The 144179-nt window shown below is 42.3% G+C and overlaps 1 protein-coding gene across 1 annotated transcript; it reads left to right on the forward strand.

The window, feature by feature from the left end:
- The first annotated feature begins 36581 nt into the window (after positions 1–36581).
- On the forward strand, positions 36582–97369 carry LOC126474367 (UDP-glycosyltransferase UGT5-like). Its single transcript, XM_050101834.1, has 6 exons — positions 36582–36764; positions 61961–62142; positions 62228–62687; positions 96086–96308; positions 96392–96611; positions 97063–97369. The coding sequence occupies exons 1-6, from the start codon at positions 36582–36584 to the stop codon at positions 97367–97369; spliced, it is 1575 nt and encodes a 524-aa protein (XP_049957791.1).
- The last annotated feature ends 46810 nt before the right edge of the window (positions 97370–144179 follow it).

The following is a 144179-nucleotide window of genomic DNA, read 5'->3' on the forward strand; positions in this document are numbered from 1 at the left end:
CATATCACAGCTGCGGATTCCACTTGGTGTATGTTGATTCCGACATGTCTGAGAGAACAGACCGTGCATGTATATAACTAATTCGCCTCGATGGGAAATAAGTCCACAACATTCAGTGTGGATCCACATTTAAGTTAAACCTTCAGTGGGAACCTAAAATTAGGGAGCATGGAGGATGTGGCGCTACGTGGGAATGTGTGTGCACCCCAAATAATCCATGCATTTGCGCTAAGCACTGTGCCAGGATGGCTCAGTTGTTGTTGTGGTTTTCAGTCCAGAGACTGGTTTGATGCAGCTCTCCATGCTAATCTATCTTTCGCAAGCTTCTTCATCTCCCAGTACCTACTGCAACCTACATCCCTCTGAATCTGTCTACTTTATTCACCTCTTGGTCTCCCTCTACGATTTTTACCCTCCACGCTGTCCTCCAATACTAAGTTGGCGATCCCTTGATGCCTCAGAATATGTCCTACAAACCGATCCCTTCTTCTAGTCAACTTGTGCCACAAATTTCTTTTCTCTCCAATTCTATTCAATACCTCCTCATTAGTTAAGTGATCTACCCATCTAATCTTCAGCATTCTTCCGTAGCACCACATTTCGATCGCTTTTATTCTCTTCTTGTCTGAACTATTTATCGTCCACGTTTCACTTCCGTACATGGCTACACTCCATACCAATACTTTCAGAAACGACTTCCTGACACTTAAATCTATACTCGATATTAACAAATTTCTATTCTTCAGAAACGGTTTCCTTGCCATTGCCAGTCTACATTTTATATCCTCTCTACTTCGACCGTCATCAGTTATTTTGCTCCCCAAATAGCAAAACTCGTTTACTACTTTAAGCGTCTCATTTCCTAATCTAATTCCCTCAGCATCACCCGATTTAATTCGACTACATTCCATTATCCTCGTTTTGCTTTTGTTGATGTTCATCTTATATCCACCTTTCAAGACACTGTCCATTCCGTTCAGCTGCTCTTCCAGGTCCTTTGCTGTCTCTGACAGAATTACAATGTCGTCGGCGAACCTCAAAGTTTTTATTTCTTCTCCATGGATTTTAATTCCTTCTCCCGAATTTTCTTTTGTTTCTTTAAGTGCTTGCTTAATATACAGTAGTTAACCCAGCTACCTAGTAAGTGGGAGATGCCGGCCGCGTGGCCGAGCGGTTCTAGGCGCGTCTGTCCGGAACCACGGGACTGCTACGTTCGCAGGTTTGAATCCTACCTCGGGTATGGAAGTGTGTGATGTCCTTAGGTTAGTTAGTTTTAAGTAGTTCTAAGTTCTAGGGGACTGATGATCTCAGATGTTAAGTCCCATAGTGCTAAGAGCCATTTGAACCATTTTAAGTGGTATATCCAAGTTTCGAGGCCGAGTCTGGCACATATTTTCACTCATCGCCGCTGATTCCCATTGAAGCTGATTAGTTCCTCCCCTTTTTTTCGCTTTCTCCCTCCCTTCAATTTACATAACATGTATCAAAGCTGCATATTCCGCATGGTGTCTGTTCTATTGGATATGTTTAAAAGAACAGATACCACACGTTCATATATTTGGTTCACCTCGATAGGGCGATGAATCTACAATGTTCACTGTGGATGCACATTTGAGTTCGACCTCCAGTTCTATCGCTTGAGCCTTGTCCCGCAGTTATGCAGGGTCAGACATCATTTGGCATGTTAATGTTTATGTGGTGGCCGGATGCCTTTCCTGCCGCCACCCCGTACCCCCCTGGACGGAATTAGTGTACCCCAACTGTCTGTGTCGAGTGTAATCCATGGGATAGTGCGAAATTGTTCAGAAGTCTGCGAGCCGTGTAACTGAGGCGGAACATGGGGACCAGCCCGGTATTCGCCTATCGGGATGTGGAAAACCGCCTAAAAACCGCATCTAGGCTGGCCGGCACTCTGGCCCTCGTTGTTAATACGCCGGGCGGATTCGATCTGGGGCTGGCGTGCCGATCCGAGTCCAGGAAGCAGCGAGTTAGCGCTCTCGTCTACCCTGGCGGGTTGAGTTCGACCCCCAGTGAGAATCTAATTTTAGTAAGCATGGAGGACATGGGTAGGGACTATGGATAGTAGGTGGAATGGAGTTAGCTGGGGAGCGCGCTGAGATAGTCTGCGCATTTGCGATAAACTCTGTGTTCAGGTGGCACATTGGTTAACGCAACTGCCCAGTAAGCAGGAAATGCAGGTTCAGGTCCCGGTCTGGCACACATTTCCACTCGTCACTGCTAATTCCGCATGAAGTCGTAATGCAGCTGACATCATTATTTCCTTCCCTTTCCTTTCTTCCACACCCCATTCAATGAACGTAATACGTATAAAAGCTGGGGATAACCCATGGTATCTGTTCTTTCAGACATCTCTAAAAGAAAAGACAACATGCATTCGTTTAGTCCATCGATTTATTATGTCTTTTGGCTCCCTAAAACTAAGCTTGTGGATTTTTCACATTTATTAGTGTTTGACTTATTGCATTAGCTCCTCCTCCTAAAAACGTTATAGTCGGCGGATCAACTAAATGATCAGAAATGGAAGAAATTCACCTGAAATGTTAGGTAGGGGTATAACACGTCTCATTTTGATTTGCCTTTTTCCTCGTTTCTGCGTTACGAGCCTTTTCAGCTGCTGATGAAGATGATCGAATGCATTTTGCTACATCACTTTTGAAGTTTGCAGGACAGCGAGAGGCATTCATAGCTCGTCAGCAACATATCCATGCACTCAGTTTCGTTTTTGCACAAATTATTTTACCGATGCTAAAGCTGCAATATATTGTCCTAAATCAACGGACTTTTTTGAACGGATCTCCTTAGCCCCATCACGTCAAATAGGATCTTCTGCGTGACATTCTGTAACAACTTTGGTTGCACTGTATGACGCATCATGCACTTCACAAGCTTCTTCGATATCGTTAACGCCTTGCTTAATCTTTCTACAGATTTGTTCCAGATCCACCGTAATTGTATGTTAGTGTACGTAGTTCAACAGGAAGTGTGTCGAGAAAATTGCCAGTCCCTTGTATGAAGCTTCCTCTAGCGTTCAAGCTAAGGAACTGTGCGGCTGGGCCGGCCGGAGTGGCCGTGCGGTTCTGGGCGCTACAGTCTGGAGCCGAGCGACCGCTACGGTCGCAGGTTCGAATCCTGCCTCGGTCATGGATGTGTGTGATGTCCTTAGGTTAGTTAGGTTTAATTAGTTCTAAGTTCTAGGCGACTGATGACCTCAGAAGTTAAGTCGCATAGTGCTCAGAGCGATTTGAATTTGAATTTGTGCGGCTGGGTGGTTTAACTTTGTTATTTAGCAAGTCTTAAGTATTATTCTAACTATCTCGTAATGAGGAAAATCCGTGCCATCACACAAATAATCTATTTTCTACATGCCTAATCATACATTCCACGAAAAACATGTCTGGCTCACTTGTTTTCTTTTTTCCTTTGTGTATGAATATCTTGCTACTTTAAGAATAGATACAATCAGTCGTCATCTGCACACATTTTTGTTAAATTAACTTCTTGACTAATTTCGGCAAATTAATTTGCCCCCCTCAGGAGACAATATAATTAAGCTCACATCGGAAAGCAATCTTCAAGCGAACTCTGGCCGACAGAGTCCTACAAATAATGTGTACAGAATGAAAATTTAGTGATTGCTAGAGTTGGATCACAATTAACAGCAGGTTAATAACAACAAGTGTACAGTAAGAAACAGATTATAAACGTACCTTCGTTAAAATATTTTTACATAGTGCTGTCAAGCAGTTAAAAAGTAACACAACAAATACGAGGATATGGTGACAAAAAGATCTTCGCATCGTAAGTAAAATATTAAAAAACCACGAGACATGTAATGATTAGCAGCAATAAACTGATAGTTTGACTACAAAAAATTTCACTTATATAAGAAGAAGGGAGTGCTAGTGTGTCTAAAAGCTTACGAAGACTAAGCAAAGTCAGGGGGGCTCTTGTTTATTACGTAAGTCACCATTAAGACCTTATGTCGCGTGCTAATCAGGTGTATGAATTTTTAAACAATTTGTGTAACTCCTGCACTCGGAAATAGTTGATTTTGGCTGACAATTCGTCCTTATCATTACCCTCGTTTTTGTTTGTTTTCGTGTTCTGTTGTAAAACTGCTTATTGTTGGTTGCAGGTCATGTTTAATTTCTTTCCTAAATTTTGTATTTTAAATTTCATTTCTTCCAGTGATCTTGTATTTCCATTCTTTGTTTTTTTGTCTTCCCTAAGTGACTTACCATTTTCTTTCTGTGATTTCTTACATTCTTTCTGTGATTTGTCAGTTTTCTTACTGAATTCATCTTATGCTTCTTTAAGGATCTGACGAATTGATTCTAGAAAATTTGTCGGATTCGCGCACTTTGGTTCTATATAACAGTTCACTGTAGGTGATGTCGGCTGTGTTCCTTCAAAAGACATTGACGAAAAACCTTACGCTGAGGTATATCTGACTAGTTGCAAAATTTCGCATGACTGTGGCAACTTTTGTAAGCTTTCTGTAGACTGTGATGACTTATCACCGACCGACTCGACTTCAGAATTGGCGACCTCATTACCCATCGTTTGTCCTTTCCATTATCGCTCGCTAAATTGGTTAATAATTGTAAAAAAAACTCTTGGTTTGTGACAGCATTGTTAATATGTAAAACTACCGACGTTTCGGTCACTGTTAGAAGTGACTTTCTTCAGGGCGCTTTAATTTCTTTTTTTTGGTTCTTTAAAAAAAACCTGAAGAAGGTCACTTGTAACAGTGACCGGAACGTCGGTAGTTTTTCGTATTGACAATACTGTCACAAACTAAGAAAAATTTTACTAACTGTGACACTGGCCACCGAATTCTACACTTATGGTTAATAATTGTGGAACCACGCAATTCCCTGTAGTCTCATGTAAAATACTGGTAGTTCCTAATTACTCAAGGTGACTTATATCTTCCTGTGCCGACCATCTATTTCGTAAAACCCTCTGTTCTCTTGTGCTACGACGGACTTTCATTTTTTTTTCTGTTGTGCCAAACATGACGAAATACTATTTCTTGGAAAAACAAAACGGATGCAGTGATCAAACAAACAAACAAAACTGTACTATATACTCAATAATATATAATAAAAAAATATATATCAACTATCAAAAATATATACATCAACTATCTATTTCCGAGTGCAGGAGTTACAGAAGTTGTTTAAAAATTCATACACCTGATTAGCACGCGACATAAGGTCTTAATGGTGTCTCATTTCTCTATGACAGATGTTCAGTTTCGTTTGACTTACGTAATAGACAAGAGCCCCCCTGATTTTGCTTAGTCTTCGTAAGCTTTTAGGCACCCTTGCACTCCCTTCTTCTTATATAAGTGAAATGTTTTGTAGTCAATACTCAATAATATATGAAATCCGCACAGATACTGCACTATTATGGTAATTGTATACGTAATAAAGTAATCGATAATCGTGAGAAGACACAAAATTTCGCAGATTCAAAACAAAATTTTGAATGAACTGCCTGAAAAAGAAGCACAAGACTGGTAGAATTAGCACAGCGGTTTTTTTTTTTTGTTTTGCTTTTGATGAATCCAACACTATTTGGCTATGTATTACAAATCGAATCAACGAACTATACTAGCAGAAAAGGTCGACGTATGTAAGTTCCTGACTACGTGTTTCTGTATGAAATTTAACCCAACTTTAACTCCCAATCTATAAAATGTCTATGTATTACCAAAACTATGTACCCTCAAATTGCTATCTAACTTAAACTCGGATGCTAACCTTTGACTAACCAGAACCTAATTTGAACTGAACTTTTACTGGTATGAATACAACTTATCTTTATATTAAATGCGCAGCTTAAGTAAAACATTTCAAATAACTTACGGGTTTGCTGCCGGTTGACGTCACCGACCACTGCCGATATTGCGACAGCAGCACACCCTGCCATTCTCAAGGCACAACTGCAAGGAGGAAGCAATGTGCAAGGGAATTTAATACCTCGGTTCACAGAGGAGAAATAAGGAAGGTACCACACATAGAACAAGTAACCGCAGAGTCCACACACAATCAAAGATAACCAACATCAGAAATATCGATAGTGACTATTAATCAGCAGGTGAGATAGCACTAGTTCTGTCCCTCTGTTTTTTGATGAGAGACAGAGCCGGATTCCAAGCACCATTTAAACAAAATCCACCATCTCTGTTTATAAGGTTGCTTGATAGTTTGATTTCAACAGCTTCCTTAATACCACTATCCCAATAGCTGGACGTGCAAGCCAGAATCTCTGTATTGTTGTATTCCATAGGATAACCGGTGTCAAATCAATGTTCTGCAGTAGCGGATTTGCTCGGCTGTTGTAAGCGTGTGTGACGCTTATGTTCAATACACCGGTCTTCCACAGTCCTGATTGACAAATATGTGACATGCCACAACTGCAAGGAATGCGATAGACACCAGACTTACGCAAACCAATATTGTCTTCTACGGACGCCAACAGGGCCTTAATCTTACAAGGTGGTCGAAAAACACATTTCACGTCATATTTACGCAAAATACGGCCAATTCTGTTGGAAATGCTTCCTGCGTAAGGCAAAAAGGCCGTAGACTTAGGTGCCACTTCGTTGCTATCGTCACTCACCCGTTGACAGAAGGCCGATAGCGCAACACACGTTTGATCCGCCTCTCACTATAACCATTCTGACGAAAGGTGACTTCGAGATGTGATAGCTCAGCTGCCAAACTATTCACAGACATGAATTTCAGTCTACGCATCATTCAAGGATAAGTAAATGACAAAAAATCTATAGCGTGTTATTTGTTTCCATTGCACAACATTGTTTTTAAAAGCAGTTACGTATCAGGTACCAGTATAATTTGTTTCTTAATTCTGGACCATTTCTGCGAGGTTAATACGAAGCTGGCTGTGAAGTGTCTCATATTTGCAACTATTGTCACATATAATAGTTATATAAATTAGTGTGGCTCGAAAATGTTTAGTATTCCTTGTCATTCCTACCAGATTATTGAGTTTCCAGTATTTTTATTTGGAACAGCTACAGAATGATTTTGTTCAGTTTTACATATGCTGCTATTCGGAAATAATTTCAATTTGAGTAAACCACCTTAGAAAATTGCTTTAATGAATTCAGTGTTCGACAGATTAAGCAGTATAGAAAGCAAAAGTTCGAGGTAAGTGCATTGTGATTAAATTAACAGCACTCTGTGACACGAATTTCAGTCAAGGATATACGAGAAACAATCTTTTGATGTTTAAGGTTCTAAAGTTCTGGAGAAACAGGGAAATATAAATTTTTTTCGGGTTTTTTGATTTATTAAACATTATGTCAGGAGGTGCTGCATTTCATCGAATGATTTGAGTTTCGTGTGAGGTCAGCAAATTTTGAAGTGGATAGGAAAATTTACGAAAATAACCGGGGAAACAAATTCTTAAATTCTGAAGGAACTCCAGTTGCTTTATTTAAAACCGAAAACGTCTGCTTGTTGTTGCATATTGCCGATTTTTTACTGCAACAAACGTAGCTCCTGAGGTAAAAGACAGAATTTAAAATTACAGTTTGTATTCAAGCCTAGAAACGCGTATTTAAGGCAAATCGTCAAAATAATTCTACATCTTGAAATAACATAGGGCAGTTTTGTTCAGTTACTTTACGCAATAATATAAATTTCCATACTTTCATTACAAGGCCATGTAGAAGAGGAAAGCAGGAGAATCCTTATGCGGTCTCAGTTCTAAAACTCGTAAAGTTCGTATAGCTGCAGAGCGTTCCGATACAGACCCGGCCATCAGTATGTGACGTCACAAGTGTGTGCGCAGGCCTGTAGTCTAGGTGGTGTCGGCTGGAGTGCCGAGGTCGGGCGCAGCGACTTAATGCCAGAACAGGCGCGTCTGCTTTCAGATGCCAGCCGATTGCACTGTCGAGATCCGTTGCTGAAGTCTTCGCCAGCGTCAGCACACATTTTGGTTGCGTTGTTGCGTTGCTGGCCTGCAGTACTCGCGAGCAGGTGAACTTTTATTCAGGCCTCTGCTTACATGCTCTATGCTTACCATGAGCTTAATCACACGAACGTGTTTGAAAGTTATATTATTCAAATGGTTCAAGTGGCCCTGAGCACTATAGGACTTAACATCCGAGGTCATCAGTCCCCTAAAACGTAGAACTACTTAAACCTAACTAACCTAAGGACATCACACACATCCATGCCCGAGGCAGGATTCGAACCTGCGACCGTAGCGGTCGCGCAGTTCCAGACCGAAGGGATTAGAACCGCTCGGTCACGCAGGCCGACTATAATACACTACTGGCCATTAAAATTGCTACACCACGAAAACGACGTGCTACATACGCGAAATTTAACCGACAGGAAGAAGATGCTGTGATATGCAAATGATTAGCTTTTCATAGCATTCACACAAGGTTGGTGCCCGTGGCGACACCGACAACGTGATAACATGAGGAAAGTTCCAACCGATTTCTCATACACAATCAACAGTTGACCGGCGTTGATGCCTCGTGTAAGGAGGAGAAATTCGTACCATCACGTTTCCGACTTTGATAAAGGTCGGATTGTAGCCTATCGCGATTGCAGTTTATCGTATCGCGACATTGCTGCTCGCGTTGGTCGAGATCCTATGACTGTTAGCAGAATATGGAATCGTTGGGTTCAGGAGGGTAATACGGAACGCCGTGCTGGATCCCAACGGCCTCATATCAGTAGCAGTCGAGATGACAGGCATCATAATCGCATGGCTGTAACGGATCGTGCAGCCATGTCCCTATCCCTGAGTCAACAGGTGGGGACGTTAGCAAGACAACAACCATCTGCACGAATAGTTCGAGAACGTTTGCAGCAGCATGGACTATCAGCTCGGAGACCGTGGCTGCGGTTACTCTTGACGCTGCATCGCAGATAGGAGCGCCTGTGTTGGTGTACTCAGCGACGAACCTGGGTGCACGAAGTAGAAAACGTCATTTTTTCGGATGAATCCAGGTTCTGTTTACAGCATCATGATGGTCGCATCCGTATTTGGCGTGAACGCACATTGGAAGTGTGTATTCGTCATCGCCATAGTGGCGTATCACCCGGCGTGATGGTATGGAGTGCCGTTGGTTACATCTCTCTGTCACCTCTTGATCACATTGACATCACTTTGAGCTGTGGACGTTAGATTTCAGATGTGTTACGACCCGTGGCTCTACCCTTCATTCGATCCGTGCCAAACCCTACATTTCAGCAGGATAATGCACGACCGCATATTGCAGGTCCTGTATGGGCCTTTCTGGATACAGAAAATGTTCGACTTCTGCCCTGGCCAGCACATTCTCCAGATTTCTCACCAATTGAAACCGTCTGGTCAATGGTGGCCGAGCAACTGGCTCGTCGCAATACGCCAGTCACTACTCTTGTTCACGCGGTTCGAGGCGCTTCAGTCCGGAACGGTGCTGCTGCTACCGTCGCAGGTTCGAATCCTGCCTTGGGCATGGATGTGTGTGATGTCCTTAGGTTAGTTAGGTTTAACTAGTTCTACGTTCTAAGGGACTGATGACCTCAGATGATAAGTCCCATAGTGCTCAGAGCCATTTGATCCATTTCAACTACTCTTGATGAACTGTGGTATCGTGTTGAAACTGCATGGGCAGCTGTACCTGTACATGCCATCCAAGGTCTGTTTGACTCAATGCCCAGGCGTATCAAGGCCTTTATTACGGCAAGAGGTACTGATTTCTCTGGATCTATGCACCCGAATTGCGTGATAATGTAATCACATGTCAGTTCTAGCGTAATATATTTGTCCAATGAATACCCGTTTATCATCTGCATTTCTTCTTGGTGTAGTAATTTTAATGGCTAGTAATGTATTACTCAAGGACTTACCTGAAGGACCTCACACCGGATGGAACTGTCGACGAACGCGTGTGCGCGATACATTAATGCCTATTGTTTTTTCGATCATATCACTCTTGGGTAAGAAACAATTATCATGGCTACGTGAATACAGAATTAATGATTACCGTACCCTCTTGCTGCAGAACCGCCTGCTCAGCCATTGCACTCCCTCTCGTTCACACTCACCTCTCACACATCTACCTAAATATCATAGAAGTAGTAGTGGCTCCCAACAAATTAAAATCTTCTCTGTTCAGTCGTATAATAGACCCATCTTCTCAAACTCCTTTTCTGTAACAAGAACCCAGAAGGGTCTTCTGCGAAATCTCAAGGAACTCATACATTTGCCTTTATATCACTAGTCTCAACTTCCTCTTCCCCTCCCCCTTCATCTTTCCCTCCCCCTTGTCTACAGTCTTCTATTAAAACAGTCAGCTCTTTTCATGAGTTGCAACATGTATGTAATAATGTTTCACAGCGAGCCAGGAAATGCTTATTTTGTTGTAAATCGTCATCTATCACAGAAATGATATTAACCAGGAAATGAATACCGGTCATCTATCACCATCTTCAGATAATGAGTGAATCCAGTACATGACGTTATTTGTGTCATTGTATGTATAGATGGTACAGTCACATTAATCAGCCATATCATGACGCAGCTTGTATGGCTCATTAATGTGACTGTAGCATCTATACATACAATGACACGAATTATGTAATGTACTGGATTCACTCAGGTCTGAATATAGTAACAGCTGACCGAAATTGATTGTCTCATTAATAAATAGTCAGCTCTTTCTGAATAGTTACGGTCATTTCAATCTTCCCCTGTCATTACACTTTGTGCTTCTGATGATATTAAATACGGCTTCTTTTTGCCTTCTATTATCATTGTTATTGTTATTCGTATTTTTATCATTTACTGTATTTACTTGCCCTTGTAAGTATAAGTAGCCTCAGGATAATGTATCAGAGACACTCATAGAAAATGATAATATTCTGTGTTAGTTTTTGATGCGTATAGTTCATGGTGGGGGAGAGTTTGAACGTCCTACATAAAATAATAAATAAATATGTTCCAGCTCATTACCATTATGCAGATAATCCTTTCCATGTAAAAATGCTTCAGTGAGATAAATAAATACTGTGTGATGTCATATGATTCCTACTGCAACACATATTTATATAACAGAATGAGATAACGGACATATGGGAGAGTTGCTATCTTTTTTGGGATCGTGGGATATATGACTGACACCTTGCAAAATACCTCATGCGTAGTAATGTTTACAGACCGAAGTATTCCTGAGACTATCTTCGACTGTCTTCTAATTATTTTCCCAGGGGAGAGTTGCTATCTTTTTTGGGACCGTGGTATATATGACTGACACCTTGCAAAATACCTCATGTGTAGTAATGTTTACAGACCGAACTATTCCTGAGACTATCTTCGACTGTCTTCTAACTATTTTCCCAAATTGCTCCTGCTCGTGTTGACAAGCAGTTATATTTTTCGTATAAATTTCGTGCATATCAGAGGCCACAGTTAATACATATTCTTATTTCTCTCTGCTACCACCTGCAGACTTGAGACGCAATGTAGTTTTCCATTCCATGATGATTTTGGAAAGCAGAATCCTTGTTCTCCTATTTCGAACAGATTCTCTTTTGTAACTGAACAAAAACATAGAGTCCTTCGGCTACACCTTCTTCTTCTTTTCCTCTCCCGGTATGAGGCAAAGTTGTCTGTTACGGTACCCATTCTTGCCGGGGTCTTCGTCTGTCTCTTCTTCCTTGACACTTTCACTAGCCTATAAGTGGTGTCTCGTACTCTCCATTCTTTCTAGGTGTTCGTTCCATTTTCTTCTGTGATCTAGAATTGTATCATATAGAAGAAAATGTTTTAATTATTCTCTTATACCTTGATTCTTTAGTCTCCCTTCTACTGTGCAACTTTTAACTCTTTTTAGGGACTTTATTTCTTGTGCCTGATTACGGCTTTCTTGCTTTTTGTTAGTCCGTTATGTCTCGCGTACGTAGTGTAGTGTGGGATCTGCAACAGTTTTGTAGTGTTTGATTTGAATATATTTCCTAGTTTTATTTTTAAGGGTTTTTGTTAATTGTTTCATATAAGTGGCCGAATTTACTAAGCTTAACTTCTGTATCCATGCTGTAGCCATGCGACACCTTACATCTTCGGTAAGTGACGAGGTTATTGGAGGATTTCGTGAGAATCGAAGCTACAGCGAGCAAATTCTCGCCGTAGCATCTTTTATAGAAACGGGCTTCTAACTGAAATACAAAACCCCAGTTTCCTTTAATGACCTCACAGTAACATATGTAACCGTGCTGCTGGGTATATTAATATATAAGCCCTATCAAACCGTTCCAAGCTCAAAGATCACAACACTAATCGAAAACATGCTTAAAAACCTCTCTTTTAAAATGAAGGCTGCAGAAACACAAGTAAATCCCATACCATATAGAATGGTCATCGAAACACAAGTAAATCCTATACCATAAAGAGTGGTCGCCCATAGGCCTAGGCTCTGGTGCCACTTTTATTTAGCTTGTACACTAGGTACATAGTCACTACTGATCCTTCAAAGTTTAGCTGCGCCGACGACCTAGCTGTAGCAGCTCAAAGCAACACATTTGATGAAGGTGAACAAACACTTACTAACAGTCAAGGAAAGAACGACCAGTATTACAAGAAGTGGAGACTCTTTCCGAAGCCTAATATAACAGAAGTCATGTCATTCCACGTAACCAGAAGAATGGCAAACATGAACTGAGAGTAATGTTTCACAACAAAAAATTACGACATGTATGACACCCCAAACATTAAGGTGATACTCTTGACAGAGCCTGACATTAGGGAAACACCGAGAACTAACAGCACAGATGCTAAAATAAGAAATAATATATTAAGGAAACAGGCTGGTGATAGGCGGATCTAATGCAAATTCCTTAAGAACTACAGCACAAGTACTTGTGTATCCTGTCGCCGAATACAGTTGTCTTGTTTGGAGGAGAAGTAGCCATGTCAAGAAAGTAGATACCTGTCTAAATGACACGATGAGGATCCTGACAGGGACTCTTAAATCCACACCAATATCGTGGTTGTCAGTATTCGCCAATGTTGCCACTCCAAATCTCCGACGACAACAAGCAGTAACACATGAACTGATGGAGCTCAAAAGACCCACAGACAACAGTTCATGAAACATTCAACAACTTATCACGAACGTGACTCAAATCGATAGAACCAATCCGGATAAACAACTGCCGACTCGCTCCAGAAATGTATAATCTAACAAAAAGAATCGAGAAATTAATGCGGATCCTTCCATGGCAATAAAAATTTGGGTGAAACAGATCCGACTACACAACTCCCCGAAGCGAACCAAGCAAAACAAATATTGAGTTTGTAACCTCCCCCTCACTTATCGACCTTAATGACAGTGAAAAATTAAACCGCGTGTACCTAATGGAAATCTGGGAAAAGCAATCGTCGCCGAAGTTAATCAGTTGGTAAAGAGGGAGGAAGGGTTACATCTAAATGAAAGGAAAAATGCAAATGAAACTGGTGGAAATTAATTTTGAAAAGGGGTAAAGTTAATAAAGAAGGTAAATGTGCAGTCGTTACGCTAGCAATTAACTGGCGTTAATTAGATATTTGAGATTTGGGAAAAATTATGGTCGCCAGTCCTATGGACAACTACTATAGTAACTGAAAAAAAGGTTATTGCACATATAATTAGCACTAAAAGCGTGGCAAATGAAGGTTGGCACGTGTTGTGTGAAAACTGAATGTTTGTCAGAAGTAATAAATTTCGCTACACTCTGACTTAATTTAGCAAAATAAAACCGGAGAATTGAAAGTTAATTTAGTGACTGAAATTAATAGTGAACTTTGGTTCTGAAGCACTACGAAATTAAATAAAGTAAGGTTAGTCTTGGGCTACCTCAACAATCATCTCAAAAGCAACTTGAATCTGCGCAATTTAGAAATAAGAGATTTAACTTTGAACTTGAATTAAATGATCTTGAACAGTTAACAATAGTAAAACTTAGTACGTACCAAGCTGAGTTGCAGTCACAGGTAAGCTAAAATATGGTAACAAAACTCGCGCTCTTAATTTGTGCTTGCGGAATGCAAATATAATTCTGTTTGGTTATGGTAGCCAGCTATGAATACTTTAACTGAACTTTGAAATTAAAGCAGTCAAATAGAATGATATTACTTTAATGCTTGCGTCTGAATTTCAACGACACTCGGGTTCATTCTGGAAAAGGAAGGGACCCTGCTTGGTAATGCAATTGAGACAATGAGCAACGAAGGTTCATGCTAAGTTGCTGTATTTTTGTGAGGCAAATGGAACAGTTTGAAAAGCTGAGGTCTGCCATACAGTTCTAAAACTTTACGTGCTTTCAGTCTTCCTTGTTGGTTGATTGAAGGTTTGAAGTCGTCGATCGAGGAGGTGGCGACAGTCACTCATTGTCGGCCATTGCTGTAGCAGAAGCTGGATGTTGGCGTGCCTTCTTCCCAACACAGTCACCAGGCGAAATGGGCTTTTGATTTGCCCAGCTAATGCTTCCCGTCCGCCACACCGTGTCAGAAACTATTATAGCAAGTCAAGCGAAATTACATGCTGCCAAACCCCGAAAGCGCGGCAACTCACAAGAGCGTCACACAACACACCTGCTCCACCGCCCTACTCCAGCCAGACTCTGCTCTGCCTGGGCTCCACGCGGCAGAGTTAACACTACCAAAGATCCTAAACACTTTGGTTCTCCACACGCCCTATCGATGTAATCGTTCGATAGCATAGTTTTCCCTAGGCAAGGCCCAGCGAAAAAATACAAATAATATTTACAAAACAAACCAATTATACATCGACATAAATGCATATATATATACAAATAGCAAAACAATTACAATATATAAAGACACAGAAATGTCATATCTTCAGGTAAGAAATAAGGAAAAACTTTATAGTACAATAGATGGAAATAGGAGGATATGCATTTCCGGCGTTACAAGTTACCTCAACCGTATCAGAATTGGCTACTGCGTGACCGCAGCAATCCTATTGAATTGGGGAATGATGACCACTATCGACTGCGGAACGTTGGAACAAACATTGGAACACATCTTGCACGACTTCCCAAAAAGAAAATTCGTGGGTATCTGGAAAGACATCGTAGACCCAAGACTGGCAGCAAATAACTAGCTGGAGTATTTAGGATATCCAATTATGGAGAAAAATGGACATCTCAACCGCTTTTAGGTACTGCCGGTTCGCCAGCTTTCAGTATTACATGTATGAAAAAATAAACTGATGAGCGAAAACATTATGACCAGTGTCCACAGTGAGGCTGTATACTGCTTGGTTGCGCTGAGGGCACGTGACGCGGCAAGAGAAGCATATAAGTGGAGCAGAAACGATTGGGGAATCATCCCGGCTATGGTAAATGGCGCAAATACGAAAATCCGCCGACTTAAGCGACTTTCAAAAATGTCATTTTATTGTGGCCCAGTCTCTGGGGGCGAGGATCTTGGAAACGACGAAGTTGGTCGGCTGTTTGTGTGCTACCGTCGTGAGGACTTATGGAAAGCGATTCCAGAATGCTGAAAGCACGAGTAGTCGACGAGAAGTTGGACATCCATACTTCATCACAGAACATAGGGATTGGTGGTTTGCTCGCTCTCTAAAGCAGGACAGGTGGCAAGATGTGGCAAATCTGACGACAGAGTGTAGTCCTGGCGCAGACACACGTTCAGCGCACGTTTTTGAGCATGGTGTTTCTTAGCAGACGACCCCTACGTGTTTCCATGTTGACCCAACTACATCGTCACTTATGTTTACAGTGGGCGCGGGATCATCCAGATTGGACCACTGATCAATGGAATCGTGTGCCTGGCCAGATGAATACCGTTTATTGTTAAAACCAGGTCGATGGTAGGGTCCAGATACGCCATCATCCAGGTGAGCGGTTGCTCGAAAGATGCAGCGCACCACGGACACTCGCTGGTGGAAGCTGTGTTGTGTTATGGTCTTCTACGGGACTTGCGGTAGTAATGAAGGCACAGTGACAGATATAGACTATATGAACATTATTAGGGACCACGTGTAGCCCCTTATGCCTGACGTCTTCCCCAAGAGCGATGGCATCTTCCAACATGATGACCGTCCATGCCATAAGACCGGTGCTGCAATGGTTTGAGGAGCATGATAGTCTACTCATGCTGATGTGTTGCCATCAAATTCGGTTTAGCTGAATCCGATGAAACGCAACTGGGACGCTATCGGGCGCTAGCTCCTGATCCACAAGGCAAGTGCCCGTAAATTACTGGGAGTGTGTAACCTGTGCTTAGGTATCTGGTGCCACAAACCTTTAGAAACCCATCAAGTATTTATCGAATCAATGGTAGGCAGAATCACTGCTGAATTGCGCACCAGAGGTGGACCGAGACGCTTTTCAGTAGGTGGTCATATTATTTTGGCTCACCAGTGTTAGTAGATGTATCTGCTTGTATTAATTCATCTCATTACATCTTATCTTGTACCAGTTTAATTGGGTGTATTGGGTTAGCCCATAAGTCGTGGCGATTTTTTTAATTTTACGTTTAGGTTTTTACAAAGGCAAACAGGAATGGACAAAAAACATCTTTCCAACTTTCAACAAGTTGTTCAGTGAGTGACAATATGAATCAACTGATTTCCACTCGAAGAAACCGTGCAGCCTAGCATTCAGATACACATCATTATTGAGCGAAAGGCGTCGAAATGCATTAGAGAGGGTTTGTAACAGATTGGAATCCGAAGGTGCCAAGCCGGGAGAATATGAAGAATGCGGCAGCACTTCCCAGACAAGATAATGAATGGCCTCCTTGACAATGTGAGGGCGTTTTCGTATCGCCCATCAGGACGTTTTTGCTAGACAGCGTTGTTGAGTCATTGCGTTTGTGAACGAAAAGCTCTTGCGCACTTGTGTTCTTATAGATCAGGCTTACCGACCAATGATCTTCTTCAGTACGAAAGCACTCACATTGCCCGAACTCTTACAGGAGTCGGTAGACTGACTGACACGTGTAATGAGTATAGTGGACAGGGGTACTACAAATCTAGTGTGTGGACAGTAAATTGGAAACGTGGAACTCACGGGTAGTGTGCCAGAGATCATTCCCTGCAGTCGCTCTATCCTCTGTGTCTTCGATGGCTCAGGCAGTCGGTACGGTAGCTCAGCGTGACGGTCAGAGGGTTAGAGGGTTAATTGCCCTCTCTAATAAAAGAAGTGAGTGAATGGATCAACGATGAACTTGAGGAAGCTTTATGGTACATCCGCCCCGAACAAATATAGCGGCCAATGACGATCAAAAGGAGATAAAAAGAAATAAATAAATAAAAGTCGGATAGAGCGTATGCCATGTAAGCAAGTGATTCCGGGTTCGAGTCCGGTCGGCGCACACATTTTTCAACTGTTCCCGTTGATATTTATCAACGTCTGTAAGCGGCAAATGGTCTCGATTTTATTATAATTTCATTCTTCGAGAGCTGCAAGATCGCCAATGGTATCTGTACAGATACCATCTTCATACAGATAAGGCTTACTGGCCAATGATCTTCTTCAGTGCGTATGCTCTCACATTGCCCCAACTCTTACCGGAATCGGTAGATTGACTGCCGCGAGTAATGAGTATGGTGGGCCGGCGCACTACAAATGTAGTGTGTGGACAGAAAGTTGGAAAGTGTGGGTCTCACGGGGAATGTGCCAGAGATAAGACCCTGCAGTTGCACTATCGTCTGTGTCCTTTTTGGCTCAGTCGGACAGCCAGTCGGCTATCAGCCGTGTTGTGAAGCGGACGTGAGCGAGGCTCTGTGCGGCGCTCCGCAAGCGCGCCGTTATTTAGTCGCGCGGGTAGTGGTAGTGGTATTGCAGTGTAAACAAATCATCTCGAACGACGATTTCGCTTTCTTACAGAAAGGCCATGATTAATGTAACGTTCGATGCCCAGTACGCACGACCTAAGGCATACGAAGTAGAGCGTCTCGTACGTGAAGTAATGCACGTCGATCCACAGGAACATCTTTCGATCGCCTCCAGCACAGTTTACCTGAAACTTGTCGATGAAGCAGTGTACGAACGACTTCTTCGCCGTTCCATCGATAAATATCTTTTCCACCCCTCGGACGGCCATGTGGGTGTAGTGACTATCGACCATGCAGGACTCGGCGTTCTAAATATACGAATCTTCGAGCTGCCGTTTGAAGTTCCAGCCACGCTTGTCGTGAACGCACTGCGGCCTTACGGGGAAGTACTAAGTCACGTGAAAGGAAAATGGCATACGTTCGAGACGTATCCTGCACTAAATGGAGTGCGTCAGGTGCGAATCGAACTGCGTAAACACATCCCATCGTACGTGACCTTTGGTGGCTGTCGCGCGATCGTCATTTATGACGGTCAGCCGCGGACTTGTTCAGGGTGCGGGCAGGAAGGGCCTGTACGCTCTGAATGCCTGCAGCGACGCCTAGTCCAGATACGACTTGCAAACACGACGCCTACATAGCAACCGAAAACGCAGCCTATTACATACGATGAGGCAGCGAGGACGCGGACGTTGTTGCGTTCCAGTTGTCGACTTCCGCGGGCCCGGTTTCCGAGCCCACGACGACGCAGCCTCCATCTGAACTGTCGCTGTGCTCGACAGCAGCGACCACGTCTGCACCCCAGCCCTGTGAGGAAGGAGAGCATCAGCAAATCGATTCGAGCTCGGGCATGGAGATGGGGGAGGTGCCTACTGTTCGTCGTGATCAACAGAACGCGGTGTTCTCGCAAGCAGAAGTCGTCCAAGAGACGAAAGAAGAGGAGACTGTCGTCAGAAAATGATTCGCGACATAGTGACAGGTTGCAGGAGGATGAGAAAAATCCCTCTGCGGCCCGGGCTGTGGACCTCACGCCAACGGTTCCTGATTGGCTGCTGGCAATGTCCGCCCAAGGACAAAGCCAAGTTGATGTTCAGCTCACTGACGAGCCTCCTGGCGATTTTGGGGTTAGACATCGGAAGAACGTCATGCGTCGCCTAACGTACCACACCTCCAGCTTGGTGACTGGGCGTCCGAGATGATGGAAAGAATGATATCAGACTCGAACGGCAACCAGATGCCCGCGGCCGGCGGATCGTCGGACGGACATCTTGTCTCAGTCGATCAATAATAGATACGGTGCGGGTGACAGGGACGGTCGGACGGACGACGTGGCTGATATTGGCTTAAACGACTTCAGGATACGTCATCGTACTATCAAATGACCCAGGTGTACCGGATAGGTACAGTCAATGTCAACGGTGTTAGTACCACTACCAAAACTCAGTTGTTAAAGGACATGATTCGGGCGGCGTACATTGATATCTTGTTTCTTCAGGAGGTACGGCTTGATGTGCGCCTGGATGTTTATGGGTACGCGTCTTACGTCAACCCAACTTCCGACGGTGGTGGTGGTGGTACGGCCATACTACTACGCGATGGCATCGTACCAACGGATATTCAGTTTTTGCCATCAGCGAGGGGCATTGCGCTCACCATCGGCGCAGTCCGCCTTTTGAATCTGTATGCCCCTTCTGGTACTGCGAAGCATTGAGATCGAACACTCTATTACTCCACTGAGGTAGCTCCATTGCTTCTAGGCGCTACAGAGCACCTTGGTGTGGGTGGGGAGTTTAACAGTGCCTTACGCCCTGAGAGTCAGATACCTCACCACGTCCCATGTCCAGCCCTTTATGCTATGGTCAGAGATCTCGCTTTGCATGATACATGGACGCTAATCCACGGTGACCGACGCTGATATAGACACGTCACCAGCCACTCGGCCAGTAGGTTGGCCAGGATTCATGTCTCCCGAGGTCTTCGGACAGCAGCTGTCGGTGCTGAGCTGTGGCTCACTGCATTCACCGACCGTCAGGCCTTCATGTGCGCCGTGACTCTGCCACGACAACAGACGAGCTGCATTAGAGGACCTTGGACTCTTAACGTTAACATTCTCTGGGAAGAGGCTTGCAGTGAAGCCGTCACTGATACCGGTCACAAATGTGAGCGACGGTGCCATACGTATGATTCCACGACACGATGGTGAACATACTGCGCCAAACCAGCTGTTCGACGCACGCTCATGGTATACGGACGAGACAGGGCGCTTTGGCTCCGATCCACCTCTGACTTTTACTACACGGTCTTGCGGGAACTAGCATCGCAACAACATTCTCCAGAGCGTCAAATGGCCGTCCACCGGACACAGGCATGGATGGCTTCTGCAGATCATGGCTGACATATTGGACGGTACGCGGGTTCGATCGGGACTGCCAGATTCCATCCCAGAGGAACGTGCCTCTCTTTATCACATTGTCAGAGAACGCAGACACCGTAAGAGACGACTCATCGCAGCAGTTATTTCTGTGGACGGGCAACGCGCAGAGACACACAGCGGCATATCCTGCGCCCTCACAGATTATTACCGCACTCTCTATCTAGCAGATCAACGGCGTGACAGTGACCTTGAGGACGTCCTGCACGACCTGCCACCATCGGGCAGGGCGCAAGGCCATGCCACATTTTTGGAGGCCGTCACGTGGGAAGAAATGCGCATGGCCCCATCGCGGGCGCGAGAAAAAAATCACCTGGACCTGATGGTCTTCCGTTTGAATTTTATAGCACGTTTTCTGACCTGACTGGGGACGTTTGGCGGCGCCTGTGCTGCGAACTCCTGGATCCGGGCTTCGGCGTCCACTCGAATTTTTGGAGGGCCAAACCCAAACGGGGGGGGGGGGGGGGGTTGACGTTATTGAATTCGGATTACAATTACAAGCTGTTCGCACGCATGCTTCGATCTCGCCTCTTTGCTATTGTCAAAGATGCTATTCATGGCGACCAAACATGACTGGGAGGTGGCAGTAATATACACACGGCGTTAAGCTCTTATAGAGATGTGGAGGCGCTCATGTCGGCATGCCGCTTAGAGGGTGCCTACGTGGCAGTTGACCTAGACCACGCATTTGACCGAGTTGAGCACCATTTCTTGCAGGCTGTCTCAGAGAAGATGTTGCGCTCCCAGTGCGACAAGGATGTTCCCTGTCGGCCCTTCTCTTGCCCTCGAGCCTGCACTTCAAGGTCTACGACAGCGTTTGGAGGGCATTCGCCTCCGCGATGTGCATTTTAAATGTTGTGCCTATGCCAACGCTGTAGTAGTCTTGGCGAGGTCGGCAGAAGATATATGTACGGCGATTGAGTGGCTTCAGCAATACGGAGACGTGGCCTGGAGCCGTATCAACCCGCGAAAGTCGCACTATATGGATGTGGGCTGAGGACTGCTTATGAATACGCCAGTGGCCATTACCAAAGTCCCGGCGATGAAGTGTTTGGAAGTGTCCTTCCATGGGAACGTGCAGCGTACAGCAGCAGATACGTATCGCAGACTACTTAATGTGCTCCGCACGCAAGTTCGCCTCCATAACTTTCGAACACTTGACTTGATAGTGCGAGTATATTTTGTCAACGTCTACTTCGCTCCGAAACTTAATCATTACACACACGTTCTCCCGATGGTCGCTACGGTAGCTGCCAAGTTCCAGGCGGCCTTCGGTCATTTCGTCAGGGAGGGTAGGGTGTACACGAACCGTTACGAGACGCTAACGCTGCCCACACATGCAGGCGGCATTGGAATGTTAAACGTGCACAACAGAGCGCGCGCTCTCTTCCTGCGGACGATGCAGTCGCTTACGTACTTCGGACAAGGACACTATCCCTGGTAAACTGATTCAGGAGGTGGTGGCTCAATCCCTCCGTCCGCCGATTTCTGTTGGACATATCACGCCAGCCCTGTGTCACATTCGCACCTATCTGGTCGCCATGAGTTACCTGCTGGATGTCTTGCCGACCACGCGGGATCCTAGAACCAAGGACTTCTACCGCTCCTGTCAACGGACGCTGCCTGCTAGTGTGGTTGAGCGCCGACATCCGGTAGTTGGCTGGAGGCGGGTGTGAAGCAGCATACACTCGCCTTTCCTTCCCACCACGGTCAGGGCACTGTGGTATGTGATAACGACTGAAAAATTCCCCACCCGACAACGTTTACACATGATACGTCTTGCCGAGGATCCTCTCTACCCCAGATGCACCGATGTCGACACTGAAATGAACCGCTTAATTTGTGGTACGGCTACCGACTGCTGGCTCCTCACACGGCCCATGTTGGCATTGTTGCTGCGACGGACGCCTCAGTCCGTAGAGCCCACCGAACTGATCCATCCCGACGTCACTTGCTACCCTGCTACTCGTCACAACGCCATGGTGTGGGCTGAGGGTATGTGGCATTGTCATACTTTTTTAATTGCGTTGCAGGTTTGTTAGATTTCTGGCTTATTTAATGCGTAATTACACGATTTTACGGCGCAAAGCATGGAATGGTACGCTGCTTGCGAATTACTTGCGGTCGTTGTTAATGCGCCCTCCAGACCATAGGGGTGTACCGGGTGTGAGAAGAGACTGAGATATTACACATGATGGACTGATGAGATACATCAACGGTAATTACAGGGTGTTTCAACCTCGCTGAACGAGAAGACGACAAGGACATCCCACCGTCTGGCTGCTGTGGACACCCCCTAGGAAAAAAAAGGAAAGAAAAGAAAAGAAAGAATTACAAATAAAAGAAATGGCTCTGAGCACTATGCGACTTAACTTCTGAGGTCATCAGTCGCCTACGTATTTCGGACACCCATACTATCCTAAAAAACCTATCTAACCTAAAATCAAAAACAAAGCTAGTGCCACCGCCACTTTCACCCTAAAGCTAACTAGGAGGGTCATGTGCAACCACTTGAGGCTCCGCCCATGAACAAAAATTAAATATGCCTCTGAACATTTCATTAAAAAAGAAAAGGATAAAGGAAGCGGTACAATACTTATTATATTTTATGTGTTGTTTATTTTGTTCTTATGTTTTTATTTTTGCCGGCCGGAGTGGCCGTGCGGTTCTAGGCGCTGCAGTCTGGAACCGCGAGACCGCTATGGTCGCGGGTTCGAATCCTGCCTCGGGCATGGATGTGTGTGATGTCCTTAGGTTAGTTAGGTTTAACTAGTTCTAAGTTATACGGGACTGATGACCTCAAAAGTTGAGTCCCATAGTGCTCAGAGCCATTTGAACCGACCAAAGCCGCCTGAGGTCTCGAATCCTAAAACCGTTGAGACCGAAAAAACAAGAGCAGGCCAAGGGAGGCTTATAGGAAAGAAAAACGGACGAAACCTGACACAAGTAAGTGGAAGTAATGTCAGACTTAGCTAAGGCTCGTGTGGTTGCCGCCCACTTATTCCCAAGAAGAAGACTCCCATCGGGCCTTCTCTTTGTCAGCAATATCACCAGCTGACCAGTGTGGCATGGTTGTTCCTAGAAGAAGCATTACTCCAGCCAGCATTGATCAGTGGATCATTGAAACACACCGACATCTCAGTCACGTCAAGGCGAGGAGGAGCTACATCTTTACTCAACAAATCAACCTACTTCTGTCACCGCTAGTATCGCCTCCTACACCTCTAAACCACGCTCATTCGCCATCTTGCGTTGGAAGAAAGAATGTCGGTAGACTTACTTATGGTCTGTAATTTGTCAAATTTTCTCGTCGTGATTATTTCGCGAGACGTACGTGATGGAAAGTAATATGTTGCCCGACCCTTCTTGGAACATATGCTCTCCTAATTTTAAAAGTAAACGTCGTCATAATGGGTAATCTCTTTCTTGTGCCACAATTCTGCACCCAGTAGTTATGCAGATACTGTTTTAGAGATGTAAAACAGAGATGTTACATCACAACACACACATAGTTCTACAAAAAAAGCTTGTGATTATATTAACAAAACACTAAAAACATAGAACAACGTAGTACAAAGAAACTGTCATAAAAGTGTGTGAAGGTAGTTAACGATACGTTGAGACAATAGCTTTGAAATAATTACGAGAGGTAGAGTGGAGTGTACGGTATAAGGACGGCCACTGTGAAATGTAGCATATTTGATGGGAGGCATATCTTGTATTTTGAATCTAACTTAGCTAACAATGTGATGGGAAATGATGTTCAACAAGCATGAAAAAACCAAAGGTCACTTAAGAGATTAACTGATCTTATAAATCAGAAGTTGAATTTGATACAATATCCATAATAATATACAGCGCATACAAATCTTAATCCAATGTATACTGTCTGAAAAAAATGTGGAGCATCCAGAAGACGTGGTCGGACAACAATGTAATACATACACACCATTCGCATATACGTAAATTGGGTTCCTTGCAGCATCTTTGAGAGGCAGGATGGCCATCACAGTGCATTAGTGTTGTGCGTGTTTAGCGCCATTAAAATGCCTCGTATGATGTACGAGGTGTGACATTAAAGTAATGAGACTGATTTTCTTTGCAAGATGTGGCAGCCCTGCAGGCTTGCGTAGGCACAATATCTTTGACCTTGGTCTATAAGCTGCTTCTAGTTCAAGCGGCACATCGATGCAACTGCTCAGTCGTCAGTTGTGCTGTAATAAGTTAACACGTGTTTGCGTCTCTCGTCACGGAAATGGAACTGCTTAATATTGCGCAACGGTATGCCATTTCTTTTTGCGCTAAATTGGGTAAAAACGCGACGATAACTTACGGTAAGCTTCAGAAGGATTTTGGAGAGGAAGTTATGTCAAGAACTCAAGTTTTTCGTTGCTATAAAGTGTTTAGCGGAGGCAGAACGAATGTTGAAAATGAAGACCGCAGTGGATGACCATCAACCTAGATTTGATCAAAGGTTATCCGTGAAAATTATTGGAGAAGAACTGAACATCAGTCGAGAAACGGCTCGTCTGATAATAACTGAAGATCTTGTTATGAGAAAGATTTGTGCAAAATTGGATTCTGCATCACCGTAATGCGCCATCCCATACTGCTCTGTCAGTACGGCAATTTTTAACCTCAAAACAGATACCATAGCCACCTTATTCACCAGATATCGCTCCCTGCGACTTTATTCTATTTCCAAGACTCAAAAGGCGGCCAAGGGACACCATTTTCAAACAACACAAGATGTCCAAAAAGCTGTGACGAGGGTCTTGGAGGATATTGCAGATCATGAATTCCAGAAATGTTACCATCAATGGCAGAAGGGCTGGAAAAAGTGTGTGCAATCAGAAGGGAACTACTTTGAAGGAGACAACACTAAACTGACTAAAGCGTTACACATTTTTTTTTCGCATCAGTCTCATTACTTTTTGTCACACCTCATATAACAGGTGTGATCAGCGAGAGAAGTTGAATGATCGTGTGAAGGACACTGACAAGCTGCGTACTCATGTTAGTCAACATTATCAGCGCCTGACAGAGTTAGAAAGTGGCCTCACTGTTGGTCTCCATTTCACCACCTGGTCGAATCGTGCAATGTACAGATTTGTGGGGCATTCGGATGTGATAGTGACCTGATGTTAGACAGCCTGGGAACCTGAGAGAAGGTGTACTCGTCATCGAGGTTCTCATCAGTCACGCCTGACCACCACAAGGGAGCATGACTGTATTGTGCACCAAGCACACAGTAATCTCTTTACTTCTGCGCCTGCCATTATACAACACGTAATGGACCCGTTGCAACATTCTGTGACACCTTTGGACGAAAACCAGCTGCAGTCGGACTTCGGAATCACCGTCGCTCGAGTAGACTACCTATGGAGAGGTGCTATGACCGGGAAGCACGGACTGCCGATGAATGGCGTTGCACTGTGTTGGTGATGAATCGCGATTCTGCACTACCAGATGACCATCGTTGGAAAGTATAGCGGCATCCTGGGAAGAAGTCTCAAACTTAACAGTGTTCTATAGAGACACAGCTGTGTGACTCCTGGTGCATGGTGTCATCAGCTACGACTTTAGGACACAGCTAATAGCCATTGAAGGCTCTCTGACTGCATAACGGAATGTCAAGGACATCCTGCATTCTCATATGTTACCTCTCACCTGACACTATCGCAATACTATTTTTCAGCAGGACAATGCTCCTCCACGCATGGCACGTGTCTCTATGAATTGTGTGCCGGATATTGACGTACTCCTGTGAAAGATCCTAAGGTTTGTACCTGACAGAACATATGTGGGACATGCCAATATCAAGGATATCAAGCACCAGTTACACATTTATGAACTATTTGCCACAGGAAAGGATACAATGGCTTTATGACACTCTTCCCAAGCTAATGAGTGCACTCATCCAGGCCAGAGGAAGTGCAAAAACATCCTGACAAGTGGGATCTTACTGCCAAGTTCTTCGTAAATTTCAGTCGATACTGTAACCATTGAAATAACAACGCATACCTTCTAAAGCTGTGAGGTTTAATTTCGTTCCCTCCTCCCTCCCTCCCCCCTCCCCCCTTTACCGTTTTTTGTTCGGCAGTTTGTAAAGGACATTTATTACAAAAGCCTAAGCGTCTGCATATTATGAGACAAATTAACAATTGAAGGTAAAATATTGTAGGTTGTTAGGTCATGACATATTTCTTCTACACGATCGATGTTTCGACCTCTCTGCTGCTGGGGTCTTCTTCAGGATAGCAGTTCATGTAGAGCTGAACACGTCAAAGGCTAGTGTCGCTTTTTCTTCTAGAAGAGAGTATTCCCGCGCTTATATAGAAGAAATGGGTAAAATTATTGTGGCTACCATTGATGGGCCATTGTCATTCGATAGAAAAGGAGTATCCCCACGCTTATGCGGAAGAAGAGGAGTTACTGGTTAAAATTCTTCCTTCAGTTACTGGTTGGTCATCGTCGTTATGTAGAAGCGAAACGTGCGGAGTAAGGGAGGGGGAATGTTTATCAAAAATATTACTGTCCACGGAGATGGCTTCATGGCCACTGTATTCCTAGTGCACCGTGGCTGCGTATTCACCTCCCCTCCGGGAAGCCACAAAGCGTGAAGCACACAGCCCTCCTCTATAATGAATCTATATTCGTTCCTGGAGATGTCAATCTCTACTCGGACTTTTATACTATAACTATTGGTATGTCGTTGAAAGCAATGTCTTGGCCGCAGTTCTTCTGATTAACAATTCAGGTAACAGGCCTAAATCGATATGGATTGTAATAAAACGAAGTGAAGTAACATATGTCACAGATGAAGAAAATACACTGTTAGGTTAAACTGATGGTCATAAACAAAAACTCAGACGGCAGCGCGTATGGTTCATTATGATGTATTTGAGTTGTGATGTGTGACATTAATGTTAAATTTTCCGGAGTAATAGCCCCATAATCGGATCTCCGGGTGGGAGCAACTTCGATGTCCCAAACACCATGTAAGGTGGCTATAATTTCGTACCTTACAAGCACTCATCCACATACTTTGCCGTGATCTATAACCACATTAGGTATTATTTGATAGGTAGTACATCATATATATGAATATTTAAAGGAGACTGACAATGTCACGTACGCACTATAAATAATTGTTAACGCTTATTGCATGAAAGGTGACGGGGTTTCTTTATTATAAAAACGGCGTAATGAATGATTGCCTATACTAGTAGAGGTTGGAACGCCAGTGGAGATGAAACGGCAGGCAGAACTCAACCTCTGGGCGGAAGGCCCGCACAGGTGTTGGTCCTGCTTATTTTTTTTTTTTTTTTTTTATCAGTCTACTGACTGGATTGATGTGGCCCGCCACGAATTCCTTTCCTGTGCTAACCTCTTCATCTCAGAGTAGCACTTGCAACCTACGTCCTCAATTATTTGCTTGACGTATTCCAATCTCTGTCTTCCTCTACAGTTTTTGCCCTCTACAGCTCCCTCTAGTACCATGGAAGTCATTCCCTCATGTCTTAGCAGATGTCCTATCATCCTGTCCCTTCTCCTTATCAGTGTTTTCCACATATTCCTTTCCTCTGCGATTCTGCGTAGAACCTCCTCATTCCTTACCTTATCACTCCACCTAATTTTCAACATTCGTCTATAGCACCACATCTCAAATGCTTCGATTCTCTTCTGTTCCGGTTTTCCCACAGTCCATGTTTCACTACCATACAATGCTGTACTCCAGACGTACATCCTCAGAAATTTCTTCCTCAAATTAAGGCCGGTATTTGATAGTAGTAGACTTCTCTTGGCCAGAAATGCCTTTTTTGCCATAGCGAGTCTGCTTTTGATGTCCTCCTTGCTCCGTCCGTCATTGGTTATTTTACTGCCTAGGTAGCAGAATTCCTTAACTTCATTGACTTCGTGACCATCAATCCTGATGTTAAGTTTCTCGCTGTTCTCATTTCTACTACTTCTCATTACCCTCGTCTTTCTCCGATTCACTCTCAAACCATACTGTGTACTCATTAGACTGTTCATTCCGTTCAGCAGATCATTTAATTCTTCTTCACTTTCACTCAGGATAGCAATGTCATCAGTGAATCGTATCATTGATATCCTTTCACCTTGTATTTTAATTCCACTCCTGAACCTTTCTTTTATTTCCATCATTGAGTAGGGGCGAAAGGCTATAGCCTTGTCTTACACCCTTCTTAATACGAGCACTTCTTTCTTGATCGTCCACTCTTATTATTCCCTCTCGGTTGTTGTACATATTGTGTATGACCCGTCTCTTCCTATAGCTTACCCCTACTTTTTTCAGAATCTCGAACAGCTTGCACCATTTTATATTGTCGAACGCTTTTTCCAAATCGAAAAATCCTATGAAAGTGTCTTGATTTTTCTTTAGCCTTGCTTCCATTATTAGCCGTAACGTCAGAATTGCCTCTCTCGTCCCTTTACTTTTCCTAAAGCCAAACTGATCGTCACCTAGCGCATTCTCAATTTTCTTTTCCATTCTTCTGTATATTATTCTTGTAAGCAGCTTCGATGCATGAGCTGTTAAGCTGATTGTGCGATAATTCTCTCACTTGTCAGCTCTTGCCGTCTTCGGAATTGTGTGGATGATGCTTTTCCGAAAGTCAGGTGGTATATCGCCAGACTCATATATTCTACACACCAACGTGAACAGTCGTTTTGTTGCCACTTCCCCCAGTGATTTTAGAAATTCTGATGGAATGTTATCTATCCCTTCCGCCTTATTTGACCGTAAGTCCTCCAAACCTCTTTTAAATTCCGATTCTAAAACTGGATCCCCTATCTCTGCTAAATCGACACCTGTTTCTTCTTCTATCACATCAGACAAATCTTCACCCTCATAGAGGCTTTCAATGTATTCTTTCCACCTATCTGCTCTCTCCTCTGCATTTAACAGTGGAATTCCCGTTGCACTCTTAATGTTACCACCGTTGCTTGTTGTTTTGACTTTCCTGTTAAGCACAGGAAATCACTAGATGGACATCGTGGCACCTGAGCTCTGCAGCACAATAGGGTGACGGCTGGCCGCTATTGTAGTAGGCGTCGGAAGGATAACCGGATAATACTTGCGAACGCTGAAACTCTTGGACGAAGGTGAGAGGAAAGAAGAAGCGGCACCTCAGAAACCAAGCAGGCTGGGTTATTTCCAAGGATTTTTGCTCAGCAGCGTACCACTGTACGAGTATAGGTTTTTCCTCGCAAACTTTCCGCGCTGTACGACAAAAGACTAAAATATTGTTGGTCGGCGTTCGGAAGAATCTGCAGAGAGGGAGAATATTCCGTGGTTACGGGAATATTATTCGTTTTCAGAATTACGATGGTTGGGAGCCGAGCCTTGCTGGGAAGCCAGCGCTGGAGAGACGAGGTCTTCCGTTGTGAGTGCCCGTGTGTGACGGTCGCTCGATATCAGCTTTGTTGATACAGGCGGATTTGCTGTCCTTGCTCTCAGGAGAGTTTATAGTTTGAACAGCTAGGCACTGTTGCGAACCTATACGGTTCTGGACTTCACCTCCAGGTTGATTGTCGTCGTTGAGTACGCAGCGTTCAGTAATTGAGAGCACTTCTTCTGCCTATACTTACGTTGAGACGTTACCTGCCTGAACTCCGTCCTTGTGGCTGGGAGTTCGCGTTTCTCGTCTGTAGAACACAGAAAGGAGAAGACAGCATTAGAGTATATTAGTCAGAGGACCGCCTTCTGCCGTCCTAATGTTTGAAGGAGTTTATCTGTGGCTGGAGTAATTCCATCGTCGCAGTCGAGTACGAGAACCATCACTTCGACGCACCGGACGCAGTACATACGGTGATATCGCAAACTGCTTCGGCTTATTAGGGCTATAAAAGTTAAACAGCTGTGATCACGTTAGTTTATTTCCACTGAGGTTCCACACCATCGTAGATCATCTTTGAAAGTAGAGTCTTCTAGTGTTTGGTACGTAGATGATGTCAGTCATTTCGCGTTATTGATATTAGACCGTGCAGTCATAATAAGGAGCAGAGTTGGATTGATTAGTAATTTTACTTAGGGAATGTAAACTTTACATTAGAAAGTTTTTTTAAAACTACAATAAATATATAAGCAGGAGCAACGTTTATCATTTAGTAGGTTTAGTTGCCTTCATCATTCATTTATGTTTAGATTCTAATTTATAGAATTAAGAGATCCTAAGATCTGCTTCAGGGGGTAGTAAGACTGGGCCAGATCTTCGTTTTAGCGTGTATTATTCTCCGTTGCGTACACATTCGGTTTACACCCACCTTGGAACCAAGATGTGATGAGAAGAAGAAGCAGATTTTTCAAGTCTGTACATATAACTGTCGCTGTCGCTGTCTGATAGGCAACGACCGACTAAAAGACATCGAGAAAGAGCTTACAGAAATCAACTGGACTATTGTTGGTTTAAGCGAAGTACGCCGAAAAGGGGAAGACTGTCTCTGTTTGCACTCTGGCAACTTGTTCTACTTTTGTGGCGACACGGAAGGAAACTCAATGGCGTTGGGTTCTTAATTAACAAGAATATCTCTGACAGAGAATCTTTCTTAGAAGAAACTTCCAGCAGGATTGTTCGAATGGTCCTTAAAGTGTCGGATAGGTATAAAATACAGATTGTTCAGGTGTATGCTCCCATTTCAAGCCACCCTGACGAAGAAATTGAATATTTTTATGAAATCCTGGATAGTACCTGTAAAAAAGTTAGCGATTGTCACTTCCAAATGGTTATTGGCTATGTTAATGCAGAAGTTGGCACCAAGAAACAGTATGACACAGTGGTGGGTAACTATGGGATTGATGACCGAAAGGATAGAGGTGAGAGATTAGTCCAGTTCGCTGAGTACACCAATATGTCCATTATGAATATATTCTTTAAGAAACACCCTGACCGAAAATGGACTTGGAGTAGCCCAAATTTCAATGTCAAAAATGAGGTAGACTTTATTCTGTCAAACATTCCGCGAATTGTAAAAGACGTGACAGTGCTAAATCAGTTCAACACTGGCAGTGATCACCGTCTGGTGAGAGCAAAGACCGAGCTCAGTGTAAGAGATGAAAGGGAAGAGAGGCATAATCAACCTTCAAAAACCTGGAAGAACATTCGTCGAAATTCCAAGAAGTCCTCTAAAGCAAATTCCACAACTAAAGATGGAGTTTTGGCGGAAATGATTGTTTCAAGTACAGAAGAAGTTGGTGGGCTATGCCAAAAGAATAAACAACCAAAGAAGTTTAGTGTCAAGACTGAAAACCTTTTACAACAGAGGAGAGAAATGAAAATCCAAACCGATCGTGACATGGCAGCGAATTCCGAACTATGTAAGGTAGTGCGAAGAGAAATGAAAACTGACATATAGAAATTCAGTGAAGACACCTTACAAACAAACGCAGAGAACAAGACAAGTTTGAAGTCACCCAAACGCAAACTCACAATCGGTAAAAAGCAGATTATCGCACTTGGTGGAAATGATAGTCGAATCACTGAAAAGGAGGAGGTTTTGAAGTTCATCAGAGACTTTTATAGCAATTTGTATAGCAAACCAAGGCAAAATTTGAGTGTATCTAAATTAATTGATTTACCTATTGTTCCAGATATACTCTCATCGGAAGTCAAGTGTGCTCTAGACAGCATGAAGAAGGGAACAGTGCCGGATGATGATGAGCTCAGTGTTGACATCCTGAGACTGGCAGGAGAGGAAACAATAAATCACTTGGCAAAAGTATTTACTTCCTGCGGCTCTATGTTTCAATCCCACTATCGTGGAACAAGGCAAAGATTATATTGATACACAAGAAAGGAAGTACTCACAATATCAAAAACTATCCTCCTATCAGCTTGCTCTCAATTTCGTACGAATTTTTCACAATGATTCTGTTAAATCGAATTAGTCCCCCTCTAGACTCAGCCCAACCTATAGAACGAGCAGGATTCCAAAGCAAATTTAGCACTATTGACCACATTCTGCCCGTTAGTGAAGTGATAAGCAGAAAAATGAATACCAGCTGCCTCTCTGCATTGCCTTTGTTGACTTTGAAAAGGCCTTTGACTACGTTAGCCATATAGCTGTCCTCCAAGCTTTGAGTGAGCAAGGAATGGGAGCAGCGTACACTGAAGTGCTCAGCAATGTCTGCAAGACTTCTTCAGCTTATGTTAATATCAGCGAATCAACTCAAGAATTCCGCATCATGAGGGGTGTCAAGCAAGGCGATCCTATCTCCTCAAAACCTAGGCTGTACTGGAAATGCTATGTCAGAGCTGAGCTGGGAAGGTAAGGGATTTAGAATTGATGGAAGAAGGCTTACCAGCTTGAGATTTGCTCATGATAGTGCCTTACTGGCAAGCGTTTGGGAGAAATAATAAAAAAAAAGGCTCTAAGCACTGCGGGACTTAACATCTGAGGTCATCAGTCCCCTAGACTTAGAACTACTTAAACCTAACTAACCTAAGGACATCACACACATCCATGCCCGAGGCAGGATTCGAACCTGCGACCGTAGCAGCAGCGCGGTTCCGAACTGAAGCGCCTAGAACCACTCGGCCAACGCGGCCGGCGTAATTCAACAGCATTCAGATCAAAAATGCTAGTAAATCTAAAGAAAACAGTATGTGATTAATGCATTCTTCCTATGGTGACGTGTGGTTGCATCATGGACACTGAACTCATTTACAAAAGGAGCCATGGAAAGATCAATGCTGGGCTATACAAGAAGGAATTGGAAAAGGGCATGTGACATCCGGCCTGTGACGAAGGTTAAGGACATCTTAGAGACAGCAGGCTCCTTGAAATGGCAGTGGGCTGGTCACGTCGCCAGAGGAAAAAATAGCAGATGGACGAAGCTAGTACTTGAGTGGAGTCCGAGAGAGCATCGGAGGCCTAGAGGAAGACCACCGGACAGATGGGTCAAAGATATCAAGAAGATCGCTGGTAGCACGTGGCAGAGAACAGTCCAAGACCGATCCACTTGGAGAGGACTGCTGAAAGCCCATCTGAATCCAAGACTTGAGGAGGCCACATCATTTAATGATTGAATTGGCTGCTGCTGCTGCTGATGATGATATCTGAAGAGGAAAACACGCTCAAGTAGCAGATAAGAGTAAGTGAAGAAGACTGATAAAAATTCAATTTCTTTGAAGTTTAATACAGCGTAAGGCGTATTACAGGGTTACAACTTCACCGCTCAGTACTCGTTCTCTTGTAAAAATCGTATCTTAACAAAAGAGGAAAGGCTAAGGAACATCTTTTAGCGAAATTACAATACATCACTTTTAGAGAACGTGATACTACAGTTGTACAGTTATACCTACCTAACATGTCTCTGAAATTATTTCCTATGACGTTTATGGTGGTACGGTGTTCTGGAAAAGTCTTCAGTATTGCTAATAGAATTTTTCTTCTATTTCTCTGGGTATTTATCACTCATCAAGGACACATACCTGTGGGTGCTCACATATTTTTCACTATGTATTCTTTGTTTTTGAGTGACCCAATGGAATTATTTTAGCCATACCATCAACTTCAATTAAGGTGAAAGAAAACATCGTGCAACACACCAGTATAAACCTAAAATTATGCATTTTTCTTCGGGTTTTCGTCTATTAATTTTTATTATGTTTTGACTATGAGGCGGAAATAGGAAACATGACCTGTATTCGCTAAGACGTGTATAATAAACACCCAGAGTTCTTCACAAAGGTGGCCAGCGTAGGGATCCCAATAAAGAGCACAGACGCCTCCAGGCTTTTCTCAGCTTCCGTAAAATCGCCATAGCAGATTTTACTGTAAAAACAAAGCATTCAAAGAATTAATAGTTTAACAAGTGGATAATTCAAGTAATAAGGCAGGAAAGATTTTCCGGTTGAGGAAATCATTAATGAAGCTCCACAAGGTTCGATATTAATATCAACTGTGTTCAATAAATACATTGTTTTCCTCCTATTTAATGGATACTGACGAGAACTTATATCTTTTGAAGTGGCAAAAATTATTACAATCAACCTCAGACAAAGCGCAAGGCAGGAAACTGTAATTAATTTACAAATTACTGATCCTCAACTAAAAACACAGAACAGTTTTTCCAATGAGTACAACACTCCTTCATCATTACTAGTTTCTTTATCAAAATATTTAAACGGTGTTACGTATTTTGACTATCCGCGTTCATTAAGTGTCTGAGTGGGATAACATTGTGTAGAGAGTTCTCCTTTAGTAAGAACATTAAACGCCTGTGCGCTATTGTGCTGCAGAAGCAGTCCATAATGAAACTTTGTAACTTGGAATTGAGAGACGATAGGTGAATGAAGCCAGCACATTTTATATCTCTGACCAGAAGACTCAACATTTAATGAACAAGTGAAATCAGTAATTTGACCGTTTTTCACTACTCCCTTAAGTAGGGAGGGGGGACACGTACATGGAAAACAGACACTATTTAAAAGAAGCGCCAAATCCATAGTTTTGAATACATGACGAGATTTTGCACGTGCTTTACATGAAAGTAACACATTACTGTTAAGTTCCTTGGATTATTATTTTTATATATATTTATATATGTATATAACAGTACTAAATTTCCCAGTAAGGTCAATTTTTATTTCTTTCAATGAACCATACACAGGAACATACCACCGAAGTTGCCGACGATAGTAACGTCGACGAGGCATTGCAGCGGTACGTTAACACACAGTGAACGTTGCGGGCCAAAGCAGGCTGTATAATACTTTTTAATATAGTATTAATTTAATTCTTAAGTATTTAAGATAGGAACTTTTTCAAGAAATAGCAGTAAATAATATAATCATCTTTTTTTCAGAAACTGTTCGAGAGACTTCTAGATTTCTATACAACTTTCCCTGTTTAATCCCTTTGCATATAGTAAGCTGCTCTCGTGAGACTCTTTTGAATGTACGGAACAGGAGAATTTTAATAATTTTTTAAATTTAATTCTTAAGGGTAATATAAAATTCAGGTAAAATTCTAAGCACCTTGCCAGTTATCTCAGTTCACACTCAGAATTTTAGAATTTGCTCTTGAGACGACAATTATTGTGTTCACAGAAAAAGTGTACGAAATTAAATAACTCGTAGATTCTGAGAAAAAGGAACATAAACTTTAAAGTATCAATTTTCGTAAAATACAATATAAAGTTCAACCTAACGTTTTATATGACATATGAGTGTATGAAGATGGTATGTGTTCTTTCGGATATGTCCGAAAGAGCAGATACCATTGGTGATCTTGTAGCTCTCGAAGAACGAAATTACAATGAAATCCAGACCATTAGCTGCTTATAGGCCTTGATAAATATCAACAGTGACAATTGAAAATGTGTGCCCCGACCAGGCTTCGAACCCAGGATCACCTGCTTACATGTTCTATGCGACTTTTTTTCTGATCTCATTTTGTTCGTCATTGGCCGCTGTGTTTGTTTGGGTCGGATGTACCATGAAACTTGCTCAGGTTCATCGTTGATCTATTCACTCAGTGTTTGTTTTTTTTTTTAATTACGGAGGGCAACTAAGCCTTTGACCGACAAGCTGAGTTACCGTGCCGGCTGACTGAGCCACCGAGGACACAAAGTATTGAGCGACTGCAGGGACTGATCTCTGGCACGCTCCCCGTGAATTCCACGTTTCCAGTTTACTGTCCCCACACTACATTTATAGTGCCCTTGCCCACTACACTCATTACTAACCGCAGCCAGTCTACTGATTCCCATAAGAGTTTGAGCAACACTGAAGAAGATCATTGGCCGGTAAGTCTTATCTATATAAAGACATGTCCGAAAGAACAGATAGCATGTTCATATAGATAAGGCTTACCGGACAATGATCTTCTTCAATGCGTAAGCACTCGCATTGCTCAAACTCTAACCGAAATCGGTAGATTTACTGCCGCGAGTAATGAGTATAGTGGGCAGGGGCACAACAAATGTAATGTGTGGACAGTAAGTTGGATATGTGGATCTCACGGGGAGTTTGCCAGAGATCAGTCCCTGCAGTCACTACGTCCTCTGTGTCCTCGGTGGCTCAGTCGGATACACTGTCTGCCATATAATCAGGTGATCCTGGGTTCGAGTCCAGGTCTGCGCACACATTTTCAGATGTCCCCGTTGATATTTATCAATGCCTGTAAGCAGCAAATGGTCTGGATTTCATTGTAATTTCAAAACGTTTTTTTATGTCATCTCTTCAGAATGCCACAAATTTGTACTCAGGTTTCTTTTACGTTGTCGTTAACCCTGCCTGCAGGTGAGACTGTGCCATTTTCACAATGAATGGCTCCGTGACGCTGATACTAGTAGTGATGCTGGCGGCTCGAGTGGCCCACTCAGCCAGGATCCTGGGCATCATCCCGACGGCCTCCATCAGCCACCAGCTGCCTTTCAGACTGATAGCTCTCGAGCTCGCCAAGAGAGGCCATCAGGTCACAGTCATGACAACGGACCCGATAAGAGTAAGTGCACCTTCGACAGAAAATAATTTTTAGAGTCAAAGTCGTTGGCGTGGCTTACGGGTTCTTCAATATGGAATGTAGGTTTTTTCACTTTCTAGTGGAGGTAGAAAAATATTCTTAAATATCAAAAGAACGATTGTGAAACCGTTTAAATTATAGTACATAGATAAAAGCCTCTACAGATGTCGAGAGTCGGAAGAGCAGGTGGAAAAAAATAAATCTCTAAATAGACGTCGAGAGTTGGAAGTGCATGTGGAATTTTTTTGTCTGTGACAGTATACACTAAGAAGATAACATTCATTCCATGAGCAGTTGTCCTTAATCCGCAATGTTCTGATATCCCTTACTGCCACTGAATAATCCAAAAAGAGTTTATGGTCAGGGGTCCACGGAAAGTTGTCGACCTATCGCTGCTTCCTGGACGCTAATATTGTGGGCTCACAGGTATAGCTTGCAGCTCTCCATTTTTTCTGTAATTCTTTACCAGTTCTAACGATACCGACTGGACGCCGATCCTCTTTCCATCTCCTCCTTGTACCAAACTGAGGATCGAACTGAGGCTCTGGAATCAACTGTACATTATGAAAATCAGGTCGTATCACAGTCTGTTATCGAAACATAACGGCTGCTTTTGTCAACTGCAAGGTGCTTGCATTAAACTGAATTGGTTCTGTAAGTTGGTTCAGAGATGATGATGATGATGATGATGATGTTTGGGTTTTGGGGCGCTCAACTGCGCGGTTATCAGCGCCCGTACAAAGTCCCAACCTTCGTTCAGTCCAAACGCGCCACATTCACGAATGATAATGAAATGAGTACAACATAAGCACCCAGTCATCTCGAGGTAGTTCAGAGATTAAGTCGAGTCAGATTTATAAGGAACCTGTCGGTATGAGTCCACTTATCAGTATGGCCTGGATGTGTGCATTGTTTCGGTTGCGCAGGGTGTCGGGAAGACGTTGTATCCTCTCCTGCGGCAAGCCGGCCCACAGCTGTTGTAACTGCTCGTCGATATCCTAATCCATCGGGGGGAACTCAGCATCTTGCTGGCCAACAGAGTATCTCATATCGCGCAGCCAGCTCGTAGAGACACATGTCATGTGTGGAAGAGAATTACACTTTTAAAGAATCTCACACACGAGGCCGCAGGATGTCCATGACGTACCACTGTGCCGTCAGAGTTCTTTCAGTCACTACCAGCCATGACCAGAAGTTATTCCTGATGTCTGCCCACACTACACGTCAGGATTAACACTGTTGGGTTCAAAATGGTTCAAATAGCTCTAAGCAATATGGGGGTTAACATCTGAGGTCATTAGTCCCCTATACTTAAACCGAACTAAGCTAAGGACATCGCACACATCCATGCCCGAGGCAGGATTCGAACCTGCGACCGTAGTAGCAGCGCGGTTCCGGACTGAAGCGCCTAGAATCGCTCTGCCACAGCGGCCGGCAACACTGCTGGGCCTCTCCAAAACATTGGAGGAATGGGGCTTATCACCGACTCGCCGTCGCACTTACTGACGATGCTCAGACTGGGTAGTGACGAACCGCGATTCATCGCTGAACGCAGTGCGACGCCATTCATAACCAGTCCTCGCTTCCCTATCAATGCACTCCTCCAAAAGCAGCCGTCTGTGTTGCGATGTTAACGGCAGAATACGCGTCGGACGGCTGCTCCCTAGTCTGGCTCCTGCTTGTCTCCGTCCAATTATGTGCGATGGCACAAAATGTTGCAGGAAGTTTATTACTTTTTTTCGGAGGGCAGAAGGGTTTACGATGTGTTTAGTGCACAATACGGCGATCGTCCCTTCTGGTGGTCAGAATTGCTCGACCGAAAGCTTTTCGACGAGTATGCCTGCCGTCCGTTCCATGCAGTCCAACATCGGGCCACGGTCGAGTCCAGGTGCCACATGAACCTGGACACAGCACGATACGATCAGCCAGTCCAATGGAGACCCACAGTAAGATTGCTTTGAAACTCTGTTGCTGATAACGATGTCTGACACGAGTAAGCGGCATCTTCGTGTCCTTCACAGAGTTCACTCAACATCTGACACTGCCCACGCCCCTTACATACCTATCGTACCTGGTAACAACACTAAACACTAGTAACACGATCCACTGCTCTTACCTTACAGGTAGAATTGCAACTCTAATAATTTCCATACCCGCCGAGTGCGGCACACGTATGAAGTTAGATTGACCTCCAACCATTTATTCCGGTGCTTCACTCTTTTTAACAAACAGTGTAGGTTTATCTACGAAGCAATAACTGTCCTTAAATGCAAGACAAGCTGTAGAGTTATGTCTTAAACACTCCTTTAATAACTCTGAAATACTGACGAAATATAATGAATTTTCGGAAACGCTAAATTTAAATAAACACTTTTGTTGTAACCACTACCGGAACGGTAGCGGGGTTGCCGAGAACGAAGCGCGGCGGAACCAAACGGGAGCGGCCCGAGAACAACAAACGAACGGGAAAGGATGGACACGAACAACGACGGACGACCAAGGGAGACCTTACGACGACAATAAGCAACGGGGTGACAAGCGACACGAATGCACAACGTCCACTAGTAACGTATGGACACGAACAACGACGGACGACCAAGGGAGACCTTACGACGACAATAAGCAACGGGGTGACAAGCGACACGAATGCACAACGTCCACTAGTAACGGAAACGAAGTACTCCAAACACTCTGTCTGTTGAAGCGATGTCGATAGACTCCACGAATATCGGACTGTCTAGCTGAGCTCTTTTTTCTTTATTTTTACTTTAACACCTTATACAAAGGTGGGCCGACAGCGGCAATCTTACGCTGCTCTTCGGCTACAGCTAGTACAAATAGCAACAAGGAAGACATAGAAAAACAAAACATAATGAAGTACAAAAAACAGTAGACACATGAGTACAAAACACGGAGCCGTTCGCAGGTGTAGTAAAATAAGAAACTTGACTGAAATAACACACGTGAACGATGGAGCGTGAGCGGTGAAACACTAAAGCACTAACACGACGGCACACGCAAAGAACCGACGGCGATGATCTCTGGGGTGTGAATGTTCACTTGACGTGTACGAGTCCGGGGACCTGCCAAAAAGGGTAAAAGTTGGGGGAGGAGGGAGAGGGGAGGGTGTAGATGCCAGTGGTAGAGGAGATGGAGGAAAGAAGGTAGGGGGTAGGGGAAGCCCAAGGGGAGGAGGGGGGGAGGAAGGGAGGAGGGAGAGAAGGGAGAGAGGGTGTCCTAACAAAAAAACACAGGGTGTGGGAGTATAAAAGTTGGTAGGAGGGGTAGATGGAGGGGATGAGGGCATCATCAGGGAGGGGGAGTTGGTGGAAGCCACCTTGGACGAGGGTATGGAGAGTGGAGACATGGAGATCAGGTGGGACGTAGGAATAGAGGCGCGGCAGCAGACAGGGGTGGGAGAGGATGGGAGAGACAAGAGGGTGAGGGGGATCAAGTTTATGGCAGGTGTAGAGGATCCGTATCTGTTCAAGGAAAAGGAGGAGGTGCGGGAACGGAATAAGGTCATACAGGATCTGTGTGCGGGAGGGGAGACGGATGCAATAGGCGAGGCAGAGCACATGGCGTTCTAGGATTTGAAGGGCTTTGTAAAAGGTAGGAGGGGCGGAGATCCATGCAGGACCTGTGTAGCAGAGGATAGGGCAGATGAGGGATTTATAGGTATGGAGGATGGTGGAGGGGTCCAGATCCCATGTGCAGAAACGAGCTTGAGGAGATGGAGGCGGGAACGTGCCTTGGCTTGGATCGTCCGGAGATGGAGGTCCAGGAGAGGTGACAGTCAAGGGTGACGCCAAGGTATTTGAGAGTAGGGGTGAGGATGATAAGGACGGCCATAAATGGTGATATAGAAGCCGTGGAGACGGAAGGAAGAGGTGGTTCTGCCTACAATGATCGCCTGCTAGCTGATCATTTTTTTTTTCTTTATTGATATTCAGTTCCCCCCAAAGGGGGCGGGCTGGCAGCAGCTTACTACGCTGCTCTATAGCCTACAGACTTTTTTTTTAAAAAAAAGGAAGAAGAAAGAAACAAGGAAAAACAGGCGATAAAACGGTGATTTAAAGTGTAAAATGGCGTAAAAATGCGGAAAGTTAAAACAGAAAGCAAAAGGGGTAGGCAATGTTGATAAAATACACAGGAATCAGACAAGGAACAAAGTAGACACACAATTAAAAAAAACCATGGCGACAGTCTGGTTTCTGTTCGCAAGAGATAAAAAATCACACCCAGCGACAGTATGATGGCTGTTCGCTACACTTCCCAAAAGACACAACACGGAACACTCACTGGAAAAACACACTGTAAAACACTGCACGAAAATGGCGGCACAAATACGGCACTCCCGATCCAAAGGCAGATTGGCGGGGGGGACTTGGAGAAGGGGGAAAAACAAGGAGGGAGGAGAGGAAAAAACGAAAAGGGGGGGGGGGAACCAAGGAGGGAGAGGACTAATAAAGGGGGAGAAGGGCAGACGCGAGAGGGAATGAGAGGAGGCAGAGGAGGGAAATGTAAAAGGTCTCGGGGGAGAGAAGGGGGCAGAGAGAGGGGAGGTGGGGAAGAAAGAGGATGGAAGGAGGGGGGAAAGGGAACCCAGGAAAAGGACAGAGGAAAGGAGGGAGAGTGAGGATCAGAGTTGATAGGAAGGATAAATGGAGGGAGAGAGGGCATCATCCGGGAGGGGAAGTTGATGGAAGCCACCTTGGGAAAGGAGATGTAGGGTGTAGAGATGGAGGGTAGGGGGGACACAACGGTGAAGACGTGGCAGGGGGCGGGGATTGGAGAGGAGAGGAGCAACCAGGGGGTGAGGGGGTTCAAGATGGTGGGAGGTGTAGAGGATGCGGGTATGTTCGAGGAATAGGAGCAGATGGGGGAAAGGAATGAGATCATAGAGGATCCGCGTGGGGGGCGGGAAGCGTATACGGAAGGCGAGGCAGAGTGCATGACGCTCAAGGATCTGGAGGGACTTATAGAATTTGGGGAGGGGGGCACATATCCAGGCAGGACTGGCGTAACATAGGATGGGACGGATTAAGGATTTGTAGGTGTGGAGGATGGTAGAGGGGTGCAACCCCCATGTCTGGCCAGAGAGGAGTTTCAGGAGTCGGAGGCAGTTGTGGGCTTTGGATTGGATGGAGCGGAGATGAGGGATCCAGGTGACGTGACGGTCAATGGTGAGGCCAAGGTAGGTGAGGGTGGGGGTAAGGCGGACAGGACGGGTGCAGACAGTAAGGGAGAAATCCAGGAGCTGGAAGGAGAGAGTGGTACGACCTACGATGATGGCCTGGGTCTTGGAAGGATTGAGTTTCAGGTGCCACTGGTTACACCATGCAGCAAAAAGCTAGCTGAGCGAGAGGCAGGCGCTTATATACAGGGTACGGTACCTCGCTATTGGCTGCTGGGACCACGTGCTCCACCGTGGCGCCCTCACGTTGTAGCGAGCCAGGAGAGCGCGCGCAGCCACGGCTTATTGCGCGACGGCTGTAGAGACCTCTAGTGGTAATCGAGGTCCATGCCGTCTGGCGCGGATTCAAAACCCGTGGCGCTCAGTGCCAGAACTTTGCTGTTCTGTGGTTAATGGAGCATCAAAATGGTTCAAATGGCTCTGAGCACTATGGGACTCAACTGCTGCGGTCATTAGTCCCCTAGAACTTAGAACTAGTTAAACCTAACTAACCTAAGGACATCACACACATCCATGCCCGAGGCAGGATTCGAACCTGCGACCGCAGCGGTCTCGCGGTTCCAGACTGCAGCGCCAGAACCGCGCGGCCACTTCGGCCGGCAATGGAGCATCAGAACGTGACCCAGAGTCGTTCAAATTTCATTCACATGAACATTCCAGAAAATCTCAAAGAAAAAAATAATGTGATTAGTGACAAAAAAGTGGAACATACCACGAAAAGTTTAAAAATTTGCAAGAAGTTAAGAGGGGTAAGCGAACAGTCATTGAGGAAGTGGTACTAAGTAAATCTGATACAAAAATATCACCATTTAAAATAAGGAAAATACCACTATCCTCAGTAGTAAAAATTCATATAGAATAAAAAAAATCTCAATAAGAAACTCAAACTCTGCGGCCGTGTAATATGTAATGTGATGAGTCAATCACAGTATGTTTTTAAAAGGGCTATTCTAATGAGGCAGCTATTTATAATTTTATTGAGTACAAAATAAAATGCAAGCATTTGTTATTTTTTGTGACTATTCAAAGTTATTTGGTTGTATCAGTCATAATATTCTGTTAAGAGCAACAACGTTTTTATTGTTTACTTTGTTTCAGAACAATCTTTATTTAGATCTGTTTTAACAAACTGTTAACGGAAAAGTACGCTAGGATGTTTGAGTGTAGGGACGCCACATCATGTTCATGGGGGAAAATCACGAAGGGCGTTTCTCGGGGTTTCATCATGGGCCCAATAGTGTTCTTGTTTTATGGTAATGGTCTACCATTTTGTTTTAATCAGCTGGCAGAACTGGTGTTATCACGAGCATCATTTCGTGTTACATTCAGCCGCTCACTAAACATGTGTTTTCCTCCCTGAAGGACAACAAAATATAAGAAGTGCGACGCCCATGGTACGACACGGAAGTAAAGAACGACAGCAGCGCTCCTAGAGTCCTCGCAGCGAACTCTGAATACGAGAAAACAAATCACGAAAATGCGTATTTCTAATTCGAAATTCGCGATTTAGTTGATAATTTTTTAAAGACAAAAAAGAAGAAACGATTCAACATAAAGGAATTATCCGAGTGGGACGGAAATCTATAGATATGACGTATATGTACAGACAAACAAGTGATTCGAATTTCAGAAAAAATCCATTGTTTATTAAAGAGAAAGTGCTCCACAAATGGTACACGTCAACAACGCGGTGGTCCACGCAGTTATTCGGCTTGGCGTTGATTGATGGAGTTGTTGGATGTTGGCCACCGCTGTGCTGTAAGCGGATGTCAGTCAAAGAAGTGTTGCCGTGAAAGGAAATGCACCCTCAACCGACACTCCTGGTTGTCGGGCCTTATGGCGGGCGAATGTTAGGTTGGTATCCCACCGCTATCCGGGGCGCCTCCAAACAAATCTCGGCCTGGAATCTCCTTGGCTGCAGTAGAAATGTCTCCAGTGATGAACCTGTTTCGGACTGCTCCCTGATGACCAGCGAAGTCGTGTTTGTAGATGCCTTGGACAGCAGTCGAACGCCAACCTGTCTGTCACCTGTCAGATGGTGGTGGTGGTTGATTCGGTTCAAAATGGTTCAAATGGCTCTAAGCACTATAGGACTTAACTTCTGAGGTCATCAGTCCCCTAGAACTTAGAACTACTTGAACATAACTAACCTAAGGACATCAATACATCCATGCCCGAGGCAGGATTCGAACCTGCGACCGTAGCGGTCACCCGGTACCAGACTGTAGCGCCTAGAATAGCTCGGCCACCCAGGCCGGCGGTTGATTCGGGGGAGGGGACCAGGCATAGAGGTCTTTGGTCCCTTCGGATTAGGTAAGGATGGGGAAGGAAGTCGGCCGTGCCATTTCAAAGGAACCATCCCGGATTTTGCGATTTAGGGAAATCATAGAAAACCTAAATCAGGATGGCCAGACGCGGGTTTGAACCGTCGTCCTCCCAAATGCGAGTCCAGTGTGCTAACCACTGCGCCATCTCACTCGGTCCACCATATGGCCCGACAGCCAGCAGTGATCGTGTGGCGTGCCATTTATTTCATAGCACGACCCCTTCAGTTCTTATCTGCGGCATCCTTTAGCACGGCGGTACGTCGACATATTCTACATCCCGTTTTTTTGCCCATCATGGCAAGCCATCCTCGCCTAACATTTCAGAAAGATAATGGCCGCCCACACACGGCGAGAGTTTCTACTGTTTGTCTTCGTGGTTACCAAACTCTATCTAGGCCAGCAAGGTCGCTGGACCTCCCACAAATTGAGAACATTTGGAGCATTATCGGCAGGACTCTCCAAACAGCTCGGGATTTTAATGATCTAATGTGATTAAATGATGATGGCCTCCTCTTGGGAAATATTCCATAGTTAAAATAGTCCCCAATCGGATCTCCGGGCAAAGGAGAAAGAAAACTGGCGTTCTACTGATCGGAGCGTGGAATGTCAGATCGCTTAATCGGCCAGGTAGGTTAGAAAATTTAAAAACGGAAATGGATAGATTAATGTTAGATATACTGGGAATTAGTGATGTTCGATGGCAGGAGGAACATGACTTCTGGTCAGGTGAATACAGGATTATAAATGCAAAATCAAACAAGGGTAATGCAGGAGTAAGTTTAATCATGAATAAAAAAAAAATAGTAGCACTGATAAGCTACTACGAACAGCATAGTGAACGCATTATTGTAGCCAACACAGACACGAAGTCCACGTCTACCACGTCTCCGCAGATGATGAAGAGATTGAAGAAATGTATGAAGCGATAAAAGATATTATTCAGATAAGGGAGACGAAAATTCGATGGTCATGGGGACTGGAATTCGATAACAGGAATAGGAAGAGAAGGAAAAGTAGTAGGTGCACATAGACTGGGGTTAGGAATGAAAGAGGAAGCTACCAGGTAGAATTTTGCCCAGAACATAACTTAATCACTTGGTTTAAGAATCATGGAAGAAGGTTGTATTTGTGCAAGAGGCTTGGAGACACTGGACGGTTTCAGATAGATTATATAATTGTATGACAGAATTTCAGGAACCGGGTTTTAAATTGTAAGACATTGGCCTCTGACCACAATTTATTGGTTATGAACTGTAGATTAAAACTTAAGAAACTGCAAAAATTTGTGAATTTAAGGAGATGGGACCTGGATAAACTGAAAGAACCAGGGGGTAGAGAGTTTCAGAGAGAGCATTAGGGTATAATTGACAAGAACAGGGGAAAGAAATACAGTAGAAGAAAAATGGGCAGCTTTGAGAGATGAAATAATGAAGGCAGGAGAGGATCAAGTGAATAAAAAGACGAGGGCTAGTAGAAATCCTTGAGTAACAGAAGAGGTATTGAATTTAATTGATGAAAGGATAAAATATAAAAATGCAGTAAATGAAGACGATACAAACGTCTCAAAAATGATACCGACAGGAACTGCAAAATGGCTAAGCAAGAACGGCTAGAGAACAAATGTAAAGATGTGGAGGCATATATCACTAGGAGTAAGATAGATACTGCCTACAGGAAAATTAGAGAGACCTATGGAGGAAAGAGAACCACTTGTAAGAATATCAAGAGCTCAGATGGAAAAGAATGGAAAGCGAACAGGTGGGAGGAGTATGTAGAAGGTCTATACGAGGCCGATGTAGTTCAGGGCAATATGGAAGAGGATGTAGCTGAAGATGAGATGGGAGAAATTGATACTGCGTGAAAAATTTGTCAGAGCACTGAAAGACCTAAGTTGACACAAGGCCCCAGGAATAGACAACATTCCATTAGAACTACTGATAGCCTGGGGAGAGCCAGCCATAACAGAACTCTACCATCTGGTGAGCAAGATGTGTGAGACAGACGAAAAATCTTCAGACTTCAAGAAGAATATAGTAATTCCAATCCCAAAGAAAGCAGGTGTTGACAGGTGTAAAAATTACCGAACTATCAGTTTAGTAAGTTACGGTTGCAAAATAGTAACACAAATTCCTCACAGACGAATGGAAAAACTGGTAGAAGCCGACCTTGGGGGTGATCAGTTTGGATTCCTTTGAAATGCTGGAACACGCGAGGGAATATTGACCCTACGACTTATCTTAGAAGATAGAATTTGTAGACTTAGAGAAAGCTTTTGACGATGTCGACTGGCAAACTCTCTTACAAATTCTGAAGGTGGCAGGAATAAAATATAGAGAGCGAAATGCTCTTTACAATTTGTACAGAAACCAGATGGCAGTTATAAAGAGTCAAGGGCATGAAAGGGAAGTAGTGGTTGAGAAGGGAGTGAGATAGGGTTGTAGCCTGTCCCAGATGCTCATCTGCATATACATGGACACTCAGAAAATCACATTTAAGTGCCTGGCAGAAGGTTCATCGAACCATCTTCATAATTCTCTATTATTCCAATCTCGTATAGCGTGCGGGAAGAACGAACATCTATATCTTTGTGTACGAGCTCTGATTTACCTTGTTTTATCATGGTGATCGTTTCTCCCTATGTAGGTCGGCATCAAAAAAATATTTTCGCATTCGGATGAAAAAGTTGGTGATCGGAATTTCGTGAGAAGATCTCTCCACAACGAAAAACTGATGATGTCCATCCCAAATACTGTATCATTTCAGTCACACTCTCTCCCCTATTTCGCGATAATACAAAGCTGTCCTTGTTTGAGCTTTTTTATTTTAAATTCAGTGCATTAGTATTTGTAAAATGACTCTTTCATATAGTGTTCATTAAAAAATGACGATCATTCCACTTGGGAGCTGTGGAATGGTACATTAGCTTATTTGTTTTAGTTGTAAATATTTGTCATGTATTGTTGTTTTGCTGACGTGTTCTACATCCCGGATGACCTCCTCACTATGGATCATTTGGAATGAAAGTAAATCTAATCCAATCTAATCTAATCCTACCTGATAAGGATTTCGCACCGCGTAGCCGTATTCCAAAAGAGGACGGACAAGGGTAGTGTAGGCGGTCTCCTTAGTAGATCTGTTACAGATCCTAAGTGCCGTTTGGTTAGCCTTCCCCACAACATTTTCTGTGTTCTATGTGTTATTCAATCTGTATATTGAGCAAACAGTAATGGAAACAACAGAAAAATGTGGAGTAGGAGTAAAAGTCCATGGAGAAGAAATTAAAATGGTTCAAATGGCTCTGAGAACTATGGGACTTAATATCTGAGGTCATCAGTCCCCTAGAACTTAGAACAACTTAAACCTAACTAACCTAAGGACATCACACACATCCATTCCCGAGGCAGGATTCGAATCTGCGACCGTAACGGTCGCGCGGTTCCAGACTGAAGCACCTAGAACCGCTGGGCCACACCGGCCGGCAGAATAAATTAAAACTTTGAGGTTTCCCGACGACATCGTAATTCTGTCAGAGACAGCAAAGGACCTGGAAGAGCAGTTGAACGGTATGGACAGTGTCTTGGAAGTAGGATATAAGATGAAAATCAACAAAAGCAAAACGAGGATAATGGAATGTAGTCGAATTAAATCAGGTGATTCTGAGGGAATGAGATAAGGAAATAAGACACTTAAAGCAGTGGATGAGTTTTGCTATTTGGGCAGCAAAATAACTGATGATGGTCGAAGTAGAGAGGATATAAAATGTAGACTGGCTATGGCAAGGAAAGCGTTCCTGAAGAAGAGAAATTTGTTAACATCGAGTATAGATTTAGGTGTCGGGAAGTCTTTTCTGTATTTGTATGGAGTGTAGTCATGTATGGAAGTGAAACATGGACGATAAATAGCGTAGACTAGAAGAGAGCAGTAGCTTTTGAAATGGCGTGCTGCAGAAGGATGCTGAAGATTAGTTGGGTAGATCATGTAATTAATGAGGAGGTACTGAATAGTATTGGAGAGAAGAGGAACTTGTGGCACAACTTGACTTGAAGAAGGGATAGGTTGGTAGGATACATTCTGTGGCATCAAAGAATTACCATTTTAGCACTGGAGGGGAGTATGGAGGGCAAAACTCGTAGAAGCAGACCAAGAGATGAACAGAGAAGCAGGTTCAAAAGGATGTAGATTGAAGCAGTTGCTCGGAGATGAAGACGCTTGCACAGGACATAGTAGCATGAAGAGCTGCCTCAAACCAGGCAGAAGACGGAAGACCACAACAACAACAATGCACCAGTTCGACAGAATTTGGCGCGGTATCCCTCAGGATGACATCCAACAACTCTGTCAACCAATGCCTAGCCGAATAACCGCTTGAATAAGGGCCAGAGGTGGACCAACGCATTATTGATTTGCTCAGTTTGTGAAGCGCTTTCTCTTGAATAAATAATTTTTTTGACATTGTAATCATTTGTTTGTCTATTTACGTGCATCTATCGATATATTCCAGAAATCTCAATCAAAAACCAAGATCAACTTCTCATAGCTGGGTTTCACAATCATGTAAAATTTTATAAAAGACGTCGTGGTTGCCTTTTGTATCTAAAATAAATTATTTTTAAAACCAAATATTGCAGTTTATACTTATGCGATCAGTTCAGCTTGTATTTATGTGATACAGAAAACAAACAGGCAATCGTGGATTCATTTACACCACACAATATTATGAGTCTACGCAAAAATTAAGCAGATTGCTAGCAAGATATTCACAAAGCAATTCAATGAGTACAACATGAAGAAGAAGTAATAATCGTGAACACAATACGAAGAAACCAGCTTCTGTCACGTCAGATGAGTTTTAGGTTTAGACATGTGCTTAAGAGGCGTTATTTTCTCTTAGTGGCCCAAACATCCTTGCTTGTAAATGCTAAAAATGTAACAGTAGTTACGCACATGTATTCAAAAGTTATTAACATGTACTACAAGCAATATATCTCAGCAGAAATCAATATGCTATAATCATCTTCCCACCCTGATGGAAATTTAAAAGCAAATTATACACATTCTCATACTTTCATCAATGGATCTACTAGTGAAATCTTTATAACTAGAGTTTACTAAATGCCGGATCATTCAGTACTGTGGAAGTATATTAACACAATCCCATGTGCAATTATGCCCATCGAGTAGAATGCTTTTGCTGCATAATAGTAACTGGTACATGAGCTACGTACTCAGACACTAATTCAAAAATGTATACTAAATGGGAAGGAGGAACATCATTCGAAGCGGTTCCTGAAAAGCTGTAATAAAGTTGAATAGCAATTCTGTCAATAGCTGCGAACATGGAGTTCTCCATTAAATGCGGGAAGGTACGATAAACGGATTCGAACTAAAATAAAAAAGAATACGAACAACGTAATTTCGACGCATTTAAGTCGATCAGTTCACAGACGGGTTTACAGGAGGACTAAATGGCCACAGAAAATTGTACAACGAAACCAGCTTCTGTTTTATATGAAACGAAAACAAATAAGGAATTATTTTCTCCACCCCATATTACAGATGCGAGCAAGATCAAGCACAAAACGAGTAAAATATAAACAGTGCAATTCATGGAGTGCAATAAACACATGAAGTTGTACTCTGTCAGCAACACAGTGCGATGAAATCAACTTCTGTCCTGAACGGTCTGCCCCGATAGCTGAGTGGTCAGCGTGACGGATTGCCGTCCTAAGGGTCCGGGTTCGATTTCCGGTTGGGGAATTTTCTCCTCTCAGGGACTAGGTGTTGTGTTGTCTTCATCATCATTTCATCCCCATCCGACGCGCAGGTCGCCCAATGTGGCGCCGAATGTAGTGAGACCTGCACCTCGGCGGCGGGACCTGCCCCGCAAGGGGCCTCCCGGCCAATGACGCCAAACGCTCATTTCCATTTCCATTTGTCCTGAACGAAATCAAAACAAATATGGAAGGATTTAAATCGCCCAATAAGAAGACGAGATGTTTGCTTGATAAACTTGCAGCGTTCCAAGTGGCCTGGCAGCGAACCAAGATCGTGTTACCGGAAGTCCCCATATGAGTTTCACCCCCCCCCCCCCCCCCTACTCCTTTCGCTCATTCAATCGTAACGTCATAGCGAAGTACTAAGGACAGAGCGTGCGAGAGATGCGCGTGTGCAGACAGTGACAGCAGCCTATCGCGCTGTTGCACATGGTAGGTCAGTACAGGGACAGTTAAAGTTGTTTGCGGATGACGTCATGCCATGTGCTCGAGTGGATTCTGCATCACAGATTTGCAGTCAGGGTGCGTAGGATAACCGTGAGTGCTCAAACGAAATTTCAACCACAGATTATAACTCCAGGTGTCGGTCCAGTGTGTCTAGCACTCAGACAGATTGGCAGCAGGCCCTCAACTGGGCTCTTTCTATCCTACAACAACCATCACTGCCACCGAGGCGGAACCAGCTTTTATCAGAGAACACAACATACCTCCACCGTGCCCTTCAGTGACTGTCCTTTGACACCACCGAAGTCCCAAATGACGGTAGATTAGCATCAGTGGATTGTACGGTATGCGGCGTCTGGCTCGGTGCTGTCCTTGAAGTAAACGATTTACAACAGTTCATTGTGCCACTGTGCTCACATTGCTGCTGGACATGCAGTACGATGCGCCACAACACGATGGTCTCTCCTCTCGGTAGTGCCGCGTGGCCCTTCAGAGCCCGGTCTTCTTGCGACCACCACTGCCAACAACTATATACAGTGGTTACATTCCTGTCAAGTCTTTCCGCAGTATTGCAGAAGGAACATCCAGCTTCTCGTAGCCCTGTTATACGGCCCCTCTCAAAGTCAGTGATGCGGTGAGAATGGTGTCTTTGCCGCGTTAAAGCCATTCTTGAGTAGCATCAACTCACCATGTCCAGTCTGAAAGGTGACTAACGCTGATGACCTTAACAGCGTGAATTTGAAAAATACGTGACTTGCATCCTCGTAGTGGGCCTAATAGCGCCACTCTTACGCGACAGACGCGAATTTCGAAAAGAAATAGGTGCGACAACTTGCCTGTCAACTTTCGTTTATGTCGCACAACTTCTTCTTAGTGATGCAATGGTTTTCCGCCAGTGTGTTTAGCGTAAGTCCACAAGTGACCTTTTCTGTAATAACCCATCATTAAGCACTCATTGCACAAAGGAAAATAATTACATTAATCGTAAGGCAACTGAGAATATAGGCCATAGCTTTACAGTACGTATATTTCCTGAAGAAATTTATTGCCCACAATTCATTGCAGTTTGAGAGTTATGAACCAGTTCACAAATACAGCAATAGAAAGAAAAATGATTTTAATTTCGTTCTAGTGAATCTAACTTAGGCACAAGGTGTGAAATAAGCACACATGATACTCTTTGAGGCTGTTGAAAGAGCAATGATGGATGTCCACAAAGTTCCTGCCCAGCTCTGCATGCGTCCTTGGTCGCAGGTCATCTGCGGTTCTTCTCCCCCTATTCATCGCTACTCGGCTCTCTGCAAATCATATGTGGGATCATGTGTGATCTGTCTACGTGGCATACGCATCTTCACCACATATTCGTCCGCTAGGGCAGACAGACAGAGACTGCGAGGGAACTTTGAAAAGTCTCTCATTTGGCTCAAGGGTGGGCGATATTTAACATAGCTGTTAAAATAATACCGCTACTGAATTGTAACTATGAAGCAATAACACGATTCGCTATGGGTATATTACATTCACAAACAGAGAAGCGAATTTTCACCACAATCCTCGTCTTGTGTAGCTATGAAGCTAAAATACATTTCTTCTGGCAATGGCCATGAAACTAAACTACTTTTCCTCTAGCCATGAGCATAACCGTCCGGAAGCGGGGGCGGGGGATCGCAGACGCGAGTCCTCCATAATATTATTTGAAAAGCGATTTAAGTTTTTTGAGTCTTAGTTGACAAAAAATGATACCGTTGATCCAAACGTAACTGATTACACATACTGAAAGCTCTTGTGCAGTAAGAATTTACAGTTTTCAGGATTTACTAACGTTCCAGTGAATCAAATGCGCTTGTATTACTCACCAAAAGGAATTTAGTTTGAAAAACGATTGTTTAGCACATAATGTATAGTAATAGTCCACACACTGTCGACAAATTTAAATATTAATACTATATAACTTTTTTAGAGTCGGTAATGCAGTCTTAAAATGACACGCTTTAGAAGTTTTAAGCACCATTGAAATATCTGTTCTGAGGCATTGAGAATGCTCCATAAAGCGGTTTTAGGTCCTAATTTTTTCAACTTCTTTCAAGGGGATCTCATGTTTAGACCCCCTAGTGATATGCACTGTATCTATTGAATCCTCCCGCCCCAATAATTTAGTGCTGGTGTCAGTTACAAATTTCATTAATGTACAACAAACCAATACTCTTACCACTCACGCCTTGCCACGACAGTAGACAGACTCAGAATTCCGTCTCGGAGCTGTTTAAACTGAGACGTCTCGTGTGATCAGCACAATGGCCACACTCCTAGGAAGCACACGAACAGTTTTGTGTTTCCCCTGAAGCCGTTCCAAGTGGCAGCCGCTACTCCGTAATAGCTCCACACGGGCAGTGTTACTCGCGGATGGAACTTCTGTCTTCGTTAGCAGCTCACAGTTTAAGGGATAGGTGTGGACAGCGTGAGAAGTGGCTGATTGGATGGATCACTCGATGTGTTGTTTAAAGATGTGCACTGAGTAACTTATATTCTCAAGGAAACAATATTTGCTGTGTAACTGGTATGTAAATGTTTAACCCAGAAAACGGGTATTTTATATATCTCGAGGCGGTGTCGAAGATAAACGCAGTTACGAAGCGCAGTATCTTCTTGGTACGTTGAAGCTATGAAGAGAGTAGTTAATGAACGATCAAAAGGCTTTTGCACTACATGTTGAATGGAAATGACTTATCGAGAGGCAGGTGAAAAATAAAAGGTCGACTAAGCTCAACGAGACGGGGAAATATATAATAGCGATTCTGGAAAAGGAGTGAAGGAAATAAGATTAAGGTTTAGCGTCCCGTCGACGTTGAGGTCATTAGAGACGAAGCAGAAGCTGGAAATGTTTCAAGAATGGTGAAGGAAATCGACCGTGCTCTTTACAAAGGAACCATCCCAGCATTTTCCCGTGGCAGATGAGGGAAATCGCGGAAAACATATTGTGCATAGCCTGACGCGAATTTTGAACCGTCGTCCTCCCAAAAGCGGACCATTGTTGTAATCATTGCCCCATCTCACTGGCTGTGCTACTGAAGAATGAAAAAAACAAGTCGTCAGAAGTGCAGCTTTCTTTTCGCGGAAGGGGCGAAACATTCGTAGCTCCGAGTGTATTCTGTGCTCTTGTGAGCAGGTATTAACATTGTGTGTATGTTCCACACCTCCTCCAAAACCACAGGACCGATTTCAGCCAAACTTGGTACAGGTATACCTTACTGTCACTGTACAACATATAGTTCAGGAGATTACCATTGATCTGATAAACGAACTGGGAGGTCAGTCATAAAAGCAAAGGCGTTTTTCGCTGCGGCAGGACCTTCTCATGAAATTTCAATCACCAACTTTCTCCTCATAGTGAGAAAATATTTTGCTAGCACCCGCCTACATATTGGAAATGATCATCATAATAAAACAAGAGAAATCTGAGCTCGCACGGAAAGCTAGAGTGGAGCGGTAGCTTAAAGATGATTTGATGAACCCTCTGCCTGGCACTTAGTTGTTACTTGGAGAGTAATCATACAGATGCATGTAGGTAAGTAGAAGAAAAGGGTTGGGTGAAAAACTGCGCCGGCCGGGGTGGCCAAGCGTTTCTAGGCGCTACAGTCTGGAACCGCGCGATCGCTACGGTCGCAGGTTCGAATCCTGCCTCGGGCATGGATGTGTGTGATGTCCTTAGGTTAGTTAGGTTTAATTAGTTCTAAGTTGTAGGGGACTGATGACCTTAGAAGTTAAGTCCCATAGTGCTCAGAGTCATTCGAACCATTTGAATTTGAAAAACTGCCGCATCATGTATGATGTTTAAATTAATTACTTCTTTACTAGTAACTCCATTCGCAACACATTTTTCGGTCGGTAATCACTTATGGTGGCGATATGCCAAAATATTTATATCACTGGAGAACACATAGTTCAGAAGATATGACGTCATAAATATTAAGTACAAGGCCAGACGTTGGGCAGTACGGGCGTGGTCGCATAGCTTTAAATAAGTACCTGGGCATCACCGCGTTTCTCCGCTAGAATTACATAAAGTAAAGCATAGTAATCCTAGATTCAGTTTTGTCTGTGTTCGTTTCCGGTTGCTAAAAATAATTGGCAGGCATAAGTCAAGTTATTTGTGAAGATATGTTGCTGTAACAGACGAAAGTTACGAATTTGCATGGTACGATATTTGTAATCAAACATTATGTCCCAAAATGACTGACAGTAACCTGAGAGAACATCTGGAGAGAAAGCATCCAACAATATTTTTGTCAATTTACGTTTATCGCCATGGAAATATGTAGAAACGATTCTGTATGTAAATGCGGTCTATTTGATGAAGGAACTATGAATACATTGTTTAGAACTTAAAACAAATCTCGTTAAAATTTAGAAACCAATGTTACATTAATGTGAACCATTTTAATGATTTCGCCGTGTCTCACTGCATACGTAGACCGAATTGAATAAATATCAAGTTTCTGGAAACCATTAATACTCATAATAATGTGTTTATCCCATCACTGATGTGATACATAGAAGAAAGAAAAAAAAATATGTTTAACGTCCCACTGAATACAAGGTGGTTACAGGTGGAGCAAATGTGCGGACTGCATGAGCCAGGATTGTTTCACGCTGTCCTCTCTTCCTCCTCTTTCCATCATCCCTTGCTCATACCACATGTACACACATCAAAAAAAGTTTTGCATCACGTCAGTTCCAAGAGTTCCGGAACCTTTACAGAGAATTGGAATAGAGATCCGCGTGACCGCTACGGTCGCAAGTTCGAATCCTGCCTCGGGCATGGATGTGTGTGATGTCCTTAGGTTAGTTAGATTTAAGTAGTTTTAAGTTCTGGGGGACTGATGACCACAGATGTTAAGTCCCATAGTGCTCAGAGCCATTTGAACCATTTGAATAGAGATCAACATAAACATCATTTCCCCCGTTTTTATTGCTCATGAACATCACACATTACATGTTGTACCACCATATAGCGAGACCTTCAGAGGTGGTGCTCCAGATTGCTGTACACACCGGTATCTCTAATACCCAGTAGCACGTCATTTTGCACTGATGCATACCTGTATTCGTTGTGGCATACTATCCACAAGTTAATCAAGGCACTGTTGGTCCAGATTGTCCCACTCCTCAACGGCGATAGGGCGTAGATCCCTCAGGGTGGTTGGTGGGGAACGTCGTCCATAAACAGTATTTTTCAATCTATCCCAGGCATGTTCGTAAGGGTTCATGTCTGGAGAACATGCTGGCCACTCTAATCGAGCGATGTCGTTATCCTGAAGGAAGTCATTCACAAGATGTGCATGATGGGAGCGCGAACTGTCGTCCATGAAGACGAATGCCTCGCCAGTATGCTGCCGACATGGTTGCACTATCGGTCGGAGGATGGCAATCACGTATCGTACAGCCATGACGTCGCCTACCATGACGACCAGCGGCAGACGTCGGCCCCACATAATGCCACCCCAAAACAGCAGGGAATCTCCACCTTTCTGCACTCGCTGCACAGTGTGTCTAAGGCGTTCGGCCTGCTGAGGTTGCTTCCAAACACGTCTCTGACGATTGTCTGGTTCAAGGCATATGCGACACTCAACGGTGAAGAGAGCGTGATGCCACTGAGGGGCACATTCGGCATGTTGTCGGGCCCATCTGTACCGCGCTGCATGGTGTCGTGGTTGCAAACATGGACCTCGCCATGGACGTCGGGAGTGAAGTTGCGCATCTTGCAGATTATTGGGCACAGTTTGAATCGTAACACGAAGTCCTGTGGCTGCACGAAAAGCATTATTCAACATGGTGGCGTTGCTGTCAGGGTTCCTTCGAGCCATAATCCATAGGTAACGGTCATCCACTGCAGTAGTAGCCCTTGGGCGGCGTGAGCGAGGCATATCATCGACAGTTCCTATCTCTCTGTATCTCCTCCATGTCCGAACAACATCGCTTTGGTTCACTCCGAGACGCCTGGACACTTCTCTTGTTGAGAGCCCTTCCTGTCACAAAGTAACAATGCGGACGCGACGGATCCGCGGTATTGCCCGTCTAGGCATGGTTGAACTACAGACAATAAGAGCTGTGTACCTCCTTCCTGGTGGAATGACGAACTGATCGGCTGTCGGATCCCGTCCGTCAAATAGGCGCTGCTCGTGCATGGTTGTTCACATCTTTGGGCGGATTTAGTGACATCTCTGAACAGTTAAAGGGACTGACTGCGAAACAGTATCCACAGTCAACGTCTATCTTCAGTAGTTCTGGGATCTGGGGTGATGCAAAACATTTTTTGATGCGCGTATTTATGATGTTACAAAGTGAGGTGCCACAGTGGTTACAAGGTCGGACTCCCATTTTTGGAAGCGACGATTCAAATCCCAGCCCATTCATCGAGATATAGATTTTCCATGTTTTCCCTGTCTTTCTCCAGCCAAATGCCGGGATAGATCCTTTGTATAGGGCACGGCCGATTTCGTTCTCCATCCCTCCCTACCCCGAGCTCATGGTCTGCCCCTATATGGCTTCATAGTCGATGGGATGTTAAACTCTACATATTCCTTCCTTTGCGATGTTCTTCTGTTTGCACGTTTCTGTGGCTCTAAATTTTCATTAAATGTTTTAGTAATTGTCCGCTGACTTTTGATGATGCATTCTAACGTCAGTACAACCATGCCACCAGGTGACATGTTATGATAGTTGGGTTCTATAACTGCAGTACGGAGTCAGTTGTGCGATAAGTAACACTTTACATGGTATTATGTATTAAGTTCTTTTCTTTACTGTGTGAAATTGTTTGTCAGTGGATTTAATTACATCTATTCTTAATAGGCCAACTTTAAGTTGTGCGGTTCGCGCGGTATCCCCGCGGTCTGCCGGCACTTTGCCACGGTTCTCGCGGCTCCCCTCGTCGGAGGTTCGAGTCCTCCCTCGGGCACTGGTGTGTGTGTTGTCCTTAGCGAATGTTAGTTTCAGTTAGATTAAGTAGTGTGTAAGGCTAGGGACCGATGACCTAAACAGTTTGGTGCCATAGGAACTTACCACAAATTTCCATATTTATGTTGTGCGTTCATGTCAACTGTGATGTGTTTGGTAGACACTCAGATGATGTTCCCCACCCGAAACGCTTAAATAATGAAGTTTTAACGACAGGTGGCTTCTTTTGCACGATCTAAAAGCGGTGCTTAGTAAAAAAGGTAAATGAAATCGGCCGCTATCTTTTCGAGAGAATTAATGTGGTTTATTTCCGTGGCGATTTAGGGAAACCCCGGAAATTCTAAATTTAGATAGCTAGATGGGGTTCGAACCGCTTTCATTCCGAGCCTCAGCCACATCTCTCGGTCACGTGGTTGCAGTGCGTCATCTCTGTAGTCGCCGGCCGGGGAGGCCGAGCGGTTCTAGGCGCTTCAGTCTGGAACCGCACGACCGCTACGGTCGCAGGTTCGAATCCAGCGTCGGGCATGGATGTGTGTGATGTCCTTAGGTTAGTTAGGTTTAAGTAGTTCTAAGTTCTAGGGTACTTATGACCTAAGATGTTGCGTCTCATAGTACTCAGAGCCATTTGAACCATTTGAACTGATGACCTCAGAAGTTAAGTCCCGTAGTGCTCAGAGCCATTTGAGCCATCTCTGTAGTCGACAGAAGAAGAAACATTCACTCGATGACAAACAAAAGTGTGACCATCCCAATACGACACATCAGTAATCACTAAACTGCTTACTGTGCATGTCAGAAGCGTCGCAAAAGAGAGTTCAGTGCTACTGTTGGCTTGGGAGAGTCCTATGTGTAAATTCAGCAGCTTAATAGAGAAGGATTTGCTTCATCAGCGCACTACAACACATACAGACGGCGATAGTATCGCCTACACAAGGCAGAAACGGGCAGTGCATTGGCGGAGCTGTCGTTAGTACTCAGGTAATTAATGTGAAAAGGTTTCCCAAGTGATTGCGGCCGCACGGCGGAAATTAATCGACTTCGAACGCGGAATAGTTCTTAGAGTCAGACGCATGGGACATTCAATTTCGGAAATCGTCAGCGAATTCAATATCCCGAGGTTCACAGCCACAAGAGTGTGCCGAGAGTACCAAATTTCAGCTATTATCTCTCACGATGGACAACGCAGTGGCCTACGACCTTCACTTAACGACCGAGAGCAGCGGGTTTTGCTTAGAGATGTCAGTGCTAACAGACAAGCAACACTGGGTGAAAGAATCGCAGAAATCAATGTAGGACGCACGACGAACATATCCGTTAGGACAATGAGGCGAAATTTTCTTTAATGGGCTATGGCAGCAAACGACCGAGACGAGTGCCTCAGTTAACAGCTGGAATCGTGACCATACCAGCTGGGCTCTAGAGACTGGAAAACTGTGGCCTGGTTAGACGAGTCACGAATTCATTTGATAAGAGATGATGGTATGGTTCAATTGTAGCCCAGACCCCACGAGGCCATGGATCATAGTTGTCAATAAGGGACTGTGCAAGCTAGTGGTGGCCGGCTGCATAATGGTGCGGGCTATGTTTACATGGAATGGAACTGATCATTCACTGGAAACGGTTATCTTCGGCTACTTACAGACTATTTTCAGCCATTTGTGGACGTTATGTTGCTAAACAACATTGGAATTTGTATGAATTAAAATTGCCATGTCTCTGGGCCATAATTGTTCGCAACTGGTTTCAAGAACATTCTGGACAATTACAGCGATTTGATTTGGCCACCCATCTCGCCCGACATGAATCCCATTGGACATTTATGGGACACAGTCGAGAGGTCAGAACGCCCACAAAATCCTGCATAGAAGCAGCAAGGCTTATCATTTATGCAGGGGACTACCAACGGCTTGTAGAGTGCATATCACGTCGAGTTGCTGCGCTTCCCCAAGGATAAAGAATGTCCGACACGATATTAGGAGGTCTTTTGGCACCTCGTTGTATGATCCCTTTCTTCGCAGTTCGTGACAATATGAGAGTTGTGTCTTAAATGGATCTGTTAAGTGTAGGTGATTGTAATGGGTATGTGTACTGGCCATTAAAATTGGTACACCAAGAAGAAACGCGGATGATAAACGGGTATTCATTGGACAAATATATTATACTAGAACTGACATGTCATTACATTTTCACGCTATTTGGGTGCATAGATCCTGCGAAATCAGTAGCCAGAACAACCACCTCTGGCCGTAATAACGGCCTTGATACGCCTGGGCATTGAGTCAAACAGAGCTTGGATGGCGTGTACAGGTACAGCTGCCCATGCAGCTTCAACACCATATCACAGTTCATCAAATATAGTGACTGGCGTGTTCTGACGAGCCAGTTGCTCGGCCACCATTGACCAGACCTTTTTAATTGGTGAGAGATCTGGAGGATGTGCTGGCCAGGGCAGCAGTCGAACATTTTCTGTGTCCAGAAAGGCCCGTACAGGACAAGCAAATTGCGGTAGTGCATTATCCTGCTGAAATGTAAGGTTTCGCGGAGATCTAATGAAGGGTAGAGCCACGGGTCGTAACACATCTGAAATGTAACGTCCACTGTTCAAAGTGCCTTCAATGCGAACAAGAGGTTACTGAGACGTATAACCAATGGCACCACATACCATCACGCCGGGTGATACGCCAGTATGGCGATGACGAATACACGCTTCCAATGTGCGTTCACCGCGATGCCACCAAACACGGATGAGGCCATCATGATGCTGTAAACAGAACCTCGATTCGTCCGAAAAAATGACGTTTTGCCATTCGTGCACCCAGGTTCGTCGATGAGCACAGCATCGCAGGCGCTCCTGTCTGTGTTGCAGCGTCAGGGGTAACCGCAGCCATGTTTCAAATGGTTCAAATGGCTGTGAGCACTATGTGACTTAAATCTGAGGTCATCAGTCCCCTAGAACTTAGAACACCTTAAACCTAACTAACCTAAGGACATCACACACATCCATGCCCGGGGCAGGATTCGAACCTGCGACCGCAGCAGCAGCGCGGTTCTGGGCTGAAGCGCCTAGAACCGCTCGGCCACACCGGCCGGCGCAGCCATGGTCTCTGAGCTGATAGTCCATGCTGCTGCAAATGTCGTCGAACTGTTCGTGCAGTTGGTTGTTGTCTTGCAAACGTCCCCATCTGTTCACTCAGTGATCGAGACGTGGCTACACGATCCGTTACACCCAAGCGGATAAGATGCCTGTCATCTCAACTGCTAGTGACACGAGGCCGTTGGGATCCAGCATGGCGTTCCGTATTACCCTCCTGAACCCACCGATTCCATATTCTGCCAACAGTCATTGGATCTCGACGAACGCGAGCAGCAATGTCGCGATACGATAAACCGCATTCGCGATAGGCTACAATCCGACGTTTATCAAAGTCGGATACGTGATGATTACGCATTTCACCTCCTTACACGAGGCATCACAACAACGTTTCACCAGGCAACGCCGGTGAACTGCTGTTTGTGTATGGGAAATCGGTTGGAAACCTTCCTCATTTCAGCACGTCGTAGGTGTCGCCACCGGCGCCAACCTTGTGTGAATGCTCTGAAAAGCTAATCATTTGCATATACAGCATTACAGCATCTTCTTCCTGTCGGTTAAATTTCGCGTCTGTAGCACGTCACCTTCGTGGTGTAGCAATTTTAATGGCCAGTAGTGTATAATGCCGTATTTGTATTGTATGAAAATGTGAGAAGAAGGAGAGTGAAACCTGTGACAGCACGTAGCCTCTTCTCAAACAGGCACCAAAGGGACCACCCAGCTTAACATTCCCATCTATCGGACGGATTTCAGTCAACACTTTGTCATTCCTTCACTCCATATACCGTTATGGGGACTTCCAGTATTTAGTCCAGGTTATTGGCGCAAAATCTTGTGTTCAAGGGCACTACACATGAGCCGCATTTCATTTGTCAGGTAAATACAAGAGATGAAAATTAATTCCAACGCCCGGTCTCGAGCCACACACCTCAGAGTGGAGAAACACCATACTGACATACGTTAGCAAGCTCAGCTGTGACGATTGTCGTTGTCTGGCGTACTTTTATGCACGTGTGCACTGTAGCCAGTAAACCAGTGTACAGACGATGTACATATGGCGGGAAAAAGTGTTCCTGATCCTCTGCAATGCGTTATCTTTAAATAACGTACCTATTCGAAGTCTGTTACAGGTAATTCTTAAGCTCACGTCCACTGACAAACAAGCTCATGCAGTAAAGAAAAGAACAGAATATCGTGTCAAGTGTTATACATACTTACAGCTACTCAGCTGACTGCGTAATGTAGTTATAGAATGAGTTTCAGATTCTTCTCATTCAGTTTTCCTTTTTCACGCCGACACTTAGAAGTTGGACACCATTGTGTAGTTCGTTATTGAACATGTAATATATTTGTGGGACGTATCTACTGAAATACATTTTTTCCTACAGAAAAACATCCAGAATTTTACAGAAATTGATGTATCGATGACATACGACTATTGGAGAAAAACATTTGACTTTACTTCGATGTCAGACCGAAGTCCAGTTGCATTCATAGAAAGATGGTCTCCTTCAGGAAAGGCGACGTGTGAGATCCAGTTAGAATCCCAACAGATGAAGGATTTTCTCCGGTAATTATGTTTGAATTGAGCGATATGTTTTACATTCTAAAATGCTTAATACTAAGATGTTTTGATGTCTTACTTTTGTTTGCAGGTCCCAGCCGTCTTTCGACGTAGTTATTCTGGAGCAGTTAGTATATTATTGCTATTATGGCTTGATTCACCAGTTGGGATCCCCACCAACAATTGGCTACGTGTCTCTGGCCGCTCCTACTCCAGTTCTCGCTTCTTATGGAAATCCCAACAACCCAGCATACTGTCCCGATCTGCTGGTTGGCTACACAGACCACATGTCTTTCTGGGAAAGACTATATAATGCCTATTTTATGGCTCGAATATTTTACATATGGAACTACGTAACAATGCCATCGCAAAATGAACTGATTAGGAAATATTTTGGCCCTGATCACCCCCCTGTGAAAGAAATTGACAGAAACTTCAGCCTTCTTATTGTCAACAACCACTTCAGCGTGAATTACCCACGGCCACTGTTGCCTAATATCATTGAGGTGACGGGACTACATCTAGAGAAACAACGGAAGCCACTTCCTCGGGTAAGTAGTAACATTTACTGTGTGTTAGCCCAGAAGAATAATTTCATTTTTAAATTATTAGTGTAAAACTCTTCCTTGTAAGAATATCCTCCACTCTTTATGAGTAACTGAACATTTCTTGATCCATTACACACAACTGTGGACACGACGCATTTCCAATACCGTCTGACTGTGCACTGAAATACCTAATAAATATATCATATGCGGATTGGTCAAAAATTGCCATACATGTCACTGAATACACTACGTGCGACGTTAGGTTGCGCATGTAAATGCGTACATACAAATGATTTCTGTCAGAAGAAAATGACAACGAGAATTAATAGCCACCGATGTCTGCATGTTTGTAGAGACTGACAAGTTTGAGAAGAGTGCCAGACAGATTCCAGAAGAGCTACTAGCACACATGTGTATAATCAATGGTGGTATTGTAAGAGAAGGCAAGAAGTAAACGTCGTCATGGATACTCTAGTTTTAAGAAATTGTCAGATAGGAACTGCAACATTAGAATATTTTCTACAGCAAAGTCGCTTTTACATGATAATTCAGACTTTCTATGCGAAATTCAGCTCTTCTGCGGAGCTGAGCAGGAGTCTAATTTTGAAGGAAATTTTTGACAGGTTTCCTACATCACCCAATTGAAAAACGATTAAGAACATTTTGGGGGCTTCTAAACCAATGAAAAACATCAGAAACCTGGGTCGGATCTGTATGTCGTCTTTCATAGACTCCCCTGAAGTTTTGCATTGGCCAGTCACATACCTTCTGTCGTATTGTCCCGAAAGATGTTAAGGAATGTAACATGATTCATGATTGGGCGGGGGGGGGGGGGGGGGATGATGGGGGCGACAGTTTATTTTGAGTTCAAATGCTGGCAGTCCTGCTAGTTTCTGTCTCAGTTTTACCCGGTGACTTTCTTTCCGAAGCAATGACTGGGCAGAAATCCATCTGTAAGCGGGGAACGACTGCTGTTATGATTAAGAAGATAGTCATCTACTCTTATTTTCATCCACGTATTGGATTACAGAAGTCTAGAACCTGATTTTGTTAGCTAAATGAAGTGTTGCTTTTGTAGGGAGAAAAGGTAACAAATTTTTCCGAGTTACTGAGTCAGAACGATGAAACCAAATATTTAGAAAAACGACGTAAGAAGCGAATCTGTAAGTACAAAAAACTCCTGTATTGCAGCGCACCACTTATTCTGTGTGTTTGTACCTGCCTCAGTATCCCCAGGTTTTCATTCTACCTCCTGAAATTTCATCTCTTTCAACGAGCAGTGAGCGAATACACTACTTAGGCGCTGTTGGTTGGGAGATTCGGGAAGGGCAGGTTCAGCTGTCTAGGTTTTTCTGCAGTTTGCCCACGATGGCGCCATGCCTTCGCGAAGTATGAGAATTGTGTGTGTGTGAATCGTGGGGTCATGACTGTAGTGAATGGTGATGAGAGATGGGAGAAGTGAAATCCAGTACCGACACACAGCCTACTCCTTTCGAATAGCACCAAGGGGGCGCAGAGCTTAGCGCCACCTTTCGCCGGACGGCTCACCATCGACAGTATCAGATGCCTACACTACACGAGACGCTGCGGAAAGGTGTGGTGTCACCGCCAGACACCACACTTGCTAGGTGGTAGTTTTAAATAGGCCGCGGTCCATTAGTACATGTCGGACCCGCGTGACGCCACTGTGTGATCGCAGACCGAGCGCCACCACAAGGCAGGTCTCGAGATACGGAATAGCACTCGCCCCAGTTGTACGGACGACTTTGCTAGCGACTACACTGACGAAGCCTCGCTCCTTTGCCTAGCAGATAGTTAGAATAGCCTTCAGCTAAGTCCATGGCTACGACCTAGCAAGGCGCCATTAGCCTTACATAGCTTGTACCTAAAGAGTCTCACTTGTATCGTCAAGAGCGATGTACAACAAGGATGGATTAAAGTTAAGTATTCCAGAAGCCACGTACTTTTCTTTATAGCATTCATTACGTATCCTGTTTCAGACCTCACGCCATCCTTCGAGTGTTTATAGCGTGCATTGCCGTCCCCTCAAATCACACTGTGTCGGCACTTCTGTCGACACATCATATGGCGACGAGTCAAAAAAGGGTCTTGTTCTTTCTACTTGCTTACATTTACTTGTGTCATGGCTTCTCCAGATGTACTGTCCGAATTTTATCGCTTGCAGAATCGGGCAGACGCAGGCGTTATTGGATGCCCTTGGACAGCTCGTCCAGGGTCAACGTGCAATGCAAAACGATGCGCCGGCCGCCGCTTCACTGCTACCGCAGCCACAACATGCTGTTGCACCCCCGTTCCGGCCATTTGACCCAGCTAAGGAAACATGGACGGAGTGGTCACGCCAATTTGGATTTCATCTCGCCGCCTACAGAATTCAAGGTAACGAGCGGCAGCCTCACTTATTGTCGTGTGTAGGGGTGCAAACGTACCGTGTGATAGTGAAATTATTTCCCCGACGCGACGTAGCAACTCTGTACTACGAAGAAATTTTGTCTGCTTTAGAGGCCTATTTCAAGGAAACAGTTAATGTAGTTGCAAAACGGTATACATTCTTTCGTACAAAACGTACGGCCGGTCAAACTAATCGGGAGTGAGTTGCAACTTTGCAAGGCCTTACAAGGGATTGTGCTTTTGAGTGTGAATGTGGACTCCCTTATTCAGATACTATGGTCCATGATGCAATTGCACAGAACGTTTCTGATGTTCGTATACGGGAACAGATTTTGAAACTAGTTAATCCCTCCCTTCAACAAGTGATAGACATATTAGATAGACAAGACACACTTGACTTTGCAGAGGAATCATTTGCAACTTCGCCAGCCGTGTGTCACATTAACCGGGCCGCCGGGCGCGCTGCACGGAACGATAAACAGCCCTCGCGCTCGTCCGCGCAGCTACCGCCTAGCTCTCCACGTGTGCCGCGCAAGCATACAAATGCAGTGAAATCATGCCCGCGGTGTGCAACTAGACATTCGCGTGACAATTGCCCGTCACGCCAAGCTATTTGTTTTTACTGTAATAAGAAAGGACATGTTCAAAGTGTTTGCCAGAAAAAGCTCAGATCAGACGCTCTTAATCATTCCAGGCCCTTTGCTTCACGCCGAAATCGAACTAAGGACACTCAGGCTCGTGGAACTTCGCCCGTGGACATTCATGTAGTTAATTCCAGTCCGTCCAGTGCCACTTTCTCTCACAGTGACTGTGTTCGTCCCACAAAATGTGTGCGTCGACGTCGCTGGAAATCACGTCCATTAGCAAGTGATGCTGTACCGGTATCAGTTCAAATTGCACGAGACAGTCGCTCTTATCGTCAGCAGGACAATAAACTTTTTGTAGATTTGGACTTTAATGGCACGGTCATACCATTCCATCTCGATACCGGAGCTGCAGTTTCATTGATCAATTACGACACGTACAAACAACTGGGCAAACCTCCATTGCGTGCCGCAAATGTTCAGCTCACTAGTTATTCAGGACAGCATATCCCTGTGTTAGGACAGTGCACTCTTCTTGCAACATACAAGGGACAAACAAAACTTGTGTCATTTTACGTTCTTCGTTCTTCTACTGCAGTGAACTTGTTTGGTTTAGATTTATTTCAGTTGTTTAACATGTCTGTAGTACATCAGGTCCTATCAGTGAATCAGACTGTGCCTTCAGACAGTGTTTCTCGTCTGTGTGAAGAATTTGCAGACATTTTTGCACCGGGCTTAGGTTGCGCTCAGAACTATGAAGCACATTTGGAACTGAAAGTCAACGCGCAACCGAAATTTTTCAGAGCGCGCAATGTTCCTCACGCATTGCGTGATGAGGTCGCAAGAACATTACACGATTTAGAATCACAAGGTGTAATTGAACTTGTGCAAGCTTCTCTCTGGGCCTCACCCTCAGTAATTTTGCCGAAACCTTCTGGAAAATTGAGACTTTGTGTGGACTTCAAGGCTACAGTGAATCCTCAATTAGTGATTGGAACTTATCCTTTACCCCGCTCGGAAGATCTTTTTGATAAACTGTGCCCGGGTCAATATTTTTCAAAGTTGGACCTAGCAGATGCGTACTTGCAAATACCAGTGGACGAGGAATCCCAGCGCGTCTTGGTGGTTAACACGCATCTTGGTTTGTACCGATTCAAAAGACTGCCATTCGGGTGTGCATCCGCCCCTGCATTGTTTCAGCAATATTTACAAACTGTTTGTGCGTCGGTCCCCACTGCTGCGAACTATCTGGACGATATTGTGATCTCCAGAAAGACAGCAGAAGAACATTTCGCAAATCTAAGAACGTTATTTCAGGTATTGCGACACAATGGTCTTCGCTTGCAGAAGGACAAATGCGTTTTTTTTGCTCGTGACTTACCGTATCTGGGACATGTCATAAATGCACAAGGAATACATCCCAGTCCAGAGCACCTCCGTGCCATACACGGCTTGCCTTCGCTGCAGAATTTGAAGCAGCTGCAGAGTGTGTTGGGAAAAATTAACTATTATCATAACTTTATCCCGCATGCCTCTTCCATTTCAGCTCCGCTTTATCGCTTACGCCGTAAAGGTGTTCCGTTCGTCTGGACGACGGAATGCGAACGCGCCTTTCGCCAGTTGAAATCGGCGTTGCTTTCTAATACTTGCCTTACGCCATTCGATCCCCAGAAACCCCTTTTGTTGATGGTAGATGCATCGGATTTCGGGATCGGTGCTGTGCTTGCGCACAAAGATGGATCGCATGATCGCCCTATTGCCTTTGCGTCCAAATTGCTCTCGTCTACGCAAAGAAATTACTCGCAGATAGAGAAAGAAGCTTTGGCTCTCGTCTTTGGTGTTACAAAGCTTCATGATTTCTTGTATGGTCGTCACTTTACCATCATCACAGACCACAAACCTTTGACATCGCTTTTTCATCCGAACAAGCCTGTACCTCCACGTACAGCGCAGAAATTTATTCGCTGATCTATTTTCCTCTTGCAGTACCGCTACGATATCTTGTATCGGTCCACTGCTAAGCACAGAAACGCTGATGCGTTGTCCCGTTTGCCTGTTGCTGAGGATAGAGCATTCGATTCTTCCGAAATTGCTTGCATGTTCATTGATTCGGAAACCGATGACGTGGTCGACTTGTTTCCGATTGGTTTTGGTCGTGTAGCTACAGCCACAGCTGCTGACCCTGTCCTTGCTACCGTTTTGCGTTTTGTTGCTACGCCATGGCCCTTGTCAAAGTCACGGATCGAGGATCCGTTGGGGAGCCGATTTTTTGCTCATAAGGAGAGACTTTTTGTACGACGTGGTGTTTTGTTGTTGCGTTCTCATAATGATCAGTCCAGAGTCGTGGTCCCACGTTCGTTACAGTCCTCTGTCTTACGGCTTCTCCACCAAGGACATTGGGGTATAGTGCGAACGAAACAACTTGCTCGTCAGCACTGTACTTGGTTCGGAATCGATGCTGCGATTACGAATATGTGCTCTTCTTGCCTGGCGTGTGCCGAACAACAATCCGCACCGCCGCGGAAATTCTTTGCATGGCCGAAAGCCACTTCCCCTTGGCAACGCTTGCACATCGATTTTGCTGGTCCATTCTGGAATGCTCGATGGTTGGTTGTGGTCGATTCTTTTAGTAATTTTCCTTTTGTTGTCCGGATGTCTTCCACGACGTCATCTGCCACCATCCAAGCGTTGTCTGGAATTTTTTGCATTGAAGGTCTTCCACAGATTATTGTTTCCGACAATGGCTCACAATTCATGTCCGCAGAATTTCAGTCATTCTGCAAGGCCAATGGTATTCAACACCTGATGTCCGCGCCGTTTTCGCCTCAGTCAAACGGTGCCGCTGAACGACTGGTCCGGACTTTCAAGTCACAGATGTTGAAGTTGAAAGAGTCGCATTCTCGGGAGGATGCGTTGTTGCTCTTTTTGTCTTCGTATCGCTCTCAGCCCCGAGATGGTCGCTCGCCGGCTGAGTTGCTCCACAGTCGTCCTCATCGAACCTTGATGTCTTTGCTGCATCCGCCGCATCAGGTTCCTGTGCAGCGGCAGACTCCTGCTTTTGCTCCAGGCGACGTTGTGTTCTATCGCAACTTTCGCGGTTCACGGCGTTGGCTCGCAGGGCGCATTCTTCGCTGCCTCGGCCGCGCGATGTATTTGGTTTTGGGGGCCTCTGGTGAGGTGCGTCGGCATCTCAATCAGCTGCGCCTCTGTCGTCGCACGGGTTCATCCGCTCCCCGTCTGCTTTCAGCGACGGTGCCGTCCGGCCAGCGCCCTGGGGACCCATCTACTGGCTCGCCTCATCCCCAGGTGTTACCGACGCTGCCTTCCATTTTGCCCCATGGCGACGCGTCGCCGCCGCCGCCGCCGCCGCCGCCGCTTGGTCTCCCGCCGGCGCCGCCCGCAGTGGACGCTTCGCTGCAACCGCCAAGCGCCTCCCTGGGTCACGCGCCGCCGATCGCTTCCCGTGACCAGCTGTCCTCTGCCACGGAACTCTTGCCCGCTCCGGACCACATGGCGTCTTCGCGCGTCGGGTACCCCGACGCAATGGAGGTCGACCCTTCGGCCCCTCCTGTCTCTTTACGGGCGCATACACCGCATGTTGACGTGCATCCTGGAGTAGGTTTTCAGGCGTTTCCTAGCTCCCCTCGGATCGAATGGCCGGGTGAGGGTGGCACAGCCTCGCCTGTTGTTAGGCTCCCCACCTCGTCGCATACGTCAACATGGGGTCCTCCCACGGCGGGCGGAAGCCTTATAACATGACCGTCCGCCGATTTGCGGGGGAGGAATGTGGTGTCACCGCCAGACACCACACTTGCTAGGTGGTAGTTTTAATTCGGCCGCGGTCCATTAGTACATGTCGGACCCGCGTGTCGCCACTGTGTGATCGCAGACCGAGCGCCACCACAAGGCAGGTCTCGAGATACGGAATAGCACTCGCCCCAGTTGTACGGACGACTTTGCTAGCGACTACACTGACGAAGCCTCGCTCCTTTGCCGAGCAGATAGTTAGAATAGCCTTCAGCTAAGTCTATGGCTACGACCTAGCAAGGCGCCATTAGCCTTACATAGCTTGTACCTAAAGAGTCTCACTTGTATCGTCAAGAGCGATGTACAACAAGGATGGATTAAAGTTAAGTATTCCAGAAGCTACGTACTTTTCTTTATAGCATTCATTTAGTATCCTGTTTCAGACCTCACGCCATCCTTCGTGTGTTTATAGCGTGCATTGCGGTCCCCTCAAATCACACTGTGTCGGCACTACTGTCGACACATCAAAAGGTTTAGAATATAATCCAGGACATCGAACTGAGGTCTGGTGGTCAGGAATTTTACGCCACCATCCCATTTCACCTTCGCCGTAAAAGCAAAGGGAAAATAGCCAACAGCACGTACTTTACCCATACGGCTAACCATACAATTACTATCCACGCCAGACGTTACTCTCCTTCGGTGATCTGACTAAAACCGGTGTGACTATTTAACAAAAGGCTGCAGAATCCTCTGCAGTTTTCGTCTACGCACAACGACAACATTCATAGTTAAATATGGATTAAGCATTGCTATGAATAGCGTTGGGCTTTGAATTCTCTTATATACCGCCATGAAATGCTAAAATACATCACAATAAGAAGTAAAAGACAATAATACGTATCTAAATGAAAGTATCACATGAAAAGAAGGAGATATGTAGTCTATAGCCCAAAAGTGATAGCTTATGCTCCTACACAAACTCCGTGTGGTGGATGGCAGTCCGCAGCTCGTGGTCGTGCGGTAGCGTTCTCGCTTCCTGCGCCCGGGTTCCCGGTTTCGATTCCCGGCGGGGTCAGGCATTTTCTCTGGCTCGTGATGACTGGGTGTTGTGTGATGTCCTTAGGTTAGTTAGGTTTAAGTAGTTCTAAGTTCTAGGGGACTGATGACCACAGATGTTAAGTCCCATAGTGCTCACAGCCATTTGAACCATTTGTGGATAGCACTCCCCTATGTGCCACATATTGTGATGTGGAGCGCGGGAAATTCACTACGTAAATGCCTCTGTACGTGATACAGATCGTATAATATTGTCTTCACTGTCCCTATGGGAGCGATAAATGTGCGGCTGTAGTACACTACTGGCCATTAAAATTGCTTCACCAAGAAGAAATGCAGATGATAAACAGGTATCCATTGGACAAATATATTATACTAGAACTGACATGTCATTACATTTTCACGCTATTTGGGTGCATAGATCCTGAGAATTCAGTACCCAGAACAACCACCTCTGGTTGTAATAACGGCCTTGATACGCCTGGGCATTGAGTCAAACAGAGCTTGGATGGCGTGTACAGGTACAGCTGCACATGCAGCTTCAACACCATATCACAGTTCATCAAGAGTAGTGACTGGCGTATTGTGACGAGCCAGTTGCTCGGCCACCATTGACCAGACATTTTCAATTGGTGAGAGATCTGGAAAATGTGCTGGCCAGGGCAGCAGTCGAACATTTTCTGTGTCCAGAAAGGCCCGTACAGGACCTGCAACTTGCGGTCGTGCATTATCCTGCTGAAATGTAGGGTTTATTAGGGATCGAATGTAGGGTAGAGCCACGGATTGTAACACATCTGAAATGTAACGTCCACTGTTCAAAGTGTCGTCAATGCGAGCAAGAGGTGACTGAGACGTGTAACCAATGGCACCCCATACCATCACGCCGGGTGATACGTTAGTGTGGCGATGACGAATACACGCTCCCAATGTGCGTTCACCGCGATGTCGCCAAACACGGATGCGACCATCATGATGCTGTAAACAGAACCTGGATTCGTCCGAAAAAATGACGTTTTGGCATTCGTGCACCCAGGTTCGTCGTTGAATACACCATCGGTGGCGCTCCTGTCTGTGATGCAGCGTCAAAGGTAACCGCAGCCATGGTCTCCGAGCTGATAGTCCATGCTGCTGCAAACGTCGTCGAACTGTTCGTGCAGATGGTTGTTGTCTTGCAAACGTCCCCATCTGTTGACTCAGGGATCGAGACGTGGCTGCACGATCCATTACAGCCCTGCGTATAAGATGCCTGTCATCTTGACTGCTAGTGATACGAGGACGTTGGGATCTAGCACGGCGCTCCGTATTACCCTCCTGAACCCACCGATTCCATATTCTGCCAACAGTAATTGGATCTCGCAACGCGAGCAGCAATGTCGTGATACGATAAATCGCAATCGCGATAGGCTACAATCCGACGTTTATCAAAGTCGGAAACATGATGGTTACGAATTTCACCTCTTTACACGAGGCATCACAACAACGTTTCGGCAGGCAACACCGGTCAACTGCTGTTTGTGTATGGGAAATCGGTTGGTAACTTTCCTCATGTCGGCACATTGTAGGTGTCGCCACCGGCGCCAACCTTGTGTGAATGCTTTGAAAAGCTAATCATTTGCATATCACAGCATCTTTTTCCTGTCACTTAAATTTCGCGACTGTAGCACGTCATCTTCGAGGTGTAGCAATTGTAATGGCCAGTAGTGTATTCTCCTAGAGTCCTGAACACTGCCTCTTAAGACTGTTAGAGATTAGTTGAAATCTGCCGGCCGTGGTGGTCTAACGGTTCTAGGCGCTCAGTCCGGAACAGCGCGACTGCTACGGCCGCAGGTTCGAATCCTGCCTCGGGCATGGATGTGTGTGATGTCCTTAGGTTAGTTGGGTTTAAGTAGTTCTAAGTTCTAGGGGACTGATGACCATAGATGTTAAGTCCCATAGTGCTCAGAGCCACTTTTACTTACATGCATAAGTAAATATCAAACGGGTTCTTCAAGGGCCTCAGTTATTCATGTAACAGCTTTAGATTTTGAACGTGATGACTAAAATATAGTTGCCGTTAACTGAACTGAATATAATTTTGTTAATTTCTATTTATTGATTGCAAAGCAAGGCCTGAGAGAATTTCGATTGTTGCCGTGGAGCGGCCAAGATGAAACTTACTGAACTCATGGAATCTGTATAGTTTGAAAACATGAACTTTAACGTAATTTAATTATCGATTGCAATTTAAAAAGGTTCTTATAACGAAATCTCTCGCATTTACAGTTACTGTTAACACTGAAAAATAAATTAATACTTGGGCGCGTAATGGCCGACCAGAGGCTGCATAGGAAGATGAGCTTCTCGCAGCGCAAATTACTGAAAAAATGCTTATTAAAAATAGTTAGCCACTGCGAGCATTTGAGGTTGCAACTATTACAAAAAATTCACTTTGTAATAATAATAACAAATTTGTTTTGGCAATGAATATGAATAACTTACATAAAATATGTGTAGCCGCTCAATGGCTGCCTTCCGTATAGCGAAACAAACCAGTGTCTCCCGCAAAATACGTCCTTCCTCCTCGGCCGTACAATCGCGTCTCTTTCGATCCTTTTTTATTTTCATAGACATTAAATAAAGGTGCTATCGGTGCATATCAGTTGTTTCAAGAACACTAACTATATGTTTTACACTAATTATATTCATAAAATACGTAAACTACGATTTACAACCGCTAGTCCGCAGCTCGTGGTCGTGCGGTAGTGATCTCGCTTCCCGCGCCCGGGTTCCCGGGTTCGATTCCCGGCGGGGTCAGGGATTTTCCCTGCCCCATGATGACTGGGTGTTGTGTGATGTCCTTAGGTTAGTTAGGTTTAAGTAGTTCTAAGTTCTAGGGGACTGATGACCATAGCTGTTAAGTCCCATAGTGCTCAGAGCCATTTGAACCATTTTTACAACCGCTAAAAATGTCAATATTTATGTGACGTACCGTCACATGGACCCCCTAGTGAGGGTGTACGTAATAAAGTCCACTGTTTATGTACAGACTCACTACGGTTTTATATTTAGTTCAGTTTTGTGGACGGCCAAAAGTTTATGTTTGGCCCACCTATTTCAATTCACTGTTCAATACTCTGTTCATTACACAATTATGGTTGTCACAATTACAGTTGAGTACGTCTATCAGTCCCATCTGTCATTCTGTTTTATTATGAATAGGAACAATCCGGTATCTTACAGACCCGAGGCACTTTGACTTACGCTCCCCCATTCGGGTTACAGGCGTAAAGGAAAAAAACGGGCCAAAAAAACCCCGCCCGGAGCCTTCGGATTGTTGTTATTACGGTTAATTTTGATTTACATTGAATGTATAGCACATGCACACAAATTAACAGACAAATATATACGTATACATTTACATTACAAGAAATCATCACTAAAACATGAAATTACATAACGTCCAACAGTCTTTTTTTTGTACAGATAGTTGTTTTAGGCTTTGTGTTTTTGACTGTTACCATTTTACGTGGTATATCAGTTAATCGTCGACTACAACATTTTTGGATCTGATCGAAATAAACGTTGCCGACGGCGGTTTGTTGTTGGTCTGGCGAGGTGTCGCTTCTGGCGTAGACGATAGCGTATGTGACCGCTTGTAGCAGCCGGCGCCGGTTCGTTGGCCCAAGCGGTGACGTAGGCGCGAACAGCTGCCGGTCGGTGGGCGTGGCGCCGCGCCCGCTGCGTGGACAGGACAACCGCCGATTTCACCGAGTATCAGTTCATCAGCATAATAAAGTAAATATACCTGCTATAAGTGTTGGAAGAAAATTCATTAAACACTCCACAGTCACTCGTGTTCACTGTTTACGTAATGCATTGTAAGAATGTACGAACGAACGAGTTCCAGGCCTTTAAATAAGTTCTGGTACTAACTTACATATTTTACACTGATTTAACATAACTGTAGTTTTAAGCTAAGTGGTCACTTGATCGCAGTCACTATGTCACTATGGTGAGTGTTCGGTTGAGTACGTTGCGGTGACACTTATCGCTTCATATCACTTGGCCTGCGTCGCTTCTAGCGCGCTTCTGCCGGTCTGGAAACCACAGTTCGCTGTGCGCTACCTATAGCGTATTTTCTCAGTCCACTGCTAGGGCTCCGTTTATCAAAAGTCTCACTTCTTTGCCGAAACATTTATCCACATTGTGAATGTCTATCATGTTTCGCATCTAAATTGTTTTCTGGGAAAGGCACACCATTTGAGCTATTAATTTTTATTCCTTTGTTCACTATACTTTCAGAACAGTCATCCACTGTTAAACACAGTCACACATGTTGTGTTATTGCACAGTTAACTGTTCACACTTTTATGTCGATCCAATTCGTAGTTCAGTTCATCCGTTTTTTCACTATTTGAGCGTTCGGATAGTCACTTTTAAATTGGAACAAGGTTTATAGCATTTTACTAGAATTACATAATAAATTTGCATTCCATTTTATATGTTAATATTATGTATATACATAGATATGGTACAATTAGAGTTCCTTCTAGGTTCATTTATCACTTAGTGTTCAGTGATTGACCTAGTTGTCACCTCTTATTTAAAGTGTTGACCAGTTGGTCATACCGGACCCGTGAGTTCAGTAGGTTTTACGACATGTCTATTATTTATTCATTCAACACTGATTGAGAAACTGTTGTCATTGTTGCGTTTTCAGCTGCCTTGCTTGCGAGCGGGTGTACCTGCAAGCACCTTCAAGCTGGAATCAGTGTGGAAGTTAAGCGATATTATTCTGTTTGAATTTTTTTTTTTTTTCGAGAATTCTCGCTGTTAATTTGCGCGTCCGACGACCATGCACAATGCTTTCTCCATTTTCAAGGTTTATCCTGTGCAGAGCGTCCTTACGCAGATTCATTTGCTAATCTCATTTCTGTCACGGCACTTGTTTAAGTGCAGTATTCTCCTTCTGTCACAACTCACTCATACATACACTTAGCAACTACTCTATATCTAACAAGCACAGGTATAAAATCAAATAAACATTAAATAAATCTTACTAACTAGGCATACAACTTACATCTACTTTTACACACTACACATTTTAGACTTAAACCCTTAAGTATCCCTGGATATAAACGGTTTTAAGTCCTTGTGCGGGAACAACCCTCTTATCTTTCCTGTGTCCGGGTGTGCCAACAGGTAACACCCGTCATGTGGTATCTCTAAAATCCTATGTGGTCCTGTATACAAGAGTTGCCGCTTTCTGTTGACTTTTTTGATACTCGAGGACTTGGGATGACTCCTGAGCATCACCAAGTCTCCTCTGTTGTACGTGTAGAGTTTATTAAATGTGCGATAGTACTTCTTCTTCCTAACGGCTGCATTGTGTTGCATTGCGAACAGGGCTTGCTGTAGCTTCTGCTCTCTGTTTACAAGTCGTGGAATTCGTCGCAAAAGCTTTAACCACTCCTCGTCGGGTGAATCCCGTGTCATGAGTTCATTTGGTGTGCACCCAGTGGATTCATGGGGTATATTATTATGTATTTTCTCGAATTGAGGTGCTAACTCAATCCACTTCGTTTGATGATTTGCCGCATATGTGCGGACAAACCTGCTGAATTCGCGGAAGCAACGTTTGACAGGGTTCGCGCTCGGGTTATACAATGACACACAAACATGCTTGATGTTGTGTTCCAAAATAAACACTTTCCAGTCGTGACTTTTAAAATAAGTAGCATTGTCAGTTAATAAAGTCATCGGCTTTTCGACGTTCGGTATGTAATCTGATACCATTTTCCTGACTATTGCTTTTGTGGTAGACATTTTTGTAGGATGCAACTTCAAATGTTTTGAAAAAATGTCCAATGCTGCTACCACATACTTCAACCCGCCTCTTGCTATCGGCGATGGTGCTGGTGCTGTCGGCACTATTGGGTGTAGCTCGTGTCTCGCGCTACGAGTGCACGGTTTTGTCTTTTGACAAATAAGGCAAGTTCTCACAAGAGCCTTCACCTTACGATGCAAGTTTGGGAAGTAGCAGTACCTAGACAATCAGTCTGCGCATTTCTTTCCGCCAAAGTGTCCCCAAGAATCGTGTGTGTACCATATTAAATTCTCTACTGACTGTGTTGGTATACACACACACCAGTTTTCAGATGTTTCAGCCCTTCGGTGGTACAAAATATAATTTTGTGTCATATATAATTTGGCAAGTTTCCCATACGGATCATTGCTTAGAGAATTCATTATTTTACACCACAACGGATCGTCACGCTGCATGTGTGCGGTCTCTCGACACATATGCACATATTTATTCCGCCGGATGGAATCTCCCAGTACCAAGATTTTGAATTCTGTAGATTGTTCTACAAGCCCTGCAAATTCTGGTAATGCTCGGGGTAATATAGACAACGCGTCTGCCACAACATTGTCCGACCCTTTCACATGCCTGATTTGAAAATCTTAATCCTGTAGAGCTAAAATCCACCCCGTGAGTCGCTTGTGCAACAAACGGCACGTAAGCACATAGCTGAGAGCCTGGTGGTCGCAAAAGATTATGACTCTTTTGCCATATACATAGCAGTGAAATTTCTTCAAGGCCCAGATTACTGCAAGCGCCTCTAATTCAGTTGCAGAATAGGACCGTTCACATGAATTTAACACTCGGCTGGCAAATCCTATTATCTTTACTTCTGTTTGCTGGCTGTTGTTGTCTACTTGGAATAAACAACATCCCAGCCCGCAAAAAGATGTGTCTGTTGCTAGATAGAAATCTCGTGACATGTCAGGATGGTGTAGGATTCCTGCATTCACTAATGCCGCTTTAATTTGGTCGTAGGCTCTCTTGCATTCTTCCGTAAAATTCCATGGCCGATTCTTTCTAAGCAGACCTAGTAAGTCCTCACTGTTTAGCAACTGCGCCGGTAAAAACCGCCTAAAAAAGGAGGCCACTCCAAGGAACGCCTTCAATTGCTTTTTCGTCTTGGGGTACGGCATCTCCTCTATCGCTTTCAGCTTCTTTGGGTTAGGTAGAATCCCCACCGGAGAAATAATATGTCCTAAGAACTTTATTTCTTGCCTGCCAAATTTTGACTTTTCGAGGTTGGCAGTAACCCCGACGGCTGCAAACCTTGCCAGCACACGGTACAAAATCTCGATGTGCTCAGACCAGGTTTCTGTGGCGATGAGAATATCATCGACATACACCGTTACCCTTTCAAGAAGATCAGGTCCTAACATGGTGTCCAGAGCTGCAATGAACATGCACGCACTTATATTCAGCCCAAACGGTAAACTCGAAATTGATAGTTTCTACCGGCGAATATAAACGCGGTATATTTTCTTGAATTTGGCGTTAACGGCACCTGCCAGTACGAGCTTTTTAAATCCAGGCTTGTTAAGTGCTTAACACCTTGAAATTTCTGAATTTGTTCCTCTATATTTTCCGGCCGGGTCCGAACAGGTATTATTAAATTATTAATATCCCGTGCGTCCAGCACCAGCCGAACGCTGCCGTCTGTTTTTGTAACCGCTAACAGAGGGCTACTATATGGTGATGTTGACGGTTCTATATTCTCTGAATTTCTCTCCCCACGGTTTGTCTTTTCGACCACGGTATTGAATAGGAGGCACGGCAGAAAGTTTGATGAGGTCTTACTTGCATGTCGAACTCATACTCTTTTATTATCCCCGGTTTTTCTGAAAACACCTGTACAAATTGGTTCAGCACTTGACTCAAATCAGACTGCTGTGACAGGCTCAGGTACGAAGATTCGGCTACTTTTGATTCAATACGCTGCTTAATAATAGCATTTTGCCGTTCCCAACCGGGTTCCGGTTCGCTGCTGCCTTGATTTACAACACAGTTGTTGTGATTCAATGCGTCAGTATCCTGTAAAGTTACCCGGACATTCCGGCGGTAGTTCACATACGCGTCCGGAGTCCTCATTAATGCCAGATCAATTTTTCGGTTTAGATAAGTTAAGGTGCATCTGGTTCGGGAGAGGTCAAGTTTTGCCTTCAATTCCCTAAGAGCGTCAAGGCCCAGTATGCAAGGCACTGTGAGATTTTTGACCACCAGGATTGAGCACAGTATGGCTTCGTTTTCCAGGGCAATCTCTGCCTGCACCTGATTCTTTATTAGCTGCACCCTGCCCCGTAGGGCACCTACTATCCTACAATTTTCTACTGGCAGGCTCGGTAACTTTTTCACACGATCCACGCACTTGAATAACTACTCATCAATACAAGGAGCACTCGCCCCTGTATCCAATATTATTATTACTTCGACCCCATTTATCTTTGCCACAAAGGCACATGTTCCATTTCTTGTTGGTCCGCAGGTCGCGGATCAACTGTTAGTTCATCTTTCATGTCGCATCCGTCATTGTAGCGGAGCGTATTCACCCCCACATTCTGTCTGCCCCCCTCTTTCATCTTGCCGACCGTCTGGGAAGGCCCTACAGAGGTCGGCCAGAGTTTGACGGCCTGTCGCACCCTGCCGACACGTGACCAGACACATCGGTTATTCGAACATTATCAGTCACAATTGGTGAGGTGCACTGCGGTGCGTACACGTGTGACTGATTGTTCGGAGGCTGAGGTGGAGGCGGTGGCATCGGGATGACATTGATGTGATTAACAGGCACATGACCTGACGGCATGTTTTGATGTGCCTGCCAGTTTGCTGGCCCTGCCCGTTGCCATTGCTCATTGTTAGTTCTCATATTTTTTATTGCCGAAGTTGGAATTTCCTCCCCCTTCTCCTCGTCTCTTTCGATTGTAGTTTTCTCCACCTCTTTTAGGCGAAGACGGGTTTGAGTGGCCATGCTGGTACGTATTGTATCCAGTGCTGTGCCAGTGACCATCCACAGTGGGCACGCTATTCATAGTGTTTCCTTTCTTAGAGAAGTTTTCCCTTTGCGAATATGCGTCACTCTTTGAATACCCGTTCTTACGATGGCTATTATTGGATTGGTTTTTTCCTTTACCGTTCGCTTGTCCGTTGTTTGTACTCCCCTGATCTCGCGTCGCCTGTGATGAAAGAGATCACAAACTGAACTTTTTGGTGCTCAGTCCATGATGCTGGGAGTACATTCCGGAAACTTTTTATAAGTATTACCGGATGTACATTCTTTTTCTCATCATTAAACGTCTGGAACTGCCTGTGTTTTAATAGTGATTCTTCGTTCTTTACTTGCGCTACAGTTGGTAGCGCTACCTCTCCGTTCGCGACGACAACGCCTGAACAATTGACTGGCGTTACGGTTGCACTTTCTCGCAGTCAGCTTTTTTCACTCGGCATACATTTATCGGCACATTTCCGTACTGTGTTGTTATTGTTGTTGTTGAATGGCGTGGGCTCGATGACTGCTCGGTCCGCTGTAAGCGAGCTGCCGCCTGTGACATAGTCATCGATCTTTTGATCTATATTGTTTGACATATGTTCGACTGCTTCCTGTATATATTTCACTTCAATTTCTAAGACGTTATGCGCCTTGTCTAATTGATCTACGCGCTCGTCTATTTGCATTACCTTTTGCGGAATGTCTTTGTTTTGGTCTACAAAGTCAGCCACTTGCTGTTTTACTGCATCGATCTCCTGCGACAAATATGACACCAACGCCCTGTCACGTTGTTCAAACATTTCATTCATTTTTGCCAGGAACTGAGCATCACGCTTCTGTTCCCCGCGTTCGCGTTCAAGGCGTTCCTGTCTCTCTTTTTCCTGACGTTCGAGACGTTCTTCCACAAAATGTCCTTAACTTGGTTAATTAATGCCTGCTCCCGTTGCTTGTCTCTCATGTCTAATTGTCCCATCAGCACCGTTAGAAAATCGGTCGTTGGTACATTTGCTGTCGATGCAGTAGCATCCTCCTTCCCTGTGCCAGTAGTCGAGTGTATTTCTTTGCTCAGTTGAGCTTGATCCTGATCAGATCCTAATATTTTGTCCGCTTCAGGTTGCTCAGCTTCCGGTTTTGGAAGTTGAGAACCCGTCATTGTGGGTGTGTTCCTCACTGGACACTCTTGTATATTTTCGTCTGTGTCATAGCCTGACAGATCTTTCCCCTCTAACCGTTTGTCCTTGCGTGTCTTCACCATTTAGACTAGTATTAACCCTGACTGGTAAGACACGAGTACACACAAAATCTATTTTCCCCCAAAAATGACACAGACACAAAATATACTAACTACACAAAGCACATACAAAACACTGAAATCAAGTAAAGCAAAGAAGCTACCTGCTACTATTACTACTGAAAGTAACAGTTACACTTTCGTACTCGTTATATTTCCGTTGCACTGTGAAAAATTTTACTTCTGCAAAAATATTACTTTGGCAATCAAATTCACTAGCATTTATTTGATTCAGACAGCTGATTGTGTGACCTCAAATCCAGAACACTAATCACTGTCTCAGAATTCTAACACTGATTTTTGTTCAGTACTAGTAAATGAATCTGTTTCACTATCCACTGACGTTAAAACAAATTGCGTAAACACTTTTGGCAAATTTTAACTCAAGAAGATAAACACAGTGCATGGCCCCCGGATCCTTTCTTCCTTTAGTTTCCAGCCCAGAAGCGCATGCATATACACCCTTACCTTTATTAGTTATTGTTGCTTGGTGTTGTCTTTATCTCAGTCGAGACAATGGTACGCATGTAATCAGCTTCATGTCCATTTATCTTCACTGGTTGGATCTCGTTCAAGTTTTGTATTTTTGGTACATGGAAATAGATTACATATATGGCATTAATTTCACATACATATAATTATATACATAAAAAAATTTCTTTTGAATATAGTTTTCTAGACGGACAACCATATCTCAGTCATTTCTGTGTTTAATATTGGTACATAAAGTTTGGGCCCCCACGTTGTTGGGCGCCACTTGTGACGTCAATCTGTATAATTTAAAAGCATGAACTTTAACGTAAATTATTTAATCTGTTGCAATTTTAAAAGGTTCGTACAACGAAATCTCTCGCATTTACATTTACTGTTAACACTTTGATAAATAAATTAATAGTTCGGCGCGTAATGGCCGCCCAGAGGCTGCATAGGAAGATGAGCATCTCGCAGCGCAAATTACTGAAAAAATGCTTATTAAAAATAGTTAGCACTGCGAGCATTTGAGGTTACAACTATTACAAAAAAATTCATGTTGTGATAATAATAACAAGTTTGTTTTGGCAATAAATATGAATAACTTACATAAAATATGTGTAGCCGCTCAATGGCTGCCTTCCGTATAGCGAAACAAAACAGTGTGTCTCCCACAAAATACGTCCTTCCTCCTCGGCCGTACAATCGCGTCTCTTTCGATCCTTTTTTATTTTCATAGACATTGAATAAAGCTGCTATCGGTGCATATCAGTTGTTACAAGAACATTTTTATATTCATAAAATACGTAAACTACGATTTACAACCGCTAAAAATGTCAATACTTATGTGACGTACCGTCACAAGCGGCTTCGGTCACAAAAATTGACAACGAACGGGAGAGTGGAGAGCTGACCACATGCCCTCCATAACCGCACCCATTGACACCTGTTAGGCTGAAAATGACGCTGCAGTCGGTCGATACTGCTGGGCCTTTTGAGGCTTCTTCGGCGTTTTGTTCTTTCAGGTAATCACCATTAGCTACAACACACCTCTGATATCATTTGTTAAGGCGTTGGCAAACGCTTGTTGTGGAATCGCTCAAATCGCTGCGGCCACGCGTTGTTGGATGTCCGCAACGTCTTCGAAGTCTGTGCCTACCAGCGTCAAATTAAAGTGAAACAAAAGAAGTCTCTCGGCGCCAAATCTGAAAGACAAGGAGGCTGTTGCAAAACAATCACCTTGCGCAGAGCGACAAAGTTGAGCACATAGATAGCGATGTGCGGACGGGCGTTATCGCCGACGAAATTCCACCGTCTACTCAGGTACAGTTGTGGCCGAATCCGCTGGATGCGTTGCAGCAGCCGTTTCAAAACTCAGTCATAAACTTCCATGTTGACAATTTGGTCCTCGGGTAGTAATTCCTGAGAGATGAAGCCCTTCCTGTAGGAAAAGGCGATCATCATCGACGGAAGCTTGGGTTTTGCCAGCCGACTTTTTTTTGGTTCGCGAAAGATGATAAACATCATACCACTGACGGTCGGTGGGCCTCTGGATCGTGTTGGTAGCACCAGGTCTCATATCCTGTAATGATGGTTTTCAAAACGTGATGATGCTGGCCAGACATGTCGATGACATGTCCAGACGTTTCCATCCGTGTTTGCTCCTTCTCGTCTGTCAGCGTGTGCGGTACAAACCGGGCACCGATCTTCCGCCTTTTTTAATATTTCTGAACAATACCTCTTACACCGTCTCTGCTTATCTTCGACTCTTCTGTTGTCATTCTCAGTCGCCGACCCTCCGTAAGCATCCGTTTCACTCTCTCGACGTTGTCTGGCACTGTTCTTGTTGACAGTCGACCCAAAAGTGGCTCATCCATGAAGCCTCTCTTTCCGACTCTAAAGAGTTTAAATCACGCAATACACACTTCCTAGTTACTGCTTCAAATTCGTACACTTGCACTGACATCCCATGAGTCTACGTCACAGTGTTCACTAAGTTGAAGCAAAATTTCATGCCAACGGGTTGCTCCATTTTGCAGTGACACAAGTTTTCATATTGACTCCGTTAATTTGGTGGCAGGGTGCACCATTGCTTCACTTCGGCAGTTTTCGCCATAGGAAGCGCCTGTTGACACTTCTCTCATTATAACTGACGCTGATGTTAGCCTTTGGGACCATTCAACGAATTTTTCAGCGCACCTTGTATTTTTTAAGCGATCTCCTCTGTAGAGTGAATGTATTTACACAGTATAGGGATAGAGAAACAATTAAAATCGCTCAAAAGAGGAAAGGCCTCTGGACCTGATGGGATACCAGTTCAATTTTACACAGAGTACGCGAAGGAACTTGCCCACCTTCTTGCAGTGGTGTACCGTAGGTCTCTAGAAGAGCGTAGCGTTCCAAAGGATTGGAAAAGGGCACAGGTCATCCCCGTTTTCAAGAAGGGACGTCGAGCAGATGTGCAGAACTATAGACCTATATCTCTAACGCCGATCAGTTACAGAATTTTGGAACACGTATTGTGTTCGAGTATAATGACTTTTCTGGAGACAAGAAATCTACTCTGTAGGAATCAGCATGGGTTTCGAAAAAGACGGTCATGTGAAACCCAGCTCGCGCTATTCGTCCACGAGACTCAGAGGGCCATAGATACGGGTTCACAGGTAGATGCCGTGTTTCTTGACTTCCGCAAGGCGTTCGATACAGTTCCCCACAGTCGTTTAATGAACAAAGAGCATATGGACTACCAGACCAATTGTGTGATTGGATTGAGGAGTTCCTAGATAACAGGACGCAGCATGTCATTCTCAATGGAGAGAAGTCATCCGAAGTAAGAGTGATTTCAGGTGTGCCGCAGGGGAGTGTCATAGGACCGTTGCTATTCACAATATACATAAATGACCTTGTGGATGACATCGGAAGTTCACTGAGGCTTTTTGCGGGTGATGCTGTGGTGTATCGAGAGGTTGTAACAATGGAAAATTGTACTGAAATGCAGGAGGATCTGCAGCGAATTGACGCATGGTGCAGGGAATGGCAATTCAATCTCAATGTAGACAAGTGTAATGTGCTGCGAATACATAGAAAGATAGATCCCTTATCATTTAGCTACAAAATAGCAGGTCAGAAACTGGAAGCAGTTAATACCATAAATTATCTGGGAGTACGCATTAGGAGTGATTTAAAATGGAATGATCATATAAAGTTGATCGTCGGTAAAGCAGATGCCAGACTGAGATTCATTGGAAGAATCCTAAGGAAATGCAATCCGAAAACAAAGGTAGTAGGTTACAGTACGCTTGTTCGCCCACTGTTTGAATACTGCTCAGCAGTGTGGGATCCGTACCAGATAGGGTTGATAGAAGATATAGAGAAGATCCAACGGAGAGCAGCGCGCTTCGTTACAGGATCATTTAGTAATCGCGAAAGCGTTACGGAGATGATAGATAAACTCCAGTGGAAGACTCTGCAGGAGAGACGCTCAGTAGCTCGGTACGGGCTTTTGTCAAAGTTTCGAGAACATACCTTCACCGAAGAGTCAAGCAGCATATTGCTCCCTCCTACGTATATCTCGCGAAGAGACCATGAGGATAAAATCAGAGAGATTAGAGCCCACACAGAGGCATACCGACAATCCTTCTTTCCACGAGCAATACGAGAATGGAATAGAAGGGAGAACCGATAGTGGTACTCAAGGTACCCTCCGCCACACAACGTCAGGTGGCTTGCGGAGTATGGATGTAGATGCAGATGTATGGTACTAATGAACCGAAGTTAGACACCAGCTTTTCTACGACTAGGCTTACAATATCTTTCCATTTCATATCCCCACAAATTGTTACATACAGATTTTTCTGATTCGAACTGTGCTTCATTGCCATAGTACTCATGGACTATAACGTGCTAGCATTTTGTGATGTACACAGTTTTACGCTTCTGAATATCTGAAGCAAGTTTCGTTTCCAATCTTTGCACTACTTTGAAACATTATTAATCTGTTACTCAATAACTGTGCAACTTATTCTCAGATAGTGGGTCATTATACGTAACAGCATCATCTGCAAGAAGTCTGGGAATGCTATCAATATTGTCGATCATGTCATTAACGTACAGCATTAACAGCAAGCATAGTAATACATGTCCCTGAGGTATATGTTGAATTAGATCTGCATATGTCGATAGCAAAGAAATCATTAACCCAATCAAAAACCTCGTATAATTGGACTTAGTTAATAATCGTCCGTATTTCACTGAATCAAATGCTTTGACGGAAGACTAGACAAATTGAGTCTACGTTTTTGCCTTGACCCACGGGTTTCGGGACGTCCTGTGTGAAGGAGGTTAGTTTGGTTTCGTATGACTGGGTCGTTCCAAATTCATGCTGGTTGGAGTTGGAAGAGGTGATTCTGTTCGAGATATCTCATTACATTTGGGTTCATAAGTTGTTCTAAGATCCTACAAGTGCTGGATGTCAATGACATTACATGGCAATTTTGTGAATCATTTCTGCTATTCTTCTTGTAGGCAGGTGTGAGCAAATAATGGGCACAGATTCAGAGAGATCTACGGTTTATTATGGTCAAAAAAAGGGTCTAAGTCAACTGCAGATCCTGTATAGACTCTGGCAGGGAATCCATTGAACTTTGGGGGACCTGTTCAGTTAAATGATCTCTTTTGTTTCTCAGCGTCATCGCCATTAATATCTACAGCACTTATTTTTCTAATGATGCGCTAATTGTGCTGTGTCAATATTTGTAGTATTTCCTTTGTAAAGGAACATTTGGAAACCTAGTTCAGTACTTCTGCTACTCCTTTACTACCGCTTTAGTTGGTCAAAACAAACACAGTGACGTGTCAATATTTTTCTTTCCAACACAATGAACAGAAGAGCTGAAGAAAACCAATAAATCACTGGTTGTATGCCTACCCCATGAACCATGGACCTTGCCGTTGGTGGGGAGGCTTGCGTGCCTCAGCAATACAGATGGCCGTACGGTAGGTGCAACCACAACGGAGGGGTATCTGTTGAGAGGCCAGACAAACGTGTGGTTCCTGAAGAGGGTCAGCAGCCTTTTCTGTAGTTGCAGGGGCAACAGTCTGGATGATTGACTGATCCGGCCTTGCAACACTAACCAAAACGGCCTTGCTAAGCTGGTACTGCGAACGGCTGAAAGAAGGCCGTAATTTTTCCCGAGGGCATCCAGCTTTACTGTATGGTTAAATGATGATGATGGCGTCCTCTTGGGTAAAATATTCTGGAGGTAAAATAGACCCCCATTCGGATCTCTGGGCGGGGACTACTCAAGAGGACGTTGTTATCAAGAGAAAGAAAACTGGCATTCTACGGATCGTAGCGTGGGATGTCAGATCCCTTAATCGGGCAGGTAGGTTAGAAAATTTAAAAAGGGAAATGGAAAAGTTAAAGTTCGATATAGTGGGAATTAGTGAAGTTCGTTGGCAGGAGGAACAAGACTTTTGGTCAGGTAAATACAGGGTTATAAATACAAAATCAAATAGGGGTAGTGCAGGAGTAGGTTTAATAATTAATAAAAAAAATAGGAGTGCGAGTAAGCTACTACCAACAGCATAGTGAACGCATTATTGTGGTCAAGATAGACACTAAGCCCACGCCTACTACAGTAGTACAAGTTTATATGCCAACTAGCTCTGCAGATGATGAAGAAATTGATGAAATGTATGATGAGATAAAAGAAATTATTCCGGTAGTGAAGGGAGACGAAAATTTAATAGTCATAGGTGACTGGAATTCGAGTGTAGGAAAAGGGAGAGAAGGAAATATAGTGGGTGAATATGGATTGGGGGCGAGAAAAGAAAGAGGAAGCCGTCTAGTAGAATTTTGCATAGAGCATAACTTAATCATAGCTAACACTTAGTTCAAGAATCATAAAAGAAGGTTGTACACATGGAAGGATCCTGGAGATACTAGAAGGTATCAGATAGATTATATAATGGTAAGACAGAGATTTAGGAACCAGGTTTTAAATTGTAAGACATTTCCAGGGGCAGATGTGGACTCTGACCACAATCTATTGGTTATGACCTGTAGATTAAAACTGAAGAAACTGCAAAAAGGTGGGAATTTAAATAGATGGGACCTAGATAAATTGACTAAGCCAGAGGTTGTACAGAGTTTGAGGGAGAGCATAAGGGAACAATTGACAGGAATGAGGGAAAGAAATACAGTAGAAGAAGAATGGGTAGCTCTGAGGGATGAAGTAGTGAAGGCAGCAGTGGATCTAGTAGGTAAAAAGACGAGAGCTAGTAGAAATCCTTGGATAACAGACGAAATATTGAATTTAATTGATGAAAGGAGAAAAAATAAAAATGCAGTAAATGAAGCAGGCAAAAGGGAATGCAAACGTCTCAAAAATGAGATAGACCGGAAGTGCAAAATGGCTAAGCAGGGATGGCTGGAGGACACATGTAAGGATGTGAGACTTATCTCATTAGGGGTAAGATAGACACTGCCTACAGGAAAATTAAAGAGATCTTTGGAGAAAGGAGAACCACTTGTATGAATATCAAGACCATTGATGGAAACCCAGTTGTATGCAAAGAAGGCAAAGCAGAAGGGTGGAAGGAGTATATAGAGGGTCTATACAAGGGTGATGTACTTGAAGACAATATGACGGAAATGGAATAGGATGTAGATGAAGATGAAATGGAGATACGATACTGCGTGAAGAGTTTGACAGAGCACTGAAAGACCTGAGTCGGAACAAGGCCCCGGGAGTAGACAACATTCCGTTGGAACTACTGACGGCCTTCGGAGAGCCAGTCCTGACAAAACTCTACCATCTGGTGAGCAAGATGTATGTGACAGGCGAAGTACCCTCAGACTTCAAGAAGAATAGAATAATTCCAATCCCAAAGAAAGCAGGTGTTGGCAGATGTGAAAATTACCGAACTATCAGTTTAATAAGTCACAGCTGCCAAATACTAACGCGAATTCTTTAGACGAATGGAAAAACTGGTAGAAGCCGACCTCGACGAAGATCAGTTTCGATTCCGCAGAATGTTGGAGCACGTGAGGCAATAATGACCCTACGACTTATCTTAGAGAATAGATTAAGGAAAGGCAAACCTACATTTCTAGCATTTGTGGACTTAGAGAAAGCTTTTGACAGTGTTGACTGGAATACTCTCTTTCAAATTCTAAAGGTGGCAGGGGTAAAATACAGGGAGCGAAAGTCTATTTACAATTTGTACCGAAACCAGATGGCAGTTATAAGAGTCGAGGGGCATGAAAGGGAAGCAGCGGTTGGGAAGGGAGTGAGAGAGGGTTGTAACCTGTCCCCGATGTTGTTCAATCTGTATATTAAGCAAACAGTAAAGGAAACGAAAGAAAAATTCGGTGTAGGTATTAAAATCCATGGAGAAGAAATAAAAACGTTGAGGTTCGCCGATGACATTGTAATTTTGTCAGACAGCACAGGACTTGGAAGAGCAGTTAAACGGAATGGACAGTGTCTTGAAAGGGGGATATAAGATGAACATCAACAAAAGCAAAACGAGGATAATGGAATGCAGTCGAATTAAGTAGGGTGATGCTGAGGGAATTAGATCAGGAAATGAAACACGTAAAGTAGTAAAGGAGTTTTGCTATTTGGGGAGCAAAATAACTGATGATGGTCGAAGTAGAGAGGATATAAAATGTAGACTGGCAATGGCAAGGAAAGCGTTTTTGAAGAAGAGAAATTTGTTAACATCGAGTATAGATTTAAGTGTCAGGAAGTCGTTTCTGAAAGTATTTGTATGGAATGTAGCCATGTATGGAAGTGAAACATGGACGATAAATAGTTTGGACAAAAAGAGAATAGAAGCTTTCGAAAAGTGGTGCTACAGAAGAATGTTGAAGATTAGATGGGTAGATCACGTAACTAATGAGGAGGTAATTGGGGTGAAGAGGAGTTTGTGGCACAACTTGACTAGAAGAAGGGATTGGTTGGTAGGACGTGTTCTGAGGCATCAAGGGATCACAAATTTAGCATTGGAGTGCAGTGTGGAGGGTAAAAATCGTAGAGGGAGACCATGAGATGAGTACACTAAGCAGATTCAGAAGGATGTAGGTTGCAATAATTACTGGGAGATGAAGTTGCTTATACAGGATAGAGTAGCATGGAGAGCAGCATCAAACCAGTCTCAGGACTGAAGACAACAACAGCAACAACTGGTTGTATGACACTGGGGGTACTGCGGTCTAAATTGAAGCGCTACTCAACACTCATGCAATTGACTATTCTTTCCAGTACAAATCATTCTTGCTAGCTGTGGCGTATAGATACGCTCTGATCTCCCAAATGGTGTCTTGGGAAGGAAACTCACCATGCAGTACATAGTGTACTGGCAAAATTCCTCACCTCATCACTCCTTTTCAGTCACCAATCGTATTTCTGAATAGCCACCAACTATGAGTATCCCAAAGATCTTTCCCTAATATCTTTATGTCCTTCATATGGTACTGACGTGGAAGACATCACTATTTTCTTTGAATATTTCCTTAATCTGGTTTCGCAGTACCACCGGATGAGTCATTTCCAGATATCACAGATGCTGCAGTTGGTTCAGAGTCTCTTTAGCGACCCCGTTCTGGCTTAAGACACTCGTAACAAACAACACAGCCTATAACATTACTTGTTTATGGTTAATTTAAATTTTTATAATTTTTTTGCTTTAAAATTTTCGCATATTGGTACTATATTTTCTGTAGATGTAAAGTAAAGTGTGCTACACTGAAGTTTGAAGTTCTTCGCATTGTATGTGAGTAATGTATGTAAAATACTATGTAAATTGTTTATTACTGTAAATAATTTTCTAATGACATTTCGCATTTAAAAATATTTATGTGTATAAATTGTTAATGTTGAGTAAATTTGACAATTTAAGAACTGGTCACCCCTAGGAACAGTGTAAGAAATAGGCGTTATGTAAAAGCCAGTATGCTTGCATTTGAAATGGAAGTGGTTCTGGAAAGTCGAAAAGGTGGCAAGGGCAAATTGGCGTGCTACCTAGAGCAAGCGCGGAAAGTAAGCCAATCAGTCTGTAAGCGGCAGTGATTGAGGCAACACCTCTGTGGAGCAGGAGAAACTTTGCCTGCAAATTTGCACAAAAATGCCTTGGACGAAGACTGCAAATGGCTTACGGGATAGCTGCGAGTTGTTGAGCTACTGTATGTAAAATTGAACAATGCCAAGAAGAGAAATGGAGCCATACAGCAAGATAATTGCAGGCCATACTATGGGTAGTGTAGCCGTCATAATTGTTCGCCACACCCAAGCCTACAGCCACCAGATAAGATTTTTTTTTGTATTTTTACTTTTGTACAACGTGAACCATTAATTTAAACCGTGTTTTAATAATAATTCTTGAACTTTAAAGGAACTGGTTCATCCTGTTATTTCATCCTAACCATACACCTATATAGAGTTTCTTCCTGGTGTTTGATTAATCCGAGTATCCTGTTTTACAGACTTTTGAAGTGCCAAGTTAAAATAAAGAGTTACCATTTAAATTGTTTTTGTGTAAATAATAACAAAGTTTTCTCAACTATTGCAAAATGTTATAGTAAAAGTTTGCTTACGTAAAATCCAACCAAAGTGAAGCCAAGTTATTAGAATCTGTTAAATAACTATACAAAATTACTTCAAAGAGTAATATCTTTTGAAAGTAAATTCCAGTAAGAAAGAGGATTTCTTGAAGTTAAATATCCAGTGTAAAAAGTGTGCGCTTTAGTATCTAAGTATTTTACTATTTAAGTTTGTTTATTATGGAAAGTACTTTTCTAAAGGTCCCCTGGTCAATTTTTTTTAGCTTCCTTGAAGTTATCTACAGGGCTTTTTTCTCTTTTGCAAGCGCAATGTATAAGGGTGTAGTCGAGCATTGTTTAAGAGGAGTAATATTTATGTGAAGAGCCAAATTAAACAGTAGCAAGAAAGTGGGCACAATTCATACTTCTGCTTTTCCAATACTTCATTGTTTAATTGACTGGATAGGCTGGCGGCCGTCAGTACATGTTTTAAACCACTAAATGAACTTTGAACTGAGTTGTCGCAGATTCAGTGTAATATTATTCATACCGCGTTTCTATCTAACCGGTGGGTAAGATCTTAGGAAAAGAAGTGAATAGTCTGATTTACTTATTCATTAGACACAACACACGGTCAAATCCTGTAAAAAGGGTAACTCTATTGGTTAGCTTTTCCTATAAACAGGACTATCCTCACACAGTGTACTTTATTTAGAAACTAAACTAAATTTTAGAATGAGGGTTATTCGTGGGAACATAGAGACAGCGTTTCTGTTATTTAGGTAAAAGCATATTAAATTCCAATAGTAGTAGTAGGGTTATAAGCTCTACTTGAAACCTTGCCTACAAATTTTGGTAATCATATCTGTGAAGAAGACCCTATGAAACGGGATGTTATTCCAGAATTTTTCCCCGATAAAACAACGCACATTTACCCTCAAGTGGTGATTTAATAGAGTGCGACCTGAGAATTGTATTGATTTTAGTAGCTGCTGTTTTCACAATATCTCACAAATAACTGCAAATTCTCATTATAGTTCAAACTATTCGTAGTCATACCGTACACGTTTTAAGGGAAACAGTGGGAAGAAAAACGAGATCATTTGATTAGCTTGTTTTGAGATTGTGATGTAATATTGTTCATGTTGTACTACAACTGAACCACTGTTTGTTCACATTATATGTGTTTTGCGGGATCTCACTGAAAAACGGTTTCAGTAGGGAGGAAGCAAATTTCATGTCACCAGTGCGCTCATTTCAGAGATAGAATGGCAGATTGTGATATAAGGACCTATACTTCAAAACTAAACAATTGTAATTACCGTAAAGAAAGATGGTGCAAAGAACAGAATGAGATAACAGGGGAAGAATAACAAAATCGTTTGTTTAGATCCGCCATTGTTGAAATAACATATGCATACTACATAGATGTTTGAAGAGTGTAGACGAGAAAATTAATTAGGTTATTTCTGACAGATCGGAAGTAGGTATAAGGAAAAGGAAAAATGTTTTTTTTCTGGTAGATGTAAGTCCATAATATATTGCACGCGAACTTGTTACAAGCAGTATGAAATCAACAATAATGTTGTGTACATAACATTTCACACGCCAAAGTATTTCTTGGAGAAACGAATAAATACGCTGTCCTTGGTCACTCTATGAAAAAATAATGCCTAATCTAAGAATATTGATTATAATATCGCGATTGAAGGGTCGTGAATATTTTGAGTTCAGGCTAAAAATACAAAATCCATCAAACATGTTGATTTTCTTGTTGCAAGAAGTACCGTTTTCTACTGTTGTATCTCTTGTAACAAGACTGAAAACGTTGTTGCTAAAGTCGACAAGAGTTCCCATTACTCTTGGTTCATTGATTTTGGATCAACAGTTGCATCAGGATAGAAGATTTAGTTAACTGTGATAAAACCAATTTACGAGACATCTCTTCACGACTATCTACGATTTAAATTATTTTTCAAATGTGTGGATGCATGTATCGTCTAATAGTACAATCAATGAGGCGTCCAGTCCCATGATTTTCTCTTCCCTTTTAACTTTGCAGAGGATTATATTCGTTTATACTACGAAAAGTGTCTGTATTATGGTGCCTTCAAGCGCCTGAAGTGCAGACTTTGGCATTGCTGTAAATATGTCGTAGGTTCCTCCACTTGTTTTGACCAGTATTTTGTACAATACTGGGATGTTTATAGACATCATGAAGCCAAGTCCCCGAAAATCATTTCTATCAATTACATACTCGTAAATTTAGTAATGAATGCTTTATTTTTCTACCACTTTTAGGAGATGTGTTTTGATCATTTGTACAGGTGGTGTGTATAACAGCAGTGAAAAGAGCCATATAACATCGCACTCATCTTATTTCTTTCAACAATGCTGACAATATTTATCAGAATTTGAGTAGTCCTTGTTAATTATCAGTTCTCATTGTTTCATGAAAGCATTGTGTAATGGTAATAGCTGTTCCATAGGGTATGTATGTCCTTAATATTTATTGATGATGTAGCTAAACCACCAGACACTGGCTGAAAGTAGAATTTTCAGTTGTAGGATAACACTAAACACATACAGTCAATGAATAAAAAGTTGTCATTTAGAAATTTTGTGGAGATTGCTTCCAGATATCCAAAACTCACACTGCCTTTGTTATTCTAGCAGCTACTGTCTCACTATCTGCAAGATTTTTTTCCCTGCTAGAGTGTGTTTTGTGTATCACTTGTTTGTATTTGATATCTTACATAAAGTTGATGAAATACTGAGCTATGGAATCTTTAGTATTAGCCATGCAAATACAATTAGATATTTATATTTTCCTGGAGCTACAAATTCGCTCTTGACTATTGTTCAGGTGGTGAAGTATGTATCTGTTATACATGCAATAACTACAGTCGACAATAACAATCGTATTTCTTGCTATGATGATCAGTCAATTAAGTGTTCTTAGTCATTGTAGAGAGCAAACTTAGAGTATATCATAACAATTAAATTTAAAAGGCACATAGCTTACAACAGTAAATGAAAAGAAAACTTATTGAGTAACAGCTATACCAACACATGTGCTCTACAAGACCAAAGCCAAAAGCCAATCTTAAATACAGTCATATATACAGGAAACTGGAAGATACAGAAAGGAAGAAAGCACAATGACATGTAACTACAACAGAAGAAGAACCAATTATCATAAAAATCCAACAAATATTCCAACCGTTAAGGAATGGATACTTTACATATCAACTATGACTAGCAAAGCTACAAACATAAAACTCATAGAAGTAAAGATTTAAAAATAAACAATTTTTGAATTTGTAATTCCACTCATATGATTCAAACCATGTGGTACTTGTAGAAAGTTTTAAAAGCAAATAGTGACAATGTGATATGAATACTGAAAATATTTACCAAATCTCAAAATATAAACACACAGTTTTAACAACTTAAATTAAACATAAAATGCTTACTGGGTGCTGAAGAGAAGTATCTGAATGAGGCATATTACAGCGAATGTTAATAACTTGAAAATACTCCTTTAAAGAATATCAACAAAGGCAATACTCTCTTGAATAAATCCTCCATGTGGATAAAAATAAATGCAGCATTATTTCTTCAAAAAGGACTGAGTTTGGTTCCTGAAACCCTTTGGAAATCATTGCAATATTTTTATATCTCTTTGAAGACCTTCCAAAATATAGCTTGTTAGGTTTTCGGAGTGCACAGAGAGTGCAACTTACTAAATATCTAATCAAAACTATACGTAATAAACGATCTATAACTAAAATTTCTGTGATATATGTGAATCATGTAACGCTGAATGTCACAATTTTATCTATACAAATGAAGTTTTGCAGAGTTAAATGATAGCTAATTCACTTGTTGGCTGACTAATCAGTTACAGGAGTCCATAATATTTGGTAGCTATATGAATGTGCAAAAAGAATTAGTTTCTTAGACATAAATAGGTACACATAGCAACTTTTTTGTGCAGTATTGAATGTAATGCTTTCCCTTGTATATGTAATGTCTCTTTTTTAAACACTTAAGATTGCCACAGTGGTGGTTAGTTATATTGAACAACCATGGAAGAAAACGACTTTAGTCTCGATGTGAAACTAGATGCACTTGAAACTGGATCACACCCAAAACTAGGAGGGTTCAATAAAGTAGATTTTTAAAATACAGCATTGTGGAATGACGTCTTTTCTCAGATTCGGTGTGATGCTACCTAGAAGAGAAAAAGGATTATCGAGTCACATGAAATGTTCTTCACATATTAACACATTTTTAAGTTTGACAAAACCTCAACCATCCAATTCTTTGATGTAGATTGCAGTTTCAGAGAAAAGCGTAATTATGATACATAAACGTGAGCTTTATAAGTTTGTGAGATCTCTACATTTATGAGAACTAGAATTATGGATTACTTTTTTGGAGGTAGACTGGAACCTAATCTCTTAAACTGTGGCGCTGTGTGAGAGAGAAAAGTTTTGAATTGGGGTTCCTACAAGTTAATTGCTCTTGCTGACGTTTATTAATGTATGTGGTACTAATACATGGTATTCATTTTGAAATCGCTGGTAGACAGCTCTATGACAGTCTTAATTGGCGAGAGAAGCTTGACAGTACATTTTCACTCTTGATGATAAAGCCTTCTCAGGTTATCAGACCTGAAGACGGCAAGTGGGATGCCACAGAACGACACCTTGACTCAGCTGATAACCCAAGAAGACTTCATCATCCAGATTCGACGAGAAAGTCTAAATTACCACATTTTCATCCTTGTGAAGTTTTCTCAACAACTGTCACTCTCAATTTTTTTTAAAAAAAAGGTGTACTTGTGTGTGTTACATAAGGGATTAAAGTTAAATCTACTAGTACCATTTCGAATGTATTGTGATGCAAAAATTGCAGAATTTTTGGGTTGAGGCTGAGGTTCCAATAACTTAGAAGTACTTAGATTTAACAAAAATATTGGCACTATATAATAACATGTGTTCGACAGTTGTAAGAAAATAAAATTTTTACATGTAACTTATTCATCTACAGAGTGATTTAAATTTCCTCAGTTATTATGAAGCATGTGTATGAGTGAACACTTATTTAATTCGTATCAGCGCCTTATCACAGGCTCATATCCACGACATCCTAACTATGCAGATACTCTCTCACATTGGTGGCAACTAGTATTTTAGAGGTAGATGAGATTACTGGCTTTGGTACTTATAGGATAAAACACTGCGATGAAAATTATTTGAGATTGATTTTGCTGTTGTTATAAAATTTGTTTTTATTATTTTACAAAAAAAGATAAATGGAGCATTTATTGTATTCAAGGATGGAAAGAATTTACTGTACCTAATCAAAAACGGTTTACTTATTTGTGAGGCGATTTGAAAGGCACATCCCCTATTTTAAATGACTGAGTATACAATACGAGATTAATTATTTTGCAGGATATCCAGGATTTCCTTGATGGTGCAAGAAACGGTGTGATTTACTTCAGCTTTGGTACTAATGTGAAGGGTAGTACAATGCCCGAGCACAAACGAATTGCATTCTTGGAAGCTTTTGCGCAGTTACCACAGCGAGTACTTTGGAAGTGGGAGGTGGACAGCCTGCCTGGACAGCCGGAGAACGTCATGATAGCCAAGTGGCTGCCCCAGCAGGACGTCTTGGGTAAGCTTCTGTTCAGTGCACCAATTTTTGCAGGTGCAGCACTGTAAAAGCTATTTGTCTTACCTCCCTTTTCGCTTTTCCAGCACATCCAAACATTCGTCTGTTCATTACACAGGGAGGACTTCAGAGCATGAATGAAGCAAGTTATTTTGCAGTACCCCTGATAGGAATTCCCTTTTTTGCGGACCAGCAACAGAATGTGGCTAAGATGGTACAATCTGGTATTGGTTACCAGCTGCTGTTCAGAGATGTCACTACTGATACCATTCTGAAAGCCATTCACACAGTTCTTGAAAACGACAGGTAGGAACAGAAATATTAAATTTCATTTATGTTGTCAAGGGAACATACAGACAGCCACTTCATTCCCCTCTCTAGTTTGACTGTTGCTTTCTCCTATTGATGTCTATGTCAACAAAAGGTGAGCCTTAATTTTATCTCATTCGTTTAGCCTAGGCAAGACAATATTAAAAAAAAAACACCCGTTTTCTTGATTAACTTGCACGAGATATGTCTTTGCTTTAGACTTACAATGGAAAATTTCTATTGGTGAACTTTATTTCCTCGCACAAGTTACTGTCTTTGGTGATAATTTACTTCCCCTCTTTGTTATTATATTTAAAAACAGTGTTTTCCATGTCGACTGTAGAAAGTTTTTCGTAGTGGACAATGACTTTTGTTTTTATTCATATTCATCTACTTTTTCATTAACTACGTTTAGCTGGTTTTTACACTATTCTTTTGCTGTTTGTAGCCTATGGTTATCTGTCCTCTTTTACGACAGCTATCGAGAAAACATGAAGCGTTTCTCAGCAGTATTCCGTGAGCACCAGGAGAGGTCCCTGGACAATGCCGTCTGGTGGATCGAGTACGTGATACGTCACAAGGGTGCTCCGCACATGCGCAGTGCAGCCCTCGACCTGAGCTGGTGGCAGCTGCTGCTGCTCGACGTGATTGGGTTCGTTGTTGCAATGGCGTCCATCGTGGTCTACGTGCTGTTCAAGGCAGCCACCTATTGCAAAAGACTTTTGGCTCTTAATCTGAAGCAGAAGACTGCGTGAAGCTACTTTTGTAGGTGTCTACAGTCGTTCTATAGATTGAACATGTGAAGAGAGAGGTCAGAAAGAAGTTTCTGTGATAGTTTATGAACTTAACCTTTAGACACCTTGTTCGTACATGGTACTCCAATAAAAAATAATAATCCCTGCTGTGCAGGTGACTGGAAGATAATTATTTTTATTCATTAAAGGATGATATTATGCATAAAACAAACGTATTTTGTTTCACATTGTTTTAGTTTCAATGGAATTTGCACTGTTATACCTTACAGAGACTGGAGACTGAATTATACTCACATCATATTTAATTTACTAGTGCATTTATCTATTTCTCTGTGTGTGTGTTTGTGTTGTGTGTGTGTGTGTGTGTGTGTGTGTGTGTGTGTGTGTGTGTGTGTGTTTGTGAGAGAGAGAGAGGGAGATAGAGTATGTATGTGTTTGTGTGTGACAGTTGCTTCAAATCTCTTGGCTGTTGCTGTTTTCATATATTAACTCTGCCTTACGTATATGATACTAGTCTTAATATTCATCAATGTCACTGTTGTCAGCAACACAAATTTTGGTAGTATTGATAGTGACACTGATGTTATTAATAAGACGCATAATTATTTCAAAATATACACTTGAATATGATGATGAGTACCATACTTGTTTACAGGGTGTAGGGGAGCGACGCGGGAGACCCGCGCCGCCTTACAAGGCAAGGTCCTAGTGGAGGTGGTTTGTCATTGCCTTCCTCCGACCGTAATGGGGATTAATGATGATGATGAAGACGACACAACGACACCCAGTCATCTCGAGGCAGGAAAAATCCCTGACCCCGCCGGGAATCGAACCCCCGACCCCGTGCTCGGGAAGCGAGAACGCTACCGCGAGACCACGAGCGGCGGACACACTTGAATATAGTTCCTAGAAATAACGGTAGTGGAATATTGCAACTCCAACTGCAACACTAACTTTGCCTCCATGACAGTCACCATCGATCTGTATAAAACAGTAATTATTCAGTGATCTAGATCGAATCTAAATACGGATATGCCTGTGTACTGTGTATGATCCCAGGATGGCCTTCAAAAGAACCTGGTTAAAGATTGTACTAGTAATATCAGCCGGCGGGAGTGTTCGAGCGGTTCTAGGCGCTTCAGTCTGGAACCGCGAGACCGCTACGGTCGCAGGTTCGAATCCTGCCTCGGGCATGGATGTGTGTGATGTCCTTAGGTTAGTTAGGTTTAAGTAGTTCTACGTTCTAGGGGACTGATGGCCTCAGATGTTAAGTCCCATAGTGCTCAGAGCCATTTGAACCATCAGTAATATTAGAAGAGGCACAGTGGCAAATAGAATTTGCTGATCGCCATCTGAGGCTAAGATGTTAGATTACTACCCACAAAAGATAAAAATCATAGTTCCTCACTAAACGCCACGGTCAGCTTAAATAACCGGGGATTATCATCTCAGTGTGGCCCTTGCGACACGTCAGCCTGAATAGAGCTCCGAGGTGATGTGTTTCAGTTCGAGCGTGCGGACGCTCGTCTGATTCGCAGGAGTCGTTAGAAGTTAATACATGTCTACATATGTGAAGTGTAAACCAGTGAATGTACAGCAGAGCACGATGAATCAAATTAAAAAGCCACTGAGACACTTGTGTTGATGTACTGGTTGCCTATGGAAGTGAAATACTTAATTAATTAACAGGTGGGAAATGAATCAGTAACGACTTTTTACAATAATTGTAAGAACATCTACACTAATTGAGCCACTGAGAAGATCGACCAACAAAATGAAAGCACTCGTTGAAACAAACAGAATGAGCTACTCAAATGATTATTCAAGCACATAACTAGTCCCTGAGAAGGGTCTGAATTAAATAATTAATTAAGGTCAGTCTAAATGTACAAAACACATACACAAATAGCACTGCAGCATGTATTGGACAACATAACCACACACTATGAGCAAAATTTAGGTTTTTGAGTTATCAGAATTTCATTGCTGTTTTCAACTCATTTTTGCATAGATTCGCTCATAATTTAAAATCTATCGGAGCTACATAAATTTATACGACACCAGCAGAAACAGCAGATAATTTCCTATGAGACTGACGTCCCACTTAAATTTATATCGCAGAGGTTCAAGGCACAGTTCAATAAGAATAAATTTACTTAAAATTATGTGTAAATAGCATTCACTTTAATTGCGACTGTGGGCGAAATATTCATGGACAAAGTTATTAAGATGTATCATTTTAAACAGTCTCTCATCAAGTACTTTTTGGTATCTTTAGTTTCAAGATAGCACACAAGGCGAAAATTACGTTTCGCATTGATGAATGACAAAGTGAATTGCTTGTCGCAGTTGATGAGAAACCGAGTTACCCTCTATAAAAAGGCTTAGCTTTTTTTGCGCGTAGAGCCATTCTGATCTTCGAATCTGCCACAGCTATTAACAATTTCGGATTGGAGAGAGTTTATATTTTCGAGATTTTAATTCTGAGACCTTAGCTTGAAATTCAATAGGTGATGCAAAAATAGAAGGGCCATGTTCCCCCTGGTGTACTTTGTTTACATTTGTGACGTCACTTGTTTAGGTCGCTGCCCTAGCCATGAGATCACAAGCCACGCACTGTTATCTGCATTGTCGTCGTCATAATGTGAAGAGGCACAGCCCTTATCAATGGAACCATAATAAAGATTTTACAAGCCATATGCCTTTTCCTATGACTTAACGTTAACAGGAAATTCAAGTAACATTGATGACACACACAACCACTGTGTGTCTTCCAAGTTCAAGTCAAATGACTAGTTTTATTTGGGAAGAAAATTGTGTGATTTTCACATTAACTGAAATGGTGCGTTGTTCAAAAAACGATGTTGTCAATAGTATAGTATTTCATTGTTTGTCAAAATACTTAATTAGCAATACTTCCGTGTCAAAAATGTGTATCTATCGCCAGAATTGAATCAATTGGAACCACGTTCGTGGGGTGCAATCAAGGGTCAAAATTTGCCATGTTATGTCCAGAATTGAATCGTGTTCTTTATAGGTGGAACCGAGTGGAGATTTTCAGTCAGAGGCTCCATCGATTTTGAGGCCTTCTCAGCTGTCGTCTGTAAATGTGTGAACCTGCGTTATGGGTTGGAAAACTGTAGGACTGATATGTCAGGACGAGTTACACAGAGGAAGCAACTACTTTGGAAGCAGGTTACCTGTAGAATGCACATCTTTCTTTGCTTTTAGGTTAGGCCATAGTTTGCGGTCCCCTGATCAAGGCTCGCCAGTCGATACACACAGAGCGAAGACAGATGACGTACAAAGTAAAGACACTACAATTGTTAGGCCTTTAACAGTAAGTTGCCCAAAAATTCGTAACAACTTTTCTGAATTTATTAATGTCCGGAAAAGTTGTAGCGCTGAAATTATTTCCAAAACCAAGAGCTAGATGAAACACAGAGTAGTAAGTTCACAAATATTGAACGAGACATAGAACATATATTGAAACGACATATTAGACGCCATAGTAGAAGGAGTGTTCATTGCCGTCACCATTAATATTGTGTCTATCGTAGTCAATATTGAATCCGATTGTGAAATTATCTGGACAAGAGTAACCGGCCTAGGTCAACTCTCATGTTATCGTGGGATGTTTTCATCGGCTAACCGACGTAACGTTTGCAGAGTAATTCAAAGTAAATCTATGCTCAGTAACGCAGTAGTGCGTAAGTTCCCCGCTTACGTCATGTTCGCTGGACGCCACTTTCATCTACCGAGTACAGTCTGGGACATTTATGGATTCATTGCATGTGGCATGGCCAGACAATCTTGTGAGGTAGTTCTGAACATGTTTTTGGAAAACTGTCTGGAGCAGATAGCTCGAGAACACACACGCACAATGGAAATATTTTGAACCTCACAACTACAAACAGATTTGACCTTATAGACGGTGTCAGTGTAGACAGGGATTAGTGATCATGATGTCATAGTGACGATGGTTACTGAAGTTAATAAGTCCTTCAAGAAGACTGAGAGAGTATTTACTCTGGAAAGAGCAGATAAGCAGTTATTAGCATCAAACGATAGTATGAAAATCCAAGCAGTAACGTAACATTTGGATAGCTCAATGAAAATGAGACTACACATAGAAAGAACTGTTACAGTATAGTACACAAAGGTAACGGAAAGAAATACATCATGTCAGTCCCTGGACATTACATCATTACCTCTCGCCATATAGAGATACGTGATGCACCCAGAAACTGTATCGAATATGATCGTTTTGGTGGTACAGTTGTTATGTTGTTGTATGTCATAATTTTACATGGGCGTACTGAGCTTCAAATTTTGGAACACGGTACACTCGTCGGTCAACGTTACTGGACACTGTATTCGTATCGGAGTGCGTATTTTCAGGAGAGCACTCAACCCTGACTTCAGTATTAAGGATGACAATGCGTGACCGCACTGAACTGCGTAGGAGAAGGAGGAGGTACAGGAAGAGGAGGAGCTTTTCCCGAACGAGAAGATATTCGGCGAATGGACTGGCCTGCCAGTTCCTCCGACTTAAATCCCATCGATCGCCTTTCGGGTGCATACTGCAACACACCCATATGCACCTACGAACATCGAGCAGTTGACAACCACGCTGGTAGGAGAATGAAGCGCACTACCACGACAACTCCTAATCAACTCTGTGACCTGCATGGCGGCACACCGCAAAGCATGCATTGCCATCCGTGGTGACTACACACAATACAGCGATCCATGTCCGGCCTTTTATAGTGTCCAGGGGATCTTGAGAGTAAATCGGAGAAAGACGAAAGTAATGAGAAGTAGTAGAAATGAGAACAGCGAGAAACTTAACATCAGGATTGATGGTCACGAAGTCAATGAAGTTAAGGAATTCTGCTACCTAGGCAGTAAAATAACCAATGACGGACGGAGCAAGGAGGACATCAAAAGCAGACTCTCTATGGCAGAAAGGCATTTCTGGCCAAGAGAAGTCTACTAATATCAAATACCGGCCTTAATTTGAGGAAGAAATTTCTGAGGATGTACATCTGGAGTACAGCATTGTATGGTAGTCAAACATGGACTGTGGGAAAACCGGAACAGAAGAGAGTCGAAACATTTGAGATGTGGTGCTATAGACGAATGTTGAACATTAGGTGGACTGATAAGGTAAGAAATGAGGAGGTTCTACGCAGGACCGGAGAGGAAAGGTATATGTGGAAAACACTGATAAGGAGAAGGGACAGGATGATAGGACATCTGCTAAGACATGAGGGAATGCCTTCCATGGTACTAGAGGGAGCTGTAGAGGGCAAAAACTGTAGAGGAAGACAGAGATTGGAATACGTCAAGCAAATAATTGAGGACGTAGGTTGCAAGTGCTACTCTGAGACGAAGAGGTTAGCACAGGAAAGGAATTAGTGACGGGCCACATCAAACCAGTCAGTAGACTGATGACCAAAAAAAAAAGGGGATCATGTTGGAACGCGATAGCTTCAGTGTGATTACTGCCTTTGAATAAAAATATCTTTCCGTTCATTGCGAATTTCTTTCTGTTACTTACTGTGCTATAATTGAAGGAATTGTTTCTATGCATGGTCCAAATTTCATCGGGCTATGCCGTTTGGCACCAACACATTACCAGAAAGTTACTTTCATCCTTAAGTTCTGCACATCAGACTACTTTGACAATCGATGTACATCAGTTACGAGAGCTTTCGGAAAAGTAATGCCTCCGATTTTTTAAATGTGAAATCTCTTAAAGCTTTCTAAATAAAACAGACGTTATTAACTTTCTGCATCTTTATTATTCCTGTCTACACATTTATTTCTCAACATAGTCGCCCTGGCGACAATAATACTTCTCCCAACGAGAGAAGTTTGTTGAGAATGCATGACTTTGTTGACGGAACCGCAACCTCGCATCTGCTTGCACCGCTTCCTCACTATCTGTAAAGACCATCATATAGAATAGACGCTTCAATAACCTATGGGGAGCAAAACTGATCTAAGGGAATTGAATTTCACATGCACTGCCTGGCCTATGGCTTGGCGACACTGGCCTGCGCACTCTCCTTTTGTACCGTATATTCTATCTTTGCAGTTAGCAAAAATTTATTTACCAAAGTAATAAGTCCATAGTAACCTAGCCTTAGCCTCGTTTTTAAGACATTATGAGTGTGGAATCTATCCGAACTTACATGACCTAGTACTCTTTCTACTAGTCATTACTTCTTTATTGATATCTCTTGTCTGACAAATTTAACCAGTGACCCGACTTCAAGAGCTCTTCTATACCACTGACCCAGTTATGGCGCTCTACCAGTCCCACTCTAGTGTACACTATTTTTACAATCCTCTTTAATACTATCCTACCTACAATCGCTATACTAGCCAAATCTGTATCGTGTGCAGAAATTACCACTACTTCTTTAACTTCCATATACACTATGTGATCAAAAGTATCCCGACACCTTGCTGAAAATGACTTATGGGTTCGTGGTGCCCTCCATCGGTAGTGCTGGAATTCAGTTCGGTGTTGGCCCACCCTTAGCCTAGATGACAGCTTCCACTATCGCGGGCATACGTTCAGTCAGGTGCTGGAAGGTTTCTTGGGGAATGGCAGCCCATTCTTCACGGAGTGCTGCACTGAGGAAAGATACCAATGTCGGTCGGTGAGGCCTGGTACGAAGTCGGCGTTCCAAAACGTCCCAAAGATATTCTATAGGATTCAGGTCAGGACTCTGCGCAGGCCAGTCCATTACAGGGATGTTATTGTCGTGTGACTACTCCGCCACAGGCCGTGCATTATGGATAGGTGCTTGTGGCGTTCACTGTGTTATTCAGTGGTTTGGTATTTAACTAATTTGTAAATGGAAATGATACTCTTATTTTAAATAATTTTTCTCCCGGCTAAAGATTTGATCAAGTTGCTAAAGAACTCCAAGTTAACGGTGTGTTAAAGTGTTGTCTGTAAGTTGTGTAAGTGTGACTAAATCACAGTTCATACAACAGATTCTATACAACTATTGATTAAGATGGAAGCAGTTATCTTCAGCAAAATGATCATTAAAACCACCGAATATCAGCCGCGCACAACACTGACATATGTTACCTGAAACAATATTCTTCGCAACTCGTGCGTTTGTTAGAACGTTCGTGCTATGAGCACTGTTTTTTAAGAACCAATCTGATTCGAATTATTTTCATTAAAATGAGTTCGGAACCACCGGTGCACATTTATTTTTACACATTTGTATTACGTTCGGCATTTATGTCTGCAGAGTTGCGTAATTTGAATTTCCCGCTGTGATAATTGTTAAGATGGCGGCAGACAATTGATAGAGACTTTCTATTGTTAGAACAAATAAGTAAATATTTAAAATGTTTACTAAACGCTATAAACTATACTTTCATATTGTGCAGTATTTAGACCTCATCAAGCAAACATTTGATTTGTTTCTAAGGAAAACACAGACAAAAACGCGATACAAATCGCTATCATCAATGGCTGCGCTCCTTGCAGCGGAAAGAAACAATTAACATTGATAATGATTACTGAGAGTGGAATTACAGTTACAAATAATTATTCACTCATGATTATAATAATAATGAGCTCTATTTTCAAGCAATAATTAACAAATAAATACAATTTCTTAACAGACCTCAGTTTGCTATGCGTCTTGCGTGCTGAACCTACAAAAGCTATCCAACAAAAGGTAAAAACAAAAGAAGACAAACGCAGATCATAAAAGCACTTTACAATTATCATTGTCTTTATATGATACACATCGATATGTCCAATTACATCGTAGAATATTATATAAATAATTAATTCACTATTTTTTCATATGTCGAATAAATAATGTTTATAACTGTTAGAGGCATAATTTCCTCTCGTCGCACTGTAGCCAAAAATTTATCACGTGGATGTTACAATGCCCCTTGAGCTGAGAAAAAAAATTAGTTTATCTATTGTATATTTTTTTATCAGTCCACGTAATCCACGTAGATTTGTTACTCTCAAGATGCAAATGTTAATTTCAATGTTGTTTTAGACATGATAAAATTATAGTTGAATCGAGTACTTTAAATGACTTCAGCGACTGTATTATCTCGGAAATTGCTGCGGATACTTCCCAGATTAACTATCCCCCCCCCCATTTGGGGCCGGCCGCGGTGGCCGTGCGGTTCTGGCGCTGCAGTCCGGAACCGCGGGACTGCTACTGTCGCAGGTTCGAATCCTGCCTCGGGCATGGATGTGTGTGATGTCCTTCGGTTAGTTAGGTTTAAGTAGTTCTAAGTTCTAGGGGACTGATGACCTAAGATGTTAAGTCCCATAGTGCTAAGAGCCATTTGAACCATTTTGAACCCCCATTTGGGTTCACTGGACTCGGAAAACCGGGAATAAAACCGTCCAAGGGGCTTCAAGAAAATACAGACACCTACTTTTAACAGTCAGGCTTGACATGAATGTAATAAAATATGCTGGAAAATGCAAATTTATGTCTCTGTTGTAAGCATCTGAGATAATGAATGTTTTCTCATGGTGGGGTATCACCAAATTTCCAAAGTTACTCATTTATCGAACGGCATAACAATTTGCCGCTGACGTCGAAGACCGCCCTCGTGTCGAGCCGTTGGACCGCAGACAGGTAGTGGCTGCTGCTGGACCGCCCCCGGCCGAGTCGGTGGCCGTCGGATGCCGACGGCTGCATCGTGGTTTGGATCTGCTGCTGGCTAGAAGTCGCGCTGCAGCAGGCCTTGTTTCCCCTTTCCCGCGTCCCTCAGTTTAAGACGGGCACATAAAATGTCAAAATATAAGTATCAGTGACAAGATAATTACTATTCTCATCCTGTGGAGAAGTCTATTAGTGTCCATTTCACTTGCATTCACACGGATGGAATTAGACTGTTTTTGGAGTATGTTCTGCATTTTGACACTGTTCAACACAATGTAGTGATTCACATGTAAGTTTATCACAATATGCGCATTTTGAACACTGCACCGTTAACCATACAAGTCTCCGTAGTGTGCTTCGTTTACTTAAGCGAAATGTAAATATTTTCGCGACGCGCTGCGTAGCCAATATTGCATTATTGTTTTGCCGCGCGGCTGGCTGTACAGTGTGTCACATTATATATGGCACGCTGAGACGCTTCATATCAAACTACTAAAGGTCATCAGTTCAAATTAATTGTTAATACAGTCAACAGTACTCAACGTTCATAGCGTTGCTGCTAACTTTGACACTCCAAGAGCGTTCATAAGGTTAGGTGATCACAGTTTTTATCACTGTTCATCATTATTCACAATGTAAATCACAGTTCTTCACGCGTCCACTAGTTCCTGCGAAACACGTTTCACTGTTCTGATTGCTGTCAGTAGTTTTCCACAGTACTTAACAGACAATCTATATGCAAATGACACTTTTCAAGTAATGAGGTATGGTACACTGGAACATAAGTTCATATTACCATGACTGAATAACAAAATTTAAAATTTTACACTGTCACATAAACATGAGACGATATATAAAACTTTCAGAATCTGCTACATTATCTTGACCATGAGATCATTACTGAACTGTCCAGATAACAGCACATTTCCATTTTTATTACAGATACATATATTAATATATTTCTATTCTTTTTTTATTGGGATCGTTATTTACCATGTTTTTATGACAGAGGTCCATGTTCGGTTTATCTAACAGGAATGTTGCTCATAAGAGCATTTTAAATGACTTTGTAATGAAACCGTGTACGTAAATCAGTACACATTCAGATTTCGCTTCACTAGTGGTGAAAGCAGTTTATTTTATTTTTTACTTACTTATTAATTTATTTTTTCTCAGTCACGCAGCTCACACACCACCAACACTCGCTACGTGTGTGGGACTACATGACTCAAACTTACGAAAATATTTTTGTTGTATCCATTCTTACACACGAACAAATATATTACTCAAGCTTTTTAACCATTTCTATCCTACGTATAGGACGGTAAAATTCCTCACACTTAATATAACAACACTCAAGTGTTTATCAAGTTATTTATCCCTTTTAGAGTAAAAATACATTTATTATGGGGATTCTCTACTCCTTGTTCAAATAATTCAAGAATATTACAGTGTAATACTTGACATAAAAGCTTATAAACTAATACATACATAATATTATCAAATTATTACTGCTAATTATTTTACCATAAACATTAAATTTACAGTTGTGGAATGGTGCACTTGCACTTCTGATTGGTCCATTGTATCTTCACTTCGATTTTCTTAGACCAGGGGACCGAGTAAGATGCCCTGCAATAGGTCTTGTGCGAATATACTTTCATATTATACTGGTAATCTTTTATGATTCCAGGGCGTTCAGTGAATACTTCGAGGTATCCGGATAATAATTCTGTTAATTGTCTAGCCTCTGAAGCATTAATGCAAGTTGCCTCCTGTACTTTCTCTTCTATTGTTGTGACGATGTCACCCACGTTGCTGGGTGCATCGTTATTTCGATGTTTGTGACACATCTGTGGGTGCTTATGATCCAACACTAACATCTTCTGTTTGCTGACAGAAAGATTCATTTTTCTCATCAGCGGAAGGTTCGCACCGAACTCCCGATTCAGCATTAATGTTATGGGTCGCTGTTGGTACTTAAGTGCACATGTCCCACGGGCGAGATCAATTAGAGCTTCCCTTTCCCGAAGGAACTCAAGACCCAGAAGCACCGGTATGGACAAGTTATCCATTAGTAGGAACGTGCATAATAAGCGATCATTTCCCAAGGAAACTTCCACCTGTGTCTGGTATTTTATACTCTGTGCCTTTTTTCCCAATGCCCCTATAACCTTACAATTTGCAACCGGCAAAATCGGCAATCTCCTTATCTCCGATACCTTCTTGAAAAACTGCGTGTTCATAACTGATATATTCGCACCTGTGTCAAGCGGAATAGTAGTTGTTACACCATTTACAGCTCCGGTGACACTTGCTTCGATATTTTCCTTTTGTGGCTTATCAGAGACAGCAGGTTCCTGATATAGCTCATCTTCGATCCTGTTGCCATCCTGATACCGTATCATGTTTATTTTTTGTTCCGTCGACCTATTGCCTTCATTGATGGCCTCGGTTAGCTGGCGAAGGCCTACGGGGACCGAAATTAGTTTGTTGGCTTCTGAGTGTTGTGTTTTGTTTCCGAAGGTACCTCCACTATTCTAACATTTTGTGAGTTTTCAGTCGGAGGAGGCCTGCTTGGATCCGACCACGGTGGATATTGATTGCTTGGTATAGGTATAGCCTGTACATAATTTATTTGCTGACCTGAATTGATAGAATTTTGCTGCGGCTGCCAATGACTTGGCCCTGGCTGTCGCCAATATTCACTGTCACCCCGCATATTTTTAGGCTTGTCTTTATATGGTCTGTCTCACCTGTTTAAATTTCGTCTCGTTCGGTTGCTATTGTTATTGTCTGGGTTTTCATTGTGGTACGGCCTCTGATTACCAATCGGTTGTTGGTGTTCTTCGGCCTTTTGATAATTACTATTATTATTATTGGGATAACCAAAATTTTGGTTGTAGGGATTCTTACTACTATTATTATTATTGTATTTTCCGTTACTATAAGCTTTACTTTTACTTTTCTTTGGACTACCTTTGCCCCTATTTCTATTATTTCCATTCCATGAATTTTTTCTATTAGGACTATTATTATTGCTGATCACGTCAGAATTTTTTCTGGCGTCTTCTTGCACTAGATCCAGAGAATCTATTACAGACAGAATTTCTTTCAGATCGGTGTCTGTAACATTAAATAATTTTTCTCTAATATGTATGGGTAATCTAGCTTTTAACACTCGCAATAAGTCTCTGGTGGTTACTGGCTCATCCCAGTACCGGGTCATGTTAATATATTTTTCAAAGTACTTTCTTAAGGAACCTGACTTCGGATTGTACATTTCTGCATTGTAAACAATTTTACGGAGTCGCTCTTGAGTAGACGCTGACCAGAATGGATCAAGGAACGCCTTCTCAAAGTCGTGGAAAGTCTTGCAAGTTTCTGCTGCATTTAATACCCAGAGCGAAGCATCACCAGAAATACGTGAAATCACAAACTGTATTTTCTGTTCTTCCGACCATGATTTTGGAAGAACACTTTTGAACTTTCGAATGAAAACTACTGGATGTATGTTTTTCTTGCTTTCTCCGTTAAATATTTGAAACTGTCTATGCTTAATTAGGCTTTCTTCATGCATCAAAGTAGTTAAGTGCATGGAAATGCTATCATTCGCAGATGGTGTGGTTACTTCATTACAAGTACATTCTACTCCACTATTATTGTTCCTTGGTGTCACATAATGCTCTGGTAATATCGGTTGATTACCAAAATTTGGTCTTCCTTGTGGTGCATTAATATTCGCCGTCAGATTATCTGCGATCTTCTGCCTGTCATTACCAGTGTTGTCATTACTGCATACTGTCAGATTTTCAAAGTTTTGATTTTCAGAGCTCAGCACCCTGGCTACTTCTGTTCGGACTTGCTTTCAGATTTCCGAGGGAATGTCCTCCTGCATTGTTTCCACAGCGGTTGCCAAGGCTTTGAGTTGGTTCTCTAGTCTATCTACTTCACTTTGAAGACTATTGACCTGAACTGGAATGTTTGTTAACGGTTCAATAGTGGTTTTTACCGCATAGATCTCCTGCTTAAAATGGGTAGTAATAGCATTATCACGATCGACCAATACTTCATTTATCCTACGGACAATTTCTTTATCTTTCCAGAAAAATATTGTTTATATTTTCTATAAATTTCGTTTCCTTTTCTTGGTCCCTGAGCTCCTGTCGCTGTTTTTCTATAAGCTTTTCCTGTCTACGTTTTTCCTTTTCCTGCTGACGTTGTCTTTCACGCTCCTGCTCTTTAACAGTAAACTTTTCAAAAAATGCTGTTAGCATATCTTGTATGGACATAGCTTGAGCATTGCTAACTTCTGCCCCTTGCCCAGAAGAAATATTGTCATTAATTCTTAACTGGTTGAATGCAGGAGTGTCAGTTTGTTTTGCCAACTCCTCAGTTTTACTATCACTCGGGACATCAGTTCTAAATTATCATTCATAATTAAATTTTCTAATAATTCGACAGAAATATGGCTAGATTGTTCTACCTGAGACTCTGATGTCATCTCTGCATCAGTATGCTCATTCGGTTTATTTTTCTTTTGTTTAACCATTCTATCACCAATATAGCACAACAAATATATAAATCACTGACAAGCTGACACAAAATGATCTTATAATTAACACATATACACAAATAACACTCAAAAATATTATTCTCGCAGCCAGAATATTCAATTATTACTACTTATAGCTGCAGGTATTGATATCAATATTAAATTGCACATGCAGCTAATGTTGTTAGTGTGCTGCTATGTACTTACAGAACATTAACATTTGCCCGTACTTGAGTTGATCGAGAGCTGTGGACTGCACTGCTTATATCTAGTTACTGTCGCGCCGGCAGTTCCGTAGGAAGATGCTTGTTTTGGTACTCCGTACCCGAAATAGATCTCAATTTAATTATTAAAAGGAATAAATGTGCATTGGTGGCCCCACGTTGGGCGCCAGTGTGGCGTTCGCTGTGTTATTCAGTGGTTTGGTATTTAAATAATTTGTAAATGGAAATGATACTCTTATTTTATTACATTGAGTAATTACTAAATAATTTTTCTCCCGGCTAAAGATTTGGTCAAGTTGCTAAAGAACTCCAAGTTAACGTCGTGTTAAAGTGTTGTCTGTAAGTTGTGTAAGTGTGACTAAATCACAGTTCATACAATAGATTCTATACAACTATTGATTAAGATGGAAGCAGTTATCTTCAGCAAAATGATCATTAAAACCACCGAATATCAGCCGCGCACAACACTGACATATGTTACCTGAAACAATATTCTTCGCAACTCGTGCGTTTGTTAGAACGTTCGTGCTATGAACACTGTTTTTTAAGAACCAATTTGATTCGAATTATTTTCATTAAAATGAGTTCGGAACCACCGGTGCACATTTATTTTTACACATTTGTATTACGTTCAGCATTTATGTCTGCAGAGTTGCGTAATTTGAATTTCCCGCTGTGATAATTGTTAAGATGGCGGCAGACAATTGATAGAGACTTTCTATTGTTAGAACAAATAAGTAAATATTTAAAATGTTTACTAAACGCTATAAACTATACTTTCATATTGTGCAGTATTTAGACCTCATCAAGCAAACATTTGATTTGTTTGTAAGGAAAACACAGACAAAAACGCGATACAAATCGCTATCATCAATGGCTGCTTACTGAGAGTGGAATTACAGTTACAAATAATTATTCACTCATGACTATAATAATAATGAGCTCTATTTTCAAGTAATAATTAACAAACAAATACAATTTCTTAACAGACCTCAGTTTGATATGCGTCTTGCGTGCTGAACCTACAAAAGCCATCCAACAAAAGGTAAAAGCAAAAGAAGACAAACGCAGATCATAAAAGCACTTTACAATTATCATTGTCTTTATATGATACACATCGATATGTCCAATTACATCGTAGAATATTATATAAATAAATAATTCACTATTTTTTCATATGTCGAATAAATAATGTTTATAACTGTTAGAGGCATAATTTCCTCTCGTCGCACTGTAGCCAAAAATTTATCACGTGGATGTTACATGCTCGAGCGTGTTGAAAGATGTAATCGCCATCCCCGAATTGCTCTTCAACAGTGGGAAGAAAGAAGATGCTAAAAGCATCAATATAGGCCTGTGCTGTGATAGTGCAACGCAAAACAACAAGGTGTGCAAGCCCCTCGATGAAAAACACGACCACACCATAACACCACCGCTTCCGAATTTTACTGTTTTCACTACACACGCTGGCAGATGAAGTTCACCGCGCAATCGCCATACCCACAACCTACCATCGAATAAGCTTGCATACACCCATTACTACCAAGCCTTACTCCACGCTGTACCGAGATGGAAAAGTTCACATGGTTATCCTTCACAGAAAATTTACAAACGGATTGTTTCTTTTAGAATAGTTCGCTCAAATGTTGTGTATCAGTCTCACGTAACAAAAAGTAAGACGCCATGCGAAATTTAGTTATTTACAATATCACCAAAAGGTGTGAATTTCAGTACCATGGAAATCATTCCCTGATCTCTTAACTGATGTCCTATCATCCTGTCCCTTCTTATTGTCAGAGTTTTTCACATATTCCTTTCTTCTCCGATTCTGTAGAGAACCTCCTTATTCCTTACCTTATCAGTCCACCTAATTTTCAACATTCGTCCACAGCACCACATTTCAAATGCTTCGATTGTCTTCTGTTCCAGTTTTCCCACAGCCCATATTTCACTACCATACAATGCTGTACTCAAGACGTACATTCTCAGAAATTTCTCCCTCAAATTAAGGCCGGTATTTGATATTAGTAGACTTCTCTTGGCCAGGAATGCCCTTTTTGCCAGTGCTAGTCTGCTTTTTATGTCCTCTTTGCTCCAGCAGTCATTGCTTATTTTGCTGCCTAGGAAGCAGAATTCCTTAACTTCATCTCCTTCGTGAGCATCAATCCTGAGGTTAAGTTTCTCGCCGTTCTCATTTCTGCTACTTCTCATTACTTTCATCTTTCTTCGATTTACTCTAAATCCATATTCTGTACTCAGTGGATTGTTCATTCCATACAGCAGAACATATAATTCTTCTCAACTTTAATTCAGGATAGTAATGCCATCAGCGAATTCACCTAGAATTTTAATTCCATTTCTGAACCATTCTTTCATTTCCATCATTGCTTCTTCGATATACAGATTGAACAGTAGGGACGAAAGACTACATCCTTGTCTTTAGTCAGTTTATCCAGGTCCCATCTCCTTAAGTTCCCACTTTTTGCAGTTTCTTCAGTTTTAATCTACAGTTCATAACTAATAGATTGTGGTCAGAGTCCCGAGAAATGTCTTACAATTTAAAACCTGGATCCTAAATCTCTGTCTTACAATTATATAATCTATCTGATACCTTCTAATATCTCCGGGATTCTTCCATGTATACAACCTTCTTTCATGACTCTTGAACTAAGTGTTAGCTATGATTAAGTTATGCTCAGTGCAATATTCTACCAGACAGCTTCCTGTTTCATTTCTGACCCCCAATCCCTATTCACCTACTATGTTTCCTTCTCTCCCTTTTCCTACTCTCGAATTCTAGTCACCTATGACTATTAAATTTTCGTCTCCCTTCACTACCTGAATAATTTCTTTTATCTCATCATACATTTCATCAATTTCTTCATCGTCTGCAGAGCTAGTTGGCATATAAACTTGTACTATTGTAGTAGGCGTGGGCTTAGTGTCTATCTTGACCACAATAATGCGTTCACTGTGCTGTTTGTAGTAGATTACCCGCACTCCTATTTTTTTTTTATTATTAAACGTACTCCTGCATTCCCCCGTTTTGATTTTGTATTTATAGCCCTGTATTCACCTGACCAAAAGTCTTGTTCCTCCTGCCACCGAACTTCACTAATTCCCACTATAAGGGATCCGACATTCCACACTCCGATCTGTAGAACGCCAGTTTTCTTTCTCCTGATAATGACGTTCTCTTGAGTAGTCCCAGCCCGGAGATCCGAATGGGGGACTATTTTACCTCCGGAATCTTTTACCCAAGAGGACACAATCATCATTTAACCATACAGTGAAGTTGCATGCCCTCGGGAAAAATTACGGCTGTAGTTTCCCCTTGCTTTCAGCCGTTTGGAGTACCAGCACAGCAAGGCCGTTTTGGTTAGTGTTACAAGGCCAGATCAGTCAATCATCCAGACTGTTTCCCCTGCAACTACTGAAAAGGCTGCTGCCCCTCTTCAGGAACCACACGTTTGTCTGACCTCTCAACATATACCCCTCCATTGTGGTTGCACCTACAGTACGGCCATCTGTATCGGTGAGCCACGCAAGCCTCCCCACCAATGGCAAGGTGCATGGTTCATGGGGAGGTTCTTTTTCTTAGAAAGTGGTATAATTTCATTTCTTCCCTGTGTTCCTAACATCATAGAATCCTCATTGAAATCTAGATTCCCTTTCTATTTATTGAAGAAGTCCACCCCTATCAATATGTCCACATCTAATCGTTGAATTATTAGGACTTATGGTAAAACCGTATACCATTTGTTTTAAGAGGCAGCAACACTTCATATTTAGCAGGTTTCTTAACCTTTCCTATGGCTACAAATATTTTAATCACCATGACACGCATTATTATTAATTAGTCCTTGTTTGGCAAAGCATCTAACCACCTTTGACTAATAGCACATAGATCCCTGCCTCCTGCCTTCTTGTCAATATTGCTGACTTCAGATTCAGCCAGCAAATCGTGTACAACTTCCCTTCCTTCAAAAACTTCCCCATGCCTATAGATCACACATATATTTGTAGGATTATTTTCAGTGTTTATCCTCTTAGTAGCCGTCGATCTGTCCACTAATCACAAATCAAAACACCTTGATACATCACCTTTTTCTTCCTGAACCTACTCTAATCTATTATTTAACTGACCCCCACAGCCATCCTCAGCATGTTCTTCTGCCCTTACTACAAAAAATCTCATTAATTATCTGCACAACATTTCTGTCTTCAAAATATTGCAATTTTCTACTATCTCTGCTCTCCACTTCTTCCTGAAAAGATTCCTCGTCTGTTACATTGGACACGTTTCCCTGTTGATTTGAACCTGTATCATCAACTGTACACACACATATTAAATCCTCATTACTGTAGAGTTTCCCCCTTCCGTTCCTAAACAGGAAGTCACCAAAGCCACCATTAAATACAAGTATTTTGATGTTATTTGCTCATTCGTACTGCCCTCATCGTTACTTCCCAGTTCAGTCACTTCCTCATTTCACACCACAAATCGAGATGCTAGCGGTTTTAAAGTATCATTTCCCGACCTGCAAACGCTAGCATCTTCACGGACGGGATCTAGTTTCCTATCCTCTGTGATTCTGCGATCCCTTCCTCTGGCACTCTGCTCTGCTGTCTGTTTTGGACATCACTATCGTCATATACTCGAGATCGTCATCTGTTAGCACGTCCTAGATCGGAGTTAGTTTGCCTGTCTGCCATAGGCTGGCACCAGACTCTTAGTCCTCTTCCCCTTCGATTACCTCATGACACACCCACTTTGTTTACATTTACATTCTGTCGAGGTTCTATTTTATTCGAAGGCCTAAATTTTCTATTAGCCTGAGTCTCCTCCTGCATTAGTGTCTCTACTCTTTCCTGATAATAAGTAAATTAATTAATATCGTCTATGGGAGCAGCAGTTATTTTGTTATGCCAGTTCATGGGCAGTTCCCCACATAAACCCATTACAATCTGCTCTGGCTCTAATTTGTTATTGAGATATAATAAATTTGCAACCCACTTTGAAGCAAATCTTTTCACAATCTCCTTTCACCCAGCCCAGAAATTGTTTTTCAGCGCCATCTGCTTATGTTTATCCCAGTATTCTTTGAAAAATGCTTCTTTAAACTTTTTCAAAGTATCATATGGTTCAGTAGCACTCACACTCTAGTTCCCAGTTTTCCCCAAAAATTATGATAAAATAAAAAACGATATTTTGCCTATCGGTCCACAGTCTTTATAAACATTTTCAAAATCATTCCAAAATTCATTTGAGTGTACATTTCCAGGAGAATCAAAACGTAAGAACTGTCTGTTAGTAATATAAGCTACTTCAGCCAACTCTGTTATCAGACTACCACCCACACTGTTGGTACACACTTTTGTATTATGTTCTACTTTAGTTTGTCTGTTGTTACAATTATGCAATTCATTTGCTACAACTCTCACATAATTAGTTAAGTGATTCATATTAGTTTCTACATCCTCCACCTTTACAGCTTTTAAACGATTTTCACTTTCCTCATTGATTTTACTATTCAAAATAGTATGCTCACTTCCATATACGCCTAGAACTGTAGTTATTTTATGCTCTACTTTCTGAACATCTTGCCGGATCGGGTCTATTCTTTGCTTGCTTTCATTAGCTACTCTTTGTACAGTATCTGTTAATTCCTTTCTTATGCTGTCTGAGGCTTTCTTGCAATTTTCTTCTACTTGAGAAACTTAATCCTTCAGTTCTTTCATGTTACATTTCCTTTAGACCATAAACCTGGTTTTTTAACTTAGTATCAATTTTAGCTCTGATGTGTTTAAGCTCACCAGCTAAATCATTAATAGTACCAGATTTCTGTTTAAGCTTTAATAGTATTGGACTGCTGATCAATTATCCTATTAAAATTATCATTCTGTTCTTCAAATTTACTCAACTGTTGTTGTTTTACTTCTTTAATATCTTGCTTAAGATCCCTAGCCAAATTTTCATTTGCTTCATTGATACTAAGCATTAGTGCTGCTAACATCTCCTTTACATTTTCCTGTTCGGTTCACTTTACTTGCAGTATATCAAGTTTGAAATCAAAATCTCTTGTTTACTGTTCATTTGCGTCACCCTGGCTCGTGTGAAATAAATCAAAATCACTAATATCACCTAATCTATTATTAAACGGCTGGTACCCTCTCCCATAGTTACATCTGTTAGATAATTTTGTCCCTGTTTCTCTCCCACAATTGTACAGTCGAGGACAAAACGGGCGAGACCCCTCGCGTTTTCGTTATACTGATCCGCACAGCTTGAAAGTCGGCAATACAGCATAACAGGCAAGGCGACGAAGTGCTACCAACATAGTATGCACAGACGTGAAATTGGCAAACCATCCGAACTCTGTCAGATTGTTTTCAATCATGTGTCAGACTATATTGATGCTGATTGGTGTGTTAAACGCAACACGTAAATATAAGATATAAATGAAAGAAGAAACACTTGGTAATTCACATCCCAGTATTAATGCTACCGCGTTTTAGAAGTGCGAGCATTCCCATTACTAGCTAGCTTAAGAAACACTTAGGCTAATGAACGTTTTCTCGCTGTGGCGAGTCTAATGGAGAATTCGAAACATTGTAGAATACGTTTGGCAGCTATGTAGTCGTTTATTTCCTGGGGTAATGCAAAATTATTCTACTATATTTGATCGCTAATAACAGTATTTTGTTATTTCGATAAACATCCCGAATGATTGTCACATAAGCGGTGACATAAAGGTAGAAAATTTGTTTTTGAGTCCAGAAAGCTCCACGCCACAGAAACTGCAGATCATTTTGCCATTTTCATTGGGAATTGCCGGCTTATTCACGTCTGGGGTAATAATGAAGGATTGTTTGCCTGTGTTGTCTGCTAGCGTAGTGAGATGTGATTACTACTGCAAGAGAGTTCTGGTTTGTTTTCGGTTCTAATCTCGATGGAGGCTAATAGACTATCATTAAAAACTTTAAGAAATCCTCGCGCCCTCAATACGTTTTCTTGCTACCTTTACTCTGTACCGGCGCCCTGTGAATGTCAATATGAAACTGTTGTAGAATATCATACTTGTTACTGCCTACTTTTTCCGCTTCTGTCAATAACTGAATTGGCTTAAGTGTGGCACTGAATGACTTTCAACTGAATTTAGTTATGAATCTTCAAGCATTGCTAAATTTGCACACATTGATAGTAGGTCAGCAAACGGTAATCCAGTATAACTGGTCTGAACATTGACACAGACTGTTTCACGGCCGAATGCGCATAATATTTTGCTAATTCGTAACGATCTGGGGTGCTTTGTCTTAGTAAAACAGTTGTGTTATCTCGATAAGATGAAATTCATTTTTTTTGGTACAGTTCATACGAATTAGCGTTTCTTCTTTCATTTATTTCTTATATTCACGTGTTGTGCTTAACACACTAATCAGCATTGATGTAGTCTTACACATGATTGAAAACAGTCTGACCAAGTTCGGACAGTTTGTCAATATCACACTTGTGCATAGTATGTTGGTAGCACTTCGTCGCCTTACCTGCTATGCAGCGTAGCAGACTTTAAGGCTGTGCGGATCAGCATAACGAAAAGGCGAGAGGTCTCGCTCGTTTTGTCCATGACTGTACATAAGTGTTGTAAATTTGGAACTGAAACATCATTTATTTCCAATTCACCCACATTTCTCTGTCTGGTAGTGCTTGTCTGATTGGCGCTTCCATAAAACTAAATCACATAATCTTCCTTGACAACTACAGAATTATGGTTCCCCTCTATTTTAAAAAGTTTTTTACCCAAGAAAACAACAGGGGACTAAACTTAAACTATCTCTACTTGTCGATTGTAGTCTCGGCACGCTAAATAAAACAGCAGGGCCGTCCTCCGCCTCTAGGTATACCAGTTCAATGGTTCCCATCTACCGCCAACACCGTCAGTGCAGAGGCTGAGACAGCGGCTGCCGCTGCGTCCGTCGTTCCATCTGCTTCTTCTGTCTTATGTACGATGACCTTCTCCTTCTTACCACTGTAGAATTACACTTCTCGTTCAAATGTCCTGCTTTCCCACTTTGTCACACACTGTTCTGGCCTGTTTTTCGATCACTGATCGAAATAGTTCATTTTCACATTTATTCTCGTTCGTGGGTCTCTTCTTTACAGCTTTCTATAATCCCCAACCGATGCACCATTTGCGGCGCCAAGGGGATCTCAAATTGATTCCGTATTTCTAGATTTCCGGAAAGCTTTTGACACCGTTCCTCACAAGCGACTTCTAATCAAGCTGCGGGCCTATGGGGTATCGTCTCAGTTGTGCGACTGGATTCGCGATTTCCTGTCAGGAAGGTCGCAGTTCGTGGTAATAGACGGCAAATCATCGAGTAAAACTGAAGTGATATCAGGTGTTCCCCAGGGAAGCGTCCTCGGACCTCTGCTGTTCCTGGTCTATATAAATGACCTGGGTGACAATCTGAGCAGTTCTCTTAGGTTGTTCGTAGATGATGCTGTAATTTACCGTCTAGTAAGCTCATCCGAAGACCAGTATCAGTTGCAAAGCGATTTAGAAAAGATTGCTGTATGGTGTGGCAGGTGGCAGTTGACGCTAAATAACGAAAAGTGTGAGGTGATCCACATGAGTTCCAAAAGAAATCCGTTGGAATTCGATTACTCGATAAATAGTACAATTCTCAAGGCTGTCAATTCAACTAAATACCTGGGTGTTAAAATTACGAACAACTTCAGTTGGAAAGACCACATAGATAATATTGTGGGGAAGGCGAGCCAAAGGTTGCGTTTCATTGGCAGGACACTTAGAAGATGCAACATGTCGACTAAAGAGACAGCTTACACTACACTCGTTCGTCCTCTGTTAGAATATTGCTGCGCGGTGTGGGATCCTTACCAAGTGGGATTGACGGAGGACATCGAAAGGGTGCAAAAAAGGGCAGCTCGTTTTGTATTATCACGTAATAGGGGAGAGAGTGTGGCAGATATGATACGCGAATTGGGATGGAAGTCATTAAAGCAAAGACGTTTTTCGTCGCGGCGAGATCTATTTACGAAATTTCAGTCACTAACTTTCTCTTCCGAATGCGAAAATATTTTGTTGAGCCCAACCTACATAGGTAAGAATGATCATCAAAATAAAATAAGAGAAATCAGAGCTCGAACAGAAAGGTTTAGGTGTTCGTTTTTCCCGCGCTCTGTTCGGGACTGGAATGGTACGCCTCCCTAAAGTTACTGAAATGCACTTCTTATCCGGAAAAAGTTACAGGAAAGAAACAACTGCGCGTCTTGTAACCACAAGTCGCATTAAAAATTGATTTGATGGTGGAAGGTTAAGATTAGTTAAATAAAAGTATTTATGTGCATAAGATTTCACTCTATTACCGTAAGCTTGCATACATCAGTTACTACCAATCCTTACTCTAAGCTGTACAAAGATTGAAAAGTACACATGCCCACATCATTCAAAACCGCACCCTGTTTATGGTAATTATTGGTTATCCTTCACAGAAAGTTTACAAACGGATAGTTTCTTTTAGAATAGCTCGCTCAGATGTTGCTATAATCAGTCTCACGTAACAAAAAGTACACGTTCGCGAATAAGCAAGACGACATGAGGAATTTACTTATTTACAATGTCTCCACATGTTCTGAATTTCACACCGTACATTAAATGGAACTCTTTTACACATGTTACTGCACTTCTTAGACATTTTGGTATCGAATTATCACAATATCAATAGCTTTCACCGGAGCATCTATCAACGAGGCTGATCACTATGAGATCGAAGCCCCGACTCTACTCATCTCTCTACACAAGAGCAGTTTGTAGTTCCCAAAATACGTGCGAATATGCTAATTTCTGTTTGACAGAGAAACATCACAGCCAATTGGAAAGCAGCATTAAACCCGCTAAATCTGAGCATGTATACAGAACCAATCAAAATTTGTCACTGAATCAGAACAGTAAAACCCACAAATTAAAATTAACTCCCTATTCACAAAACTTCTTTACCAACGTCATAGTCTCATTTCACCAATACCATAGACTTACGAAATAGTTTGTAACAAATTTCCTGGTATGAATAATACACACGTCATTTTCGAACATTCCTGACAGACCAGTTACATCAATGTATAGTAGAAAAACTTTACGTAAAATGTTATTTCACACTGACATCTTCATTCACCCTCATGCCTAAGCACAATTATAATAGTAATTAATGAATAATTAGAAACTTGAAAAAACATAACTGCAAATAAAAATGACAGCATTTTGACTGCAGCTCGAACAGTGTCCGTCAGCTAGTGACATCTACCAGATCGCATAGAAACCTCATATACTCGAGCACTGATGCCACCTATCCTGCCCGTGATTCATGCTGCACCCTCGTTCACTGCTGTTACGTTCAACCTCAACAGGCACCATGTAAGGAGCTACACCTCAACACCTAACGACCATCTCGCATCCGGGTAGCATCTGAGCTCTTTGCTTTTTTTGAGGAAATGCCACGTGGCGTAAAGAAAGTAAGACTACGCTAAATAATACTGTGGTGTTAGCTTATTGTTGTTATAATTCTTTAGTATTTTATCATGGATTAAGGTCATATTATCTGTTAACCGTTTTCTAGGAGGTCACATTATTCCCACATCACGTGTTTTAATATTCCAGACAGGTTCGGTACCTAGGTCTTTAAATTCTACATGGCACCCATCCTTGATTACTGATATACATGGTACACATATCGTCCTCTATCAACCTTAAAAATTTACTCTACCCTACAAAATTCCTGTTAAAAAACAAAAAAGAAACCGATGGTTGTTCCTCGTCTGAGCCAGACACATTCCTCAGTGGCTCACATAGTGCCATTTTTAGTGGCATACTCAGCACATTGTTCTATAAGATTTAAAAAATCATACGTGGCTTACATAGTGACACTACTGATAAAACTTACTGGTTAAGCTACACTTGTCAATGACTAATGATTCGTAACTGTACCACACTTTGCAAAGCACAGTGGATCCTGAATATTTCCACATCTAAATTTCTTGCATTACCTGCATCAGTGCTGTAAGGTGTATTGCTTATTTCCATTATTGTGCGTCGTGATGAGATACTCAGTTAACTGCATTAATTGCCGTGTATCAAACACATTAATTGTTTCAATTTTAGCACTGTCTATGAAACTGTTATCATCAGGGTTCTACTCTCTTGCTAGACACAATTTGGAAAATTCACCACTGAAACTAGATTTAATAACCATATTAGGATTCCAGTTTATCTTGGCTTTATGATTTAAAAAATGTCCGCTGAAATCTCTGCAAAACTATCAACTGTTTATTCTTGTCTAATAAGTACTTCTCATAAACAGGTGAAAGTGTACTTGGAGAGGATGTGAAGACTATTACCATTAAGAGAAGTATTCTGCAGTAACAGCTCACATGCGCATGCTTGTAGACTCTGATTTACAGAAGGAGTACCTCTATCAACATTTTTAGTTTATGAACAACTATTATTTATGTTACAACTCGTCTTTTTCCATGGTCACTCCCTGCACGAAAACAATGTTAGTTCGTAATCCCTTACATTTAACATTTCTATCCCTGTGTTTATATGGTGTTCATAGAGGCACAGAATATCAGTAACTTGTGGATTTTTCAAATCTTCCAGAGATACAAAAAGCACTTGTGCCTTGTTTTTAAACCCTGTAAAGTTTTGGTGAAACAAACTATTTTTTTGGAAACTGTTACATATACAGTATTATGGTCTTGTTCTGTTCTACCTTCTTTCAAGACTGTCTCTATATAATGAGCCTCCCTGTCCCCAGTAACTGCAAGAATTTTTCCTTTTGTGCTTGTGCTTCCCCTTACACTTTCTGCAACGTGTTCAGCTAATTTGTCCTTGCCCCTGCTACTCAGGTGCAGGCCACTGTTTACCTTTTCACATCTTTCAAGTTCGGCAACAGTTATAGCACAGGTATGCGACTTTTTCAGTCAGAAACAACCTTCTCGGCTCTTTCTTTACATGGTTAACAGCTGTGTTAACCCTGGGTTCGTCAGGCGCTGGACTTTTTCAGTCAAAAACAATTTACCCCGCTCTTTCTTTACATGGTTAACAGCTGTGTTAACCCTGGGTTCGTCAGGCGCTGGACTTTTTCAGTCAAAAAAAATTTACCCCGCTCTTTCTTTACATGGTTAACAGCTGTGTTAACCCTGGGTTCGTCAGGCGCTGGAATACTCCTAAAAATCCCACACAAATGTGAATCATTCCCACAGAAATTTACTAGAGATCAGCTTTAATACTGCTGTAATTGAAATACTAGTAACTGACAGCGTGTATGTGGAGTTGATGTCAGATACTGGACATTAATACTATAGTGAATGCCAGAAACTGAAAAGGTGTATGTGCAGCTGGTGTCAAATATTGGGTCTTGAAACAGTATAGCAACGCCAGTAGCTGACAGTATGTGTGTGTGGTGAAGTGTCAACTATTGGATCTTACAATTGTGATGCAACGCCAGAAGCTGACAGTTTGTATACCATAACTTGACAGTGGATGGCAGCTACTGTATCGCAAATAGTATTTTTAGTTACAAATAATCATCATTAAAAATGTACCATACATCATAATATCATTGCAAAAAACAGGAACAAATTGCCACATACATCGACATGTTAAAGCAAAGTTATAACAAATTGCCCCATACATCTGCATGATGTCACAATGCAAGCTGCAAACCTAATAAGAATATGAAAATTATTTGGTGAGGAGGAAACTGACGGAGATTCGAAATGTGAAATAATTTGGTTGAAGGTCACAGTTAAAGCAGGCATAGACATGGTAATTGGATGTCTCTATAGGCCCCCTGGCTCAGCAGCTGTTGTGGCTGAGCGCCTGAAGGATTATTTGGAAAATATTTCGAGTAGATTTCCCCACCATGTTATAGTTCTGGGTGGAGATTTTAATTTGCCGTATATAGACTGGGAGACTCAAACGTTCATAACGGGTGGCAGGGTCAAAGAATCCAGTGAAATTTTTTTGAGTGCATTATCTGAAAACTACCTTGAGCAGTTAAACAGAGAACCGACTCGTGGCGATAACATATTAGACCTTCTGGTGACAAACAGACCAAAACTATTTGAAACAGTTAACGCAGAACAGGGAATCAGCGATCATAAAGCGGTTACGGCATCGATGATTTCAGCCGTAAATAGAAATATTAAAAAAGGTAGGAAGATTTTTCTGTTTAGCAAAAGTGACAAAAAGCAGATTACAGAGTACCTGACGGCTCAACACAAAAGTTTTGTATCAAGTACAGATAGTGTTGAGGATCAGTGGACGAAGTTCAAAACCAACGTACAATATGCGTTAGATGAGTATGTGCAGAGCAAGATAGAAAGAGATGGAAAAGAGCCACCGTGGTTCATCAACAGAGTTAGAAAACTGCTGCGGAAGCAAGGGGAACTTCACAGCAAACATAAACATAGTCAAAGCCTTGAAGACGAACAAAAATTACGCGAAGCGAAATGTAGTGTGAGGAGGGCTATGCGAGAGGCGTTCAATGAATTCGAAAGTAAAGTTCTATGTACTGACTTGGCAGAAAATCCTAAGAAATTTTGGTCTTATGTCAAGAGGTAGGTGGATCAAAACAAAATGTCCAGACACTCTGTGACCAAAATGGTACTGAAAAAGAGGATGACAGACTAAAGGCCGAAATACTAAATGTCTTTTTCCAAAGCTGTTTCACAGAAGAAGACTGCACTGTGGTTCCTTCTCTAGATTGTCGCACAGATGACAAAATAATAGATATCGAAATAGACCACAGAGGGATAGAGAAACAATTAAAATCGCTCAAAAGAGGAAAGGCCGCTGGACCTGATGGGATACCAGTTCGATTTTACAGAGTACGCGAAGGAACTTGCCCCCCTTCTTGCAGCGGTGTACCGTAGGTCTCTAGAAGAGCGTAGCGTTCCAAAGGATTGGAAAAGGGCACAGGTCATCCCCGTTTTCAAGAAGGGACGTCGAACAGATGTGGAGAACTATAGACCTATGTCTCTAAAGTCGATCAGTTGTAGAATTTTGGAACACGTATTATGTTCGAGTATAATGACTTTCCGCAAGGCGTTCGATACAGTTCCCCACAGTCGTTTAATGAACAAAGAGCATATGGACTACCAGACCAATTGTGTGATTGGATTGTTGAGTTAGATAACAGAACGCAGCATGTCATTCTCAATGGAGAGAAGTCATCCGAAGTAAGAGTGATTTCAGGTGTGCCGCAGGGGAGTGTCATAGGACCGTTGCTATTCACAATATACATAAATGACCTTGTGGATGACATTGGAAGTTCACTGAGGCTTTTTGCAGATGATGCTGTGGTGTATCGAGAGGTTGTAACAATGGAAAATTGTAGTGAAATGCAGGAGGATCTGCAACGAATTGACGCATGGTGCAGGGAATGGCAGTTCAATCTCAATGTAGACAAGTGTAATGTGCTGCGTGTGCATAGAAAGATAGATCCCTTATCATTTAGCTACAAAATAGCAGGTCAGCAACTGGAAGCAGTTAATACCATAAATTATCTGGGAGTACGCATTAGGAGTGATTTAAAATGGAATGATCATATGAAGTTGATCGTCGGTAAAGCAGATGCCAGACTGAGATTCATTGGAAGAATCCTAAGGAAATGCAATCCGAAAACAAAGGAAGTAGGTTACAGTACGCTTGTTCGCCCACTGCTTGAATACTGCTCAGCAGTGTGGGATCCGTACCAGATATGGTTGATAGAAGGGATAGAGGAAGATCCAACGGAGAGCAGCGCGCTTCGTTACAGGATCATTTAGTAACCGCGAAAACGTTACGGAGATGATAGATAAACTCCAGTGGAAGACTCTGCAGGAGAGGCGCTCAGTAGCTCGGTACGGGGTTTTGTTAAAGTTTCGAGAACATACCTTCACCGAAGAGTCAAGCAGTATATTGCTCCCTCCTACGTATATCTCGCGAAGAGACCATGAGGATAAAATCAGAGAGATAAGAGCCCACACAGAAGCATACCGACAATCCTTCTTTCTACGAACAATACGAGACTGGAATAGAAGGGAGAACCGATAGAGGTACTCAGGGTACCCTGCACCACACACCGCCAGGTGGCTTGCGGAGTATGGATGTAGATGTAGATGTAGAGGAAGCTTACGTACGATAACACATCTCCATGGACCAATCCATTCATGGTATGCAGGCTTCAATTCGGTACTTCAAATTTAATTTTGTACATTTGACGATATTTCTTGACATACTAACTCATTGGTGACATACATTGTCATCTTGTTGGAGAAAAGATACATAAGGATGTATATAGATATCAAACGATCATAGTTGGAAGTGGCAATCACTGTTGGAAGTGGAAAGATATGAACAACTGTTGATCAAATGAAGGTGAATGACATTTCCATTTTTACCAAACGTAGATGTGGCTCGGTTATTAAGCATAAGTCAAAACTAGCTTCAGTCTAAATGCCCCTCCAGTCACATATATAATTTCTTTCCCATGTTTCCCATACGACAGTTAAGGCAAATGGCAGAATAGTATGTCTGAAAGAACACAGCTAATTTCTTTCCAGTCATTGTCCTGTCGAGGCTGGGCAAAATCTCTATCATCTGTTGATTAACAGAATGCTTCTAAACGATTTTTTCTTCCATTATTTCAAATAAAACTATGTTGGCTGATGGTTCCAAGGTCTTTTCTTACATTCTGTCTCATACATCTATGCTAGCTCCCACTTTGCAAGTTAAACTGTGTCTCACGGGTCATGACAACTGTTACCCTTTGACCTTCAATTCAGACTGCATTGTGTTGAGCTGTTATAACGTTGTGATAGCAAACCTCTTTCATTGTCCCATGTCCTAGCTCTTGAATGTTCTCAGATGAACGTTCCACGTGACGAATTTTTTGTTCAAGATTTTTGCGACGATCTTTGACGGCAGAATGCGAACACATAATCACTTAACCAATTCTGCGTTGACATGCTTCCAATATCCCAACAGCTATTGTAGAGTTCGTGAGATATTTGTCATCTAGCAAAATTCACCCAACTTTCCTATATTAGCAGCTTTCTCTCCCCATCTTCTAATTATTTCCCCATTAATAGATACATATAGGAAAGCAAACGGATTGCAGCTTCCTGGCTATGCATGTAAAGGTAATCACAGAACTATTCTGACAATATTCTCCCAAGTCAGTTTCTGAACGTATTACGTAGTAGTATATTATACTATTACTGAAAAATGTGCACTAAAATTTAACTTAGTTTCTCTATTGCACATTTGATTTGTTGTGAGGTTGCTATACTGTGGGATAAAATATACTTCTTGCTTTTCATGCGACCACTGAGTAATGTAGCATTGTGGCACTGACCCCTGTCCTCCCTCTAAATAAAATTTCAAATAACTCTCAGTGATATTCATAATCACGAAAATAAACTTGTTAGGTAGGATATATAGATGTTGTTGTTGTTGTTGTGGTCTTCAGTCCTGAGACCGGTCTGATGCGGCTCTCCATGATACTCTATCCTGTGCAAGCTACTTCATCTCCCAGTAACTACTGCAACCTACATCTTTCTGAATCTGCTTAGTGTATTCATCTCTTGGTCTCCCTCTACGATTTTTACCCTCCACGCTGCCCTCCAATACTAAATTGGTGATCCCTTGATGCCTCAGAACATGTCCTACCAACCGATCCCTTCTACTAGTCAAATTGTGCCACAAATTTCTCGTCTCCCCAATCCTATTCAATACCTCCTCATTAGTTATGTGATCTACCCATCTAATCTTCAGCATTCTTCTGTAGCACCACATTTCAAAAGCTTCCATTCTCTTCTTGTCCAAACTATTTATCGTCCATGTTTCATTTCCATACATGGTTACACTCCATACTAATACTTTCAGAAACGACTTCCTGACATTTAAATCTATACTCGATGTTAACAAATTTCTCTTCTTCACAAACGCTTTCCTTCCCATTGCCAGTCTACATTTTATATCCTCTCTACTTCGAACATCATCAGTTATTTTGCTCCCCAAATAGCGAAACTCCTTTCCTACTTTAAGTGTCTCAATTCCTAATCTAATTCCCTCAGCATCACCCGACTCAATTCGACTACATTCCATTATCCTCGTTTTACTTTTGTTGCTGTTCATCTTATATCCTCCTTTCAAGACACTACCCATTCCGTTCAACTGCTCTTCCAAGTCCTTTGCTGTCTCTGACAGAATTACAATGTCATCGGCAAACCTCAAAGTTTTTATTTCTTCTCCATGGATTTTAATACCTACTCCGAATTTTTCTTTTGTTTCCTTCACTGCTTGCTCAATATACAGATTGAATAACATCGGGGAGAGGCTACAACCCTGTCTCACTCCCTTCCCAACCACTGCTTCCCTTTCATGTCCCTCGACTCTTATAACTGCCATCTGGTTTCTGTACAAGTTGTAAATAGCCTTTCGCTCTCTGTATTTTACCCCTGCCAACTTCAAAATTTGAAAGAGAGCATTCCAGTCAACATTGTCAAAAGCTTTCTCTAAGTCTACAAATGCTAGAAACGTAGGTTTGCCTTTCCTTAGTCTAGCTTCTAAGATAAGTCGTTGGGTCAATATTGTCTCACGTGTTCCGACATTTCTACAGAATCCAAACTGATCTTCCCCGAGGTCGGCTGCTACCAGTTTTTCCATTCGTCTGTAAAGAATTCGTGTTAGTATTTTGCAGCCGTGACTTATTAAACTGATAGTTCGGTAATTTTCACATCTCTCAACACCTGCTTTCTTTGGGATTGGAATTATTATATTCTTCTTGAAGACTGAGGGTATTTTGCCTGTCTCATATATCTTGCTCACCACATGGTAGAGTTTTGTCAGGACTGGCTCTCCCAAGGCTGTCAGTAGTTTATATGGAATGTTGTCTACTCCCGGGGCCTTGTTTCGAATCAGGTCTCTCAGTGCTCTGTCAAACTCATCACGCAGTATCATATCTCCCATTTCATCTTCATCTACATCCTCTTCCATTTCCATAATATTGTTCTCAAGTACATCGCCCTTGTATAGACCCTCTATATACTCCTTCCACCTTTCTGCTTTCACTTCTTTGCTTAGAACTGGGTTTCCATCTGAGCTCTTGATATTCATACAAGTGGCTCCCTTTTCTCCAAAGGTCTCTTTAATTTTCCTGTAGGCAGTATCTACCTTACCCCTGGTGAGACAAGCCTCTACATCCTTACATTTGTCCTCTAGCCATCCTTGCTTAGCCATTTTGCATTTCCTGTCGATCTCATTTTTGAGACGTTTGTATTCCTTTTTGCCTGCATCATTTATCGCATTTTTATATTTTCTCCTTTAGCCCTCGTCTTTTTACCTACTTTATCCTCTGCTGCCTTCACTACTTCATCCCTCAAAGCTACCCATTCTTCTTCTACTGTATTTCTTTCCCCCATTCCTGTCAATTGTTCCCTTATGCTCTCCTTGAAACTCTGTACAACCTCTGGTTCTTTCAGTTTTTCCAGGACCCATCTCCTTAAATTCCCACCTTTTTGCAGTTTCTTCAGTTTTAATCTACAGTTCATAACCAATAGATTGTCGTCAGGGTCCACATCTGCCCCTGGAAACGTCTTACAATTTAAAACCTGGTTCCTAAATCTCTGTCTTACCATTATATAATCTATCTAAAACCTGTCAGTATCTCCAGGCTTCTTCCATGTATACAACCTTCTTTTATGATTCTTGAACCAAGTGTTAGCTATCATTAAGTTGTGCTCTGTGATAAATTCTACCAGACGGCTTCCTGTTTCATTTCTTAGCCCCAATCCATATTCACCTACTACGTTTCCTTCTCTTCCTTTTCCTACTACTGAATTCCAGTCACTCATGACTATTAAATTTTCGTCTCCCTTCACTATCTGAATAATTTCTTTTATTTCATCATACATTTCTTCAATTTTTCGTCATCTGCAGAGCTAGTTGGCATATACACTTGTACTACTGTGGCAGTCGTGGGCTTAGTGTCTATCTTGGCCACAATAATGCGTTTACTATGCTGTTTGTAGTAGCTTATCCGCACTCCTATTTTTTTTATTTATTATTAAACCTACTCCTGTGTTCCCTCGTTTTGATTTTGTATTTATAACCCTGTATTCGCCTGACCAAAAGTCTTGTTCCTCCTGCCACTGAACTTCACTAATTCCCACTACATCTAACTTCAACCTATCCATTTCCCTTTTTAAATTATCTAAGCTACCTGCCCGATTAAGAGATCTGACATTCCACGCTACGATCCGTAGAGCGCCAGTTTTCTTTCTCCTGATAACGTCGTCCTCCTGAGTAGTCCCCGCCCGGAGATCCGAATGGGGGACTGTTTTACCCCCGGAATATTTTACCCAAGAGGACGCCATCATCATTTAACCATACAGTAAAGCTGCATGCCCTCGGGAAAAATTACGGCTGTAGTTTCCCCTTGCTTTCAGCCGTTCGCAGTACCAGCACAGCAAGGCCGTTTTGGTTAGTGTTACAAGGCCAGATCAGTCAATCATCCAGACTACTGAAAAGGCTGCTGCCCCTCTTCAGGAACCACACGTTTGACTGGCCTCTCAACAGAAACCCCTCCGTTGTGGTTGCACCTACGATACGGCTATCTGTATCGCTGAGGCACGCAAGCCTCCCCACCAACGGCAAGGTCCATGGTTCATGGGGGGGATACATAGCTATGGCGTGTAAATAATGTCACATAACCATGTCATTTGTGATTAATAACTACGCTTTAACAATTTCAAACATCCTGCAGTGGACTGGTGAAGACCGACACAATTGCCGTCGAAATTACAACCTGAATATGACTGTGGCACCGATGTACTGGTTTCAGGTTCAATAGATATTTAAATGAATATGTTTGTAAGTAGAGGGGCAGTGCTCCTTCTGTTACACTCGTATTTGTGATCATGTGTGATGGTCAGTATCCTAGCCATTATGTCACTACCCATGGCCGTCATATATATGACATCATACAGAAGCATCCCATCTCTTGTGACATCATGTTCATGATTTCACAAACCACATCCATTTTCCTATGATGTCATATTGACCCTAAATTCAAAAAATACTGATGAAACAAGCAATCAGTAAACAATGACAATTTGCAATCAGATTGACAAGTATTATTCAAACAAATTACGTATGCATCACCAGAATTGAATAATATGGCGCCATGTTCAAAAAACATATTCCCAACACTACACATTTTCCACTACGACAAAAGAAAATATGAAAGCTTCCCCTGAACTGCATAAACTGGCGCCATACAACAAATTCATCTCTCTCTCTCTCTCTCACACACACACACCTACACACACACACATACACACAAACAAAATACGTAAAGATTCATTACTGCAGTATTTCCAATTCAAAAATAAGGAAGCTCCACGTGAAACGTAAATGGCGTCGCTATCAAAAGTATCTAAAACATCTGAATTGTGCAGCATGTTGAAAGGTACCTAAGTGACTTGTACTATCTATCAAAAATATGTAAGAAAATTTAGGTCAAATACTGTACCTAACATCTCACATCTGCATCAAAAATACATAACTGGTGTAGTTTACAGTATTTCCACATCTGCACTGTCTATCAAAAACATATAACCACCTATAGCTCTGCCGAATCATTAAATTTCATCTCTCTTTGTTATACGTCACATAAAATGTTTCTGTGAAAGTCTGTCCTAATTCATTAGTAAATTTCATTGCTTGTTTTGCACGATACAAAATATTTTTATTTCAAATACCGTAATACCTCACCTATAATTTTATCTTTCTCTATATGTGACTTTCTACAACAGCACAATACAATTGTATCCATACATACGGTATCATGTTAAGCAGGCAGTTGACAGTTGATTTCACTCCTAAATAACGAAATTTCGAGGAAACCTGCGACATTTATCTATTTCAACGATGATACAAAAGCTTTTAAGTGTTTGTAACAATTATCATAATACGTAAAGATACTGGCATGTGGATATGAGACCAAGTCATTCGTGGTACATTTAAGTTTCATTATTTGGCGTTTTTAGAAATTTTTCAGTGATACTTCACCTCATTAAGCACCTTTTTGTGGGGAAGAAGTACGCATCATACTGCGCAACGGAAAAATATAATGGACTTTAATTCCTAATTGCAATAGCTTTTTTAATTACTTTCACTTACTTGCAGATATTTTCCACACAAGGAGATTTTCATTATAGGCCAGATACATGATGTAAAGACACGACATGCCTCCATAACACAACATGGTCAAAAGCAATGATTGAAAAAGCTTCCACACAGAGACAAAAGTTCGATATCTCGGAACTATGATCTCTGCTGCAAAATAAAATTACTTACCACAAGACATGCAGGTTAATTATCATAATAATAAAGCATAAATGCCGATCTCTGACTGGAAACTAAACTCCGATCTTGCACCAGAATAAAACTATTTAGAAAAATATTGTCGATTTTCAGTAAAAATCCCACATGACACTACATTCGCAACTTTATTGTTCTGTAAGATTTTAATAAAATCTCATGGTTTACATAATACCAGTACTGATACAATTTACAGACTAAGCCCACTTCTTGACGACTAATGCTCAACATCTGTACCACACTCTGGAAGGTACAAAGTCCATTTTACTTACCATAACATACGCTGCTCGTTTATTGGCACTGATTTTATTACTTACGGGCTAGCCATTGAGCTCAGTTCGAGGTCTATACCGCACTTTAAAGAAAGAATAATTATCATTTATCAAAATACATTGTTGTTCAATAACATGTTGCCAAGTTTGTTTCGATTACGCTGAAAAAGGTTTACTGGGAAGTCGTTACACATCATCCATATAGTCCAGATCTCTCCCCGCGTGATTTCCTTAATTTTGAAGTCTTGAAGAGAGTCATTCATGGCCACCGAATTGCTTCGGGTACAACAGTGGCTCCATACTCAACAGCAACCGTTTTTCGATGAAGACACTAACTGCCTTGCCTCGCATGGGACAAATGTATTGACAGTTTTGGCGATTGCTCTTGAAATGATGAAAGTTTGCTTACTTCTTTTTCATTTGCCTAGTTTTCATTGGACTGACCCCAACACATGGATGTACAGAAAACACCAAAAATAACGTCGCAGAACACCAAAGATATTTCACTATCACAACTGCCACTTCAGCACAGTCAATTTGATTCCATATTTCGTGTATAGCATAGTCAGTACGTTGACAGTTTAACAGTAGAATGGCACAGGTACTACTGTGACCCACAACAGTCTTTGACTCAACAGACAACTCAGATTTGGTGATAAATTTAAGACAATACTTTGAACTCTTTATCCCTAGCCGCACATTCAGAAAACTGAGGTTTAACGTAGCATTCTTACCCTTAAAAATCATTCCACAGCAATCCATTTGCTGTTGGTGTGTCGATAACAGCTCCAATATTTCAGTTGGCTCAGTAGTGAGATTGATAATAATAGCCTCGAATTAGTAGGCCTGACGTTTAATATTAACAACAGCATTCATTTTGATTTTATGACCATTTTATTCAGGGAATATGTTCTATTTCCGGAGGTACGTGCGGGTATCGGCCTATGCTTATATACAGGGAGCGTGTCAGCGTAAAATCAAAATTAGTATCGATATTAATATCTCTGTGCTTGATTTTCACTCCCTTCCTACCAGTTTTCCTTGTTCTGTCTTCGAGTGAGCACCCCTTACCTACACGGTCACAGTGAGGAATTGCTAGATTTGGCTAAAATTGTGCAAAGGTTGAGTGAGCAGTAACATATGTTATTGTAAGGACAACGGGGGTTGTATGTGGGTAGCAGATCAGATTGAGAGTCTTTAGTGGTTATTCATTGAGTAACGAAAGCCGTGGAACAGCAGTAGGCACGTATACAGATGGCGGTAGCATAGCGTAAATAAGGTATAAAATAGCAGTCCATCGGCCGTGCTGCCATTTGTACCTAGGTGATTCATGTGAAAAGGTCCCGACGTGGTTATGGCCGCACGACGCGAATTGACAGACTTTGAAAGCGGAATGGTAGTTAGAGCTATATGATTGGGACATTTCATTTCGGGAATCGTTAGGGACTTCAATATACCGAGATCCACAGTGTCAAGACAGTGGCGAGGATACCAAATCTCAGCGATTACCTCTTACCACGCACTACGCAGTGTACGAGGGCCTTAAGTTAACGACCGAGAGCAGCGACGTATGGGTGGAGTTGTCTGTGCTGGCAAATAAGCAGCAGTGCTTGAAATAAGCGTAGAAATCGATGTGGGGTATACGATGAACATGTCCGTTAGGTCAGTGCGACGAAATCTGGGCGTTAATGGGCTACGGCAGCAGACGACCGAGGCGAGTGCCTTTGCTCACAGCTCGACATCACCTGCAGCGCCTCTCCTGGCTTCGTGATCATATCGGTTGGACCCTGGACGACTGGAAAACCGTGGCCTGGTCAGATCACTCCCGATTTCGGTTGGTAAGAGCTGATGGTAGCGCTTGAGTGCGGCGCAGACCTCACAAAGCCACGGACCCAAGTAGCTCCATAATGGAGTGGGCTGTGTTTACATGGAACGGAAACCGATCATTGACTGGAAATGGTTATGATCGCCTACTTGAAGACCATTGGCAGCCATTCATGGACTTTATGTTCCTAGACAACGTTGGACATTCTGGACAATTCGAGGGAATGATCTGTCCACTCAGGCCGCACGACATGAGTCCCACCGAACATTTACAGGACATAATCGAGAGCTCAGTTCTTGCACAGAATCTTGCCCCAGCAACACTTTTACAAGTATTGACGGCTATAGAAGCAGTGTGCCTCAATATTGCCGCAGAGGACTTTCAACGACTCGTTGAGTCCACCCCACGTCTAGTTGCTAGACTGCGACTGGGAAAAGAGGTCCAACACGATCTTAGGAGGTTTCGCATGACTTTTGTCACCTCACAGTAGTAAAGGAATTCTGCAGGTCTATTCACATGTGGTAAAGTGCAGTGCTCTATCTTGCGAGACAGGAGGATGAGCTTGATCCAGATCGAATCCCCGCGACAGATTAATGACCGCCGATCTCGTACAACAGCTGGTCGGAGTTTTGATTTTAGACGGTTTCCCGTGGTCGTTTAGGTACATGCTGATTTGTTCTCAGGCGAAAAAACTTGATGCGTAGACACAGAGAGTAATGCTTACACGAATAACAGACAGCACACACGATCCGGCCTCAAAGTTAAAATAAATTAAATTTGCCAAAGCATGTAAACAGTGGGCATGCATAGACACAGAGAGTAATGCTTACACGAATACAGACAGCACGCACGAACCAGCCTCAAAGTTAAAATAAATTTAATTTGGCAAAGCATGTCAACAGTTGGCATGTGTAGACACAGAGAATAAGGCTTACACGAATACAGACAGCACGCACGAACCAGCCTCAAAGTTAAATTTAATTTGGCAAAGCATGTCAACAGTTGGCATGTGTAGACACAGAGAATAAGGCTTACACGAATAACAGATGGCGCACACAAACCGGCCTCGAAGTTATTAAATTTGCCAAAGTATGTAAACAGTGGGCATGCGTAGACACAGAGAATAAGGCTTACATGAATAACAGACAGTGCACACGAACTGGCCTCAAAGTTAAAACAATTTAAATTTGCCAAAGTATGTAAACAGTGGGCATCGTACGACGGGATATACGCGATAAAATAGAAAGTACAGGAATTCATCCAGATTTTTGTTCCACTGGGGTTTCCGTCTACGTGTCGCTTTTATGTTACCTCGTTCGCTCTGCATACAATCATCAGTTATTCAGGCGGCCCACGGGGTTGATGATACGGTGTGACCTTCTCAGTGAGTGATTTTATTTGCTGAAGTACAATCAATGTGCATACATTTTGTGTTCTTTTGCCGTAAAACAAAATGCACCTAAGTACTGTGTGTGTAAGCTGATAAAATGTACAGTCGTGGACAAAACGAGCGAGACGCCTCGCCTTTTCTTTATGTTGATACGCACAGCTTTAAAGTATCCTACACACTATAACAGGCAAGCCGACGAAGTGCTACCAACATACTACGCACAGGCGTGAAATTGAAAAAGTGTCCGAAGTTGGTCAGACTGTTTTCAGTCGGACCGATGACCGTAGCAGTCTGGTCCCTTCAATCTCACAAACCAACCACTGTTTTCAGTCATCTGTAAGATTATACTAATGCTGATTGATGTGTTAAACACAACACGTAATTATAAGTTATAAATGAAGGATGAAACGCTAATTAGTATGAACTGTATTAATAAAAACGAATGTAAGCTTATCGAGATAACATAACTGTTTTTGTAAGACAAAGTACCCCATATCGTTACGAATTAGCAAAATATTATGCGCATTCGGCAGCGAAACACTCTGTGTCATTGTTAAGACCAGTCATACTGGATCCTAACATAGAAGCTCACTTTTTACACCACCAAGGGACCGTATACCGCAGGAAGTGCGATACATTTCCGATTATTTCGTCTACTCGAGGTAAACGGATTTTAAGTGTTGGGTAGACAGACAGACGGTCGGAAAGTGAGACTAGTAGGGCTCCATTTTTATCGATTTAGGTGACGAAATGCTAACAAAGAAAATAGCTACGACAGTTACTAAAGATGAGGGCCGCATAAATAATTCCACTACTCTTTATTCGAAATGTTCTAGTTACAGTCCATACATCAGCATATTAATCGTAGCTACGCTTTCGAACCAAAACCCGTTTACAGGAATGCAAATAAAGTCCATTTGCCTATATACGTGATAATTCAGATCCCAGTATTAATGCCAATGCGTTTTAGAAGTGCGAGCATTCCCATTGCTAGCTAGCTTAAGAAACAGGCTAATGAACGTTTTCTCGCTGTGGCGAGTCTAATGGAGAATTCGAAACATTGTAGAACGCGTTTGGCACTTATGTCACCGTTTATTTCCTGGGATGGTGCAGAATTATCCTACTAAATTTACTCGCTAGTAACGGTATTTTGTTATTTCGATAAACATTCCGAATGATTGTCACATGAGCGGTGACATAAAGGTAGAAAATTCATGTTTTTCAGTGCAGAAAGCTCTATGCAACAGAAACTGCAAATCATTTTGCCATTTTCATTGCGAAATGGCTGGCTTCTGCATGTCTGGTGTAATAATAGAGGGCTATTTGCCTGGTTTGTCTGCTAGTGTAGTGAAAGGTATTTGCTACTGCAAGGGAGGTCTGGTTTGTTTTCTGTTCTGATCTCGATGGAGGAAGATAGAGTATCAGTAAAGCAATTTTAAGAAATTCTCGCGCCCCCAATACGTTTTATTGTTACCTTTATTCTGTACAAGCTGTTGATGTCAATATGAAGCTGTTCTAGAATTTCATACTTGTTACTGCCTACTTTTTCCGCTTCTGACAATAGTCGAATTGACTTAAAGAGTGGCACAGAAATATTTTTAACTGAATTTCGTTATGAATCTTCACGCATTGATAAATTTGCACACTTTTATGTTAGGTCAGCTACAGTAATCCAGCATGACTTTCTGAACGTTGACACAGACGGTTCTGCGGCCGAATGCGCACAATATTTTGCTAATTCGTAACGATCTGGAGTATTTTGTCTTACTAAAACAATTAAGTTATCTTGAAAAGCTGAAATTCATTTTTATTTATACAGTTCATACTAATTAGCGTTTCTTCTTTCACATATATCTTATATTTACGTGCTGTGCTTAACACACTACTCAGCACTGCCGGCCACCGTGGCCGAGCGGTTCTAGGCGCTTCAGTTCGGAACCGAGCGACTGTTACGGTCGCAGGATCGAATCCTTCCTTGGGCATGGATGTGTGTGATGTCCTTAGGTTAGTTAGGTTTAAGTAGTTCTAAGTTCTAGGGGACAGATGACCTCAGATGTTAAGTCCCATAGTTCTCAGAACCATTTGAACTATTTGAACTAATCAGCATTTTTGTAGTCTTACACATGATTGAAAACAGTCTGACAAAGTTCGGATAGTTTTTCAATTTCACACCTGTGCATAGTATGTTGGTAGCACTTCGTCACCTTGCCTGTTATGCTATGTAGCAGCCTTTAAAGCTGTGCGGATCAGCATAACGAAAAGGCGAGGGGGTCTCGCTCGTTTTGTCCACGATTGTACATTGGCCAGACGGCAGATCCTTTAAACTGAGCTGCAAGGAACACAGGAACACTTTTCAGCTTAATAATTTCGAAAAGTCGGCCATAGGCATGCATATTCATGAAAAAGACAGCCCTAAGTTGAGAAATAATGAGGATCTCGCAGATTTGCAGGTACTAGATAAATGTAAGACAACAACTGGAGATTATTGTACACAGCGTGAAAAACCGAAATACATTAGACAAAGAGCTTACAGGTGCCACAGACAACTTCTTCAAAAACTTTGTAGTTCTTTTTTAACATCCTTCTCCGTTCAGTGACTTTAATTACTGTTGCACCATTAGCATTCTGTTCCTGACAGGCTTTGAATTTCTCAGCATCCGGGCAAGTATACGCGTCAGTACTGTTTATTTCGTATCTCTTTGCTTATGTATTTACAATCACGAAGTGCTCATTCTAGTCACCTCTTCGTTTGTCTTCTGGGTGTGGGTTTCATAGAGATGTACAGACCGTGCACAAAATCGATGTTATTTTGACGCCTACTCAGAACATACGGCATTCCACTTAACCCTATTATGTCAGTTGACAATGGTGTTGGTGTATACATTAAGAAGGCACACTTGCAAGTAAAGGAACCACATAATTTATTTTTTTATTTATGTTATGTTCGTCACTTTTAGAGATTTTTGTATTATAGTTCTGATGAAGGCTCAACCTTCAAAACGCATAAATTTAAGTGTATTTAGGCACTAAATGGGTGGTTCAACCGATATTTTAACACTGATTCTGATCTACAATGTCGTTAATGCGATAAGCTGTAGACCTAAAAGTGAGATATTTATGGAAGAGAGTACACTAGCATATCGAGATATGTTGAACATTAAACCATGCATGAAAACTTCACGGAAATGAGCGCAAACATGATAACGATACATATAGTAAAGATAAACTTTCTCTAATTTCGTAATTAGTGAAAGAATGTGAAACAGGATAGCTGAAGCAACACCAAGTGCTCAAAACTAACAGTAAACTTCTTTCAAATGAATATCTTCCAAGCTTTGGCGGTATTTTGGTTGTCCGAACGATCAGCTCAATAGCACCTGTTTTGTGTGAAGGTATGTACACCAAACATTTGTAGGCGTTTTCTGTTAGCGATGTAAAACAATTAATCTTTGTCAACAAAATGGTAACTGTCGACAGCTGACTATAGTGAGACACATAAGGATCTTGTACCAACTGTAATACGTTAAGTGTGGTTTAGTAAAATTAAATACGTTCCATGTACTCTTCAAAAGTTCGAAGTACAATTTTATTGTAACGATTTGTTACTTCCGGTGCTCCAAAAATACTACACAATCAGGTGTACATAATCCTAAACTGTGTTGATATTTTGAATTCAAATCTGGTTACAGTTAATTCTTCTGCAAAAAATTTCGTTGTAGTGCGTAGCTCCTAGATCGCGGACCTCGTAACATGTGCTACTATACATGTACAAACAGCCTCTGCTTTCAGTGCCTTGTTTCCCTTTGCTGTTATTTCAATCACTCGCCTGTCATTGTAAGAGTGGTCAATCATACATTTCCACTCTTATGCTGGGAGCATTTGTAAGATACACAAACACAGTGCCCAGAAAAATTTTAAAAATCTACACGCTCTTAAAAGCACGGAAACAGTTGGTTGAGCTGTATATTAAAGATTTTAAGTAAAGCTTTGTTGAATTTTACAATTCAGAAAATTGTTAATAGTTTTCACAGATGTATACAGAACAGTAAACTTCACTTGACTGCGTTACAGATAGTGAGCAGTACGTGAGGGGGGTTGCTGAAGGGACGATGTGCGATAGGAGGTTCGGGGAGGACGTCTAACCAAGCTTTTGGAAAAACAGTATAGAAAATGTTGAGCGCTATATTCTTTGAGGTGGAAGGATGGGTCGATCACTGCCTTGACTTCTTTGTCAGATAGGGAAGGACGGTTAAGGTTTCCACAGGGTAGGATACAGCAAGTTAGTAGGTGAGAGATTGGGGGGCTAAGAACGGTAAAGCATAGCATAGTGCAGTGGTTGACAGGGACGAGGTAATAGTATGATTGGTGTCAGGCTTGTGGAAAAATAACAAACAGAAAATATAGTGTGCAGTATGGTAGACGAGAGAGTTGAAATTCGGTCATACAAGATCCGAGTGTGTGTGTGTGTGTGTGTGTGTGTGTGTGTGTGTGTGTGTTCAAATGGTTCAAATGGCTCTGAGCACTATGGGACTCAACTGCTGAGGTCATTAGTCCCCTAGAACTTAGAACTAGTTAAACCTAACTAACCTAAGGACATCACAAACATCCATGCCCGAGGCAGGATTCGAACCTGCGACCGTAGCGGTCTTGCGGTTCCAGACTGCAGCGCCTTTAACCGCACGGCCACTTCGGCCGGCGTGTGTGTGTGTGTGTGTGTGTGGAAGGAAGGAGGGGGGGGGGAGGGTTGACTGATACGGAGGGCAAGATGGAGTGAGTGGCGTTTGAGGGTTTGGAGGCAGTAGCTAAAGGTTTGGTTTGATAAACGTTTTGCACGTTTGAAGTGTGTTGCAGGGCTGCAGTCCCCATGTTCGGGCATAACAACTTTTATTCTGTTGTGAAGTGTATGCTGAGTGATCAGTAGGTCCGATTTCCAGCTTAGTTTGTAATCGAGGATTAGTCTGAGTTGCTTTAGTGTACTGGTTAACTGAACAGAAAGGTTGTAAATGATGAGATAGAGACAACGGCAGTGGAAGCTGGTGCTGGCTTGTCTTATAAATATTGCCTACACATTGAGTTTTTTTTGGTTTTGTTTATCAAGTAATTAAACTAAAAACTGCCGAAGTAGAATGGCTGCGCCCAAATCCCAATTTATCAGTCGTTCGATTTATCATTTGAAATTCTGATACAAAAGATTTAAGGAGTAAAAAATAGGTGACGTTTACGATAGCGTACAGGAGATAAATGGCCGATGACAGGACAAATCCTTGGGTTACACTCGGAGTTGGATAGAAAATTCAATAGAGTTTGTTGTTGATTGTTACATAGGATGGACAGTTTGCCATAAAGGACGTAATAGGTGACTGTTAGTGTGTAGCAATAGATTTTGAACGGGAGACCATGCTCCTTTAAATGAATGGTAAACGTTATCAAACAAAGGAAGTTGTACTGGCACAGCATTCCATTTTACTCATCTCAAAGAAACATACACAACAGCGCTACTTTAAAAATCACATTATCACGACCATTCCACAGATCATGGTCACACTTCACTTGCGTTGTTGTGTAACTTCTTTGCAGATAACAAAACCAAACGTCACTGATTTTTGTTACCATTTTGTGTCTTGAAGAGAACATTTCACATTGTCCTCATACTGCGTTCCTGATAATCCTTTGCTTCTAAATATAAATATTTCCTTTGTGATAAGATCTTAAAAAGCATCATCACAGAAGCACATTTTGTCATCAATGTGCACTCTACCTTGTATCCTACAAAAATAATAACTTTTCGGTTAGTGTGAATTCAGTTCTAAAAATGGTCTATGTGAACAACTTCGAGAAGTCTAGTGCAGATCTTTTCTCGAGTGTAGGGGCTGGCAATCTAGCGTGCCATCCCAGTGTCCTACACACGATTCAAAGTGCACAAGGAGCCCACGGGTCTTGGGCTGATCTCTAGAGACATCGAAAGCGTTGGGGAAGCAACGTTATTCTTGATTACAAAACCGACTCCTTAAGACAGTGGGATTCGTGGGAACTGGGCCCATGGCGCTCACGTCAGATGCCAGAAGGCACTAAAGAATGTGATTATTTCCCAGTTGAAATGCAAGAAAGAAGAGGTGAGTTTCATTATGGAACTGATCTGTGATTTACGCTTTCCCGATCAGGGGTCCATTATCCGGGAAAAGATAAAACTTACATGGGAGCTTACTGAAAATAAGACTCTTAACACTGCAAGAAACAAAAATGAGTAACTAATGAAAATATTTACTGATAACTGTCACTGTACACTTCTTTCTGTGTTCTACACATACACCTCATTTGACCATTTTAATAAATAGTACTCTCATCCTTTAACGTCGCCATAGTACAGTAAAATGTTTTTTTCCCATATCTTGTAAGTCTGGATAATTTTGAAGAATAGTCGTATTTAACATACTCTAGATCAGATATCACAATACAATAAATATAAATGGAGAGTGGTAAGGTGACTACAATCATAGTGTCGTAACAGGATTAATAACTTGTCTCCAAGTCGGAGCGAAGTCCTCGAATAAGAAAAATATCTGTGTATGCTGAGTTAAATTCTTATGAGTACCTCACTTCACATAGCAACGTTAAATGAGCATGTTATGTCTTTCGTGGAACACTTTGTTAACAGAAATGTCATCGGCAGCTTGAATTTACGCCACAAACTCTTACGATGTTAAAAGAAGCAAGAATAGCAGGAGGGAATGCGTGTATTGTGTGATGTCTGTATTGGTAGCGTATTCAACCTCACTCTCTCAGAAGATCGCAGACTGAAGTACATTCTTCACAAGAGCTGTCAAGTCAAGAAAACTAAAATCTGTGTTATTGAGTGTTAAATGCGTAAGCAAGAGCATGATGTGCCGACAATACTGTTGATCCGAAGTAGCAAGGTGACGAAAACGTTGAGAGTATCCCACATTCATCATGTCACCGAATCCACACGTTCAAGTGAAGCAGCGCGTTTTTCCAACGTACATAAAAGAGGCGAAGGGCAGTTCATGTGCTACGTTCTTGCTTCTACGAACTTCCTTGAGCATTACACGTCTGTCTGCAAACTGTTATCTTGGCAGATAATCGAATCTAACAATCATCATCTGCTTCGTACCGGTTAGTATACAGCGCCTGAGTTCACACGATGCGTTAAGTACATCCGAGTGTGGCATATTTCGTAATAGCATTCATTGGCTCAATCCTATTTCACTAGCGGATGCTACATCGGGACACTTAAGGTTGTTGAACTTAAATCCCTTTCAACGAATTATTTCTTACAGCCATAGTTGTGATGAGACAACATCAACAATTTCGGCTATTTTCATTTCCACAACTGGGGTAAGGGTTGGGAGGAAATACCGCGAAATGTACCTGTATCGCATTACCCTGACCTGTATGAATAAGTGGGGGATTAGAATGGGTTAGTAGGAAGGAGTAAGTACCTGAAGTCATTGCAAGCCCGCGTGCTTTATGAGCCTGTTATTATAAAATTAATTCGACGCTGCTTGGCCAGTACATAGGGTGAGGTATGAAAATGAACGAGCGCTATATGTTTTTACCGACTTGAGTGATGACAGATTTTTGATCATTTGGACTAAAGTTTTCCACAATAAAAAACTGTTTTCTCCATCTTGTTATCAAACTCTCTTTTTGGAAGTCCCATTGACGATTGTTGAGCAGATATGAAGTGTTTTTCCACTGATCAGATGAACTCGACACAAATTGTGCAGTTTTGAAATTTTTCAGTTTTATTTCTTACATGGGTTCCTTGAGTGATCACAAATAAGCAACGGAGCAACAACAGGTTTATAATAAGTATTCCTGTCACAACCCCACACGCTTCGTGGCAACTAACTTCTCGACTTTTTTTATACTACTGTCATTAATTCACTTCTAAAGTCATGTATTGAATGAATCGCATGGATTTTAATACGTTATACGTAAACATCACTCCACTTTTAAGTCTAATTTGTAATACCTGATTTCAACGTCGTGTGGAACTTCTGCAGCTAGAAAACGAACTCAGAGAGAAAGGAGCACTTCGAGGTGCCGAGGTTACTTACATCTGGAACGAACGTTTCGAGGGACGTGCTGTGAAACACACATAACATCGATATTTCGTTGGCGTTTTGAAGACCTATATGTGGCAGTTGCAACTTAAATAATGACCTAATTTACAGTGACAGCAGTATTTTGCAATGTAACAAACTAAAATGCTTATTTTATAACTATGAACGTATGTAAAAAATTAAAACAGAGGATGATAAAGGTGGGAAAATACATAAAGATCATTTTTCTGCGATTCCGACGAACAATGTTTACTAGAGCTATTGCAGTAATACATGTACAGAAGAGGTGCGCCATTAAATTTCGATATGTAGGTTCCTTCAATAACT

The sequence above is a fragment of the Schistocerca serialis genome, chromosome 4, assembly GCF_023864345.2.
Source record: "Schistocerca serialis cubense isolate TAMUIC-IGC-003099 chromosome 4, iqSchSeri2.2, whole genome shotgun sequence".
Lineage (NCBI taxonomy): Eukaryota > Metazoa > Arthropoda > Insecta > Orthoptera > Acrididae > Schistocerca > Schistocerca serialis.

Coding starts and splice junctions, on each gene's coding strand:
- LOC126474367 (XM_050101834.1), top strand. CDS start 36,582: ATGAATGGCTCCGTGACGCTGATACTAGTAGTGATGCTGGCGGCTCGA. Junction 62,688..96,085: donor AACGGAAGCCACTTCCTCGG/GTAAGTAGTAAC, acceptor ATTATTTTGCAG/GATATCCAGGATTTCCTTGA. Junction 96,309..96,391: donor GCCCCAGCAGGACGTCTTGG/GTAAGCTTCTGT, acceptor TCGCTTTTCCAG/CACATCCAAACATTCGTCTG.